We start from the raw sequence: 144,179 nt of genomic DNA on the forward strand, positions 1-144,179 counted from the left end.
GACCAGTCAAGGACAGGGATGGGAAATTGTGTGTGGAGTCTGAAGAGATAGGCGAGATACTAAATGAATATTTTTCGTCAGTATTCACTCAGGAAAAAGATAATGTTGTGGAGGAGAATGCTGAGCCCCAGGCTAATAGAATAGATGGCATTGAGGTACGTAGGGAAGAGGTGTTGGCAATTCTGGACAGGCTGAAAATAGATAAGTCCCCGGGACCTGATGGGATTTATCCTAGGATTCTATGGGAGGCCAGGGAAGAGATTGCTGGACCTTTGGCTTTGATTTTTATGTCATCATTGGCTACAGGAATAGTGCCAGAGGACTGGAGGACAGCAAATGTGGTCCCTTTGTTCAAAAAGGGGAGCAGAGACAACCCCGGCAACTATAGACCGGTGAGCCTCACGTCTGTAGTGGGTAAAGTCTTGGAGGGGATTATAAGGGACAAGATTTATAATCATCTAGATAGGAATAATATGATCAGGGATAGTCAGCATGGCTTTGTGAAGGGTAGGTCATGCCTCACAAACCTTATTGAGTTCTTTGAGAAGGTGACTGAACAGGTAGACGAGGGTAGAGCAGTTGATGTGGTGTATATGGATTTCAGCAAAGCGTTTGATAAGGTTCCCCACGGTAGGCTATTGCAAAAAATACGGAGGCTGGGGATTGAGGGTGATTTAGAGATGTGGATCAGAAATTGGCTAGCTGAAAGAAGACAGAGGGTGGTGGTTGATGGGAAATGTTCAGAATGGAGTACAGTCACAAGTGGAGTACCACAAGGATCTGTTCTGGGGCCGTTGCTGTTTGTCATTTTTATCAATGACCTAGAGGAAGGCGCAGAAGGGTGGGTGAGTAAATTTGCAGACGATACTAAAGTCGGTGGTGTTGTCGATAGCGTGGAAGGATGTAGCAGGTTACAGAGAGATATAGATAAGCTGCAGAGCTGGGCTGAGAGGTGGCAAATGGAGTTTAATGTAGAGAAGTGTGAGGTGATTCACTTTGGAAGGAATAACAGGAATGCGGAATATTTGGCTAATGGTAAAGTTCTTGAAAGTGTGGCTGAGCAGAGGGATCTAGGTGTCCATGTACATAGATCACTGAAAGTTGCCACCCAGGTTGATAGGGTTGTGAAGAAGGCCTATGGAGTGTTGGCCTTTATTGGTAGAGGGATTGAGTTCCGGAGTCGGGAGGTCATGTTGCAGCTGTACAGAACTCTGGTCCGGCCGCATTTGGAGTATTGCGTACAGTTCTGGTCACCGCATTATAGGAAGGACGTGGAGGCTTTGGAGCGGGTGCAGAGGAGATTTACCAGGATGTTGCCTGGTATGGAGGGAAAATCTTATGAGGAAAGGCTGACGGACTTGAGGTTGTTTTCGTTGGAGAGAAGAAGGTTAAGAGGAGACTTAATAGAGGCATACAAAATGATCAGGGGGTTGGATAGGGTGGACAGTGAGAGCCTTCTCCCGCGGATGGATATGGCTGGCACGAGGGGACATAACTTTAAACTGAGGGGTAATAAATATAGGACAGAGGTCAGAGGTAGGTTCTTTACGCAAAGAGTAGTGAGGCCGTGGAATGCCCTACCTGCTACAGTAGTGAACTCGCCAACATTGAGGGCATTTAAAAGTTTATTGGATAAACATATGGATGATAATGGCATAGTGTAGGTTAGATGGCTTTTGTTTCGGTGCAACATCGTGGGCCGAAGGGCCTGTACTGCGCTGTATTGTTCTATGTTCTATGTTCTATGTGAGCAACCACATCCCAGGCAATGCAAGGGTGCCTCTGACATTGCCTTTCACTCGTCTCTGGATAAGAGCACCGCTGAAGATGCACTCATGCTCAGGCCATTTCAGTGGTCCGTGCTCGCCAGCATCTTGACCTTCTAGAGGCCCTGCTGCCGCTTGTTGCTCAGGTCCTTTCTCCTCCTGGTCCTGTGCCAAACTGGGCAGGCCCTCATTCTCCTCATCTGGGTGAGAGACAGTACCAAGGCAGGGTTGCCTGCAGTTTGCACCATCAACGTTTCCAGATGTGTGAACAAATTGAAGTGATACATTTAGTGAGCATCTCTTTTTGCAGGTTTCCCTCCAACTCAAAGCCAGCGTGCCAGTGCTAAGCCCTTTACCTGACCTCTGTCTTGACATGGGATCTGACCCCACTCCTTCCAAACAAATGACACCCTGGAGGACCAGAGATGGGTGTTCCTTTCATTCATCAATGACTGCTTACAGAGACATTGCTCATTGATCAGGGTGATGAGAGCCGTGTGCAAGGGGCCTCACACAGACACTTTCCCACTTTTTTTCCATCGCCCTCAAAACTGTACAGACAGACTATTGCCATGGCAACATAGAAAGACGGGGCGGCACAGTGGCGCAATAGTCAGCACTGCTGCCTAAGGCGTTGGGGACCCGGGTTCGATCCCGGCTCTGGGTCACTGTCTGTGTGGAGTTTGCACATTCTCCCCGGTGTCTGCGTGGGTTTCGCCCCCACAACCCAAAGATGTGCAGGTTCGGTGGATTGGCCGTGCTGAATTGCCCCTTAATTGGACAAAAATATAATTGGGTACTCTAAATTTATTTTAAAGAAAGAAAGACTAACCGCATGACACACTGGCTTAGCTCAGTGGGCTAGACAGCTGATTGGTGATGCAGAACAAGGCCAGCAGCGCGGGTTCAGTTCCCGTAACAGCTGAGAATTCTGAATTCGCCCTCTGTGCACCCGAACAGGCGCCGGAGTGTGACGACTGGGGGCTTTTCACAGTAACTTCATTGCAGTGTTAATGTAAGTCTACTTGTGACAATAAAGGTTATTTATTTATTTATGATCCCCTGTCACACATGACCATTCGCCCGGGAGGATGAAGGTTTGCAGTCACGAGTTGGCTGCCCTCTAGCAGCTGTGTCCCTTAGACGCACCAACCTCCTTCCCTCCCTTCACCTTGCCTCTGACAGCAGCCAATGATAAATGGCACAGAATAAACAGCAGCTCCGCACCTTGCTGGGATCTCAATGTTCCGAGACCCATGAGTCAGGAACAAACCTGCTGCACAGCGGCTTCACCAGAGAGAGGAGAGCACAACTGAGCAGCTTTGACATCCAGTTGCCTCATGATAATTAGGGTGTCCCTTTAGTTGGCCACTTTGGCTGGCCTTGAACTCCAGCCACCTGAAAAGCTCCTCCTCCCGTCTCATGGGGCCTCACTGACTGACTAACTGTGTGGCCACGGTCAAATTGAAAAAATGGTGTACGTTACCCTTCAATCTCCCTCCATCACCTGCTACCCTCCAACTTCCCTCCACATCCACCGTAGACTCACCCAATATCACCATTTCTCTCCCCTCTGCCCCTCTGTACTTCTGAACCTCCCCCCATTACCCTGGACCCTTCCAGGGTCCACCTGCACATGTCTTTCCTCCCCTCAGAGGTGACATCTGTTACCATTCCCATGCCCCACCCAGCCTCCTCTCATTATCTGACCCACCTGTCTAATTTCCCTACACCCCTCCCACACCATGACACACCCGATATTTCCTTCACCTACCAGACCTGGACCTGCCACCCTACCACATACCACTCTCCCCCTCAGACTGTGACTATTTCCTTCTCATAGAATCCCTACAGTGCAGAAGGAGGCCATTTGGCCCGTCGGGTCTGCACCGACCCTCTGAAAGAGCACCCTACTGAGACCCAATTGCCCACCCTATCACCGTAGCCCCACCTAGGGGCAATTTAGCATGGCCAATCCACCTATCCTACTTTTCTTTGGACTGTGGGGGGTCTTCTTTGGTGGGGATCGGGTCACCCTTGAATTGTGGGTGGCAGTGGAACCAAAAAAATCCCCTGGTGGGGGGGGGGTTGGAATTTCAATGCGGGAGGGGGGCCCAACCGCAAATCAGTTACGATTCATCTCTGGCGGTAGAATCCTGTCCATGGTCCATGTGGTTTGTGTAGACCCCCCCCCCCCCCGCTGCAACAAACAGTTCCTCAAATAAAGTCATGAACGGCATCCACCGCACGTCAAAGCCCTCTTCTGACCCCCTCGGTCAGTAGGTACTCATTTCTGTCAATTCCCATCAGTCCATTCCATACTTTATAGAACACGGTCAGTCTAATTTCTCCCCTCCTTTGCTTTCGTGATTCCCTTTCCAAATCTTTGATCAAGGATGTGACACTGGTGTATTTCCCACACAGAATCGCACACCATGTGCCTTGATCTTTGCACAATAAGGGGGAGAGGGGAGCAACAGCATAAACGATTGGCACATTTGAAAATGAGGATAATTTTATGAGACAGGAAATACGACTGCAAGAATTTTTATTTGGCACAAGGATAGCACATTCGCACTCTGCAAACTCTGGCTGGTGGAACCAGTGACAAAAGCAGTTGCCTTTCTGGGCCTCTTCTCACTTAAATCCTGATGTGGAAATGCTGGCGTTGGACTGGGGTGAGCACAGTAAGAAGTCTTGCAACACCAGGTTAAAGTCCAACAGGTTTGTTTCGATGTCACTAGCTTTCGGAGCGCTGCTCCTTCCTCAGGTGAATGAGGATTACTGTCATTCCAGTACAGAATGGGAATTAGCAGTCCAGTAACATGTGTAATATGCGGTGAAGTGAGTGCAAGAGCCATTACCATCTTACTCATGCTTCTGATGACGTCTTTTGGAATTTAGATCGTCACTGGGCGTGTCAAGATCTCATGTGCTATGATGTGATCACAGTCACGAGTCTGTTGATGTACGCTGGTGCTCTGGGTGTCAACAGAAACTAGAAAGCCACCTGCTGTCATGATATGCAAACATGCAACCAATGAACACTCAGAATAGGACACGACCAATGGGCAGTCAGGACACTCAGAGGTGGCATCAGCACAAGAATGAATTCCTCATTCATCTGAGGAAGGAGCAGCGCTCCGAAAGCTAGTGACATCGAAACAAACCTGTTGGACTTTAACCTGGTGTTGTAAGACGTGTTACTGCACTTAAATCCTGTCAGTCCACTTCACTAACAGTTCAGCCTCAACTTTTGACAGCAGCATCACGGTGCTGAGGTCCCAGGTTCGATCCCGGCTCTGGGTCACTGTCCGTGTGGAGTTTGCACATTCTCCCAATGTTTGCGTGGGTTTCGCCCGCACAACCCAAAAAGATGGGCAGGGTAGGTGGCTTGGCCACGCTAAATTGCCCCTTAATTGGAAAAAATTAATTGGAGACTCTAAATTTATTTTAAAAAACTTTTGACAGCAGCAGTTCTAAACTTTGTTACGAGATACAGATGTAAACACAGACTATATTATCAAGGAGCACAGCCTTTTTGCTGCTTGTGACGAGGAAGAACATAAAGCCACAAAGTCATGATTTACAGGTTTTCAGCACAAATATTACACAGTGTTCTGGGCTGCTAATGAACTGCTAGTGATGCATTACGCTCAGAACCAAATATTACAGTATGTGGTGGTATGTATTAAGGGTAATACGGTACAACATGAATGCCGAGGAGCCATTGGAGGACAGATGCTGGATCCCGATTGGATCCGCCGCCTACTGGGCTCCACCCAGATAGGCGGGGTATAAGAACCTGGGTTGAATCCCCGCAGCTGCATTCTGTGACTGAGCTGCTGGGGAACGAGTCTGAACAAGTCTGCTCAATAAAGCCTCGATTGAAGTTCTTTACGTCTCGCCTCGTCTGCGATCGATGGTGCTACACAGTATTTGTGGGAAACGTCATCTCTCACCAAAAAGGCCCATTGGGGACAAGCACGCAGTTTTTGCAGGAGCTTTCAACTTTGAGTCTGAAACTGTTACATTATGAACCCAATGACAAGCTTATCCCACTGCTAAGCTGCACTTGGTGAGATCCATTTCAATGGATAGTCTACCCAGTAGTTGATCTGTAAGCGTTGGCCAATGTACTGACAGTGGCAGCTCCCCTCCTCCATCACGTCAGGCTGTTAGAACTCATGAACAAGTCAATATAAATGTATGTAACCAGCAGAGACAAAGCAGGTGTTGTGTTATGCTGCTTCGGATAACACAGGCTGCTACTTGATGCAGTCTTAACTAAAGGATGCTCCAGACTCTGAATTGAGTTCAACGTGTTTATTGAACTATTAACACAGTTCTCAAATGAGTTCGGCTCTCTGCTAATCTAACTGCAGTAACTCAGTCTAACTGTACCAGCTTGCTCTAAGCCACGTGCTGGGGGTGTGATGCTGCTGATCAAGCCTGTCTAACTCTCTAGATGTCTCTCTGTGGAAAGAGGCAGGGTGTGAGTGCCTCATCCCTTTTATCGTGTTTATGTCATGCCCCCTTGTGCTGATGCCACCTCTGAGTGTCCTGACTGCCCATTGGTCGTGTCCTATTCTGAGTGTTCATTGGTTGCATGTTTGCATATCATGACAGCAGGTGGCTTTCTAGTTTCTGTTTACACCCAGAGCACCAGCGTACATCAACAGACTTGTGACTGTGATCACATCATAGCACATGAGATCTTGACATGCCCAGTGACGATCTAAATCCCAAAAGACGTCATCAGAAGCATGAGTAAGATGGTAATGGCTCTTGCACTCACTTCACCGCATATTACACAACATGTTACTGGACTGCTAATCAGGAGAACCAGGGCAATGCCGTGAGAACCTGGTTTTGAATCACACCATGGCGGATGTTGGAATTTGAATTCAATAAAGACCTGGGATAGAAGTCTGACGATATCCATGAAACCATTGTTTTTTTTAAATAAATTCATAGAGTACCCAATTATTTTTTTCCCAATTAAGGGGCAATTTAACATGGCCAATCCACTTCCCCTGCACATCTTTTGGGTTGTGGGGGTGAGACCCACGCAGACATGGTGGAAATGTGCAAACTCCACATGGACAGTGACCCTGGGCCGGGATCGAACCCGGCTCCTCGGTGCCGTGAGGCAGCAATGCTAACCACTGTGCCACCATGCTTCCCCAACCATGAAACCATGATTGATTGTTGTAAAACCCATCTGGTTGTGGATCCAGCCAGGGATCAGGCTATTGGTAATGAGGAAGGTTTAATAAACAATCTCAGGGTAAAAGATCCCCGAGGGAGCAGTGACCATAACATGGTAGAATTTAGCATCCAATTTGAGAGTGAGAAACTTGGGTCATAAACAGCTATGCTACCCTTAATTAAGAGCAATTATAAAGGAATGAGGGCAGAGTTGGCTAGACTGGACTGGGAAAGGAGTTTAGCAAGAAAGATGAATGATCAGCAATGGCAGACATTTCTGAAAATAGTACATGACTCACAACAAAAATATATCACAGTGAGGAAGAAGGATTCTAGGAAGGGGATAAATAAACCATGGTTAACCAAGGAAGTGAAGGATAGTATTAAACAGCACGGTAGCATTGTGGATAGCACAATTACTTCACAGCTCCAGGGTCCCAGGTTCGATTCCGGCTTGGGTCACTGTCTGTGCGGAGTCTGCACATCCTCCCCATGTGTGCGTGGGTTTCCGCGAGGTGCTCCGGTTTCCTCCCACAGTCCAAAGATGTGCAGGTTAGGTGGATTGGCCATGATAAATTGCCCTTAGTGTCCAAAATTGCCCTTAGTGTTGGGTGGGGTTACTGGGTTATGGGGATAGGGTGGAGGTGTAGACCTTGGGTAGGGTGCTCTTTCCAAGAGCCGGTGCAGACTCGATGGGCCAAATGGCCTCCTTCTGCACTGTAAATTCTATGATGAAAACATGTAGGGTGCGATTGAACGCCAATGCTTTGCCTGAATAACAGCGCGCCATGGTGCAACCTGGCTGATAGAAGTCGGGAGACCCCGTTCCCAGGATCTTCCTGGTTTGCATCGCCTCGTGTGACGATGCGATGTAAATCAAGCTCATTGTGGGCAGGATTACTTTCTGGCAAACCTGCATATAAGTACGAGACAGCTAGTCTCACTGTAATATGCAGTTGCATGAGGCACCTGAGGCATTGGGATTTATCTGCTCCGACTCAGAGACCTTGGATGAGTGCCGTTCAGTACTGGTCGCCACAAATGGTACCAGACAGCATGGCACTCCTGGAGGTTTCCCAGCGGATCAGCGACTCCCAGGTGCATGCCCTTTGGGCAGGGTGGCATCCTGGCAGTGCTGGTGCCACCTAGGCACCCTGACACCCTGGCAGTGCCACCTGGGAACCCCTCAGTGCGGAAAATAGGCTATGTGTGGCCACGGATGCACATTCCCTGCTGAGGCCCCCTAACTAACCTGAGTGGCATTGGTAGTGTTGTGTGTCTTGGGGCTGTGAGCACCAGGAAATACATGGCTAAACATCCTCATTATGGGACTGTGTCCCCATTTAGTTAAATCACTCCCATAATGTGTCAAAGATTAGTGGTAAGCCAGAGGAATGGAAAAGTTTTAAAAATCAACAAAAGATTACCCAAAAAAAACAAACTATGAGGGTAAACAAGCAAGCAATATAAAAATGGACAGCAAGAGTTAAAAATATATATATAAATATATAGAGGTCAAAGTGAACACAGGTCCCTTAGAGAATGAGACTGGAGATATAAAAATGGGGAACCAGGAAAAGTTAAATGAATATTTTCCATCAATCTTCACAGTGGAAGACACTAATAACATTCCAAAAATACAAAATAATCAAGAGGCAGAAAGGGGGAGGAAATAAATACAGTAACAATCACTAAGGAAACAGTGCTGGAGAAACTATTGAGGCTAAAGGCCGATAAGTCCCCTGGACCTGATGGGTTACATCCCAAGATAGTAAAGGAAGTAGCTACAGAGATAATAATAATAATCTTTATTGTCACAAGTAGGCTTACATCAACACTGCAACGAAGCCACCGCCAAAATCCCCTAGTCGCCATATTCTGGCGCCCGTTCGGGTACACGGTGGGAGAATTCAGAATGTCCAAATTACCTAACAGCACGTCTTTCTGGACTTGTGGGAGGAATCCTGATCATCCAGAGGAAACCCACGCAGACACGGGGAGAACGTGCAGACTCTGCACAGACAGTGGCCCGAGCCAGGAATCGAACCTGGGACCCTGGCGCTGTGACGCAACAGTGCTAACCACTGTGATAGTGGATAGACTGCTAGTAATCTTCCAAGAATCCTTAAATTCTGGAAAAGTCCCAAAGGATTGGAAAACTGCCAATGTAACACCATCATTCAAAAAAGGAGGGAGATGAAAAAAACAATTAACCATAGGCTTGTTAGCTTAACTTCTGTCATTGAGAAAATGTTGCAGTCCATTATAAAGAATGTAAAAGCAGAGCATTTACAGATGCACAACATAATCAAGCAGAGTCAGAATGGCTTCATGAAAGGGAACTCATGCCTGACAAATTTATTAGAATTCTTTGAGAATGGAATGAGCAGGATAGATGAAGGGGAACCAGATGTAATATTCTTGGATTTCCAAAGAGCGTTCGATTAGGTACCACACAAAAGGCTACTTAATAAGATAAGATCCCATGGTGTTGGGGATAGTATATTAGCATGGATAGAGGATTGGCTAACTGATAGAAGACAGAGAATTGGGAACAGAGGGGCATTTTCAGGATGGCAACCTGTAACTATTGGAATGCCACAGTGACCCGTGCTGGGGCCACAATTCTTTACAATATATATTAATGACTTGGATGAATACTGAATGCACTATAGTCAAGTTTGCAGATGACACAAAATTAGATGGGAAGGCAAGAGGTGAGGATGCCTACATAATGAGTTAGACAGGTTAGATGAGTGGGCAAAAACTTGGCAGAGGGAATATAATGTAGGAAAATGTGAAGTTATGAACTTTGGTAGGAAGAATAAAGGTGCTGAATATTATTTAAATGGAGAAAGACTGCAGAAAACTGCAGCACAGAGAGATTTGGGGGACCTCCTGCCTAAATCACAAAAAGCTAGCATGCAAGTTCAACAGGTAATTGGGAAGACAAATGGAATGTTGGTCTAATTTCAAAGGGAATGGAGCATAAAAATAGGGAAATTCTGTTAAAACTATGCAAAGCACTAGTTAGACTGCACTCGGAATACTGTGACAGTTTTGGTCCCCTTATCTAAGGAAAGATGTATTGGCATTGGAGGCAGTCCAGAGAAGGTTCACTAAATTGATCCTGGGTCTGGAGGGATTTTCTTATGAGAAGAGGTTGAGTACATTGGGCCTATACTCATTGGAGTTTAGAAGAATGAGCGGTGACGTATTGAGACAACTATGATTCTCAGGGAGCTTGACAGGCTAGATGCTGAGAGGATGTTTCCTCTAGGAGCAGAGAGCCTCTCAGAGTAAGGAGTCATCAATTTAAGACAGAGATGAGGAGGAATTTCTTCTCTCAGAGGGTAGTGCATCTGCGGAATCTTTACTGCAGAGAGCTGTAAAGACTGGGTCGTTAAGTATATTCAAGGTTGAGACAGACAGATATTAAATCAGTAAGTGAATAAAGGCTGTGAAGGGGAGTTGAGGATTATATCAGAGCAGCGATGATCTCAATGAATGGCGGAGCAGACTCGATGGGCCTACTCCTGCTCCTATGATTTATGGTTCACTAATCTCCTTTAGGGAAGGAAATTTACCATCCTTACCTGGACTGGCTGACAGCAATGTGGCTGACTCGTAACTTGATCTCTGAAATGGTCTAGCAAGCCATTCTGTTCAAGGGCAATTAGGGATGGGCAATAAAAGCTGGCCTGGCCAGCGATGCCCACATCCCATGGATGAATAGGGGGAAAATAAATTACTAAACCAGGGAGCTCAAGCACAGTAACCGTAATAATAATAACCTTGATTGTTACAAGTAGGCTTACATTGCATTGAAGTTACTGTGAAAAGCACCTACACATACTACAATGAGGCAAAGGGAGCCTGAAAACATTTAATCTAAATCAATATTATCCATTGCTTCTCGGCCTTTTGGCTAAGATTGAGCATTAGATCAAGCCCAAGGTGAGGTGTAATGCTTTTGCCCAAGATGAGGCCTTTTCTGGTCAGCTTGGATCTTGTATGTCTTTCTTTTGGGGACCAGGAATTGGCTTCAATTTGAAATTGAATAGGGTTTTAGAGCAAGCAATGAGATGGATTAAGGGTTTGCCCTGTCCACTATGAGAGCATTGGCTCTGTAACTTTAAGGATGGGATAAAAAAATTAAATTTTTAAAAATTCATATTATCCAAATGATCACAAATGAACATTAGATTTTAGGCAATTATTTTGAGTGTCATGTTTCTAAATGAGAAATAATGATGTCACTTTCGGACGTGTATAGTTGAAACCCTCGGTCAGTCAAGAAATTGGTCTAAATTGCATGTATAACACACTTTTTGTGTCCTCTGGCGATTCTAAAGTACTTTATAGCTAATTAATTATATTGGAAATGTGTTCCTTGTTATTTTGTAAGGTAACATGGTATCCAATTTGTGCACAGCAATGAGATCAATGAGCAGACAATACTTTGGCGATGCGGTTTGAGGAATAAATGTTGGCCAGAATTTCAAATGCCTGTTCTTTTTCATACTTGTTCTCAAATATTTATGTCCATTTGAGAAGTTTAACTTTGCAGCCAAAAGTCATCACGCCTAACAATGCAACAACGTTTCCCTTCTTCATCTCTTGCCCACCTTCTCCGCTGTACTGTGATGAAGTGCCACCCGAGGATATATGTTCAAATCATAGAGAAAAACTAAAATCCACAAACTTTGGACTCAAAGATATGAATGTCAGTTATAAGACTCTACATTGTCAACTGGAGGTCTTGTGGTGCAGTGGGTAGCATCCCTGCCTCTGAGCCAGAAGGACGTGACGGTCAAGGAAGGTGCGTTCATAACACGGTCAAACAGGTTGAGTACATCGACCTGCAAATCCTTTCAACAAGACAATGGCTGGCGGTAAGAGTGGGAATGACTCCCGGTCAGCCACACTTGATGCAGAGCGGCTTTCCCACAAGTTATAAACTCCTGGCAACAGACCTGTGACCTGTTCCGGGAATTACAAAACAGACGAAAGTGCACCACTAGGTGCGGGAAGAGAATTGGATATCGGACTTCGCCCATTTTGAAGTTCTCAATGCGGTAATGACTGTGTATCCATTTTATTTGTCACAATTGGCAACAGGATAATGTTTATCCTCAAGATAGGTAGGACATCAAGGTGCCGGGATGGTGGGTAGGAGATAGGGTAGAGTGGGTTAGACTGGAGGAAGAATCTTGTAAGGGGTATAGTTTGAGGGCTATGGTGACAGCAGCATTGCCAATGGCTCCAAGTAGGTATCCAGGGAGTCTGGTGGTGCAATCCGCGGTGAAGATATGGAACCAGTTGAGGTTGGGGACATAAGGGGGTTAAAATGGGGAAGGCGAGATGTGGTGGGGGGTTGGTGTCAGGGAAGCAGACGGGATGTGGTTGTTTATTAAGTTGTTATGTTCTGATTTTTTTGTGTATAGGTGAAAATGCCTTGAATAAAATATTTTCTAAAAAAAAAGAAATAGGAACAGGAGTAGACCATTCTGCCCCTTCGTCCTGCTCCACCATCCAAAAGGATCATGGCTGATCTGATATTCCTCATGTCCCTTTCCTGCCATTTCCCGTAACCCTTCATTTCCTCATTGATCAAGAATCTATCTATCTCAGCCTTAAATATACACACCTCTGCCCCACAGATGCTCCGCCCCCGATGGACCGACTTGGGGCAGCACGGTAGCATTGTGGATAGCACAATTGCTTCACAGCTCCAGGGTTCCAGGTTCGATTCCGGCTTGGGTTACTGTCTGTGCAGAGTCTGCACATCCTCCCCGTGTGTGCGTGGGTTTCCTCCGGGTGCTCCGGTTTCCTCCCACAGTCCAAAGATGTGCAGGTTAGGTGGATTGACCATGATAAATTGCCCTTCGTGTCCAAAATTGCCCATAGTGTTGGGTGGGGTTACTGGGTTATGGGGATGGGGTGGAGGTGTTGACCTTGAGTAGGGTGCGCTTTCCAAGAGCCGGTGCAGACTCGATGGGCCGAATGGCCTCCTTCTGCACTGTAAATTCTATGGCCAAATTCTATGGACTTCCCAACAGCGGGGGACATGTGTGCTCTGAGTTTTTGTCAACCTCGCGTGGCGGCTGCAGACTGTGTCCCGTGCCGCCACGGTCGGTGGGGGTGGGGGGGGGGGGGGGTGGTCGTTCTGCTGGCCGGGTGGGCTTCAGCAGGGACTGATGGGGGGTGGTCATGGGGTGGCGAGCGGGGTTACAGGTTGTTGCCGTGCACATGCGCAGCCACGGACCTGGCAATTCTTGGGCCGTTTCTGTCAGGAGCGGCGGGGATTTTACTGGACACGGCTATTCGCCCCCCACCGGACGGAGCATCCGTGCGGGGGCGGCGCTGACTTTTTGGTCGTAAGATTAGACACATGCTCCTGACATAGCCTCAAAATTGGACAATCCAGCCCATAGTCTCCTGCCCAATATCTTTCCTTAAATAAGGGGACCAAAACTGCTCACAGTACTCCAGCCGTGTTCTCCCCAGTAGCTTTTACAGTTGCAGCAAGACTTCCCTACTCTTACATTCCAACCCCCTTGGAATAAGGGCCAATGTTCCATTAACCTTCCTCATTACCTGTGGTATCAGTGTGCTAGCTTTCTGTGTTTTGTGCACAAGTACCCCCAAGTCCCTTTGTGTTGCAGCTTTCTGAAGTTTTCCTGCTCTTCTGTTCTCCCTTCCAAAATGAACAACTTCATGTTTTCCCATGTTATGCTGTATTTGCCAACTTTTTACCCACTTACTTAACCTGTAAATATCACTTTGCAAACTGTCTATATCCCTCTCGCAACTTGCCTTTCACCTATTTTTGTGTTGTCTGCAAATTCTGCTACTGTACATTTCTTCCTTCCTCCAAGTCATTAATAAATATTGTAAACAGTTGTAGTCCCAGCACTGATCCCTGTGGAACCCCACTTGTTACAGGTCATCAACCTGGAAAATAGTCCCTTATCCCCACTCGCCATTTCCTGCCAGTTGGCCAATTCTCTGTCCATACCTCTAACACCATGGGCAATTATTTTATGACTTAACATTTAGCGAGGTACCTTGTCAAACGCCTTCTGGAAGTCAAAATATAAAACATCTACTAGTTCCCCTCTATCTACTCTGATGTGGAGATGCCGGCGTTGGACTGGGGTGAGCACAGTACGAAGTCTTACAACACCAGGTTAAAGTCCAACAGGTTTGTTTCGATGTCACTAGCTTTCGGAGCGCTGCTCCTTCACCTGAGGAAGGAGCAGCGCTCCGAAAGCTAGTGACATCGAAACAAACCTGTTGGACTTTAACCTGGTGTTGTAAGACTTCGTACTCTATCTACTCTGGTTGAGACTTGTTCAAAAAACTCTAATAATTAAGTCAGACATGACTTCGCTTGTGGTTTTGATAGGATTTAATTTCTCCCCCATATTCTTTACTATTATTGGGATGCTCAAAGTATCTTCCACCATAAAGATTGATCCAAATTATCTGTTTAACTCCTCTCCAGTTCCATGTTCCCCATAACTATCTCCCCAGATTCACTTTTAAGGAATCTATGTTCACTTTGGCTCTCTCTTCCTTTTTGTATGTTTAAAGAAGCCCTTATTCTCAGTTTTTATATTCCTCGTTAGTTTGCCCTCGTCGTTTATTTTCTCCCTTTTTATTATCTTTTTAGTCCTCCTTTGTTGGATTCTGAATTTATCCCATCTTTAGGGATCCAAATTTCAGACAGTCAGTTTTGCTTCATCTTATGATTTTCAAGAACCGTAACTCTTCACTTGTTTCATTATAACATTATGGACGGAAAGAGGGACACCTACCTTTTCAACGCCGGAGCTTTCAGCGATCCCCTCTCCCTGCTGTCCCGTCGGCCGAGGGGCAACCGGCAGACACTGTTATTGTCATTCCAAGCCAGAATGGCCTGGTACTCCAGGTCTGGCAGCCTGGACAACCTCTCAGCTGCGCCCACCTTTCTCTCCCGCCCGCTCCACTCCTCTCCACCCACCGCAAACCTGCTCTTACCACTGAAGCCCGTGGTTTCTGCCGTCAGGGCCACCTTCTCCAATGCTGGTACCATCTTCTGCCATTAGATTTAGTCCAGTTACTCCGAAACCAGGCAGCTGGTGAATGTAGTCTTATTGACATTTATATTTCTTTTACCTTTATACATTTGTTATGTTTTTTTAATTGTTTCCTTTAATAATGTGCGGTATTTCAACTAACAGTGTAAGGCTTTAATGTTTATTTCTCCTGAGGTGAAATGTGCAGAAAAATCTAACTGCAAGATTTTTTACATTAGTTGTGAAGGGAAAATCTGATTCATTTAACATTCCCCGTGTCTGCGTGGGTTTCCTCCCACAGTTCAAAGATGTGCAGGCTAGGTGGCTTGGCCAAGCTAAATTGCCCTTTAGTGTCCGAGGATGTACAGGTTAGGTGGGGTTATGGGGATAGGGTGGGGGAATGGGCCTAGGTGGGGTACTCTTTCAGATGGTCAGTGTAGAAATTATATCGTTCTAACATCATACTTTTCAGTAATATAAACTAAAACATTAAGTGGGGAGTTACTGTGCTGTTTGTCTCCCAGCATCTGAAGCTCCATTTATATGAAGCAACTGGTGCATAGTGTCCAAAACAATCAATATTAGTCAAATCCAGAAAAATTGCAATCTGGAGATAACTTCATCCCTATTTCACAATGGATATTTTCACTGTAATTTTGTGGGGTAGAGGTTTCAGCCGCACCACTGGAATTGCGACAGAATACCTGCCCAATACCTCATCAATCAAGCTGCATCCTAAATTCTGTAGCAACAATGTATGTAATTAACAAAGCCAGAACACATGATTTTCTAGTTTCTGTTGAAACTCAGAGCACCACTGCACATTCACAGACTCATATACATGATCACATCATAGTAGACGAGGTTTGGACATGCCCAGTGACAATGCAAAGGAAATAGCACCAGAACTATGAGTAACGTGGTCATGGGCATTGCACCTCACTCTTTGTATGCCTCACACAGAGGGTGGGGGTGGGTGGGCGGTGCTGGGGGGGGGGGGGGGGGGGGGGGGTCGTTCTGCTGGCCGGGTGGGGATTGGTAGCAGTAAAACCTGATGATATTTATCTTCCAGTTATCCGTTTTCTCTGTAGGGATAGCAATTTGTCCTTCTGGAATTGAATTCTTTTCAACACTTCAACAACAGGCCTCTCTGAATACCCACAGTGCAAACCATACCTGCTCTCAGCATCCATAGGTACCATGGAGCATTTCTACAGAACGTTCCCAAGATTTAATCATGACTAAGTGATGGACATGTTTCGCGACGGTGCGCCATTCTATCTTCCCGCTGATTGTCAGTAGGATTTCCCATTGTAACCACCCCACGGCGCTCGGAACCCGCTGGTGGGGGTGCACTGCCAGCGGGAAAAGTGAATCGCAACAACCGGAGAAACCTGGCCAACATCTATTTCTACAGGACCTTCTTAAAGTGTGTGGAAACCTGGCACACTTATGTTCTTCATCAGATACCCAACCTCATCGCACTCAGAATTCTTCCGACTTGCACAATTTTTCTCCAATTTGTATCATGTAATTATAATTTAACCCTGTAGATATTCATGTGATATCATGAAACAGCTGAAGGCACTGGATACTGCAAAGGCTATGGGCCCTGGCAGCATTCTGGCAATTGTAGACTTGTGCTCGAGAAGTAGCCATGCCCCAGTTCCAGTATGGCTACAACACCGGCATCTACCCGGCAACGTGGAAACTTTTCCAGATGTGTCCTGTTCACAAAAGGCAGGATAAATCCAACCCTTCCAGTTACTGTCCCATCTCCTCTTGATAAGCAACAAAGTGATGGTGACATCGACAGTGCTAGCATGTGGCGGTTACACATCAATAACCTGCTCACTCAAGCACAGTTTGGTTTCCACTAGAGCCACTCAGGTCCTGATCTCCTTACAGCCTTGATCCAAACACGGGGCAGCACGGTAGCACAAGTGGATAGCACTGTGGCTTCACAGAACCAGGGTCCCAGGTTCGATTCCCCGCTGGGTCACTGTCTGTGCGGAGTCTGCACGTTCTCATCGTCTCTGCATGGGTTTCCTCCGGATGCTCCGGTTTCCTCCCACAGTCCAAAGACATGCAGGTTAGGTGGATTGGCCATGAGAAATTGCCCTTAGTGACCAAAAAGGTTAGGAGGGTTATTGGGTTACGGGGATAGGGGGGGGAAGTGAGGGCTGAAGTGGGTCGGTGCAGACTCGATGGGCTGAATAGCCTCCTTCTGCACTGTATGTTCTATGGACAAAGCAGCTGAATTACAGATGTGAGGTGAGAGTGGTTGCCCATGACATCAAGGCAGAGTGTGTTATCATGGAGCCCCAGGAAAACTGAAGACTGTGGAAATTGTGGAGGACAATTTTCCACTGATTGTGGAGTCATAAACCAGCAACTCGCCAAGACCCCTTCAACAACACCTTCCACCCACTATGTCTACCACCTAGAAGGACTAGGGCAGCAGATGCATGGGAACACCATCGCCTGCAAGTAGTCTTTCTTCCAAGCAAGACAACATTCTGATTTGAAATGTTCCTTCACTGTCACTGTGTTCTGTGTGAGTACCTGCACCCGATGGACTGCAGTGGTTCAAGATGGTAGCTCACCGTTATCATCTCGAGGGTGTTCAGGGATGGGTAACAAATGCTGCCCTTGCTCGCATCGTCCATGGAAGAGTAATGAAAAAAAGTAATATTATGGAGATTTTAAAACATTAAGGACAATAATTACTTTTCCCATTAATAGAGGGCAGCTCACCAAACCATTTTGCAGCTTCACTAAAGTAATTTGAGCCAGGCTATTCAACCTTTTTCTTCCAGATACATTACTAAAGTCACCAATGTGATTACAAATAATGCAGTTCAGATACCATTTAATCACATGGAGATCAAACCTATTTCCTGCAGGAGCAATGTTGCAAAAAGGAAATTGGAAGGCAGTACATACAAACAAACATGATTTTAGCCTGTAGGTGCTATAGGCAGCTATTTGCTATTTCAAGGGCTTATTACTTGGTTGGACAGTTGGTTCATGATGCAGAGCGAGGCCAACTGCGCAGGTTCAATCCCCGCACTGGCTGAGGTTATTCATGAAGGCCCTGCCTTCTCAATCTTGCTCCTCGCCCGAGGTGCGGTGATCCGCAGGTTAAACCACCACCAGGTCAGGTCTCCCCTCAAAGGGGAAAGCAGCCTATGGTCATTTGGGACGATGGTGACTTTACTCTTACTCCTCTACAATAACCAAACTTGCCCCCCCCCCCCCCCTCCTCTCTCTCTCTCTCCAGTATTCACAGTTCGTGCCCCAGTTGGCAGCCTTTTGGATGAATGTAGATTTTCCACTCTTCCAATGGTTTCCTTTCATCACAAGGATTCAAAATTAGATGAAACAATTAATGATAAATGGTGGAAAAGATTGGTAATGAACTGCTCAAACCCTTGAAACTGTCCCAGAACATCATAATTTGTTGTCTGACCTCAAGTACTTGTCTGTTGTTGCGAGGTTTTCAGAAATGGGATGGATAGAAATTGATGGCACAAATTGGAGTTTGCATTTGTGTTGAGCGAGAATCCGGCTGATCAAGGACCCTCACATTACCTGCCCTAAATTTATATTGACACCAGTTAGAAATGTCTTAAAACATTTCATGAAATTCCTTTGTCTGATATTTTAAAAAGAGTGCTGAGGAGTTTATTTTAAATGGTGTATTTGCCTTGTTAGAACAGCAGACAGTGTAATTACAGACATGACATTCATGCATCTGTGCTGATATCGCACAGTGAAATTTCAATACACAAAGGGGTAAACCTTCCAGTGATTATTTGAGTGGAAAGATCAGTGCTGTACAGAATGAGAATCCCCTTTGTGCTTGTGAGCTTTACACTAACAGTACATTTGCACAAAAAGGAACACTTTTACAATGATGCTGCAGTAGTAGTGTAAACACAACTCCAAACCAGAACGAGAGCCTGACTGACTGTGTAACATCACCTGAAAGAGGGGGGGTCACATCCCGCACTTTGGAGTCAGTTCAGGCCTTGTTTCACACCCGAGCTACCCTCCAAATTCAGCAGTAATGCAAAGTGACTAGGGCTTCAAACTAATGTTAAACCTGTGGAACGTGAACATATTCCAGATAACCGAGTCAACTTGGCAGTGAAGCTAATTGAAAGATGTGGCAATTTGAATAAAGCAATGTAGATATCTCAGCAAAGTGACAACAGGGAACTAAAACAAAAAATCAAATTGTCAGATTGTTTTGTAATAAATGACTTTGAATTAAAAGGAACAGACTGTACAAATACGAACAAGAGGAATTTAACCCTCCCAAAAGTTCAAACTTGATTAATGCGAAGATCGATTGGCTGCTGCGAGTGAGGACTGAAGAAATGGAATTTCGCCTTTGACTGACCTGCTGTTAAATCGACCCCGAGCCGAGTGCACAACAGAAAGGACACGACTCTCAAACTGAATACCTGCCATTTGAGAGCCATTTCATTCCCATTTGGACTAATTTGGATTGGCAGTGCCTCCAGATTAAGTTGAAGAGAAAGCTTTCAATGTGGAGCAAGTTTTTTGCAATGACAGAAATTCAGGCACTGTGGTAGCTCTGCAGAACTCAAACAATAACAGTTGGGCAATGGAGGAACTTTGAAGTGCACCTTGCTTGTGATCAAGAGAGGGAGGAGGGTGGTTTGACTCATGTGCAGCGCAAGTTCAAGGGAACCGACGTCACAAAGCCATGGCAAGACTCGACTTGTGAGGTTACTGCGATTTTCTGAAATTGATTCTAAAAACCCCAAATTTAATAAAGATACTTTGCCACAGTGACCTGAAGCTGTGCTTGAGGGTTTATCTCCTGTAACATATTTGAGAGTAGATTTCCACAGTAATCCAAAAGGATGCCAACTGAAGCACAAACTGTGAAAGCTGGGGTGGGAGTAGAGGATGAGACTAGTTTGACAAGCGGAAACATTAGGCAGGATTTTCCATTCCCCCCCCCACCCCCCCGGTGGGTGTGCTTTACAGTGGAAGAGATGGCCTGCCATTGGCTAGCAGCAGGATCTTCCAGTCCCGCCAGGGTCAGGGGGTTTTCCCCATTGTTCTCACCCTCCGCCGCCGGGGAACCTATGGCAAGGGGTCACCCTCGGTGAGACTGGAAGATTACAAGCCCCGTCACAGCGGGTGCTAGGCCAGAAAGTGCAGTGAGCCATTCAAATGTCCATTGACTTCAGCAAGACTGGAAAAACCCCATCGGCGGGAGGGGCTGGAAAATCCCTCTCAGAAACCTGTTCATCAGGGGATGGTTTATGATCTCACTTCAGTTACCACAAAATATAATACATAGATACATACATAGACTCTCCCCATTGGGCAAAACCCCTCCATATACCCAGGAAAGCCTTTTACGCTGCTGTTTGAATGGTCCCTATTTAGCGCACATTGAATGGGCAGGTGGAAGGCACAGGTGCCCTCATCTGCAAGCCTTGCTTATTGAAAGGGCTTGCAGTCCCATTCATTTAGCTCCTTTTAAAATGTGCTCCAATTTAACAGAGCAAATCAAACAAGTAGACATGCTGTGTATACACGCTCTGTTTTCCCAGTGCAAGTGCCGACAGGTGACTGTTTTGTAAGCTCATAATGAGTGATTACCATGGAATGTATGTGTAGATGAGTTGTCATGCACCGTGGCTAATCACATTGTGTTAAAGGGGATATTCAAGCATGTGACGAATAATAAATACCTGGGATGCAAATCTAAGTTAGACGTCCTGCATAGATTGGAGGTGGAGAGGGGTTGGTGTGGAAGGCCAATCAGGGTTGGTCCTCCCAGTTACATCTCAGTGGCTACTGTTGGGAAGCTAGACTGTGTGACTAGAAACAGGCTCAACTGCGATGCTCCTGACATCCAACCAGGTTGCCGAATCCCAGTGTTCAGGCTCACACAGGCTCAAGAACTGGTGATGCAAATGGAACCCATATCCCAGCCTAAGTAGCACACCTGGCCACAAGAGGAGAAGGTTTCCAACTCGAATAAGAAAAAGAGGTTTAACGCACTTCTAGTTATTTATTATTAAAAAAAAGAGAAAGTACTGCATATACTCAACTATTTGTTATTTTATTGAAGATGTATTTTGTTTTAATTCAACGATAGCTTTTTGCTATCATGCAGTTTACAGTTAATCATCAGTGTGATGATGCTAAATATGTACTTCTGGTCCAAGGATCAATTGCCCAGAAAACACCTGTACATCGCAGGAACTATTATAGTCTTACAAGAATTATTTAATGGTTCTCCAATTGGTAACACAGATCATACGTGATGTATAAAATAACAGTTATTTATTGTAAATTTGCAAATACTGAAGCAGTGGGAGCTTGACTGACAGCACTCAGTCTAATACCAGACCTCCTTCAGCAATGGCGCTTGCTGTCAGCTCTGTCTCACCATGTGCCCTTGAGGAGAATGACAAGGTGGTTCGATACTCAGCTCAAGTGCATCATGAAATGATCACACAATTTCATCCCAGAGGAGCAAGTCTAGAGAAGACTGTCACAGGAAGCTTAGGTTACATGTAAGGTCACCTTTGATTTTTTTTTTCCCCTTCAGTTACAGTTGTGCTGCAGATGTACCCATGGGCAAATTATAAGAATGTAGCTATTTTAGCCAGGAATTGCCCATAGGCTAACTCTGACAAATAATGCACCGGCCACTTAGAGGTTTGTCTTCAAAGAGGGTCTTTCATAAACGCCAGTTGCTGATGCAAATCCAATCTTTAACCCCAGAAATTTGAAGTGTCTCTCAAAGTGTTGGACGAGGGGGCAAAGTCATCAATCCACAGATCAGCTAAGCTAATTTAGCAATGCAATACATTCATAGGTACTTCAGCAGTCCGAATTGTGACGGTGAGCATTTGTGCCACAACTAGGATTACCTGTTCGACTGACGTCTCCAGAATGGAATGTTTCGCTGCTAATATATATTTTCTTTATAAATTTTGAGTACCCAATTTTTTTTTTCCAATTAAGGGGCAATTTAGCGTGGCCAATCGACCTAAACTGCACACCTTTGGGTTGTGGGGGTGAAACCCATGCAGACACGGAGAGAATGTGCAAACTCCAAACAGCCAGTGACCCGGGGCTGGGATTGAACCTGGGTCCTCAAGGATTTAGACATCAGTGCTAACCACTGCGCCACCATGCTGCCCCCCCCCCTCCCCCTCAGCTGCTAATATTGTTAGCGTGATGCACAGCTACAGAAAACCTACCCCGATTTCTACACATTTGGAAAGAAAACTAATCTAAAAAGAAATGTTTAGTACTTTATTTTTGTAAAGGAGTGCTTCTGGGCCTTTCTTTAGGAAACACCAGGAATTGTGTAGTGTCATTTGACCGTACCTCAGTATCGGCTAGTACAGGAGCAGCTGCAAACCCAACATTACTGGGTGATGGAAGGCACAGTTGCACCAGAGGAAATGTTTAGTTCTTTTTGTAAGTTCTTAATCATTAAGAGGAATGTGAAGTCTCCTAATGAATTATAATGATAAGTATGCAAAAAAGATTTTATTCGAGTCCAGGAAAGTTCAATAGAAATTATGGCGTAATGCTATAATTCTGAAGATAATGAGTTGGGATATTATATTTGCCGTGTTTTTGTTAGAGTCCAATAGAATTTGTTTTAGAAGGCAATACCCAAGCTGACTGTCATACATTTTTACTACACAACACAAAAACTATCACTGCCATCAATCGTTCCCACAGTCCCTGTAGAAATCCAGCTCTGAACACAAACAAACAGCCCACATCTCCCTTAGCAACACAGTTTCACAAACATTCAAACACTTGGTTAGTCTTCCTCTTCATTAGTTCCTTTCCACAAGAAGCCAACACAGCAACAGTCAATCTGCAAGCCTCATAAATAAGCAAAAGCTCTCTGGATTCAGAAATAGCCAGTTTTGAGGCCTAGGTTGAAGGAAAAGCCTTGGATACCGACCTTGGACTAGGCAACAATCCTGTTGCTTCTGTGCCAGTTACTGTACAAAATGCACAATAAATACAAATAATTATAAGTCCGTTCTTCACATTATTGAGCAACTTTTAGCACGGTCCTTTCTGATCTCGGGGTCATCCAGTATCTCTGTCCTCCCGGGCATTTGTGACACCCTCTTTAGTCCTCGCTTGGAATTGCTGCGTTTCAGATTTTTTTGCATCTTATTTACAGAAGCCAGGGTCGTAACGTGAAACACATCACGGACACTGTTCTCAGAAACTTTCGATGAACATTCCACATAGGCCGTTGCTCCTATTTGCCGAGCCACTGTACTGCCCTGCAAAAAAAAAAAATGAGGGGGGGGGGGGGGGGAAAGAATGCCATAATGTCAACCTTCACTCCGTAAAGAAAAGCATGAAATGTGTGCTTCACATTTAATTAACCTTCATCCATTATGTTGTCCAACACAAGTAATTTGAGCACAGCATGAAATGGCATCCAAGCAGTATTAATTCAAGAGCATGTCAAAATAGCTGAAATAAAGCTTAGGTTTGCTATGTTTTAAATGCTGCTTTCGGAATTGGATGACCTTTGTGTTTTTCTTTAAGAGAACAGAAGCTCACTTGTGAGAAACGCATTACGGTGAAAATCTAGGTTAATTCAAGCTTGGTCTTTCCCTCCCAGAGTCCCATCACTCTCGCTTTGCCTTCCCCACCATAAGGAGTGCAGAGGATCCCATTCAACTTTCATACAGGACTGTAATTCCATGCTCTTGGGTGGGGTGAGATAAAGGCTTTCTGTGAGGGTGAGCACCCAATTAAAGGCTCCAAACAGAATCATTGCCTTTTCCGCTCGATTGAGCAAACTTTTTAATGACCGCGTTTCAACTGAACAATTGAAAAGAATGAACGTTTATACATGGGAATTAGTCAGCTTGTCAACCGATTACAGTGCAGTTGTATTTATTCTGCAAATCTTACATAAATTCAAATTATTTCCTGAAGTCTTCAAAAGGAAGTTCATGGCCGTTATGGGAACAGCTATTCCAGTTCGTACGGAGGTGAAAAAGACGGAACATACTTTTAATCCAAGCAATGGGTTTGTGAAAGGCCGGCTGGGGTATAAATAAGGCCAAGCTTTTGTGCAAAGAGATTTGTGCAGAGTGCAACAATATTAGTGTAATTAGCCACCTGTGGACTATCATGCACTTTTGCAGCTGCTGGAGGGAAGAAGATGGAATGCAAAATATCTGCATATTTTGTTAATTGCGAGATGGGATAGAACCAGTTCTTCAGTCAAGTTTATCAGGTGCTTGTTTTTTGACGCCTCACAGGCGCGAAGCAGCGGGAAAAAAAACCCACGCTAATTGAATTGTGAATAGAGACGTCACTGCACAATGTTTGGGATTTTAAAAATAACAAGTTATTAAGATGGAATGTACAGGTGTTACTTCACAGCTACCAGCTGCTGTCTAACACTCAGTGAATCAGCAGTCAACACCAAATCCGAATTGTTAATATTTTACTAAGAGTGCTGACTTTGAAAATCAATCTCCAATAGAGCAGAGTGGGAATAATTGGTTGGCTTTTTCAAAGAGGAGAGATCAGCATGATGGGCTGAATGGCCTATGCTGTAAGATTCTATGATTTATTTTAATTTAAAATACGGTGACGCAGTGGTTAGCTCTGCTGCCTCACGGCGCCGAGGTCCCAGGTTCGATCCTGGCTGTTGGCCACTGTCCGTGTGGAGTTTGCACATTCTCCCCATGTTTGCATGGGTTTGGCCCCCATTGGATTGGTCACGCTAAATTGGCCCTTTTTAAAAAATTAATTTAGAGTATCCAATTAATTTTTTCCAATTAAGGGGCAATTTATCATGTCCAATCCACCTACCCTGCACATCTTTCGGTTGTGGGGGCGAAACCCACGTAAACACGGGGAGAATGTGCAAACTCCACACGGACAGTGACCCAGAGCCGGGATCGAACCTGGGACCTCGACGCCGTAAGGCAGCAGAGCTAACCACTGCGCCACCGTGCTGCCTAAATTGCCCCTTAATTGGAAAAATGAATTGGGCACTCTTAAAAAAAAATTTTTTCAAATAAATAAAATTTGCCAAGGTGATTACAGGAACATAATCCAACCCTGTGATCCAGGTATGTCCCTTACAAAAGTTGGATGTGAAGGAGGTTGAAAGTTAAGGGACTGAATTTAGCTGAAGGCAGGGGTTTGTGAATAGTCCATTCACCAAAATGGCCGGCCTGAGGTGGGGTGGGTGTAGGGCATGGTTGATAGCTTCAATCCTCCAGCATGCAGTTTTATCAGCATGGGCTTAGATTCACAGGGGTTGTGAAGACAGCGAGGGCATTGTGGTTTCTCAGATTATTCATGCAGGGACCTAGCCAGAATACGTGTAGCAGCATTTCGGTTCCAGAAACGCACACACCCTCCCAATGAAAAAGTGACTCCCATGTCCAGGGAACTACAAGGACATTGTAGAGAAAAGAAAAATCACAAGAACCAACTGTGAAATGTCACCATGTTATGGATTAGCCCTCAAGAGTACTCCAGGCCCTTCACAGTTTTCAAAAGGCGCACGCATTTTCTGTCATCCAGCAGCTGCAGTGGGGTGATTTACAACGCATTTCAAATGTTGCAGTGTACAGAACCTACAAGGGCTTCACTGGGCTCGAGCGGACAACCAGGATTCCCATCCACTTGCAGAAGTCAGCAATTAGTAGCTCCGAGTCAGTGGGTGGACTATTTTGGAGTGTCAGGTGTGTGTGTGTGTGTGCGCGATGTGGGGGGGGGGGGGGGGGGGGGGGGCTTCAATAATACCTTTTTTTTTTAAAGTCACCAATTACTTAGAGGTACATCTTATTAAAACAGGTTCCGACATTTCTAACAACTTGCCATTGTGTATCCGCAGTAAGCCATTTTTTTGCTGTCTCTCGAGTTTTCCTATTTAATCACAGTACAGCTCTCTGCAAGAGCAACTCGCTTAGTCCCACACCCCTGCCTTTTCTCCACGGCCCTGCGCATTTTCTCTTTTCAGACAATTAACCAATTATTTATTGAACTCCCAGGCACAGTATTCAAGGCCCTAACCACTTGCTGCAGAAATTTCCACATGTCACTGTTGCTACTTTTGCCAATCACCTTCCATTAACATCCTCTGTCTATAGATCCTCCTGCTAACAGGAATGGTTTCTCCCCGTCTAGCCTGTCCACACCCCACATGATTTTGAGCACCCCTATCAAATCTCCTCCTAATCTTCTCTTCTCCAAGGAAAACACCCCCAGCTTTTCGAATGTACCCACATAGCTGAAGTTACTCATCTTTGGGGCCAATCTACAGGATCGTTTTGGCATACTCTCTTCCCTTCCTAAAGTGTGGGGCGCTGCTTTTCCTGAATGAAACTCACACTAACTTCAGGGTGACAAGTGTTGCCAACATCCCTCAGTCAGCTTTATGTACAGGAAGATCGGGCGGCACAGTAGCACAGTGGTTAGCAGGTTGCTTCACAGTGCCAGGGTCCCAGGTTAGAGTCCCGCTTGGGCCACTGTCTGTGCGGAGTCTGCACATTCTTGTGTCTGCGTGGGTTTCCTCCGGATGCTCCTGTTTCTTCCCACAAGGCCCGAAAGATGTGCGGTTAGGTGAATTGGACATTCTGAATTCTCCTTCAGTGTACCCAAACAGGCGCTAGAATGTGGTGACTAGGAGCTTTTCACAGTACCTTCATTGCAGTGCCAATGGAAGCCTACCTGTGACAACAATAAATATTATTATTATTATTAAGGGGAGAAATAGATGCTCCTGTACCTGTTCGTGTGTAACTGGAATAAGCCTCTGCTTTGAAAGTTCCCTCAGCACATTCAGATCTGTCCTCATATCGATCTTACATCCAACCACCAGCACTTTAGCATTGGGACAGAACTCTTGAGTCTCACTTTGCCACTAGAAAAAGAAGAATCAAAAAGGTTATGTCACACTGGTTGGTGCTGTGATCAAGTAAGCCAATCTCAAATCATCTGCAACCAAAACTATTACAATGCTCCAGATTTTTCATTGGTGACTTTGTTTTAACTGCCCCATCTTCAGAAAGGTTAGAGAGTATCATCTGGTATGCATGCAAGATAGATTGGGGTTGGGCAGCACGGTGTCGCAGTGGTTAACTCTGCTGCCTTGCAGCATTGAGGATCCAGGTTCGATCCTGGCCCCGGGTGACTGTCCATGCGGAGTTTGCACATTCTCCCAGTGTCTGCATGGGTCTCATCCCCACAACCCAAAGATGTGCAGGTTAGGTGGATTGGCCACGCTAAATTGCCCCTTAATTGGAAACATTTTATAAAAATAGATAGATTGGGGTTTACCCTGTTGCAGGAATATACTGTGATGCCTCTTCCGAGCTTTCAGAACATTTGTGTGGGAGCCACATGTTTATGGTCAGTTCGTAAAAGGTCAATCCCAACCTGGCCAAGATCTCCTGATCATATCGGAACTCACGGGTCAAGGACCGTGGGGACTGGGTAAACAATCCGCTCGTTGCAAAAATCGGTATCCAAACATTGCTGGATCAACACATCTGACAGGAGGCATTTCTCTCAGGAGAGAACAAGGACAAGCAGTGATGTTGTAGAACACACTACTACAAGGTGTAGTGAAGTGAATAACATTGGTGCATTTCAGGGAAGGCTCAATCAGCATAATGTTGATCGGGTGAGATGAGGAGGGATAGGAGGAGGTTTCTATGCAGCATAAACACCAGCATAGATGATGCTAATTAGGGGTATAGAGTTTGCAGTTTAATCAGCAACTTTGATTGCTGATTGTATTTGTTTGTAGTCTCAAGATGAGAGTGAATTCACCTGAAGCAATTCCACTGTCTAGTCCAATTAAGGCCTGTTACATAGCCACACTCTTAAAGTGGACTTGCACACAATTCCACTGGTCAGAGCTGGCTGCATGAAATGCACCAGGCTGCTTAACCTTCTAAATAATATCGGAAGGCACAGGAAGCTAGTGGGGTAGGTCAGGTTTTAGCTGTCTGCTTGTGGCCGGCTCTTCACCCCAAGCAGCACCACGCCCCCCCCCCCCCCCCCCCCCCCCCCCCCCAACATATCCTCACCCCCGCATCCCCCAAGTGACCAAGGTTTAAAATCAGTCCTTTCAATGCACGAGGGACTTTGGATCCTTCAAAGTCTAAAAGATTGACAACCGATGTTTGTACAGACTAACAGGACTGGATTTTTAAAGAAAGGGTTGAACAATTGTTTTGTGAAAAACTGCCTAACATTCCGCCTTTTTTGTGGAAAAATCCTGCCATCACCCGGCTGAAGTTAATAAACGACAAAGCAATTGCATCAGATAACACAATGCTATTTTGCCTGGATTGTTTTTGTTTGACATTATAAAAAGGTTCAAAATAAAATGACTCCCCTACCACTTGAGGAAGCCTCGACATCCTTTTCCACAGCACTACTTTCCCATAACACTAATTTTATGATGTAAATGTCATTACGTGTGCCCCCCCCCTCCCCTCCCCCCCCACCACCCCCACCCCCTCGATGGCCCTGCATAATGAACCATGACCTGGATAATGACCCAAGCCCTCAATTATCCTGCTGTTGGTTCCCATAAGTGTTGACAGTTCAGGAAGCTGGAAAAGGATTAGAGTTACTGTGACCCCCTGGAAAGGGGCATTGGAGTCAGGAATTTGGCAATCTGGGTCATGGATCATTTATAGAGCAGTTGATTTGTGACTGGTGGGTGTCTGACCTCTCTTTTCCACACTCCTCATCATTTTCCTTTTGTCCCGAGTGTCTTGGGCTTCAAACAGCTACCCAGAGACTGTCATTTCATTGACCCATTGTGGGATTAGCAGTTCATTGGACATTGTGTGGGGAAAACGCATCAAGGCATGCCATAGCAAGCGGTCATGTGTAATGACAAATGAAGAGACAGTCGACGACAGCTGTGTCGGCAACTGCGAGCCCAGTTTATACATCTCCAGTCACTTCCTGCTTACAGGAATATAGCTCATGACCTATGTTCAAATACTACTATGCAAAGAGTGGAAGTCTATTTTCCTGATAATTGCAACAGAAGCACATACAGGATTGCTAAACAGAGTGAAGCATTCAACATTCAAATCAAATTTATGGTGTTTGGAACAAGGGGCTCCCTGTCAATCAAATGTCCTGGTCATGGTTGGGTGAGAGTTCCCAGCAGCTTGCCAGGGAATGGGAGGAAGGGAAGGAGAGAAAGAGTGGCAGGGTGGGGAGTGTGTGGAAAAAAGAGAGGGTAACAGAAGAAGGAATTGGGTTGATACTGCCCAATACATCCAAGTTATATATTAACTCTTGTGGTGAATTATAAAGTGTGATTGCCTTTCTTCGCTATGGCGAAGTCTGCAAGCTAAACAGGGGCAGGTTGTCACCGTGGGGGTGAACTTGGAATGCAACAGGAGAAGAGACAATGAGTTCTATCAATTGCAGCAATCCGCCTCCTTCAGCGTTTGAGGGCAGCAGAAGAATCTATTCGCAAAGCATCCAGGCCATTCCACAGTGGGAGTGAGAGACCTCTTTTCACATGCAAACCTCAGATTCAGAACGATGAGCTGAAAAGGCAACCCTTTGAATTCAGAAGGTGAACGTTATCCCAATGTTTATCCATGGCACAATGGAGCCGCCGGGGCTGCCTGCTCTTGCAACTGCTGCTGGGTTGTAATCTGGGCTGCTAACTTTACGTGGAATTCCTGACACCCTACTTGATAAAAACAGAATTAGATTTATTCCGTCACCATAAGTTATCAGCGCTGAATGCCACCACTGACTGTAAGCAAATCATATAAAGCTTGGAAACATTTTCCAGAGAAGGTGAGTGTGTGACAGGTCAGAATTTTGAAGGTCAAAAAGAATTTCAGTTTTCCCAGGAAAGTAGATAATGCCAGGTTAATTGTGAAAGTCATTTTCTTTGCTGTTCATCCCTCTTGCAAGTAAAAGGCCCTTGGTGCGGTGGGGGGGGGGATTGAGAAACTCAGTGAAGGTTCAAGCCCCATTGTGTCAGACACCTTAAAAAGGTTCATACATGACAGAGGAGGCATGGTAAATCTGGAAGCAATTTTCAAGTAACTTATGGCTTTAGATTAAAAGTCTGAAATCGTAGGGGGTAATAAACAAGAGAGAAAGTTGAGAAACTCCACAGTGCTGAGGGCAATTTGAGTTGGAACAGGATAGGGTGTTGTATCTTGACTGCAATAAAGTGAGGGTATCAGGGAGAGAAACAGCTTCTAGTGTGAGTATTTAGGAACATTAAGAGGACTAATCAGGCAGCACGGTAGCATAAGGGTTAGCACAATTGTTCACACCTCCAGGGTCCCAGGTTCGATTCCTGGCTTGGGTCACTGTCTATGTGGAGTCTGCACTTTCTCCCCGTGCGTGCGTAGGTTTCCTCCGGGTGCTCCGGTTTCCTCCCACAGTCCAAAGATGTGCAGCTTAGGTTGATTGGCCATGCTAAAATTGCCCTTAGTGTCCAAAATTGCCCTTAGGGCAATTTTGCTTATGGGGATAGGGTGGAGGTGTGGGCTCGGGTAGGGTGCTCTTTCCAAGATCCGGTGCAGACTCGATGGGCCGCATGGCCTCATTCTGCACTATAAATCTATGATGCTATGAATCAGTTTCTAAACTAGATCAAATACACTGGTCTTAACTATGGGATGCTGCCGATGCTAGCTACGGTGGGCAGCACGGTAGCACAGTTACGTCACAGCCCCGGAGTCCTAGGTTCAATTCCCGGCTTGGGTCACTGTCTGTGTGGAGTCTGCACGTTCTCCCAGTGTGTGCGTGGATTTCCTCTGGGTGCTCCGGTTTCCTCCCACAGTCCAAAAATGTGCAGGTTAGGTGGATTGGACATGATAAATTGCCGTTAATATCCAAAAAGGATAGATGGGGTGACTGGGATAGGGTGGGGGCATGGGCCTGAGTGGGGTGCTCTTTCCGAGGGCCGGTGCAGGCTCGAGGGGCCGAATGGCCTCCTTCTGTACTGTAAATTCCATGATTCTATGATTCAATGCTCTCAGGTAGGACTAGGACTATTTTGCTTTCAGAAGATTGAACCAAGATGAGAAAATGGAGGTGGTAGAACAGATCGAGCCATTGTCCATTTCTGGTGAGCTTTATTGCAGAGGAAAGCGGAGCAGCAACCTAGTTACAGAAAAACAGAGCTTGCGATAAACCCAGAAAGCAACACCAGCTGTTAAAAGAGATTAACGCAGAGGGACAGGTTATTGACAATTACTGGCAGAGACTGGAGGAAGTAAATGCACACCATCCCTTTTCTCCACAGGGACACACCGCTCATTTTTCACACGTTCTCCATGCTTAGGCCCATCATTTATAAACTAACCAGGTCTCAGGGGATCTCACCGAACCAACTCAGGCAGGCGGGAAAACACTGACCACAAACTGGATCAAACAAGCTGCTGATAGAGAGCTAACCTTCACTCACAGTTGCCAAAGCAACAGTTTGAATTTATAATTATGTATTGCATTTTGTGATTCCTACTGACGATATTAAGACTTGGTAAGAGGTATAGGAGATTTAAAATGAAGAATAGCACTTGAGTTGGGGCGCAGGGTGAGGTTAGCTCAGTGAGCTAGATGGCGAGCAGGTGACTCAGAATAGTGGCAATAGCACAAGGTTCCATCTCTGTTCCAGCTGAGGTAGACTTGAGTCCTGCCTCCTCCCCATTCCATAGAATCCCTACAGTCCCGGAGGAGGCCATTTGGCCCACCGAGTCCGCACTGACCATCCGAAAGAGCACCCTACCTAGGCCCACCCCCCCTGCCCGTAACCCCACCTGCCCCACACAACTTCGGACCGTGGGTGGAAACCAGAGCACCCGGAGAAAACACATGCAGACATGGGGAGAACGTGGAAACTCTACACAGTCACCCAAGACCGGAATTGAACCCGGGTCCCTGGTGCTGTGAGGCGGCAGTGCTAACCACTGTGCCGCCCTCATAGTAAAAAATCGTGACACAGTTCAGCCACCCTCAAAGAATTGAGGATTCTACTTGGCGAAGATTACATGAAGTAAACTAATATCATGCTTTTAGATGTAGGCATTGGCGGCTCTGAGGTACAAATTAAAAGAAGTGTAAAGGATAACTGATGGTGATCTGTGGGATATAATTGTGGCTATAAGCTGAAGTCACTGAATAAGTAACAAATGAAGCATCCTAGTCAACTTTGAAATTGAAATTAAAGTACCTCAAAGATCTGTAGGAATTGTTTATTTTATGACAATTAAGCCATGCTTTACTTTTAACAAGGGAAGTGTTTTGAATTAATGAATGAATCAAACTCTGATCTCAATGCGTCACTGAGAGACGGAAGGTTGGTCATAACAGGGCCCATTCAAACCTAAAGTGGAATCGTTTTTTGGGTTCTCGAGAGCATGAGGAGTCTGCACAGATTTAAAGGTGCATTAAGACCCCTATTGTCATGTGTGAGTTACTGTGTGCCTATTGCAAACTGCTGCTGCAAAAGAGGGTGCTGGCAGAATTTTTAACGTATCCCCAATGTGGCATGACCTTCTTCCTCAAGGGCATTCACCTTTCCTGAAGCTGGACCATAAGAGTTTCACAGGTCAATGTAGCCGAGGTACACTGCCCCCTCCCCCAGCCTCTTATTTCAGGAGACAACGGTCAACCTGCTGCTGGTGCAAGAATCAGCCTCACCCCAACAACAAAACGCATTTAAATACCACCTTTAATGCAATAAAGGGCAGCACGGTAGCACAATGGTTCGCACAGTTGCTTCACAGCTCCAGCGTCCCAGGTTCGATTCCTGGCTTGGGTCACTGTCTGTGCGGAGTCTGCACGTTCTCCCCGTGTCGACGTGGGTTTCCTCCGGGTGCTCCGGTTTCCTCCCACAGTCCAAAGAGGTGAAGGTCAGGTGAATTGGCCACGCTAAATTGCCCTTAGTGTCCAAAAAGGTTAAATGGGTGATACTGGGTTACGGGGATAGGGTAGATAGGGCTTGAGCAGGGTGCTCTTTGTAAGGGCCAGTGCAGACTCGATGGGCCAAATGGCCTCCTTCTGCACTGTAAATTCTATGATTCCATGAAAATGCCCCACGGCCCACATGACAGGGGCACTATCAAATCAAATTTTCCACTAAGCCACAGAAGGCATTACAAAAGATGACCAAAAGCTTGTTCAAAGGGGCAGGTGTTACAGAATATCTCTGCAGAGGTGATGGATGAATGAGACGAGATGGGAATTAGGGAGCCTGGTACTGCGGGAGCCCGACCTAGCCTCATCTCACGAGAACACAGGCATATTTGTCATCGGGGTTCATAGATGGCAATGGCAGGAATTTTTGCCGATCTCTTCTTTCCCCAAAACAGATGTGACAAAAAACAGATCCTACAAGAGCATCAGTGTGCAATGGTAATTTATGTTCACTTGTGAGCCTCGCTAGATAGCTGTGGTCCATTCAAAGGTCAGAGTTGATGCGTGCACGGTATTTACTCCACTGAGCAGAATATATTCTAGTTATAACATTTGCAGTAAATTTTCAATTGATATAAATGAAATAGCTATATTGTTTTGTGGCCAGAGGGTGGAACAGCACTAACATCTTTATTAACTTTACATTCGTACGAGTTATGCAAATAATACTGTGCATTGGTGAAATGTTTTAAGATCAAAGCTTAATAGCAAGAAACAATGGTGTTCATCTTTAGTATTCTGCTGGTATCATCACAGTGATACATGCAAAAGCTGCCAACACTTCTTTTCTCATCCATTTCAATAGAAGCTGAAGCCCTTTCAGATGAAGGCTATCCTGGCCATTATTGCAGCTGGCATTTACAATGGAGATTCTGACAAAAACAGTGGTTCTGTTTTTAAGTGGGAGCTGAAGGCAGGTTGGTTGGTTTAGTTGCTGGACAGACTACAAATTTCTTTCAGTTTTCCGCATGTGCGCCTACCCTCGTCCCCTGCAGAGAAAGTACGAGACTTCCAAACTTGCCAACAATATAACTGAATGTCAGTGAAAACCAGCAGCTACAAGGAATTGCCAGAACATGGGGACAGATTTTCAATTGCCAGCGGGGCTGAGACTGCACCACAATTTCTAAAGGTGAGATGAGGGGTGGTCACCCCAAATAGGTGATTCATTAAGATCCCTGCGGAGCACCTTAATGGGCCGAGGAGGGAGAGGGGGTAATTTTCACTACAGAATTTAACAAACCTGAACGGTCTGGTACATGCACATTAGTGCACAGCTGTTGGACAGAATTTAGGGAGAACTGAAAGTTTGATTTAATACAATGAAAAGTCCTGGGGCATGGGGAATATTGTGCAGGATAGGGTGCATTGTCTTTATTTTGGCTGCATGGCCACCTTCAATTGCATTAATGCTACTAGCCCTCTTGAGGAGCTGCCTGCTCCAATCAACAAGGCAGCGACAAACCCCATCATGGCCACTGTTTGCATTTGCTGCTGGTGCTCTACAGGCATCTCCTGCCTCCTGGAGATACTCAGTGCCACAAACTGGGTGATGAGCTGGCCTCCATCCCAGTTTGGGGATTACCATTTCATAATAGCGTGGCGTGGCAGCCAGAAGACATTGGTTTCCCAAACCCGCTTTGAAAATTCAACCCATGAACATGTGCACCAGCATGTTTGTATTTTTAAATATCGGAATGTGCCCATCAGCCAATTTGCATAGGACACATAAAAGTACAGGATATACAATCTGCAAAAGTTTGGTTTAGAGTAAAGCTGACTTTCACTCGGGAGTGCCATTGTATGGGCACATTTTGTATTCGGCTGTTACATGTGACTCATAGTCCAGTGCAGAGTTCGGCCCATTGAGTCTGCACTGACGGTCTGAGAGAATGCCCTACCTAGGCCCATGGCCCCACCCTATCGCAGGGTGCAAACTCCACACACACAGTCACCCAAGGTCAGAACTGAATCCGGGTCCCTGGCGCTGAGGCAGCAGTACTAACCACTGTGCCACCATGCCATCCCCGACTGAACAGCATTATCTTTTAAACAAGTTGGGTTCAAGAGATTCATGTCCCAAGTTTCAGAATTCTCGGGTGGCAGCTTTCATACCCGTCCACTCAGTGATCCCTACTGTCTATTGCACTTACGGTGAACTTGGGAAAAGAAGCAAAACTGCCCAGTCAGTTATCTGAATTGATCGGACATCCAGTGGTTCCAGAGTCTTTGATTGGAATTAAATCTATTAACTGCAACATGCTGCAATCTTACCATTTTTAAAGTCCAACTGGACAGTTGATTTTAAAATATGATTTTTTTTTTGATCACTCTGACATCTATTTTTCAGAGCATCTGCAAATGCTCCCTGTGTCATTGTCAGTTAGTGTCTCTCTCTATGTTTGATTTATACAAGCTATAAGTGCCTCAAATGCTAACATAATACGTGATTTTACAGTGTTACCAAAATCTAATAACCCTTTACGAAGGAACAAAATAATCTTCAGGGGGACAAGTGGATCTCATGAAAAATAGAAAGTTGCATTTTAATGAGAAGATCTCTGGAGTGCACTCAGATGTTCTCACAAGTTGGCTCTGTCAGAGAGCCTAGCACAGCTCAAGCTATTAATCCTGAGATGCCTGTCAGGAGGGTGTTATAGACACTTATGTTTGGAACACTGTCGCATTGATCTGAATACCCTTTGTCCACTGTTCTGCTCTCTCAGCTTCGCTAGTTTCTATGTAAAGCCTAGTGCAGCGGGAATGATTGGGCAAGAAGGATTTTCTACATACTTAGTAGTTGGCAGGACTTACTGGGTCAATAGGCCAGAGATCTTGCTGCCTGCATCGCTGAAAAGCAGAGTTTGGTTTGATTTGGCTTCCAGTCTTTGCCATTTAAGGCAAGGTATTTCTATATTTACCAGATGCTTTTGAAAATATTCTAAAACATAAAACTGCAACAAATTAAGGTCTGGAGCGTTTTCTTTCACACAAAGGACACAGTATTTAGTTCAAGCCAGGCGAGTACAATATTTTCCCTATTTTGAAAACAGCTCTTTGTTCTGTTGCCCCTTCCTTACTGCACATTTGTGGTCAGTTAGCTCAGTTGACTGGACGGCTGGTTCGCGATGCAGAGCAATGCCAACAGCGTGGGCTCAATTCCCCTAGTGGCTGAGGTTATTCATGAAGGCCCCGCCTTCTCAACCTTGCCCTTTGTCTGAGGTGTGGTGACCCTCACTACCAGCCTGCTCTCTCTCTCTCTCACACAAAGGGGAGAGCAGCCTATGATCCTCTGGGACTTTCCCTCATAGGCCAAACGGCCTACTCCCAGAATGCCCAGCTCTAAATTGTGGCCAATGTAGTATGACTCTTTCTGACCATTAGGTACTGCCCCCTTTTCTCTGGGGATGTCATTGCACTCAGCACCACATTGGATGAGCCTAGTGGAGTTCGGAAACTTGAGGTGCAAGAAATCTGGAAGTGAAACGTGGGCCTTATCTGTCCAGGACACATGCCTTCATGCACAGACACATCAGGCGATAGTTTAACTCATTCAAAACCCACCGACTTCCAGAGAGTTAAAGTCAGGGACACTGTGTCAACACTTCAGCAGGTTCTAAGCATTTGTGCAGCACTCCACAGCCAGTTGGACATGTGCTCACCCATACAAAGTGGCTACCAATTGCCAGAGTCATGGAATCTCAGAATTTGTAAGTGAGAAAGGTTTAAACATTGGATTTCAAAGGCCGTAACCTTGATGTAACATCTGGGAAGCAGCAGATATCAGCCACTGACAGTATTTGCATGACTTTAGTACCAAGTGAGATCAGGATCAGACCATACGGGCTGGATTTTATACTCCGCCAGCAGTGGTTTGAAGGTGGAGGGTTGGTGGGGTTGGACATAAATCCAGCGGGTGGGCCTTCTAACCACCATCCTGCCCCTCCCCAACCTTTGACATTTTACACGGGTGGGGGACGTATTGGTCATCCCTTGGGCCTATTGATGCCCTTAAGTGGTCAGCACAGTTGCACAGTGGTCACACTGCTGCCTCACAGCGCCAGGGACCTAGGTTTGAATCCGACCTGAGGTGACTGTGTAGAGTCTGCACTTTGTCCCCGTGTCTGTCTGGGTTTCCTCCGAGTGCTCCGGTTTCGTCCTACACTCCAAAGATGTGCAAGTTTGATGGACTGGCCATGATAAATTGCCCCTTAGGTGTCCAGAGATGTGTAGGTTAGGTTATGGGAGGGGGCAGCACGGTGGCGCAGAGGGTTAGCCCTGTTGCCTCACGGCGCCGAGGTCCCAGGTTCGATCCTGGCTCTGGGTCACTGTCCATGTGGAGTTTGCACATTCTCCCCGTGTTTGCGTGGGTTTCACGCCCACAACCCAAAGATGTGCACAGTAGGTGGATTGGCCACGCTAAATTGCCCCTTAATTGGAAAAAAAAATTAATTGGATACATTAAATTTATAATTTTAAAATGGTTAGGTTATGGGATTAAGGCGCAAGGGTGGGGTGGATGGGGGTGTGCACATGGTTAGGGTGCTCTTTTGAAGGGTCGGTGCAGACTCAATGGGCTGAATAGCCTCCTTCTGCACTGTAGGTATTCTATGAACAATTAAGAAACTCATTCTGCCACCATTGGTATTTTATCCACGGCAGGGAAGTTGGCACTTTAATTGAGTGATCTAGTGTCAAGTGAAGGGATAGAAGTAGGAGGGAAACTTCCTTTATCAGCTCTTTCACCCTTTTGGTGGCTCTTCGCCAACCCCCCACCCTTCCAACCATCCCAAGCTAATCCTTGTATTTTAACCCTCCCACTTGTCTCGTGAACCCAACCTTCCACCCTGGTCACCCTCTCTTCACGGAGTCCAGATTGGCAGGTCTCCAGCCGCTGACTTACCTGTGAACTTTGGCATGGTGGGACTGCCTGTAGTCCTAGCAATGGCCATTGCTCCCAGTGGCACTGCTGGGACTACAGAACTCCCAGTCATTCAATTGACCAGCAGACCTCCAAGATGGGACATCCGAGATGGGGGAGCGGGAGCTCGTCTTAAAACAATTCACTTTGGCCCCAGTGTTAAATCTCTATAGAGCAGCCATTGGATCCATGAGCGGGTTATACCCCCTAACCTTCTAGCCAATCCAGCCCTGTGTTTTAGGTGTTCGTTGAGGGATAAATAAAGGACAGGATACCTGGGTAAATACTCTGCTCGTCTTCTAAACGACGTGGGATCATGTCTCCTTAGAGGACAGATACAGCTTGTTTTAACATCTGATTTAAACAAATTGAACTGTAGAACTATATCAGTTTACAGCGCAATGTGGTCCATCGTATTTATGTTGGTTCATGAATAGAGTACTCAAACTTAATTGGACTGCCCTGCACTCTCCCAATAGACCTACAAAAGTAAAATACTGCAGATGCCAGAAATCTGCAATAAAAACAGAAAATGCTAAATATATTCTGCAGGTCAGGTAGCATCAGTGGGGAAAGAAACAAGAGTTAGAGTTTTAAGTTGATGACCTTTCAGCAGAACATTGTTAACCATTACAACGTCAACTCCATTTCCTGTCACTGAGGCTACCTGACCGACTGATTATTTCCAGCATTTTTCCATTTAAAAAAAAAAAAATTTAGATGACCCAATTATTTTTTCCAATTAAGGGGCAATTTAGCGTGGCCAATCCACCTACTGTGCACATTTTTGGGTTGTGGGGCCTAAACCCACGCAGACACGGGGAGAATGTGCAAACTCCACCCGGCAGTGACCCAGAGCCAGGATCGAACCTGGGACCTCAGCGCCGTGAGGCAGATGTGCTAACCACTAGGCCACCGTGCTGCCCTTCATGTTTTTTTTTTCTCCATTTTTAATCACCCTATACCTTCCTCAGCTTCAAACTTCTTGAAAGGTCTTTCAAAAGCAATATTAAAAGGTCACACTGGAAACTATTTGCTTTCCGCATTTTTTTTTTTTTTAAATATGTTTTATTGAAATTTTTTTCCCAAACAACAATTTTTCCCCTCTTACAAAGCAAATGCAACAATAACAATACAGAAATTTTTAACAATACACAAGTAACAAAACCCCATTATCTTTTACCTAAACTAAACTAAACCCCCCCCCCCCCTCCCCCCCCGGGTTGCTGCTGCTGTTCATCGGTCTTCCCTCTAACGTTCCCCTAGGTAGTCGAGAAATGGCTGCCACAGCTTGGTGAACCCTTGAGCCGATCCTCTCAGGGCAAACTTTATCTGCTCCAGTTTAATGAACCCCGCCATATCATTTACCCAGGCCTCCAGTCCGGGGGGTTTCGCCTCCTTCCACATGAGTAGGATCCTGCGCCGGGCTACTAGGGACGCCAAGGCCACAACGTCGGCCTCTTTCGCCTCCTGCACTCCCGGCTCTTCCGCAACTCCAAATAGAGCTAACCCCCAGCCTGGTTTGACCCGGGCCTTCACCACCCGCGAAATCACTCCCATCACTCCCTTCCAATACCCTTCCAGTGCCGGGCACGCCCAAAACATATGTGCGTGGTTTGCCGGGCTCCCGCCACACCTCCCACATTTGTCCTCCACTCCAAAGAACCTGCTCAATCTTGCTCCCGTTATGTGTGCTCTATGTAGCACCTTAAATTGAATCAGGCTAAGCCTGGCGCATGAGGAAGAGGAATTTACCCTGCTTAGGGCATCAGCCCACATACCCTCCTCTATCTCCTCCCCTAGTTCTTCTTCCCACTTTCCTTTTAGTTCGCCCACCGACTCCTCCCCCTCTTCCCTCATCTCTCGGTAAATCTCTGACACCTTGCCCTCTCCGACCCACACCCCTGAAAGCACCCTGTCCTGTATCCCCTGTGTCGGGAGCAACGGAAATTCCCTCACCTGTTGTCTAGTAAACACCCTCACCTGCATATATCTCAAGAAATTTCCCCGGGGCAACTTATACTTTTCCTCCAATGCTCCCAAGCTCGCAAAAGTCCCATCTATAAATAAATCTCCCACCCTCCTAATTCCCAACTGGTACCAGCTCTGAAATCCTCCATCCATTCTTCCTGGGGCGAACCTATGGTTGTTGCTTTCCGCATTTTTTTAACGAAAGATTACCTCACAGCGCCAGGGACTTTACTCCTGACAGGCTCTGGAAGTATTTTTAAAATTCCGACCTTGGGTGGCTATGTGGAGGTTGCACGTTCTCCACTTGTCTGCGTGGGTTTCCTCTGGATGCTACGGTTTCCTCCCACCGTCCAAACATGTGCAGGTTAGGTAAGGTTACAGTGATAGGGTGGGGAAGTGGGCCTAGGTAGGGTGCTCTTTCAGAGGGTCGGTGCAGACTTGATGAGCCGAATGGCCTCCTTCTGTACTGTAGGAATTCTATCGTTCTATGGTTTATGACATTTCCAATGCTGCAGCTCTCCCTCAGCGGTGCACTGAAGGATGAGCCCAGAAAATATCGTTCATCTCTCTGGACTGGTTCTTATACATGCAGCCCTCTTTCTCAGAGGCTCCTGCTCTTATCCTATTCTCTCTCTCATCTCCACAGGGTAGGGATAACAAGCAGTCGGTGGACACCCTCCACCAATAACCCCAAAGTATCAGAAACACACAGACAGTCCACATCTGTAAAGAGAAAAATGGACATTTCTTTTCTGACCTTTTGTGGGACTCTAGCATTTTGTGTTTCCCAGCACTTTACCCTCTAGTACAACTGTGACTGACACAAGGGCTTGCATCAATAAGCATTAAAAAATGCTGCGAACGTGAGACTATGAAAACATACCACTGAGAAGTCATGGTTTCTCAGCTTGCTTTCTGGGGCTCTATACGAGAGTATTGTGAGATCTAATCCTTTAACCATAAGAAAGCATCCCTTTCTCAAAGTTGCCCAAAAGCATGTTTTATTTTTAAACCACCCTCGCTTGTGAATTTACATTTCAGAAGGAGAATAGAAAGGTTTGGGACTTTATGTATGGTCCTTCCTAAAATTAAAATTTGAACATTTTCTTAAAGATAATTAAAGTTTAAACCATGGTCCCCAGAAGGGTATCTGTAAAAGATTTACCTTGCGTTAGCTTTGGACATTATTCCTGACAGGCTCTGGAAGCATTTTTAAAATTTACTTAAAGCTTTACATACACAAAAATCAGAAAAGAGAAATATGTTTTAAAGTTAGAAATACTACTGAAAAACAAACTCAGTAAAATTTAACTGTAGGACTATTTCAGTTTATAACACAATGTGGCTCCGGGTGGCACAGTGGCTAGCACTGCTGCCTACGGCACCAAGGACCGGGTTGAACCCCGGCCCCGGGTCATTGTCAGTGTGGAGTTTGCACATTCTCCCCGTGTCTTCGTGGGTCTCACCCCCACAACCCCAAAGATGGGTGGATTGGCCAAACCAAACTGACCCTTAATTGGGTACTCTAAATTTATTTTTTAAAATAACACAATGTGGCCCATCGGTGTTGGCTGTTGAATGGTGTAATCAAAAATTAATTGCTCTCTCCCAATAGACCTTGATCTTCAAAAGTAAAATACTTCAGATGCTGGAAATCTGCAGAAAATGCTGGAAAGACTCAGTAGGTCAGGCAGCATTGGTGGGGAGACAAAACAGAGGTTAACGTTTCGGGTTGACGACCTTTCAACGGAACATTCGTTACATTTCTCTTCGCAGAGGCTGCCTGAACCTGTTGAGCGTTTCCAGCATTTTCTGTTTTTCGAACCCTGTACCTTCCTCACCTTCGAGCTGTTTCGAAGGCCATTCTAAAGCAGTTCGCCCTGCGGACATTGCCTGCGAACCGGACTTGCAGGAGGTCCGCTACTTCAACCGGCGAGAAATTTCATCCCAATGAGCTAATCATTTTTCTTTTGCTAAAATGAACACACAAAGTAATTTCTGCCCTCCAGCTGGGCCTAATTCTTTTTTCTGCAACATTAGACACACAACCCGACTAGTCTATTTCCTTAAAAAGGATGAGAAATTGACGCCAACCTTCTTTAAAACACTGTCTAGAGTCTCCGGGCGACTGGTGTCAAAACAGATTAGCACAGCATCCGAGTCAGGGTAGGCCAGCGGGCGAACGTTGTCATAATATGCTGATCCTGGAGGGAAATGAAGAAAGATGTCAAAATGGGATGGAAAAGGAGTATTTTACACACCTTGTGAGAGCTCCTGTCATGACTAAGAAATGTGCAGTTTCTTTTTTTTTTGGAAAAGCCGTTAAACAAAACATTTGCAATGGGCCACAGAGATCAAAGAGAAGTTCACTGAACATGTCTCATGCCAGAATGCTACATTTAGTAAACCCAGAAAGCAGAAAGTGAATTGCTCATTGGATTGTCAGTGGGCTACAATCAACCAGTTATGGAGGGAAAGCGAGTTTGATTTTGATACAACATTACTAAAAAGAAAATCCACATTGGGTGGTATTTTAGTCTCCCCTGCATGCCAGGTTTGGGGGTAGGGAGGGTATTTAAATCAGGTGGGAGGATAATAGCCGGGAACCCCACCATGTTCCTGCCTCCACCCCATTAGGTCTGTGGCAGGGAGACCCGTGGTTGGCCTTCTTGCCCCGTCGCCAATTGAGGTCCTGGAGTAGGCAATTAATGCCCAATTATCAGGGCCTCTTCCCACTGCAGTTGGTATTAGCTCAACAGCAAGCAGGCAAGCAGCCATGCAAAGGGCACAAACAAATCTGTGCATGTTGCTTGTGGTCTCCGGTGGGGTGGGTAAGGGTCCCTCATTCAAAGGAACTTCAGGAAATGGTGGGGGGTGGGTTGCTCTGCTGGGAGACACCCTCCTGCTGTTGCCAACAAACCCCATTCCTCTTCCCTGTAACCCCACCTGGGTGTCAGCTTGGCATTGTCAGGGTACCCAGGTGGCACAGCCAGAGTGCCAAGTTGGCAGTGCCACGCAGGCATTGCGCCCACAACAGGGATCGGGCCCAGGGGTGCCCTGCCCATATGTGGTGGGGTGCAGCCTCTCTCCCCCCGCCCCCCCCAGGGAACAAGACACACATGTCGTGGGTGGGGGGGTCCAGGGGTTGTGTTGGAGAGTTGTGAGATTGGGGCAACGTTTATAAATGGCGCCCCAATCCATTCCTGTCCGAGCTCCTCAGTGCAGGAAATGCGGCTAAGTGCTGCCTCGGGGAGCGGCGCGTGACCCCGCTAATCCCTCCCAGAACGACACTGTTTTATTTTAGTTAGATCACGTCCCTGCAATCTCTCATTTAGATAACAAGTTTCAGCTTTATTCTTCCTTCCAAATTGTACAGTTTCACATTTGCCCACGTTATACTCCAGTTGCCAGATTTTTGCTCAGTCACTTAACCTATCTATGTCCTTTTCACTTTCCTACTTACCTTTGTGTTGTCAGCAAATTTAGCAACCATACCTTCACAGTCCCACCTTCACAGTCCCTCCATCCAAGTCATTTATATAAATTGTACAAGGGAGAGGCTCCAGCACTGATCCCAGTGGCTAACCATTCATTATCATGGCACACCGATGACCTCTCAATTGCCTGAGGCCGCACATAAACAGGGTCAGGGCCCCGTTTTGTGCACTGAAGAGCTCCACTTGCCAGAACTCCTCAGTGTAGTGGGAGTCACAGAAGCCCCTGACGCAAGTCCCCCAGTTGGCAGTGCCAGGGTAGCACCCTGCCCAAAGGGCATACAGCTGGGGGCCTCCAGTCCCCTTGGAGACCCTGACAAGTACCATTCCATCTGATCCCAGTTTCTGGAGAACAGTACTGAACAGCATTCACCTGGGATCTCCAAGGCAAAGGTGATTGATCAATGTTTTAGGTAACTCAGGAACCTGCACATTTAAGTGAGACTAGCAATCTCATTTTAACATGCAGATTTGCTAAGTGATCCTGTGCACAATGGGTGGGATTGACATTGCAACGTGTCGCGAGATCACGTTAGATCTCAGGAGGCGTTGCAAGCCGGGTACAAGAATAAACAAGTCTTGCTACAATTGTACACGGTTTCCTTGAGACATCATCTGGGACACTGTGTGCAGTTTTGGTTTCCACATTTCAGAAAGGATACCCTTTGGTGGCGGTACAGCAAAGATGGTACAACGAAGATTCCCTAGAATGAGGGATGTTGTCCTGTGATGAGAGGTTGACTAAATTGGGAGTTTATATTCTCTGCAGTTCAGAAGAATGAGAAAAGATGTCATCTAAGTCTACAAGACACTGAAGGGATTTCTTAGGCTAGAGGTCACGAGATTGTTTCCGTTGGTCGGGGAATCTGAAACACGGAGGCAAAGTCTCAGGATAAGGGGAGGCAATCATTTAGGACTGAGATGAGGAGAAATGATTTCACTCAAAGCATAGTCTTTGGAATTTTCTACCCACATGGGTGAGGATGTTTCATCGTTGAATATATTTCAGGCTGAGACAGACAGAATTTTGGTGCCTCGGGCAACTACAAAATATAGGGAGGAGGTAGGAAAATGGAGTTGAGGCCCAAGATCAGGCATGATTTGCACTGAATGAAGGACCAGGTCAAAGGGCCATATGGCCTACTCCTGCTCCTATTTCTTGTGAATGGCCTCCTTCTGTGCCTTAATGACTCCAGGACTACTGTTGGAATTTTACACCGCCCTGTGTGTGGATTGACAGGCCCGGGCGGACGGGGGGACTTCCTCTCCTGAAATCCCGCCTCAGACCAATTAACTACCCCACGGACATTAAAAAGCCGCGGGGCAAGCCAGGGAATCTTATGCAATCTGTGCTAGATTTTGTTTGCTGGGGATGGGGCCACTGCAGCCCCAGTCATTCTGCCCTATGACCTGTAATACATGAGTTTGGACTATCATTTTCTTTGCAGATGCTCATGGCAACCTTCAATGAATGATATTTTCTGCTTTCATTTCAATTGCTTTCACCATTACAAATACTCACTACTCGATTGTGGCTAATGTACGGAGGATTTTCACGCTGCACTCGAAACACTGCATCAGCCTGTGCATATGACAGATTGGGCGAACGTCACTGAATGCCAAACACTGCGTAAAAACAGTAAATCACAACGTACAACCTTCAAAAATATACAAACAAGCAAAAGAAAACCAGCCATTTCCTGTGGATTTGTTCCTGACCTTGCGAGGTATCAGGTCTCTCCTCCAGGAAGGAGCCCAAACCAGGCTAATCTGCAGAAACCTCGAACAGTAATTACATTTTACTTGAGCTCAGGATCCATCTGGACTTGCCGGCTCATTGGGAATAGAGGAGCAACGGCATTCACAAGCGATAAACCAGATTACCACCCAAATACCTCAACCAGGCCACCAAGGCTGACTATCCGTGAACAATGCCACAGCAGCTCAACTGGTGTTCAGTTCCTGTTTTGTTTGGAAAATGGATGGCTTATGTTTTCCTCTTAAGTTGAGTGACAGAATGAAAATGTGCAAAGCCACATTATTATTTACAGGGTGCCAGGTGCAGTCACAACATTGAACCAGGGAGGATTATTTTACTTTCTGATGCAGGTGAGAACGACAGACACTCCTCCGTGAGTCACAAAACAAAACAGCAAAAAGACGCAAGCAGATGACTGCATTTGCTGCTCCACCCAAGTCTATTTTTGCGGTTCACAGCCCAGTTCATATCAGTTCACACGTTCATTAAAAAAGGAGAATATTTTTGTTGCACCAGACCGGGGGGGGGTGGGGGGGGGGGGGGGGGGGGGGCACTGATATGACACATGGCGCTAGGTTACCAGTGGGCAGTCAGCGGTGGCCTACTCGACCCCACGGCCCACCTTCTAGCCACCCCTCGCTACTCCCGGGCCAGCGGCACAACTGTCAGCACACAATAGCTCTGTTGGACACTTTGTACCCCCTCCTGCACCCTCAGCAACCACGGCGACCGGTTCCCAATTTTAAATACCACAAGGTGAACCGCGCAGTGGATAATTCCTCTTGGCGGAGGATCGCTGGAGGCCCGGAGAATTGTGGGCCCACTAATGATATGCCAATGGCGTTTACTGTATAATTTGCATATCTACGCAAGAATGCGGCGTAGAACGCATTCACGCCACTGTCGAGGGACCAGAGCATGGCATTCTGGTCCCTCAACAGTGCACCGGCCACGATTTCAGTTGACACGCGACTCTCCACCCGATCACATTTCCCGATTCAGGCCTTGCTGGACGGAGAACTTTACTTGACATCATTAAGGCTACTGGAATGCGTTTTCACTCAGAAATGAAGAGCAAAGCTGTATTATTTCGGGAGACTACTTCTGATAATCTCTGGCGAGTCTGCAGCACAAAGGCCAGCTCCAAATAACTGCCATTTACACAGAATTATTGGTTTTGGAAATCCTCTTCATGCCACAAATCTTATTCTGGGATTAGGAATTCAGCTTTGACACACGCCTTGCTGTGCAAGGTCAACACATGGATCATCCGGGCACAGAAACTGTCCTATTAAATGACATTCGGAGTATGCTGTTGGTACTGGACAAGTTAATCAGCAGAATACTGAAGAATACTGAAGCCCATCTTTGACGTGTGCGGTTTACCTTTAGGCAACTTGAGGAATCAGTGAAATGACAGGTCATTACTGCATCGCACATCTTTGAGGCACCAACTAGCAGTACTGCAAAGCCCAAGTGTCTTTTATGACTTGCCATATATCCAAGAGTCCAGTGGGTGGTGGAATGCCAAATTTCACGTGATCCTCACCATGATTCATACTACAGGAGTCAAAGTTGCTGATTTGTTGGCAAGGCAACTCCAGAACCAGAGAGATAAATCATGGGTCCTGGTGCTTCTTCCGTTTCCCTTATCCAGAATTGGGAACCATAGTTCATTTTTTAAAAATAGGTTTAGCAAAACCTTTTTGCTTGTGCACTCTACACTATTTGTAAAGCCCATTGAAAGACCAAGTTGCAGTACGATACACTCTATAACCACTGCTTTGTCAGACAATTATACACAGGGCGGCAGGGTGGTTAGCACAGTCTGTCTCAGTGCCAGGGACCTGGGTTTGATTCCCATCTTGGATGACTGCATGGAGATTTTGCAATCTCCCCATGTCAGCGTGGGTTTCCTCCGGGTGCTCCGGTTTTCTCCCCAGTCCAAAGGTTAGGTGGATTGACCATGCTAAATTGCCCCTTAGTGTGTAAAGATGTGCAGGTTAGGTAGGGTTACAGGGATAGACCAGGGGAATGGGCCCAGGTAGGGTGCTCTTTCAGATGATTGCTGCAGACTCAAGGGGCCGAATGGCCTCCTGCTGCAATGTAGGGATTCTATTCCATGGGCATTCAAGTTATGCAACCAATGCCACTTCTTTGAACTTGGCTCTACGTAATATCCGGACAGGAACATCCAAAAGACTTGAACCTCAAGCACCGCAAACAACAATCTCTCATGTACAAATGAGAATATTTTGAACTAACAGGGACACATCCTATTGGCAAATAGGATGTTTTCACTTCCAAATTTAAAATTGCCCAAACCGCTCAGTAAATTAGCACCAACTAATTCACCTACAATGATGTGTTATTCTACCCACATAAGTGGGCTTTGTTAAACAGAAACATTTAGTTTGCATTGCGAGGTAAATAATTTCCCATACGTAATTGAATCTAACCACACTTACAAATGCCCCAACATGTAGAGCATATAATAGGAGAGTAGAGTACTGCAGATTTTGGAAATCTGAAATGCAAATAAAAAAATGCTGGAAATACTCAGCACGTCAGGTGGCATATGTGGAGAGAGAAACAGACAATATTTCAGGTGCATCATTCAGTTCCGATGCTCCCACATCCACACACCATCAAGAAGTAATTTATTTTTGATGATGGTTTCATTTTATTTTGAAATAATGTGCAAAGAGCCAGTTCAAATGAAGTAGTAAATTGTAAAAGAGTTAGATAACTGAACTGGAAACATAGATGCTGAGGGAATTCCATGCGTGTCACACGTCAATAGCAATCGTATTTGACTTCCATCGTCAAAACAGAGGAAATAAATTTGATCATTTATACAGGAAGCTAGTAACTAGGAAATAGAAAGGCTAATTAAGAAAGTCATGATGCAAAGATTATTAACATGACTTATGATAGTAATTAAGATATTAGCCAATCAGTAATTAATTAAAGAATTAAAGTTAGACCAGGAAAAAAAAAAGATTAATGATCCAACAGTAATAGCACTTTAGTCCCTTAGTGGCCAGCGCCTGCGTGGGAGGGTGAGAGCGCGGCCATTGGCGGACAAAGAGAATGGAAGGAGGAAATATATCCGCATCGCCCAAAATGCCCCCTGGCTGTCAAGACAAACGGCCACATGGACTCATGCTCTCACTCCAGGACAATCGGATCCAGAGGGCTGGAACTTTGTTCCGACACGGAGCACCCATCGCGCGCTTGTTTGCGAGCACATTGGTCCCTGAAACAGCCACGTAAGAGTGGGGTGGTCATGTTGACGTCTGGAACTCTTGAAGACATTTACCCTGGTGATTTGATCCATATGCATCCCCTCCCTCCCAACAGCCCAAACTTGCATCTGGAAACTATAGATACCCCAAGCTCCCGAGTAATGCAAAAAAGTTACAAGACTTGAACATATTCCTAGTGTTTGCAGAGAATGGTGGTTCGTGTGTCTGAATGGGTGTGTTGCTTTGAGCAAGCGTAAGTGAGTCATGTTGTGAACTTGACTGATTATCTTAAATTGGTTGTTAGTGTAGCTATTAACGCATTCAGAATTCTTCAGCAAGTGCTGCCCGATTGCAGATTCACATCTAACAGGAGATATTTTGTTTGGGCTTTGCAAGCATGGCCTGGTTGAATGCATTTAGTATCTGCCTATTACAAATAACTGGAACAACATGTTGTTTGATTCAATCAGTCAATTTTGGGGATGTATGGCCAGGGTATCTGGTATCGCTTCAGCAACATTTCTCTCTTTTCAGCATTAATCTTCTATTAGTGGTATCCAGAGCTGGCCATGTTAAAGGTGAGGATACTAATACAGCTACAAATGCAACAAGCGCACAAATTGGCAACACTTTGTGCAGTGCCAGAACATTCATTATAGTTTCATGTTCACTGCGACTAAATAGGGTGACTCACTTTGATGAAGCCAGGAGTTCAGGTATGAGGAAGGACGAAGATGAACTACATAGCAGCTGGTATAATATTCAAAGTGAATGCGTCAAATCTATGACTTTGATTTTATTCTCGAATAGATGTGGCTCTAATAAAAAATTTGCCTTTTTAAGCAGAAATTGAGAGTGTTTGATTTTTTTTTTTTTTAAAGTGTTAAACTACATATTTGGTATTTTTCCACCGCATATGATGCACAGGACTGGCGAGTAGAGCTTTGAATAGAATAAAAGTTTGGAAGAATGCTAGAAACAACCAGTGAGTTCTTAGATACCAAGCAGAAGTAAAGGAAATCAAACCTTTAACATAAATTTAGAGACCCAATTATTTTCTTTTCCAATTACGGGGCAATTTAGTCTGGCCAATCCACCTAGCCTGCAGATCTTGTGGGTTGTGGGGGTGAGACTCACGCAGAAACGGGGAGAATGTGCAAACTTCACACAAACAGTTACCCGGGATCGAACTAGAGTCCTCAACGCCATAAGTGCTAACCATTGCGCCACCGTACCGCCCAAAGGAAATCAAACCTAAGAGACTGCAAACATTACAATAAATGTAGGCAACAATTAACTAGTTCCACCAGCAAGACTTTGGAAGGGAAAAGTATTTTTCAGGAAAATATATTTCCATTTATAATTTACAAAATTAAAAATATTTTGCAAAATTCTCAACTGGCATTAACCATTAGATAAGACCTCCAATATTCCTGCATCAGTAAGGTCAAAGGTCTAAAGTTTTAATTAGTCGTGCCGAACGAACTCAAAATGGCTGAATTTATATTTTATTTTCTGAAACAAGATCAGGGATCCCTAAAATGACCTAATGTGAGAATATTAAGGAATGCCACTTGGTTCACTGCATTTTTAAATTTTGTTTAATAACCAGTACCAGAAATTGTCACGGTGGCGCAGATTGGAGAAATGAATCATTCTTTACAAAGCTATATCAACAAAGATTAATTTCAGAAATATCTGAGGTTAGAAATGTCAGTGATGGAAGGGTGGTTAGCACTGCTGCCTCACGGCGCCAAGGATCCCGGTTCGATTCCCGCCCCGGGTCACTGTCCGTGTGGAGTTTGCACATTCTCTCAGTGTCTCCACGGCTCTCACACCCACATCCCAAAGATGTGCAGGGTAGGTGGATCGGAAGCACTAAATTGCCCCTTAATTGGAAATAAAATTGAATTGGGTACTCAAAAAAAAAATTTGTTATGAAATGTCAGTGATGTATAATCGTTTTTTAAAAATCTTTATTATTGTCACAAGTAGGCTTACATTAACATGGGGAGAACGTGCAGACTCCGCACAGACAGTGACCCAAGCCAGGAATCGAACATCGGACCCTGGCCCTGTGAAGCACCGGTGCTACAGATCTTTCAATTATATTAAATCCACTGACTTTTCTAATAGAGGGAGAAACATTTGAGCACATATGGATTTAAAATAAATGAAATAATTTGAGATTGGAGGGGTAAGGGGGGTGGAGAAAGGGATTCAAACACATCAAGCATGAATACTGTTTAATTGTTGACAGGTCATTTTTATCCAATATTGTCTGTGATTGCACAAATTTACCATGATGCCCGATTGTATACTTGCCGTAATGCAAGATGCCATTAGGTTATAAATTAATGTCGTCTAAATATTAGCATCTTCCTTGATTAGCATGTCAGCCTTGTTACACTATGGGCCCCCCTGACTTCCATTCCATTAATATTCTTGCTGAAAGCATCACTGGTGAATTCCATTCATTCATCATTAATGAACAAAAGACAATTATACATTTTTTAAAAAAAGAAATAACACAGCACTGCTACTGTCACTGGAGTTTAGTCAATGAACAGGGAGAAACTCATTAAATCATTGATAAATGAGTCAGAGTGTCGTGTTCTGGCCATCGCACTTTCGCTTTTTGGATCCATGTTGGAATCCAACGCTGCTGGCCAGAAATCGAAATGGATCCCAATTTTCAGAATCTCCATTTAAGCCATAATCATTCATTATGTTAGTACACTGTGCAACATTTCATTAAAATCATGTTTTTGTCATTGTTTTCAGGGAAGGTACACTTAAAACTGATCATTGGGATTTTAATTATGGGACAGAATTAATTTGTGTGGACTGAAGGGCATTTAGGTGCATTCAGGGATAACTAGAACACCTGCATTTTGTGCACAAGAGGAGAAAAGAAGCAATAGTGAATACATACAGGTACTTTTTGTAAGCATTCTATTGCGGGAAGCGGTTGAAGGGTGGAGTAGGGGAGGAGTGGGTTGACCTATTGGGTCTTAAACGTTTCACCGTTAAAGTGGGAGCCAATGTCCAAAGATCTGTCACCATATTCAATCCAATCATCGATTTGCGTAAAACCTTGATGGTATGTTGCACATTAGGCAAGCCTATGAAAGACTTGATGGTTTTTCTACCAAACAAAAGCAAAATACTGAGCCTGTTGGAAATCTGAAATAAAAACAAGAAAGTGCTGGAAATATTCAGCAGTTGAGGCAGCATCCGTGGAGACAGAAGCAGAGTTAATGTTTCAGGATGATATTTTCCAGCCCCTGGTTAAAATTTGGAAGCATCTAGTATTCGGCAAAATTGCTTCACAGGACAGCAACTAAATTGGCTTTACCTCAAAATCTGTTTGTGCAGTTCTGAGGCACCTTTTAGATGTGGCGTGGAATGTTGTTGTGGCATCATGGTCTCACCTGCCCGTGAGACAGCAGGCAAGAGATCCACAATGCCTCTTTTCTGAAGGTCCACTGACCACATGTCAATCAAGGAGTAGCAAGGCACTGGCGGGTTATGCCCGTGAATCAAGATGTTGGGGGTAGGGGGAGCATACCTCTGTCTAAAGAGGGATGCCGGGCAATCAGAGACCAGGAACTCTTGTATTCAGCAGTGCCACTAAGACAACCATTGCTGCTGTCAACGCAACCCCCCCCCCCCCCTTACAAAGTCCCAGGGCCACAGAGAAGACAAGCCATAGGTACGTAATGTGTGGGAGGGGAGGTCGTTTTTGCTGGGAAGGGGAGGGGCAGGGTGAATGAAGTAAAAGCAGGGGGGGTAGCGCTTATCTCCTCCTTTCTAATGTCCAGTCCCTCAATCAGGCACTGATTGCTTTTGATCAAGGGACCCCTGTTCTGCCCACTCTCATACATGACAACTGGTCCACACAGCTTTGCTTACCATGCACACCGTGATGCGACAGGACCACCTGCAACTGGGTTTACCATGTAATAAGTTACTATATAATTGATCACCAATTGACCGCTTAAAGGCCTCAATCGGCAGTGAAACGGGAAGGTTGACCATGAGTCTTCCCACCCAGAACTTAATTTGGTGAGGGTGGAAAAGCAAGGGGGTTCAGAAACCTGGAAAAGGTTGATTGGACTGTTGATAGTCCCAACATCCTTCAGTGGTCAATACATTAAAGAGCGCCATTCCTCACCCATTGCATAGAGTTTTCAATTGGCCTTCTGGTGGGGAGAAAGACTGACAACAGAAAAAGCCACTCGGCACGAAGTGACCCTTTCCTTGTGCTTAACCTTGTGGGTGAAACAAAATAAACGTTGGTGGCTTTAACTCCATAACTGGAAGGCGAGAAGAAATATTGCAGTCTCCAGCAAAGGACTAGTGGGTTGTCAGGTATATGACTGATGTATTTCTTATTTTTAATTTTCTAATGGCTTTGTTGAATGGCGTGTATTGTTTGCACTTTTCCTTCACAGATTGCTGCACAGTGGACACATTTTTATTGATGGTACACACTTAAATATAGGACCTGCTCTTTCCCTGCAGCCATTCATTGTAGGCCAAGTTTAGATATCAAAAAGGATTAACTATATAAGAGACGACGCTACAAAATTTAATGAAATTTGTATCTCCTATTACACAGATAATTTATTTCTTCAGCCCTTAATTTTTTCTTTTTTACACTTTCAAAATTTCAACGCCCAGACCATAAAACATGGGCAAAACGAAGGCAACTGGTGTTCAATACAGGGGCAACATGGAGCCATCGAATTTGAAGGAAAGACAAAATCGGATTATTCTCCTAACTGTGACTTCCCACCGTCTGGGAAGTCTGTGGTGAGCACATCCCCGTTTATACCCGCTGCCCCGTAGCCATTTAACTCTCCAAGCAGCGTGAATTTACTGGAGACGGGACTTGTGCCCCTCAAGCCCTGCCTCAAAGGCCGGCAGCTCTTTACTTCCAGCAGTGCCAGAACCTGCAGTGGACAGCACTGGTACTGCAAGTGGAACCCAGCGTCTGATGACCCAGGAGTCCAGGGCCAGAAAAAGTTTAGTGTCTCAGGGCAGGGAGAGTTGGTGAGGCCTGGGGGGTGGGGGGCGGCCTGGAGAGAGGGGGAGGGGGGCAGTCTGGGGTATGGGTATTGGTGGAGAGGCCAGGGCCCGGATCTATCACCTGCAGTGGCCAGACCTGTTGAGGGTCTCCCACTGTTCAAAGAAAATGCAGGCCCCCACGCCCATAGTTAGATCTGCCATTTAAAGTCAGCCATGATCTAACTAAATGGCAAAATAGTTTGAGGAGCTGAGCAGCCTACACATGTTCCTATTGCAGTTCTTGTCAATACAATAATTGGAGAAAAATTTGCTTGTTAAAATTTTCTCCCTCGAGCCCTCTATATTGAAAGTTTTATTTTCAGCACAGTTCGCCATGTAATGGCATACCTTCAATACCTCAGCAAAGGACCATTCTTTAGGAATGCACCTATAGGGGCGGCACGGTGCCGCAGTGGTTAGCACTGCTGCCTCATGGCGCTGAGGACCAGGGTTCGATCCCGGCTCCGGATCACTGTCAGTGTGGAGTCTGCACATTTTCCCAGTGTCTGCATAGGTCTCACCCCCACAACCCAAAGATGTGCAGGGTAGGTGGATTGGCCACGCTAAATTGCCCCTTAATTGGGGGGGAAAATGCGCCTATAGGCAGTCAATATCAGCAGGAAACGCAATCATAGAAGGATCATCATTGAAGAAGCCGGTTCATTCTTTCAACGTGTACTTTCCTGAAGGGGGATTTTTGATAGCAATGAGATCCTGATGCAGTGCAACAGTGCCATAGAGCAGTGCCATGGCCATACAGCACTGTGGTATAAGACCATGCAGTGTTGCACAATGTACTACAGCCCCACGCATGGCAGTGCCAAAATCATTAAATTACTAAACAAATATATCCACCGTTCACAAATCCAGATGCAAAAAAACAAATGCCCTGAAAGATGCCACAGACCAATCTAATTTCGGGCAACCCGTGTATAGTTATTTGTTCCGCTGGGAAGTTGAAATCTGTTTCAAATGTTTCCACTCACTCAGTGATCAATTGTTTCGCTGAAATTTAACTTCACAATTTAAAAAACTGTTTTCTTTTCCCCCAGAGCTAGGGGAACGGCAATTGTTCCACGGTCATGCATGAAAAATTCCTGCAAGTCTTCCAATTGTCAGTGTTACTTGGAAATGTGTAACACTTTGCAGAGAAAGTGGATCTATGCCAGTGATGCAGTGCAGGACCTAAACAGTCTCACGAAACAGTGATTGACTGGGATCATTTTAATCTCCTGTACAGTTATGACGAAACTATTCATTAAGTGCTTCAGCAGAAACGGCTCCAGCAGCTCCAACGTGGAACAAAGGGGCAACACCTCAGCCACGGTCCAAGGACACAAACCAATAGATTTCTTCATCCCCCCCCCCCCCCCCCCCAGTAATTCCCTACCAACCTTAAAAGCAGAACTGCCCAGAAGAACCAGGAAATGAAAGGAGAGAAGGAAAAATTGGTGCAGGGAGGGAGCGGAATAAATGTCTTTAATTAACAAAATCTTTAAGGTTTCTGCAAATTCATTAGTTTTCTAACCTCCAGTAATTGAATTAAGCACATGTGACCCATTTTATTGTTAAGAGAGAGTTTAACTGCCTTTGAGTCGCTGAGTTTCTTCTGAAAGGTAGCGTAGCAACACTCTTTCTGCCAGATAATGATGTGTAAAATTGTTCCTTTGTGGGATGGTGGACATGAATAGTGGAAGAGAATCGGCAGAATGGAAAAGTAAATCCACAGTCAGAAAAGAGATTCTGCTGGATAATCACAAAAGAAAAACAGACACCTCTCGTCATTTAGTGCATCGCGGATTCTGTGGACATGTCTTGGTGCGGGAAGCGACTGCGGCTACTCGAGGATTTTGAAAAGCAGTGAAAGCAATAATGGCACAATTTGTTTTACAGTACGTTTGAGACCATATTCTGAAACAACTGCAATTTCATTTGGAGAAAGAGTGAATAATGCAGCATAATGATTATTGGATTGGAGTACGACAGAAGAGCAGCTCTTTAACTATGACATCAAGATGGTACTTAAATTCCGATTTACTGGTTTACTAATTTACTCGCAGGCCAACAATGCATCAATTTGAAAATCCTCATCCATCTCGAATCCCTTCAAGGCCTGGCCCTCTTCATCTCTTTAGCCTCCTCCAGCCCTACAACTCAGATCTCTGCACTCCTCCAACACAACTGGACTCTTGTGCATCTCTGATTTTCTTGAAAATTGTGCCCTCGGGTATCCAAGCTGAGAGTTCTGGAGTGCTCGAGGCAAATATCATTGACGCCTTTAAACGGAGGCTGAGAAGTGCATGAGGAAGAAAGGATTAGGAGGGCAAACTGTTAAGATGACATAAGACGAGGTAAAGTGGGTGGAGCAAGTGCAGAGTGTGAACCATGATGGACCAGTTGGCCCAAGTGAAATGAAATGAAAATCGCTTATTGTCACGAGTAGGCTTCAATGAAGTTAGTGAAAAGCCCCTAGTCGTCATATTCCGGCGCCTGTTCGGGGAGGCTGGTACGGGAATTGCTGCTGGCCTGCCTTGGTGGGCTGTTTATGGGGAGTAAAGTCTGCGTAAACTCCAAAGTACAGCGTTTCTACTCTGCTGAGTCAATTAAGGCCTTCCTGTAGTCCAGTTCCACGATCGCTGGGCAAGTGTCACCAGGTGGAGATGGACAGTGAATGTTGGCAGGCTGTTCCACCTTGTGGGGCATAGCAGCCAGAGAGCAATCCTGGCCTGGCTCCCCACTCACTTGTTCACTATCCAGCAGGGATTACGGTTTCCAATTGGCAAGAGTCACTTCGACCTCCAATATTCCTTCTCTAACCCATGGGGGAGCCGAGATCCACTGAAACCAATCAACCACAGTGCCCCTTAGTGCCACCCAGACCAAGACCAACCGACTCAGCACCCAGGTGACAACAACTAGCACCTTTGTGGTCTGCATAACTCAACTACCCGAAAACATCTCCTTGAAATTGCTCATTAAAGCAAAGAGCTTATTTCAGCCTGGCAATTTTCTTCAAACAAGGAAGTCACAGCTGAGAAATGTTCTGTGCCATCAACAAAAGCATTTCCTGAAAGAAACACATATTAAAAGGATGTGTTTTCAGGTCGGAGAAACAAAACAACAGCAAACCACATAAATCTCCCCGATGATTCCACAGCAGATGTGAAAACAAATCCTCACAGAACCATCGATGTTAAAAGCAAACTCTCTCTCTCTCTTCCAAAAAGCAAATTCAGGAGGACATTTTTTTTTCAAAGGGCAATCAGAATTAATTTGACGATCATGTGATTTGGCAAGTCGGACAGAGTCGGGAGTTACAGACATCACTCACTGACAAGCCAGTCAACAGTTCACTACTGAGCCCAACTGGCTTGCTATCAGATCGATGAAGTCTGAAGAAATCAATGTCAGACCAGTGTGATTCAATAGAGGGACAAATTTGGTGTGTGCAAGTAGAAAATTACAGTAACCCACCTGGCAAACCCATTTTCCTGCACTCTTGGCCATTATCAAAGAACCAGGACTTAGTTTGGCTCTCATTCCCGGTGCCTGATAGGCCCGGAGGCTGATCGGGCCGATCAGACTGTTACAAATACCACCTGAATATCATGAGAAAGCGCGGTCTTAATGAAGAACATACTGGAGAGCCAGCAGAGATGAAAGAAAGTCCACTAATTGACAAAGCCGTTCCTAACAGCAGGGCCTTATTCCTATTTGCAACACCTTTGAAGATATTTATTTTTTTTAAAAGAAAAAATAAACAGCCTATCTAGTGAAGGGAAATATTAAATCTAGAATGAGGCATCTGGAATTGGATTGCTTTCAGCATAAGCATCAAGTTGTAAAGTTCAGCGTCCCCCGAGCTCATTCAGCAGTCAATTGTGTTAACTCTAACACTGGGAATTCTCCCAAAGTAGCAGATCTGTTTTATGGAATTCAGGCAGTAAAGCTTGCACGCATCACTGAACATTTTCTCAGGACAATACTCGAAGAGGTGAATAAACTAAAGAGGGGGTTGGGAATTTGAGCTATGTTTTATTAATAATAATTAAACACAAGCCAAACTTGCTCAAAAATAATCGCACTGTGACTCCGATATTTTCCAATTTGTTATTCGATACTACATAGATACAAGAGAATCTGTAATGAAAGACCCATCGAAGGCAGGAAGTGATGTGGCTGTTTTAGCATGCACGGACATTCATTGATGTGGTCTCACCCCGTGGTCTATTAATTCAGTCTCCCTGATGATGGATTGACTGAGTTTTACCGCGGAAGACAGGTGCCAGTTTAATCCTGGTTCTGTTACAAAGTTTTGGCCTTTAGAGAGTGAGGAAAGTGGTTCTCAAAAGCAGCTGGCAGTCAAATCACATTAAAGCTGATTGTCATAACACGGTATGCATATCTGCCGAAGAAGTCATTCTTCGCCTCTCCCATTCAATGCAGTTCTAAAGAGCAGCTGTCAGCATTCATGCTAGCCTGTCCTTAAGAGTCAGATCTGCAGAGGACACCTCAATTATTGCACCGCATGCTGACCAAAATATATTTGCCACCAAGTCTGAAATGCAACTAAACATATGTTCCACTCCTCAATCGGTGGCAAAGTCTTCATTCACCTCATCCCAATTCTCTGAAATCTCCTTTCCAAATCTCTCTCAACACATCTCTTCAAGCAAGCGTTTCTCCTCAATCTCTCTCGTCATGGCTCCCATCAACTGCTTTACACCTATTCATGAAGTGCATTAGGCCATTTCTTCAAATTAAAGGTGTCATTGTTATTGCCGCAAAGTGTACACCCATGATGGTTCTCAGAGTATCAGAGGAGACACACTTGGTCAATATAATATAGGATAGGATGGAGGTGTGGGCTCAAGTAGGGTGCTCTTTCCAACAGCCAGTGCAGACTACCACAACAGTGAGGGTTTTTTGCCAGGCACAACCAAGATACGTGACTACCACAACGGTGTGTTTTTTGTGAGTGCACATTGATTCTTTGTTCTTGTCTCAAGGTTTTTCTTTCCAAAGTCAACAACCAACACAAACTTGACAGGCAAAAAGTCCTTCTTCTGTGCTGTACTATTCTCAGAAGGGTTGAAATGCATGCATTTCATATACCGTCTCTCACAAGGACATCCCAAAGTGCTCTCTCTACAGTGGGGGTGGTGGGGTGGTGGGGGGGGGGGGGGGTCAACATACAGCTTGACCCAAATGTCAGCACTGCTGAAGGGACTTCACTGGAAGTGCCAACCTAGAATTTTGTATTCAAGGCTCTGGAGTGGGATTTGAGCCCACAACCCTCAACCCAAGAGTTGAGAGTGTGAACAACTGATCCATGGCTGACACAGGCATTGTTTCGTCAGAATCATATGACTATGAGTAAAGGTTCTAATGACCTGCTGGAGAAAAGGGAGGAGCCAAGTAATCGGAGCTTGGAGTAACCAGGACCTTTTGGTTGGCACACGTTCAAATAATAGGGCACTCTCCAAGTCTACTGAATCGGACTCACGGTGAAAGGTCAGCACACAACAGGGACCTTTGACTAGCCACGTTTTGATACAGACTTCCTTTCCCAGTTACGTTGTGCAGAGTGAATGCAAAACATAGTAGTTCATCCCCACCATGCTTTAGAGCTTTGATCTACTAAGGAGTCGAGGGTTATAGAATCCCTGAAGTGCAGAAGGAGGCCATTCTGCCCAAAGAGACTGCAGCAACCCTCCGAAAGAGCACACTATTTAGGCCCGCTCTACCCCCATTAACCCACCTAACGTTTGGACACCAAGTGGCAATTTAGCCTAGCCAGTCCACCTAACGTGCTCATCTTTGGACTGTGGGAAGAAACCGGAGCACTCGGAGGAAACCCACTCTTTGACAATTAGTTTCAGCGGACTATAATACTGCGGGAAACCTTGCAGCGGAGCCGAATCCCATCCTCGGATAATGCCCACATGTACAGACTTTCCATCGTGAGGAAGTAGCAGGGTGAGCCTTGGCTGGAAGCCCTGCCTGTCTTCTCTCCTTGCAAGACTGTTGTCCCCGCTGGGCAGTCAGTAAGGAACAAGGAAATGACAGACACCAGTATATTTGCAGCTATCACCTTTTATAATATTCTTGATTACTCAGTAATTCATGTGATTACCAGCAGCACCCAGCAATTATAGGATTAAAAGGTGACACAGTGCCAAGGGTACATCTGTACACAAATTGAAGGCCCACCTTGTATTCAGTCAGCATAATTGCAGGTGTTATTTTGCTCAGCATACTCCTGTTGGGTTGGGTCCTTTTGCTGCATGCATGTTGAAACGGTGGAATACTGTGGAAGTGGGCCGACAGCTTGGGGCGGTAGTTTAGATGTTCCAACTGTGTCAATGGCAGTCACATCTAGCAACATGCAAGTGCTTGGTGTACTTAGCATTGCACGGCTGTACCAGGAGCTACAAGAAGTGGTTTCCTATGTAGAACAGGCAAGTATCATTTCTCACATTGGAGTCTTTTGAATATAACATTTCCCCATATTTGTCCTTCAGTATTGTATTGGGATTGTTGTGCTTACCATAATTGTGACTCTTTTTTTCACCCTTCAATTAGAATTTGCCTCTAGATATTTGCAGCATTGTGAAACCCGATCGCAAGGCATAAGAACATAAGAACTAGGAGCAGGAGTAGGCCATCTGGCCCCTCGAGCCTGCTCCACCATTCAATGAGATCATGGTTGATCTTTTGTGGACTCAGCTCCACTTTCCGGCCCGAACACCATAACCCTTAATCCCTTTATTCTTCAAAAACTATCTATCTTTATCTTTAAAACATTTAATGAAGGATCCTCTACTGCTTCACTGGGCAAGGAATTCCATAGATTCACAACCCTTTGGGTGAAGAAGTTCCTCCTAAGCTCAGTCCTAAATCTACTGCCCCTTATTTTGAGGCTATGCCCCCTATTTCTGCTTTCACCCGCCAGTGGAAACAACCTGCCCGCATCTATCCTATCTATTCCCTTCATAATCTTATATGTTTCTATATCCCCTCTCATCCTTCTAAATTCCAACGAGTACAGTCCCAGTCTACTCAACCTCTCCTCGTAATCCAACCCCTTCAGCTCTGGGATTAACCTAGTGAATCTCCTCTGCACACCCTCCAGTGCCAGTATGTTCTTTCTCAAGTAAGGAGACCAAAACTGAACACAATGGGCTACGGCCATTATAGAAATCATTCTGTCAACAGCACTGCAGGCGTTTTATCAAGGCGTTTGGAATTCCCTTGCTGGAACTTTCCTTAAGCGGCCTCTCAAATGGTTGCATTAACTTTAGTGGAATGGCGGACTTGGCTCACGGGTAGCATTCCGCCCAAAAGTCCTGGGCTCGAATCCCAGTCCCGGGACCTGTGCTCCTCATCCCAGTTGACACAGTGCAGGGACTGCGGCATGGTTGGTAGCTCCCACATTTTGGTTGCAAGGTTAAAGTGAAGCCCTGTCAGCCCCCTTACTTCTCCGGCCATGGGGACTGTCTTTTCCCGCTGGCAGCACATCCCCGCCCGTGGGTTACCTGGCAGTGAGGGGTGGCTTCAATGGGAAATCCCATTGACAAGCAGCGGGAGTAGTGAATCCCAAATCCAGCAAACTGCACACCGCTGAGAAACACACGGCTGGGGGACCGGAGATAATAAGATTTGGAAGGAGCACAGGATTGTTCCCTCCCGCATCCTGCCCAATATTTGTTCCTAAACTGACTCCCACGACAGATTAATTATTTCATTGCTGTTGGTGGGACCTTTGTGTGGAAATTGGCTACCATGTATCTATCCTACACCACAATCGCTTCTCGGCCTTTTGGCTCAGATCAAGTGTAGTATTGCTTCCCGGCCTTTTGGCTAAGATGAGCGTGAGGTCAGGTGTAATGCCTGAATCTGGAATGTCTCTCTTGTGGGGACCATGAATTGGATTCAATTTGAATTGGTTTTTGGAGCAGGCGGTTATCAAACAAAATAACATCTCACAGGACAGATGACCAAAGATTTAGTCAAAAAGATATTGAGCAGAGGGCAACATGATTGCGCAGTGGTTTTACTCTGCTTCCTCACAGCGCCGAGGTCCCAGGTTCGATCCCGGCTCTGGGTCACTGTCCGTGTGGAGTTTGCACATTCTCCGCGTGTTTGCATGGGTTTCACCCCCACGACCCAAAGATGTGCAGGGTAGGTGGATTGGCTATGCTAAATTGCCCCTTAATTGGAAAAAATAATTGGGTACTCTAAATTTAAAAAAAAAGATATTGAGCAGCATCTTAAAAAGGAGGAAAGAGGTAGAGAAACAGACAGATTTAGGGAGGAAATTCCAGAGTTAGGGCCTAGGTAGCTGAAAGCACATATGCCAATGGTGAAGCAATTAAAATTATAACAGTGGCTATGCTTCAAAATTACTTCATTTGACTATAAAAGCACTTTGGGGTGTCCAGAGGTCATTGAAGGCAGAAAATAAAGATTTTTTTTCTTTCCTTTTGAGGGTGCAATCAACCTAAATGGGGACAGAGATGAGTGCGCGAGATGAGCCGGGTTTTTCCCAACATTCAAAGCAACAAGAAACACCCCGTTATCTAACGCCCATCTGGGAAGATCAGAGGCCTCAGTGCGGAACTCTCGAACGAGGCCGGCACTTCGCCCCGGTTTCTGCATTGAGATGTTCCAACGAGCGGACCCCCCCCCCCCCCCCCCCACCTACAACATGAAACCCTGAACCCTCACACAGGGCATAGCATAGAATCCCGACATTGCAGAATTAGGCCATTCGGCCTATCGAGGCTGCGCCCACCCTCCAAAGGAATACCGTACCTCGGCCCACACCCCCGTCAAACCCCTTAACCCCACCTTTTAGTCACTAAGGGACAATTTAACCTGGTCAATCCACCTAACCTGCACATCTTGGACTGTGGGAAGACACTGGAGCACCCAGAGGAAACCCACGCAGACAAGGGGAGAACGTACAAACGCCACACAGTCACCGTATGTTGGAATTGAAGCCGGGTGCCAGGCGCTGTGAGACAGCAGTGCTAACCGCTGTGCCATGCTCAGAGATGGGTCCTTCTATTTTGGACTCAAGTATGGGTCTTGGTTCCACACAGACAGCAGACATACTTTGGTATCTGATTTTTTAATGGATACTACTTACTAGCTATAAACAGAGCTCAGAGTAGCACATAGCTCCTAAGTGTGATTCCCACCTCTCTTGATATCTGATGAATGAAGGGTCATAGGCTAAAGGCAGCCAAGGTCATTTACTAATATGTTAACAGCTACTCAAGAATCAATCTTAAAACAAGTATTGAAGCCTTCAGCTTGGACTGCATTTGCTAGGAGTGTGGATTAAAACTATCACCACCTTGGCCCAATCACCGCCATGCATTAAGTGCCAGTTTGGCATCTTGGCAGTGCCAGGGTGGTACCACCGTGCCCAGAAGGCAAACACCTGGGGGCCGCCAATCCCATGGGAGACCCCCACAAGTGCGTTCCGTCTAGTCCCTGTTTGCGGGGACCAGCACTAAACGGCGCTCGCCCGAGGTCTCCGAGGTGAGGGAGAAAGATCCCACGCCTTGTTTAAATCTCTGGAACGCATAGTAGAGTGAGACTAGCTGTCTCTCTCTGACATGCAGATTTTCCAGAAGGTGATCCCAGTCACAATGGGCAGGATTCACATTGCGACGTCTCGCAAGATCTCGCAAGGCGTGACGAGCCGGATAGATCCTGGAAGTGGGGTCTCCCGGCATCTACCGTTGCACCACGCTGCTTTTCTATCGCAATCAATAGATCCCGCCCAGTGTCAGTGGAAATGAGTAAATTCTGTCAACTTCCCATCAAAGTCACCATGGATGAGCAGGAAATCCCCCAGCGATGTATTTTGTGGTACTTGGCCCCTCCATCCTGTCAGGTCATCTCTTCAGACTCACCTAGGATGCGTATACAATTGTTACCCAGCCCAAATGAGCATACATTGTCGCCCTTTACCGCTGTTTGTGCCAAGCTTCATATCATGGGAGCACAAGTCGGGGCACCTCACACGATTGCCCATCCTAATGGACGGGAAGGATTGAGGCACATTGAGCCCTTAGAGGCACGTTCCCCTGTTATCTGAAGCTCTGTGTTGTGACTCGTGTGAATGGAGATCCTGCTTCATTGTACACTCCCCACCGCAGATTTCCTGTTCATTTGAACCGGGTCCCAAACACCTCCCCCTCGCTGGGACCTGCAAGCCTGACCCGGGCAAAGCCTCCTACTCCCCTCAATCTGGATCTGTGGCTCCTCGGGGTGAGGGACTGGACAGCTGCCATCAGATTGGCTGCATCTCTAATGGAGGTGGGTGGGGGGGGCGGGGAAAGAGAGACACACTACCTTCGAGAAAGAGGGTGGAAGTCTCACTTTGAACCGGTCAACAGTCCGATAGCTATTTCAACCCTCAAGAGGTGGGCAATCAAGAGGTCCCTTTCAACTCTCCCATCACTCGGTTTCTCAAAGACTCCATAAAAATTAGAAGCTTAAAATATACAGAATTTTGTACACAGAACACAGGAGGATGCAATTATTCTTTATGAAGCATCTCTGGATGACGAATGCAACGTTACATTCTCACTATTTTCAGTTGCTGCGTTTTTGTAAGATAACAAAAGTCTTTTAAAAGAAGGTGTGCACATGAACAGTACCTAATGCGACCAGAGAGGGCTATTGTTCATCCATGGATTGCAGACAGATGGCTTCAAGTATCCGGCAACCATCCAAACATCCCCTCTAACATTAACAGCCATCCCTGTCGCACTTCACTGTCAGTATAAATGCTCCTCCTGAATCACAGCCCCGAGTTGGGTTTTACTCTGATTTCCCTTCACAATCATCTCGATCTTTCTGGCTGCCAACGTCAACACAGATCTTATTACTTTAGATCCGTGTGTGCAGCTTTAGATTTGACAACTGGAAGCAGCACTCAGCTCCCGAGACAAGCTTGTCCTGAGCTACCGTGCTGCTCCTTAGAAACACACAGCAGGGTTGAAGATTGTTCTCGGCAGGAAGAATAAAAGGCAGATCGAGAACGAGTTTGTAGGTGCCTCAAAAATATTGAACTGGTGGACTTCCGGTTGCGGCTATGCTGAGCTAAGTCGCACGTTCGGCAGCTCCCGCCAGAAACGGACTTTTGGGCTCTTTTGAGGGGCCCCAGCGGCATTTGTTCGACGGTTCCCAGTGTGGGAAGGTGACAGTTCGTTTTCCCCGGCACTGTATGGATTGGACCAGGAGTGGAGCGGCGAAAAAAGTAATTCTGGTGCAGCGAAAAGTGCGAGGGAGGAAAGCCAAGATGGCGGCGGGTGGAGACCAGGCAGCGTGGGCACAGTGAACGCATGAGCAGCAGGAGTTTCTCAAGCACTGCTTCACAGAACTGAAAGTAGAGCTGCTGGAGCTGATGAAGGCTTCGATCGGCAAGCTGGTCGAGACCCAGAAGGCCCAAGGGGTGGCGATCCGGGAGGTGTGGCAGAAGGCCTCGGAGAATGAGGACGAGATATTGGGCCTGGCGGTGAAGGTGGAGGCGCACGAGGCGCTGCATAAGAAATGGCAGGAGAAGTTGGAGCACATGGAGAATCGGTCGAGGAGGAAGAATCTGCGGATTCTGGGTCTCCCGGAGGGGTCGGATGCTGGAGCATACATGGTCACGATGCTGAGCACTTTGATGGGTGCGGGTGCCTTCCCGAGGCCCCTGGAGCTGGATGGGGCCCACCGAGTCCTGGCGTGGAGGCACAAGTCTAACGAGCCGCCGCGGGCGGTATTGGTGCGGTTCCACTGCTTGGTGGACAGGGAGTATGTCCTAAGATGGGCAAAAAAGGAGCGGAGCAGCAAGTGGGAGAATGCAGAGGTCCGTATATACCAGGACTGGAGTGCGGAGGTGGCCAAGAAGAGGGCCGGGTACAATCGGGCTAAGGCGGTTCTGCATCGGAAGGGGGTGAAATTCGGGATGCTGCAGCCGGCGCGACTGTGGGTCACGTTTAACGACCGGCACCATTACTTTGAGACGCTGGAGGAGGCGTAGACCTTTATTCAGGCCGAAAAGTTGGACACGGACTGAGTGTCGGTTGTGAAGGGAGGTCGCGGGGGGCTACTGTGGTTACTCTGCTTTGGGGGATGTTCTGTTCTGGTCTGTATTGTTTCCTTGGGTGCTGGGTGGGGTAGGGTGAATTGGTTCGAAGTGCGGATTTTGAGAGAGTGTGGGCGTCGGTGGTTGGAAGGACGGGCCCCGTTGGGGGAGGGGAGATGGGAGGCCCGAGGTGGGGGAGCTGGGATTAGGCCGCAAAAGGGAGATGCGCCAGAGAGGGCATGGCCGGTCTGATGGAAAGCACGGGCTTTTTCCCGCGCTAGGGAAGGAAGGGCGGTGTTGGAGAGGAGCACCCGCTGATGGACAGGAGGAGGGGGGGGGGACTATCACAATGGGTGGTCGATGGAGTGGCAGGAGTGGCCGGGGTCAGAAGGAGTGCTATGGGGGGAGCAACGCAGCTAGGGGGGGGGACTGGGTTGCTGCTGCATTGGCCAAAGGTGAGCTGGAGCTCGGAGAGAGACGCGGGGCTGGGGTCTGCCGCTGGGCGGAATGGAGAGTGCGGGAGGCGCGGGCACATGGCTGGCCTAGAAAAGGAGATGGCTAATCGGCAGGGTGGGGGGGGCGGGTAGCCCCCTGATCCGGCTGATAACTTGGAATGTGAGGGGCCTGAACGGGCCGGTCAAGAGGGCCCGTGTGTTCGCGCACCTGAAGGGACTCAAGGCAGATGTGGTTATGCTCCAGGAGACGCATTGGAGGGTGGCAGATCAGGTTAGGCTGAGAAAGGGGTGGGTAGGGCAGGTTTCCACTCGGGGTTGGACGCAAAGAATCGAGGGGTGGCGATTTTGGTGGGGAAGCGGGTGTCGTTTGAGGCGCTGAACATCGTGGCAGACAATGGAGGTAGGAATGTGATGGTGAGTGGTAAGCTGCAGGGGGTGCGGGTGGTCTTGGTGAATGTATATGCCCCGAATTGGGACGGTGCCGGATTAATGTGGCGCATGTTGGGCCGGATTCCGGACCTGGAGGCAGGAAGCTTGATAATGGGGGGGTGGGGAGCTAGGGGAGAGGGACCAATGCCCGCTGTGGCGCCTGGATGTGGGCTTGCTGGCGGATGAGGAGGTGAGCGGGCGGATCCGGGGATGTATTGAAAGCTATCTAGAGGCTAATGATAATGGGGATGTGCAGGTGGGGGTGGTCTGGGAGGCGCTGAAGGCGGTGATTAGGGGAGAGCTAATCTCCACTAGGGCCCACAAGGAGAAGAAGGAGAGGAGAGAGAGGGAGAGATTGGTGGGGGAGATTTTAATGGTGGATAGGAGGTATGCAGAGGTCCCCGAGGAGGGACTACTCAAGGAGCGACGAAGCCTCCAGGCCGAGTTCGACCTGTTGGCCACCAAGAAGGCAGAGGTGCAGTGGAGGAAAGCGCAAGGGGCGGTGTATGAATACGGACAGAAGGCTAGCCGTATGTTGGCACACCAGCTTCGGAAGCAGGAGGAAGCGAGGGAGATTGGGGGAGTTAGGGATAAAGGGGGGAACATGGTGCGGAGTGCTGTGAGAATAAATGGGGTACTTAGAGACTTTTATGAGGGGTTGTATAGGTCTGCACCCCCGACGGAGGAGGGGGGTGGATGCGTCCATTTTTGGATCGACTGAGGTTCAAGAGGGTGGGGGAGGAGCAGGTGGCTGGGCTTGGGGCGTAGGGCTGGAGGAGCGGACCAAGGGGCTGGGGAGCATGCAGGCGGGGAAGGCACCGGGCCAGATGGGTTCGCGGTGGAATTTTACCGGAAGTACTTGGACCTGCTGGGCCTCTATTAGCGAGGACTTTCAATGAGGCGAGGGAGAGGGGGAGGCCCTACCCCCGACCATGTCCAGGGTGCTGATCTTGAAGCGGGACAAGGACCCATTACAGTGTGGGTCGTATAGGCCAATCTCTCTCCTCAACTTGGACGCGAAGCTGTTAGCGAAGGTGTTGGCTACCAGAATTGAGGACCGTGTCCCGGGGGTGATTCACGAGGACCAGACGGGTTTTGTTCAGGGAAGGCAGCTGAACACCAATGTGCGGAGGCTCCTTAACATAATCATGATGCCTGCAGTGGAGGGGGAAGCGGAGATAGTGGCGGCGATGGACGCGGAGTAGGCCTTCGAGAGGGTTGAGTGGGGGTACCTTTGGGAAGTGTTGAGGTTTAGGTTTGGGGAGGGGTTCATTAGTTGGGTTAGGCTACTTTACGAAGCCCCGGTGGTGAGTGTGGCCACAAATCGGAGGAGGTCGGAATACTTTCGGCTGTACCGGGGAACGAGGCAGGGGTGTCCCCTATCCCCCTTGCTATTTGCATTGGCAATCGAGCCTTTCACTATGGCTCTAAGGGAGTCCAGGAACTGGAGGGGGCTGGTCCGGGTGGGGGGGGACGGGATACCGGGTATCATTGTATGCCGATGACCTATTACTGTATGTGGCGGACCCAGTGGGGGGGGGGGGGGGGGGGGGGGGCGGGGGGGGGGATGCCGGAGGTGATGCAGATCCTCAGGGAGTTTGGGGACTTTTCCGGGTATAAGCTCAACATGGGGAAGAGTGAACTCTTCGTGGTACACCCAGAGAAGGGGGATAGATGAGCTCCCACTGAAGAGGGCGGAAAGGAGTTTTCAGTATCTGGGAATCCAGGTGGCCAGGAGCTGGGGGGCCCTACACAAGCTCAACTGGACGAGGCTGGTGGAGCAGATGGAGGAGTTTAAAACGTGGGATATGCTGCCACTCTCCTTGGCGGGTAGGGTACAGTCGGTGAAGATGACGGTGCTCCCAAGGTTCCTTTTGATATTCCAGTGCCTCCCCATCCTGATCCCTAAGGCCTTTTTTAAGCGGGTCAGTAGGAGCATCATGGGATTCGTGTGGGCGAAAAAGACCCCAAGGGTGAGAAGGGTGTTTCTGGAGCGGAGTAGGGACAGAGGAGTGTTAGCGCTACCTCATCTGTGTGGGTATTACTGGGCTGCCAAGGTGGCGATGATACGCAAGTGCCAATGGAGGGGGAGGGGGCGGCGTGGAAGAAGCTGGAGATGGCGTCCTGTGTGGGCCTGAGTCTGGGAGCGCTGGTGACAGCACCGTTGCCGCTCCCGCCGACTAGGTACACCACGAGTCCGGTGGTGGCGGCGACTTTGAAAATTTGGGGGCAGTGGAGGCGCCACAGGGGTGAGGTAGAGGCTTCGGTCTGGTCCCCGATCCAAGAGAACCATTGGTTCGTCCCGGGAAGAATGGATGGAGGGTTCCTGAGCTAGCACAGGGCAGGAATTAGAAGGATGGGGGACCTATTTTTAGATGGAACGTTTGCGAGCCTTGGGGTGCTGGAGGAAAAATTTGGGCTTCCCCCCGGAAATGCCTTCAGGTACATGCAGGTAAAGTTGTTTGTAAGACGGCAGGTGAGGGAGTTCCCGCTGCTTCCAGCACTCGGGATCCAGGATAGGGTGCTCTCGGGGGTGTGGGTTGGAGAGGGCAGGGTCTCGGCGAACTACCAGGAGATGCAGGAGGAGGAGGAGACCTTGGTGGAGGAGCTGAAGGGTAAATGGGAGGAGCAGCTTGGGGAGGAGATAGACGAGGGTACGTGGGCGGACGCCCTGGGTAGGGTTAATTCTTCCTCCTCTTGCGCCAGGCTTAGCCTGTTACAATTTAAGGTTCTTCACAGAGCGCATATGACAGGGGCGAGGCTGAGCAGATTCTTTGGGGTGGAAGACAGGTGTGTGAGGTGCTCGGGGAGCCCAGCAAATCATACCCAAATGTTCTGGGCGTGCCCGGCGCTGGATGGGTTCTGGAGGGGTAGTGCGAGGACGATGTCTAAGGTGGTGAACACCCAGGTTAAGCCGAGCTGGAGGTTAGCACTATTTGGGGTAATCGGACGAGCCGGGAGTGCAGGAGGCGAAAGAGGCCGGTATTCTGGCCTTTGCGTCCCTGGTAGCCCGGCGGAGGATTCTGCTACAGTGGAAAGATGTGAGGCCCCCGAGCGTGGAAGCCTGGATCAGCGACATGGCAGGGTTCATTAAATTGGAGAGGGTAAAATTTGCCTTGAGAGGGTCTGTGCAAGGGTTCTTCAGGCGGTGGCAACCGTTCCTAGACTTTCTAGCGGAGCGTTAGGAGGTGGTCAGCAGCAACCCAGAGGCGGGGGGGGGGGGAGGGGAGGGGAGGGGGGGGGGGAGGGGAGGGGAGGGGGGGGGGTGCAGGGTGTACTTTGTATTTTCTACTGTGTTTATTTTTTTACTATTGTGTTTATTATTGCTTAATGGGGGGTTTGTATATTGGGGGAATTCGTGATGTAGTTGTAAGATGTTTATTTATGTGTTCTTTGTTTTTCTTTTTTCTGTAAGGGGGGGGGTTGTTGAAAATATGTAAAAATATGAATAAAAATGTTTCTAAAAAAAAATTTTTTAAATATTGAACTTGTGCTGTTGGTGTTATTCTGAACCACATAATAGCAATCTAGCCAACCGAGCAAACCGGGTCCCAAGCTTTCGGGATGCAGATGCATAAAAGAACAAGTCTATAACAACAGCTCAAAACTAGAAATGTGATGGCCTACAAGCAGAGGGCAAAATGATCAGAGTTTTCGCAACCATAAAATAAAATGGTGATGCAGCCCACACGTACTGCAATCAACTTCAAAGCAGCAGAATAATGTCATAGTAAAGGGTCTCTCAAACAGGTGGTCTGGTGGAGTTTTCTCCAGCTCAGAATTTGAGAATATTTTTCTCCTACAATTTCTTTCCCCCCTTAGTCCGCTTCTCCCAGCAGCAAAACACTCCAGTTCACCCGGAGATGCAGAGTTTCGAAACTGGGGTCTAGACTTAGTTCCGTTCAATAATTCTAGTGACAAAATGGAGTAGGAGTGGTGTTGTGGTAATGAGAAAGCACTGATCGACTAGGTGACACTTAACACATGACACCGCTCCTTCCTTATCAAGAACGGATTTGAGATCAGCAGGAATAGGAGGGGAAGGGCAGCACAGTGGCACAGTGGTTTAGCCCTGCTGCCTCACAGCGCTGCGGTCCCAGGTTCGATCCCAGCTCTGGGTCACTGTCCATGTGGAGTTTGCACATTCTCCCCGTGTTTGCGTGGGTTTCGCCCCCACAACCCAAAGATGTATAGGCTAGGTGGATTGGCCATGCTAAATTGCCCCTTAATTAGAAAAATAAATTAATTGGGTATGCTAAATTTTTTTTTTTAAAAAGGAATCGGAGGGGAAGAAAATGTTATTATTCGTGACAGATTCATAGGCCAGGACTTTGACTCGTGGCCGGAACGGATAATTCCGCCGGTGGCTGGGAATGGAAAATCCAGCCCATGGAATTATACGGCCCGGAGTTATACAGCCATTTAGCCCATTGTTACTGTCAAACTATCGATTTGTTCACCAGAGCACTGCAAATGTTATAACCATTCTCATGAGATTTCCAAAGGGAAAATAACAAGTTAATCTGTATCCACTATCCTTTCAGGCGGTGACCACAACAATTCATTGCAGAAAAAATATTTTCTAATCACCCCATACGTTTTGTTTTTGCGAATTACATCAAATCTGCGTCCGTTGGTTAACACCCTCCTGCCAGTGGAAGCGGTTTCTCCTTATTTACTCATCGAAATCCCTCATGATTTAGAACACCTCCATTAAAACCCACAAGCTTGATGGAGAACAATCCCAGCTCCTCTGGTCTGTCCTCACAACTGAAGGCCCTCTTTCTGGTAAATCTTCTCTGTCCCCTCTCCTAGGCCTCAACACCCTTCCCAAGTGCTCAGATTTAGGCCCCAGTGTTCAGCTTCCTGAAGCAGAAAAATCTAAATAATTGTGAGTACGTCACTCAAGGTCAGACCTGGTGTCACCAGGTTTAGCAAAGCAAAGGTTTTTGAAGTATTACCCCAGCCATGTGCACTGCAGCAACTCACCAAGGCTCCTCCGACAGCGCCTTCCAAACCTGGGACTCCTGCTACCTAGAAAGATGAGGGCAGCAGGCGCACCACCACCTGCAAGTTCCCCTCCTAGTCAAAACCATCCTGACGTGGAATGTACTGCCGTTCCTTCACTGTCACTGGGACAAAAATAATACATTCCCTTCCCCAACAGTGCTGCGGGTGTACCTACAGCACGTGCAATGCAATGGCCCAAGAAAGTCATTTACCGCCACCTTAAACGCAATTAGGAATGGGAAATAACTGCTGCCTTGGCCAATGATGTTCACATCCCAAGACCAAAAATAAAAAAGCACAGAAGGATTTTCTTTCCGAATTCACCTCCGTAGTGGAAGAACAAAAGTAAACCCCAAGCATGGAATGTACCTACCTGGCTACGGCAAAGCAACAATATTTAGGTTCACAAAGATTACAACTGAGGAGTGTCACCTGCATTCACAATGAATCATCGGCAAAGCAATTTTATGCTGCAGGGACCCGAGAGGCTTTTGGACGGACTTCAAAATTTCATGAAGGCAAATTAATTTGACTCGGTTTTATAACGCTGTGGTAAATCAGTTTAATAAGATTTTCTTACTCCTTGGTTGTGGACCATTTGCTAATGGGATAACGTCCATGGAGGTATTTCATTGACAGTACAGGTAGCACGATGCACTTGTGCATACTAAATACCGATGTAGCATATCATGCAATTTATAGAATACACCATTACTCTAGTAGACACCAGTAGCTGTGTGTGTCCGTCCTGTCTCTACATTCCCAGTCTTTTTTGGATTCCTCCATGCCAAATAGGTCCCAGATATTATCTGCTTCAATGGAGTTGTTCCACCCAGATCATTATTACCCTGTATGACATTATTACGTGTCAGTGCTTTCTTCAAATATAGGAGTGGTGAGAATGGAAGCCTGATAATGTGGTTACTCCAGTACATTGTCTCATCATGTACATCCTCATTTATATATTTTATTGCTTTATTTGCTACTTCCTTGTTATAATTTCTCAGCATCAGCAGTCCAATTTTTTTCCATTTACCTTTATAAAAATGTACTTTTATTCATGGCCAGGTATATCCTGTACTGCAATTTAACAGTAATGCACATATTGTTTCATTAAGTTACCTAACAGCACCTGGAAGTGTTGCCAGGTCTTCTGAGTAGACCAAGGTCAGCACACTTGCCTCTTCCCCAAGGCAATGTAAAAGATTTTTAAAAAAATAAATAAATTGTCCTTCTTGATGGTAGCGGTCGTGAGTTTGGAGTTTGCCTGATGAGCCTTGGTGAGTTCCTGCAGTGTATCTTGGAATGGTGCACACTGCTGCCACTGTGCGTTGTGGAGGAGTGAGTTGATGCACCTTAAAACTACTCTCTTCCTCATTTTTATGACATTTGTCCTTGGACAGCCCCCAGGGCAAAGGTTAGACAAATCTCCCCTATCCAATGGCACATCAGCAACACCTGTCTGTGGATTTCATTTCAGGCCACACAGTTTTTTGTCAGTATATTTGCCCGAAAGAGGCCAAGGCAGTGCAAAGGATTGAGGAATTTCAAACTGGCCATTCTCCCAGATCAAATTGAGACCATAAGACACATAGGAGCAGAATTAGTCCACTCGGCCCATTGAGTCTGCTCCGCCATTCAATCATGGCTGATATTTTCTCATCCCCATTCTCCTGCCTTCTCCCCATAAACACTGATCCCCTTATTAATCAAGAACCTATCTATCTCTGTCTTAAAGACACTAGTGACTTGGCCTCCATAGCCTTCTGTGGCAAAGAGTTCCACAGATTCACCACCCTCTGGCTGAAGAAATTCCTCCTCATCTCTGTTTTAAAGGATCGCCCCTTTAGTCTGAGATGGTGTCCTCTGCTTCTAGTTTTTCCTACAAGTGGAAACATCCTCTCCACGTCCACTCTATCCAGGCCTCGCAGTATCCTGTAAGTTTCAATAAGATCCCCCTCATCCTTCTGAACTCCAACGAGTACAGACCCAGAGTCCTCAACCGTTCCTCAGATGACAAGTTCTTCATTCCAGAAATCATTCTTGTAAACCTCCTCTGGACCCTTTCCAAGGCCAGCACATCCTTCCTTAGATACAGGGCCCACAACTGCTCACAATGCTCCAAATGGGGTCTGACCAGAGCCTTATTAGCCTCAGAAGTACATCCCTGGTCTTGTATTCTAGCCTCTTGACATGAATGGTAACATTGCATTTGTAAATTAAATTGGCACTGAGTTTTTGAAGGCCTTCAAGCAATCATTTGAATATAGTTTTAATATGCTAATAAATTGACTACTGTCTCGCAATACAATTAGCAGATAATCCTGTACAGTTTTAAGGCTTGTTAGAATCTGAGCTCATGCTAATGCTGGACAAGTCAGATCCCAGCATGAAAACTTGCATGATCGATCCCAACTTATGCTTTTTAGAAACCATGGAGGAAAGTTACTGAACACATTCACAGGAGTTTGTTGATGAACTTTTAACATGAAGCATAAAACATTTATTAAGCAAGGGAAGAAAAATAGGGTGGCACAGTGGCACAGTGATTAGCACCGCTGCCTCACGGCACGGAGGACCTGGGTTCAATCATGGCCCCGGGTCACTGTCCGTTTGAAGTTTGCATATTCTCCCTGTGTCTGCGTGGGTCTCACCCCCACAATCCCCCAAAAATGTGCAGGATAGGTGATTTGGCCAGGCTAAATAGGGCACGGAAGCACAGTGGTTAGCACAATTGCTTCACAGCTCCAGAGTCCCAGGTTCGATAGCCAGCTTGGGTCACTGACTGTGCGGAGTTTGCGTGGGTTTCCTCTCGGTGTTCCAGTTTCCTCCCACAGTCCAAAGATGTGCAGGTTAGGTGTATTGGCCATTCTAAAATGCCCTTAATGTCCCAAAAGGTTGGGTTTGGTGGGGTTACGTGGAGAGGGTGGAGGTGTGGTTTAGGTAGGGTGCTCTTTCCAAGGGCCGGTGCAGACTCGATGGGTTCAATGGCCTCCTTCTGCACTGCAAATTCTATGATTTGGGGAAAAAAATAATTGGGAACTCTAAATTTACTTTTTTAAAAGCAAGACAAAAAAGGTTGGAAAGATCTCAAACACCACAAAATTATTCAAACTCATTTTTTATTTTATCCCAGAAGATTCTTAGAGCCACAAAAACCCAGTGAAGATTTACCACCATCTTAACATTAAGGCTTTTTGTTTGAGCAGGCCCAATTGCCAAAGGTTTTCTACTGGTGGGATTTCGAAGCATTCACTAGATACTTTTTTCCCAGCCATCTGTCATAATATACACCAGTATATCATGGTGCAGACACACACACACACAACATGATACCAGGAGCTGAGGGATATTAGCACTTCTTTGACCTACCTGCAAGTGATCTGCCTCCCGCCAGCATACCGTCATCCTGCAACATGGACAACATCTGCTCGCTGCCGCTCTGCATCGCCGGTAACCTAGGGGCCAACTGGAAGATATTCAAACAACGCTTCCAGCTCTACCAGCAAAGGAGACCAAAATTTCAACTGATGCGAGCCAATCCGGCATTGGGGCAGTGCTCCTTCAACGTGATTGAGGCCTCATCATGGGCCCCCGTTGCATATGCGTCACGTGCCATGACCCCCACGGAGCAGCGCTACGCACAGATAGAAAAGGAGATAGAAACTGACCGGTGTGGTCAAGTTTCACGATTATGTATACGGACCTCCTCAATTCACCGTCGAGACCGACCATCGCCTGCTGGTCAATATAATACAGAAAGACTTGAACGACATGACGCCTCGCCTCCAGGTTATTCTTCTCAAGCTCCGGCGATATGACTTCCAGCTGGTATACACCCCAGGCAAAGACCTCATCAGTGCTGACACTCTCTCCAGGGCAGTCAACACTCCACGTGACCCAGTGGGATATGTCTGCCAGGTTGACGCCCATGTGGCATTCGCGGTCCCCAATCTACCTGCCACGGATGAACGCCTCGTCCAAATTCGCCACGAGACGGCGGCTGACCCTTTGCTACAGCGGGTCATGCGCCACCTAACGGACAGGTGGCTCAAGGGCCAATGCCCTCAGTTCTATAATGTCAGAGATATACTGGCGGTAGTAGACGGGGTTCTTCTAAAACTGGACCGCATTGTCATCCCGCATAGCATGTGCCAGCTCGTCCTGGAACAGCTACACGAGGGCCACCTTGGCGTGGAAAAGTGCCACCGCCGGGCCCGAGAGGCAGTGTACTGGCCCGGCATTAATGAACACATAGCCAACACAGTGCTCAACTGCCCCACTTGGCAGCGCTTCCAGCTGGCCCAACCACGCGAGACCCTGCAGCCCCATGAGTTGGTCACGTCACCATGGACCAAGGTGGGCATCGACCTGTTCCACGCGTTGGGTAGAGACTATGTCCTGATCGTGGACTATTTTTCAAATTACCCGGAGGTGATACGGTTGCACGATATCACCTCATCTGCAGTCATTCGTGCCTGTAAGGAAACCTTTGCTCGACACGGCATCCCGCTAACGGTTATGTCGGACAATGGCCCCTTCTTTGCCAGCCAGGAATGGTCCAACTTTGCCAGGCGGTACAATTTTGCCCATGTGACATCCAGTCCTCTGTACCCCAATCCAATGGCAAAACGGAGGAGGGGGTACATATAGTCAAACGGCTCCTCTGCAAGGCTGCCGATGCTGGGTCCAATTTTTACCTCGCCTTGCTGGCCTATCGCTCTGCCCCACTGTCCACTGGCCTTTCGCCAGCCCAGTTGCTCATGGGTCGTACCCAGAGGACGACAGTGCCGTCCATTCATGTCCCAGACCTCGACCACGTTCCGGTCCTTCGCCGGATGCAGCTGTCTCGTGCACAGCACAAGGCGGCTCATGACTCCCGTGCAGCTGATCTCCCTGCTTTGGCTCCAGATGACAACGTCCGCATCCATCTTCCGGATGGTGGCTGGTCTGCAACCGCTGTTGTCCTTCGGCAGGTGGCCCCCTGCTTGTTCCTGGTTCGTCGACCGGATGGCTCCATTCTGCGCCGCAATCGACGCGCCATTCGCTCGTTCCACACTCGCTACGTGATCCTCCACTGTCGCCTCGCCCTCCTGCCGACCCTGCCATGGACTATGCAGAGATCCCTGTCACTCTGCATCCCCCTGACTCTGACGCAGTCCAGCCCGCTCCTGAACCGGCGGCTCCCGACCCACCCTTGAGGCGGTCAACCAGAATTTGTCGCCCACCTCAGAGACTTAGTTTATGAACTTTGCGGACTTATAGACTCTCCGAATTGTTTTGTTGCTTTGTTTGATCGTTTACCTGGTTTGTATATAGTGTTAATCTCGTTATTCTTGTTGCATACTGTTTCTCTGCACCAGGCACCTTCCCATGTAAATAGCTTAGTTCTCATGTACATAGTCCTGTAAATATGTCTCTCGCACCCCACACATAGTTAGGAACATTCTCACCATACACTATTTATTGCCGCACATATACATTCTTTTATAAAAGGGGGGATGTCATAATATACACCAGTATATCATGGTGCAGACACACACACACTGATGGACATGCAGTGGGACCAATCAACACACACAACACCGCAGCCAATCACCATTTAGAGCACACGCACTATAAAGACAGGGGGCATCAGAGTTCCCGCTCATTCGAGCTGCAGCTTCCTAGTAGGACAGAGCTCACAGCCTGCAGCACAGATCCTCACCATGTGCTGAGTGCATAGACTGGTTAGGACAAGGCATAGGTCTTTAGTTCAATCTAATATAGTGTTAACCCACAGTGAAAGTACGTTAAACAATTTCTGACTTTATAAAATAGTGTTGCACTATTTTAAGTGTTGGTGACCTGTATGTGTTCCACAGATCCAGAGTGCCCAACACAACAGTATCTGCTGGTATCTTTCTTGGAGACATCCAAAACCACACTCCAAATTCACTATTATTTCAATTGCAGAGTAAACACGCAAGTTCCTTAAACTTGGTTCCCCAGCAGCCTTGCAGTATTTCTTATGAGACCTTAGTGCTGTTGTCTTCACTATGTACTCAACTTCCTTTTCTTCTTGTATGACTGGACCCCTGTCACTAGGCAACATAGTGTTTTCTACTTGACATTTTTTCTCAAAATCACTAACCTATTAATCCCTTTGTAACCCATGACTTCAATTCAAGGGTTGTAAAATCTCATTGATAATACATGTATCTAAACAGATCTGGAAAACCGGGGGCAGGATTCTCCACTAATGGGGATATGTCCCCACGTCAGCGTCAAAACACTGGCAAATCCCTCTGGACTTTCCTGAAGAAAGTCCAGAATGATTCTCCCACCTGGAGGGGGCAAGCAGGCCCCAGGGGTCGTCATTGCAGCTCCGGCTGCCGATACGGGGCCCTGCACTTCCTGTCGGGGGTCCGCGCATGCGCATGGCGGTGGCCTGCGTCGGCCTCCCACGCGGCATGGCAGACTGGCACCAAAAAGATAGGCCCTTCCCCAGCGATCGCAAGCGCCCACGGAGTGGTGGCCCCCGATCGATAGCCTGGCCGTCTGAGGTTCCCCCCCCCGGTGAAGGATCCCCCCCACCAGGGCGGCCGTGGACTGAGTCTGCAGCCGCCACTGGCCATTCCCGACGGCAAAACATGGTTAGAATCACGCCGTCAGGAACTCGGCCAGTTTGCGTCGGAGAATTACCGCGGGGGCCTCTGTCAATGACCCCTGACCCGCGCCAAGTAGACTGCGCGCGTGTGATTCGCAGCGATTCTCCGGAGACCGGAGAATCGCAGGAGCAGCGTCGGACCGGATTTGGGGTTTGACGCCCATTCTCCACCCCCGCGCCGATCGCAATTTCGGCGTGGAGATTCAGAGAATCCCGCCTCAGGCCTTTTTGCTGGGAGGTCCTCCAGTTCCCAGCAACAGGCTCACAAAAGAGTAAATAAATGAAAAATGAAACTATGTTCCTCCTTTCTTAAGTATAAATAGAAATTAAACTTAGTGAACAAACAGGTAATTTTCAGTTATTTAAAGTCAGGTTACGCACAGATGGACTCGACACTCTGTGATGAACTAATTTTCACTTGTATTAGCCATGCCCCATCAAATTACCACTCAATTTAAATTTAGAGTACCCAATTCATTTTTCCAATTAAGGGGCAATTTAGAGTGGCCAATCCACCTAGCCTGCACATTTTTGGGTTGTGGGGGCGAAACCCACGCAAACACGGGGAGAATGTGCAAACTCCACATGGACAGTGACCCAGAGCTGGGATCGAACCTGGGACCTCGGTGCCGTAAGGCAGCAGTGCTAACCCACTGCTGCCCACAACTTTTCTAAAGCCAAATTTTTTTTTAAAAATTTAAATAAATGCTGCCCAATTGCACTAGTTCATGGTAAATTGTGTGTGCCAGGATGCAAATATGTTTCTCAAATTAGCACAATTTGGGGTGTAATTTGTAGCTGTGTCTCTGATTGTGTCCAAAGTGGAAGTTCTTGGCCCTAGATACATGGCTTTTTCTAACGTTTCTTTGACCTGTACATTTTAACATTGTTGCCAAACTCCCAGGAGAATGATGCACCTTAAAAACCAAAAGGCCTTTCAAGCAATTTAGACCGGTATTTTAGAAAAAGCTTTAAATGGGTTTGTCATCATAATAGGGCAGGGTATGAAACAAATTCCACTCACCGTTTTAAAGCATAATTCCTGAGTTCAGAAAATCAGGCATGCATTAAGGCTGTACTATGTCCATTTATTGTTAATTCCTCTTTTTTTTTTTTAAATGGCAGGTCTGACTGCCATTTGCATTCTGACTGAGTTCTCCAGTAAAGATTAAAAGAGTTTTTTAAAATCCTGGCCTACCGTTTTTAATAAAACCTGAATGATCTGTTCCCTTTAAATCTGAAGTACAGGCCTCAGCAACTTCAGAATTTAATATTTAATAAATCACTGTTTCAGCATGAAGAAAACCACAGACTATCATCCTTTCTGGGAACAATTCTTTGACATTAGGTAACTACAAAGTAGTTGCCAAGTGGCACAGATACAAAAAAAATAATCACGTCCAGTATTTACCAACCCCATCCAGTATTTACTAGAACAGAGAGGAGAAAAACCTACCAATCTGATTCATCATATTGTGTCTTTAAGGAAAATTAATTCAGTCGCCCATTGTCCAGTGGCGATGATCATTTATTTGCCTGCTAATGCTTTATTTAGAAACTCCTGCCATGTATCTGAATCGGTGAGAATGAGGAAAGAAGCTTTGCACTTCTTGCCCTCAAAAGTTGAGGAAATCAGGACATTGCTTATTCTGCACTGACATACAAGCTACAAAATATCAGATATGACATGGCTGGGGATAAATCTTCCGAAACAAGCCCCGTGTCTGCGTGGATTTCCTCCTCCCTCAGTCCAAAGATGTGCAGGTTAGGTGGATTGGCCATGTTAAATTGCCCTTTGTGTCCAAAAAGGTTGGGTGGGGTTACTGGGCTTGAGTGGGGTGCTCTTTCCAAGGGCTGGCGCAGACCCAATTGGCTGAATGGCCTCCTTTTGCACTGCAAATTCTATGAAATGGCTGAAAGAGCGTGAAGGAAGAGGGAGAGGAGGGTAATGTTGGCATGTCTCAAGATCGACACCATCATGCAGCTTACCCCTCCACTACAGGTTTGGTTTAGCTGGGGTCATAAAACCACAGAAAAATAACGGCACAGAAGAGACCATTCAGACCATTAGGTGGGATTTTCCAGCCACGCCTAGCAGGAGACCAGAAATTCCCATCCACAGTCAATGGATTTCTAAATGGTCCATCAAATTTTCCATCCTCCCCCTCCCCCCAATCGAACGCAATGATCCTACGGTGGTCGGACCATAACATTTGCGCATCATATCTGCACTGACCAGAAAAGGAGAAAATAACTAACTAGCACCCAGTCTGTAGCCTTGCAGGTTGAACCTCATAATGTGTAGGTCATGTTGCATATTATCCACTCAGCTCTGCTCCTGAAGACGGCAATTTAGTACAATGGTTAGCACTGTCGCTTCACAGCGCCAGCGTCCCAGGTTCGATTCCTGCTTGGATCACTGTGCGGAGTCTGCATGTTCTCCCCGTGTCAGTGTGGGTTTCCTCCGGGTGCTCCGGCTTCCTCCCACAAGTCCCGAAAGACGTGCTGTTAGGTGAATTGGACATTCTGAATTCTCCCTCTGTGTACCTGAACAGGTGCCGGAGTGTGGCAACTAGGGGATTTTCACAGTAACTTCATTGCTGTGATAATGTAAGCCTACTTGTGACTCTAAAGATTATTATTATAGGAATGGTTTCTGAAAGTCATCGTCATTGGAGAATCAAACATTTGCAATGTAGAAATGTCCTAGTTATTTTCTTCCTTGTAAACAATTTGAGGCGGTGATGACCTTGCTACCACGATGTTCAAGGGACAGCCAGTCACAGCGTACATTTAGAAGGCATAGTGCAGGCCAAAAATGATCATTTTCTCTAGCTACTATCCACCCTAGTCTAATATCTGGAACAGAGGTGCATGATGACATTCTGGTGGGGTCGACAGGCTGTGATCGCCAAAGATTCACTCCACTGCACATTACAATATCATTGCAGCATCTGTTAACAAGTTCGTTATATGCAGTGCTCAGTCCAGTAATTTAAATATTTCCAGGAACAACTGGAGCAGAAGGTAATTTCTGTTACAGTTAATGCACACGTTAAGTGTTAGGCCTGCTGGGTTCTTCTACCCATCTGTGCTCTGTACCTTTCGTTCAAAAGATGTCAAAAAACACACTGCGCAACCAAACACTGTGCAATCTCAATGGCAGAACAGTCATACCGAGTCTGTTCAGACCATTCGCTGGATATTTGGGCAGTTCTTGTCGCTGAGAAACAAGCGAATAAAGAAAAGACACAAGAATAATCCCGGATATCAAGAATTGAAATGACAAGGAAAGACTAGACAAATGTAGGCTTTTTCATCTGGAAATAAGGCGACTGAGGTGATCTTGCAGAGGTGACCATTGAATCCCTACTGTACAGAAAGAAGCCCTCCGAAAGAGCACCCTACCTAGGCTTACCTATCCCCATAACCCCAGTTAACCAGCACACCTTTGGACACTAAGGGGCAATTTAGACTGGTCAACCCACCTAACCTGCACATCTTTGGACTCGTAGTACCATTCCATGGACTCTTAGTTCCATTCCATTGACTATCTTATTACTTCAAAGTTAAAGTTAGTTTGACAGGGTATTTTGGAAGGATACAAAAGGAGCAGCCTTTCATCTCCTGGCCTTGGTGAAATGAAAGATGTAGGGCGTGATTCTCCATCCCGTTGCACCCGTTTTCTAGTGCGCCGCGCCCCTGCAGGCAACGTGATTCTCCGTCCCGGCAGCCAACCAATGGGATTTACCATTGTGGGCAGCCCCACATCGTCGGGAAATCCGCGGGCGTTGAGTGCGCTGCCGGTGAAATGGAGGATCCCGCTGACTGGGAATCCAGCTCTAAAAGTTTGCTGGTCGATTTTATGGCCGGCATCCAGTAGTCCCAGTCCCTTGGTTAGACCCCTTTTACAAAAGGAGTCTGCAAGGTGTATATTCTGCCTATTTGTCCCATTACATTTCAATCTGGGTCCTACAACTGGCATGGAACCCCTCAAGCAACCTCCTGGAAGTTCCTGCAGGCAGTCTTTGTCCATTTAAGGCCCGCTCAAAAGATTACATCCTGTTGGGCCCTTGATATTAATGGGGTGGCCAAAAGGTGAACAGTTTTGGGGGTGGGGGTGGGGGGGGGGGGGGGTGGCAACCATTCCCTGGTTCATTCCCCATGGCAATTCCTTGACCAGAGTAGACCCACCTGGTTTGACTTCAAACAATAGCTTGACAGTTAACTGGTCCCTCATGCATTCTCCATGGAAATTCCTTTAATCATCAGTGCCTACTTGCCAACCAATCAGCACTCTTATCATGCAGTGTTAAATATTGTTCTCCTTGAGATTTGGTATTGTGGCGAATCTGTCTTGATGAGTGCAAGGTAAAAAGCTTTGAAAGTAGGTCTCTTTTTTCTGCAGTACAAAATGGTTTTCCTCATTCCACAGCAACTTGTGATCTCAAGGCAAGTTATATATAAAACCGATAGAAAGTTAACGAGAACATTTGAGATTGGTTGAACACATGCAATTGTCAGCTATATGTGGACATAAACTCGGCTTCAATTGTTCACATCTACATCATTCTAGAATCTCCTTTTTTGATGCCGCACCATATTCATTACTTTCCTTTGTGTCGCATTTGCAGAAGGTGACTGATCAATTTGTGTTAAGTAATCTAATGTACTCAAGCAACCACATCTGACATCTGCAATTATGTTTGATTGTCATCAGCGACTGCTTAATATATGGGAATCTTCATATATGACAGGCTACATTCATCCATTCTCTTTCTTATTTCTCAGTTTGACACTTTCTTCGAGGTTGGCAATCCCCCCCCCCTCCTCCCATATAGCCTCCAGAGCTCTCCCGCTGACTATGGGCTAAGGTCCTCCAGGACGGTCCCTCAGTAACTGGGCAATCTGTAGACAGCAATGCGTTGTACCCGCAGCGATTTACAAAAGCCGATCCATAAATCCTGCTTCAAACTCTCTGCCTCTCTCCCCCGTTCAGAAACTGCACACCGCACAGTACAGTTAACCATTTAATTAGCTTGTAAGGTCTAGCAGGTGTTTCCGGAGGAGGTTATTTAGTTATCTGACATTCCTTGCTCACATTAACACCTCTGGGTTCAGAAGGTGCACAGAGTACAGGTTAGCATCCCTTGGATGAGTTTGAAGGGGACAAAAGCTCCATGTTGTCCATTGCCTGTGAGCCAAGAGTTACTTCATCCATTCAATTTCTCAGCACTTGGTGCTCTTTAAACAAATGCAAGGGCAAAATAAAGCATATCCAAGAATGCAACAAACGTTAATGATACACCCAAGGGTAATGGACGATGGATGCGAATTAACCAAATGGGAACAAAGTCCCAGAGCGAGCGCGTTTAGACACATGTTTCCCAGCACTCAAAGCGCTGAGAAACAGAAAGGCTATAAAACGCAACTGACGTTTGATAAGGGGCCTCAACTGGGAACGCACAGCACAGGCCGCACAGAGCCCCACTCGCCGGAACTCCTCAGTCTGGCGAGAGATCAGGATGCCTTTTAAAAATGGCACCCCCCACCCCCCCCTCCCCTCCCCTCCCTCCCCCACCAGACCCCAGCCAGATCATTCCCACACAAAAAATGCCAGCTTGGCACTTTGGCAGTGCCAACCTGGCAGTGCCCATGTCAGCTGGCAGTGCCACTTGGGCACCTTGGCAGTGTCAGGCTGGCATCCAGGCTGCACTGCCAGGGTGCCACCCTGCCCAAAGGGCATGCACCTGGGGGCTTACCACAAGTGCCGTTCCACCTGGTCCCTGTTTGTGGAGACCAGTAGTGAACAGCGCTTGCCCGACATCTGATAGATCACACGTCTCGAGTAAGTCAAGAATCTGCACATTAAAGTGACACTAGCTGTCTCGCTCTGATATGCAGATTTGCTAAAATGTGATCCTACCCACACTGGGCAGGATTTACATTGCAACGAGTTTGTGTTAGGTCACGCGAGGCATTGTGAGCCGTGTCGATCCGGGGAAAGGGGTCTCCCAGCTTTTATCACCCACACTGCACCACGGTGAGCTTTTCGGACACATCATGGCCATTAAATCGCGCCCGACAGCTCCAGTTTTAGGCCCATCTTTTGACTCCTGATTTAAGGAAACTGAACATTCAGCACAACACACAAGTCACAGAATGGGTTAGCAACTTCTCATTTGTTAATTAAAATAACAAATGGGATCACGAGAAAGAAAAAAATCGTATCTGGCCGTGCTTCATTACGATTTCTTTATTGATTTTTAATGTCTGTGAGCTTGGGAAATGAGGAATCAATCATTTTCTGAACACTGTTTTCAGTAGGAGAGAAGACAATTTCTTACACTTTTTTCCTACTCCAAAGTGGCTGTATGAATGCGGTAATGTTCCAAATGCCCTAAAGAATCGGATAGCACAAACATTGAGGATTAAATCTTCATCCAATTGGTGTCAAAATTCCCAACGGTTAGTCCAGTGAACAAAATTTACAGTTAATTGATCCTGGAAGAATAACTTCAGTAAAATACCATTCTTAGCTTTCCACTTTTTCCCAGGCCGCGCTACAGATAGGGAATTGGTTGCAGCATTGTCTATTGCATTCTCATGGTATACGGGGATATTAAAGCATTCTAAATTTTCAGTACAGCATTTTTTAGCTTAAGTGCATGTAGCTTAGTGATGTTAGGAAAATAACATTTTCTTTTTCAAATTTCAAAGAGTGTCCAATTTTTTTTTTTCAATTAAGGGGCAATTTAGCCTGGCCAATCCACCTACACCGCACATCTTTGGGTTGTGGGGGTGAAATCCACACAGACACGGAGAGAATGTGCAAATTCCACACAGCCATTGACCCGGGGCCGGGATCGAACCCGGGTCCTCAGCGCCGAAGGCAGCAGTGCTAGCCACTGCGCCACCGGGGAAAATATACCATTGAACGGCACTGAGCTATATAACGTCAAGAGCATCACGGTCACAGGGAGTTAAAATTGCTGGATCACTGATCTCCCAATGGATTGCATAGAATACATGTTTCCCTGGGGAGAGGGCGGAGGCCCAGCCAGCTGGGGCTCATTAGCGGGACCTTTAAATGTAGCTCCCAGTTCCCGATCGTCCCGGGCTGGGATGCGTGTTCTGTGTGCCGTGGTAACGGCTTTATTTTTAGTTTTAAAAAAACATTTGGCTTTCACTCCGCTCCTCCTGGACTTATTATTAATTTCTTAATTTAGCGTACCCAATTCATTTTTTCCAATTAAGGGGCAATTTAGCGTGGCCAATCCACCGAGCCTGCACATCTTTGGGTTGTGGGGGTGAAACCCACGCAAACACAGGGAGAATGTGCAAACTCCACACGGACAGTGACCGAGAGCCGGGATCGAACCTGGGACCTCGGCTCTGTGAGGCAGCAGTGCTAACCACTGCCCCACCATGCTGCCCTCCTCCTGGATTTATTACACACTTTTATTTTTCCAGGGTAGAGATCCAGAGGACGCGGCTTTAAGGCCAAAAGGCATTGGAGGAAGAATGTTTTCTTTTGCACAGCGAGTGGTTCAAATCTGGAACACACTGCCTCAAGAGTGTGGCCGAGGCAAATTCAATGGTGACCTTCAAATAGGAATTGGATAATTATCAGATTTGAAACGATTGGTGAGGCTGGGGGGAGTAGACAGGGGAAGCAGGACATGGTGAGTAAAGGTTAAAAACCCACACCAGGCCAAATGGCCTCCTTCTGTACTGTAACCATTCGATTGATTGTTAGGCCAGGCCTCCAGGTCACTAGCCCAGGAACATAACCGCTACTGTACCCAAGGATACGTAACACAATATTTGACATTTTTGTCTGCTCAGTGTCAGTCTCAGTTTTCATGCTGGAAGTTGGCAGTATTTGAGTGTTTTACTTTGAACTGAAAATGACAGATTCATCTTGACCCATTGATATTAGCCTGAAGCAAATACCTATACTGCTAACGGTCTCTCAATCCAGAATCCACAATTAGGATAGTCACTACACATTTACAAACTCTACATGACTTGAACGAGGACTAGTGCTGCACATTTTCAGTTCTTGCTAATTAGAATCTAAAAGTGTCAAGAGAGACAGCCTGTTTACAGAAGGTTTTTGTTGCTCAAATTAACTCAATGTTACTTCACTCAGAAGTAGACTTTGGTGGGGATAAGGTCCAGAATAAAGAGAAGGGGGTTGTGACAGCAATCTGATCGAATTTCTCGCCATTTCACCAAGATGTTCCAGTACAGCTACAACACTGGCATCTACCCAGCAATATGGGAAATTGCCCGAGTGTGTCCTGTACACACGAAACAGGACAAATCCAACCCAGCCAGTTACCACCCGGTCTACTCTCCTTCATCAGCAAAGTGGTGGAATGGGTCACCAACAGTGCTATCAAGCGGCACTTATCAGCAATAACCTGCTCAGTTTGGGTTCCGCCAGGGTCACTCAGCTCATGACCTCATTATAGCCTTGGTTCAAACATGGACTAAAGAGTTGAATGCCAGAGGTGCGGTGAGTGACTGCCCTTGACATCAAGGCAACGTTTGACAGAGTATGGCATCAAGGAGCTCTAGCATAACTGGAGTCAATGGGAATCAAGGGGAAATCTCTCTGCTGGTCATAACTGGCACACAGGAAGATGGTTGTGGTGATTGGAGGTCAATCATCTCAGCTCCAGGACATCACTGCAGGAGTTCCTTGGGGTAGTGTCCTGGACCCAACTTCATCAATGACCTGCCTTCCATCTTCAGGTCAGAAGTGGGAATTTTAGCAGATGACTGCACAATGTTCGACACCATTCGCGACTCCTCAGGTAATGAAGCAGTCCATGTCCAAATGTAGCAAGACCCGGACGATGTACAGGTTTGGGCTGACAAGTGGAAAGTTACATTTGTGCCACAGTAGTGCCCGGCAATGACCATCTCCTACAAGAGAGGATCTAACTATCACCCCTTGACATTCAATGGCATTACCATCGTCGAATCACCCACAATCAACATCCTGGGGGTTACCATTGATCAGAAATGGAACTGAACTAGCGATATTAATACTGTGGCTACCAGGGCAGGTCAAAAGCTAGAAATCCTATGGCGAGTAACCCCCCCCCCAAAAAAAACTGTCCACCATCTACAAGGCGCAATCAGGAGTGTAATGTAATACTCTCCACTTGCCTGGATGAGTGCCGCTCCAACAACACTCAAGAAGCTCGACACCATCCAGGACACAACAGCCTGCTTGATTGCTACCCCTTCCACAATCCCTCCACCACCGACGAACCGTGGCAGCCGTGTACATCATCTACAAGACGCACTGCAGGAACTCGCCAAGGCGGCACCTTCCAAACCCATGACCACTACCATCTAGAAGGACACAAGCAACAGATGTCTGGGAACCCCACCACCTGAAGGTTCCCCTGCAAGTCACTCACCGCCCCGACTTGGAAATATATCGCCGTTCCTTCTCTGTCGCTGCACCAAACTCCCTCATTAATGGCACTGTGGGTGAGGTTCAATAAGGCTACTCACCACCACCTTCTGAAGGGCAACCAGGGATGTATCCTAACCTGCACTGCACAAGTCCCATAAATGATTTTTTTTTAAAAATAGCAATATATTACTGAAGAGGGTTGGATAACCCAGTTGATTGGATGGCTGGTTTATGATGCACAGCGACGCCAATAACACAGGTTCAATTGCCATATCGGCTGAGGTTATTCAGGCCTTATTCTCAACCTTGCCCCTCACCGGTGGTATGGTGACCCTCATGTTAAATAACCACCAGTCACCTCTCTCTCATAGGGGAGAGCAGCCTATGGTCCTCTGGGAATGTGGCAACATTTAAATATGTACTGACAATCATGGGGAATCATATGTACTCAATATTGTGGTGATATGTACAGTCTCTTCTACTGCTTGGAAGGTAACAGTGTGAAGACAGTAATGGAGGGATCTAAAGTGATGAAGTCAAAAGCATTTCAATCACTTCAGTGAGGTTCATTAAGTCATCCAAGTAGATGTTCCTGCTGTTATTCTTCAAGGAAAGCTACCTAATGTTACGGTATATCGTCCCCCGCCCCCCACCCCCACCACCCCACCTTTGTATTCTTATTTTGCTTAGTCATAAAATGTTATTTGTGGGTTTGAAGTGCATTGAATGGGATTATAGAACAATGGCAAAATGGTTCAGATAAGCAAGACATGCACAGGGAATATTAATATTTATTCCCCCCTCACCTTCTCTGCAACACATTATCAATGATGAAAAGCTCTTGACTTTGGAATGGGGGATAATATTTTACAAATTAAACCAAAATGCAATTGATGTGCTCTGATGGAAAGTCTTTTTTTTTAAAACAGCAAGAGGGATTAGACAATTTTAATTTTTTTATTTGTTTTACTCAAGGGAACTTTAGGCTTTCATTTGATTTGGTTAGTGATATAATCCCTTCCAATTAACTTGCTGGGGAGTAGTGCTCGATAGCCCACTAGGACAAACACAAGGAGTGGGGCCAAGTTTAGCACACTTCGCTGCAGCTGTGCCTTCCGGCCCACCTGCAGTTCACACCCCCAGTTCCCAGGCAGCACATTACACAGCGACAGATGCATAAGGCTGCTTAGTGTATTTCTCACTACAGCTGATCCAAACACAAGGTGGAAAGAGCTGCCTGCCATTAGGGGAACAGAATCCCTCATTTAAAAAAAATATAAAAACAGTCTAACACTCCCAGGAATGAGGGTTTGTGCAAAATCCTAAAGCAAAACATCCAATTTTGTTGGAGGAAGTTTGCACTTAATTTAAATGCTCAAAGTTTCTTTTGATCACAAGATGTGTCTGCAAAAAACTCTGTACATCAATAAAACGGTACTTTCAACAACACACTGAGAATACCCTTCCTCCCCTTTCGAACATGAGGTAACATTAAAACCTGGGGTGGAGGAACAGTGAGAGAGAATTAGACATTTCAGAATTGAGCGCTTTTAATATTAAAACAAATCAGAAAGTGTTAGAAACATACAGCTAAGGGCGGGACAGTGGAGCAGTGGTTACCACTGCTCCCTCAGCGCCAGGGACCCAGGTTCAATCTCGACCTCGTGTCCATGTGGAGTTTGCATATTCTCCCCATGTCTGCCTGGGTCTCACCCCCACAACCCAAAAGATATGCAGGGTAGATGGATTGGTAATGCTAAATTGCCCCTTAATTGGAAATATTAAAAAATAAATAAACAGGCCAGTCAGCCAAGAACCAGCACCTGAAAAGGCAGATCAGATTCCATTGCATTAATCCATCATTTTTCTTTCATTTTCAGATGCTGACGAACCTGCTGAGCATTTACAGTGTTTTCTGTTCTTATTACAAATTTCCAGCATGTGTTGTTTCCTTCTTTTCTCCCATTTCTATTTTAAATTGGGCCTCTTTTCAGATTGCAGTGTCAAAGAAAGGGGAAACTTTGAAGGTTCCCTTCTCGCCGCCAACACCTATGATTACAAATAGTTAGAAAATAGGAGTAGCAAACCTAACTCTCTCGTGTTAGCCTTTTATATTGGGATAAGCCACCTCCGGATTGCATCGCCGCTGTAAATATCTTTAAAGGTTTTATCTGCATGGCATTTTTAGCAATATAAACATCACCCCAAATACAATTATGACATTGTTACACATCAGGCTGGAAATGAATGTGAGCCACATTAGTGTCCAGACACTTCACACATGTTAATATTCATCAATCTGTTGGTACAAGTTAATACTTTACTAAAATATGATACAGAGGAATGTTATGCAAATATGCTAAGCATTCATCCGCTAATATTGCCAGCAGTCATTTCTACAGTGAACTACGGGGATTCTTGATCTGTTGCTTTCAATCTGACAGGGACAAGCTTCAACACTCTGCGATTTGTGAGCGACACGGAATGCCCAGAGGACTTTCCAACTCCATTTGAAAATAATGAGGCCAGCGGAAACTCCATTGGTCCAACCAGAATCATAATAGAGGTGGTATTGTCCGAATGACATTTCCTGTTTGGGTCAGAGTTTGGAGGAGCATTGCTGTTTAACTTGACACAAGTGTCATTAGGCTCTGCCATCGGCCTTATAATTTATTAGAAGACAATACAATCCTTGTGCAGTAAATGAAGTATTGATTGTGCGTGGGGCAAAATAGCTTGTACGGCTTCCTGTGCAGTATTAATCCAGCTATTGTTCTCAGATTCGGTTCCACTTTATTAATCTGCGTTCTGGACCATTGATCAATTAATAGGCTTTGCTAATCAAGAGGCCAGAGTCTTGGCCTGTCATCTGACCTCAGAGGGAGGCAGGCCACAGAGGGATCAAGGGGTTGCGACCTTTGTAAGTTCTCAAGCTGACAAGCAGCTTTGGCCCGGAGTCCAGGAGAGCAGGCTGTTCACATTCAGTTTTGTGTTGGAATCATGTGGGAGTTAGCTTAGTTTATGAAAAGGGGGGGGGGGGAAAGTGACAGACTTTGTCCTGGCAGGATTGGGCCATGGAACAGTTGTTTGGTATTAATTGAATAACCCCCTGTATTCTAGGGATAACAGAGAAACTCATTTACACAAATACTTCAATGAAGCAATTGCAGCACCTTCACATCAGGTTGCCCTTGCCTCCACCTGCACCCCCCCCCCCCCCCCCCCCCATCCCCATCCCCACAAGTATCATCCTCTTGACTATTAGTGTAACTAACTGATTAATGCCCAATTGACTCTCGGTGCAGTTTATAATCAACTTTTCAGGACCAAGGTCAGTCTTGTGATGGGTGAAAAGAAGACAGCAGCAAATAAAAAATCAGTATAAATACTACCATTTTTATGGCCTCACAGACGTTTTAGCGTTTCCTTGTATTCTAAGAAATTGTTGAGATACATTAGCAGCCTGTGATAATCCCATGGGTGGAAGGAACTGCGTAATGTGCTTGCACAGAGTGAAGGGCATCGGATACAATTTCCCCAGCGAATTCTCAATTTCAGCCTTGAGACAACCAAGACACAGGCCCTCAGGGAAAAGTGGGGACAAGTAATCATGTCTGGAGGGCCGATAAGCAGCATTTGCAGACTTGGAAACCTGAAGGCCATCTGGACTGTATTGTCCAGTGAAACCCAGATAGGAAAGAAAAATAATAACTTGGTGACTGGAACATTGAAATTATTTTTTTCCCTCAATTTAGAGTACCCAATTATTTTTTCCCCCCAATTTAGAGTACCTAATTATTTTTTCCCCCCAATTTAGAGTACCCAATTATTTTTGTTTCTAATTAAGAGGAAATTGAGCGTGGCCAATCCACCTACCCTGCAAATCTTCCGGTTGTGGGGTGAGACCCAAGCAGACACGGGAAGAATGTGCAAACTCCACACGGACAGTCACCCGGGGCCAGGATCGAACCCAGGTCCTCGGCGTCATGAGGCAGCAGTGCTAACCACTGTGCCACCCTGCTGCCCCTTGGAACATGGAAATAATGGACAGCATCTTGTGCTCTCGCTAGTGGAGAACTTGGCAGTTGGATGGGCATGTAATTAAACGGAATAATGGCGTGCTTGAACTCCACTACCTTCCCTCCTGCACCAGAAAAAGGTTCTGGGCAGCCAGGTTCTTGGTCACTCTTCCAACCCCACCATCTACTGAGGCCCTTAAATGGCCAATTAACAATCACATAAGGGCCTCATGAATACCCAATTATTATTTTTTCAATTAAAGGGCAATTTAGCATGGCCAATCCACATCTTTGGGTTGTGGGGGTGAAACCCACACAGACATGGGGAGAATGTGCAAATTCCACGCGGACAATGACTCAGGGCCGGATTCGAACCCGGGTCCTCAGCGCCACAGTCCCATAGATAGAATTTACATTGCAGAAGGAGGCCATCCGGCCCATCGGGTCTGCACTGGCTCTTGGAAAGAGCACCCTACCCAAGGTCAACACCTCCACCCTCTCCCCACAACCCCACTCAACACTAAGGGCAATTTTGGACACTAAGGGAAGTTTATCATGGCCAATCCACCTAACCTGCACATCTTTGGACTGTGGGAGGAAACCGGAGCACCCGGAGGAAACCCACGCACACACGGGGAGGATGTGCAGACTCCGCACAGACAGTGACCCAAGCTGGAATCGAACCTGGGACCCTGGAGCTGTGAAGCAATTGTGCTATCCACAATGCTACCGTGCTGCCCTATGCCTTCCACTTCTGATATTAACCCAGTGGGGGATGGGCCTGTCACCATGCACAACATGCAAAACTGTGGGGGCAGCTTGTCACCTCTGGGTTGGAAGTGGGGTCTCAATCAGAAGCATTTTGTCAAGTTCCCCAGTCAGACAGTCAATTTCAGGAAGGTCAGGGCCTGCTGGGAACGCCGCCTGCCCATGATGCTGACCCCCTACATCCACCCCCTTCCCAGCAACCCCCATCCTGTGAGACCCGCCTCCACACTTCGTACCTATGGCCGAGGTCACTCTGGGTCCTGGGATTCCAGTGCCTGTCCTTCCAGTGACAGCTACCACCTCCCAGTGCCCCGGCTGAGCACAAGAACGGTCAGCTTCTGATTGGCTGATAGCTATCGGTAGGACAGACATCGACATCCGGGATCTTGATTCCAGGGGAAGGCCGCAGCTGCCTCTTGCCACTGCCTGGCTCGCTTGTGATCCGGTGGACCTTCTCTCGCTGGGTCTCCAGCCGGCAGGGGAGACCTCCCCCACCCATTCCCAAGGCCTCAGCAAGATTCTGCCCAACAACACATGTAGAAGAAATGCTTATGTAAAATGTTGTTGTGTTAAAAAGTCTAAATACTGAAATAATTGTGTTTGATACTCTGCAGGATCATCTGCTTCCTCCACTTTCTCCTTTCCTTTAAACAATGAATACACTGAAATTTGATTCCAAGAGCTCTGGCAAATCTCTGGTATTTTGTTGAATTATATTATTCATGCACAAGCTGAGAATGCAAATGTCCTCAAGCCTGCCTAACATCCACACACCTTCCAGTAAGGTTATTGCATTGTGATTCGGAGAAAGAGTCCCGAGGCCAGCTGCAATGCTCCTGATTCGATTCTGGCTAACACCAGCTAACTGCACAGACCCAGAATCAAACATGATTCTCGGGTCCTGTTTTCCTCTCTTACAACCAAACAGATTTAATGTTGCAAACTTAATGGGCATATGACCAAGATCAGGTCTTTGTACAAACCAAGACATAATTTCAGTTTTAAATGAAAACTTATTCTAACTTCACATTAGAAATTTAATTTTTTAAACTATTGATTACGATAAACAGGGATTAGTAAAACGAAAGCTCATCCAGTGCCTAGATAAGTTACTGCAGCTCAAGATGTATGTTCCTTTCGCAAAACCTTTTCAAGTTTAACACTGATGTGGGCAGCACGGTGGCACAGTGAGTAGCACTGCTGCCTCACTGCGCCGAGGTCCCAGGTTCGATCCCGGCTCTGGGTCACTGTCCGTGTGGAGTTTGCACATTCTCCCCGTGTCTGCGTGGGTTTCGTCCCCACAACCCAAAAGACGTGCAGGGTAGGCAGATTGGCCACACTAAAATTGCCCCTCAATGGAAAAAATGAATTGGGTACATTGAATTTATTTGAAAAAAAATTTAACACTGATAATTTCAAATAAGCTACAATATGATTTTGGTTTTTTAGAAATAAAACAATTGTTTGATTAAAATTACAATACAAGTTAGGAGAAATGCAACCAAAATTAAAATCATGTTTAATAGCATCTTTGGTCAATGACTTTTCTATCCACACTGGGTGCCTATATCTCTGGGAACCAGCAAGGGGTCAGGATAAAGCCCTAGTCTATTCATGTACCAAATCTCATCAACATTCCTCACGCACTCTTGCTGAAGGGGGGAGGGAATTTGTTATCAGGAACCACAGGTTCCCACACTACAGACATCTGTGAGGGGACAAGGGCCTGTTCCAAGATATTCTGCTCATTTACAGAGAGGGGAAAAACAGAGGAAGTTCAATTATTTGCACGTTTTATAAAAAGGCACAACTCAATCCATTCTCTTCTAAATCCCCTTGTAGAACTTCAAACTTACAGTGCCACAATTTTGGCTTTACATGTTTTGCTCAGCTTTTTCTTAAATTTAGAGTACCCAATTCTTTTTTCCCCAATTAAGGCGCGATTTTAGCGTGGCCAATCCCTGCACAGCTTTTTGGGCTGTGGGGGTGAGACCCATGCAGACACAGGGAGAATATGCAGACTCCACACGGACAGTGACCCTGGGGGAGGAGGGGAATCAAACCCGGGTCCTTGGTGCCGTGAGGCAGCAGTGCTAACCACTGTGCCACCGTGCTGCTCAGCTCAGTCTTTTTTAAAATTAAATGTACTCCTGAAATGTAAAGTTGGACTTGATTCAGCACAATGCATAAAGATTCAAGAAATAGTTATGCGGTTATGCGGAAATCCATTTAAAGTAAAAGACAAGGGGGCGGCATGGGTGCACAGTGGTTAGCACTGCTGCCTACAGCACTCAGAACACCGAAGCGATCCTGGCCCTAGGTCACTATCTGTGTGGAGTTTGCACAGTCTCCCAGTGTCTGCGTGGGTTTCACCCCCACAACCCAAAGATGTGCAGGTTAAGTGGACTGGTCACACAAAATTGCCCCTTAATTGGAAAAAAAAATGAATTAGGTACTCTAAATTTATATTTTTAAAATAAAATAAAAGCCCTTGCAATTCATAACCCATAATTTATTTTAAATCATTCTGGAATTGTATGTGGTCAAGCATATAATAGCAAATTAAGGAATCATATATGGACTCGAAATGTTAACTCTATTGTCTCTCTCTGCAGATGCTGCCAGACGTGCTGGGATTTTCCAGCATTTTCCATTTTTGTTTCAGCATCCACAGTATTTTGCTTTTATTGCACAGTATTCATTGTATTGAGTACAAAGCCAAAGGTTATCGAGTGCTTTTGTCGAAACCCACCGGAAAGTACAAGTGTAATAAAAATAAAAGATGCTAGACATTCACAACAATTCCATCAGCTGAAAGGTAAAATGACAGTTCAGGATATAGGTCGGAGATTCTCAGCCAGAACTAACCCACTTTTCTCCTTTCAATGTCCAGCTGTCCATTTCTGCTTTTATTTCAGTTTATTAAAGACTTTCAGAAACAAAACTATGTCCTATCTTGAAGTGAAGAGCTAGAATTACTGGATTTTTGATTATTTCCCTTGAAACTTTAATCGGATTATTATTTCAATTATTTAACTTTTTTTTTAAAAAGGAAAGCTCAGAAACCTATATGTTGCTGATAAGTGATTCCAAAAATTGACTGTGGCAGAAAGAGGTACAACATCTAGCTGTAATTGGTTTAACTGAAGGCTACTATTGAAAATAAAAGCATGTAAAGTCCCTTTATAAATCTATTACATTTAATTGGAACCTTGCGTTATAAATCAATTACAACTGCCCTAACTTGCCCTATTAGACATGATTGGGTAACATAGTATTTCCCCTCTTAAGGTCGAATAGATTTTATGGTCACCGAATCCAAGTAAATCAATACAAATCCTTGCAGTTCATAGCTCCTGAAAATAAAATCCTCAGAGACAGAGAAGCAGAACGGGAAGTGCAATCTTCCCATTCAGTGTAACACATATTGGGCTCTTTAAACATGAAAGATGATCCTCATGGCAAAAGTAATGGTTTCAAGCTCTCTTTAGGCTATTGATTCAGGAATTTGGCTTTGGAAAGGCTCATTGTAGCTTCAGACAATACTCCACATGGGAAAGAGCCGTGAAAGGGACAGCAGAGAGACTGGAAGAGACCTCCGCTGGGTCCCAATTCCTGTTCAACAGCACTGATTGCACGTTCCTTTTTACAAGGAGACTCTCGAAATAGCAGCCACTGGAGGAGAAGTACATTCACTAACTCACACCGAATAAAAATAGCCCTTAAATGTAAACATGAAATGCAATTATAATTTTAAAAGGAACTACTGTAATCTGTAAGGAATGATGTTTTCATTGTAGGAATCAGCTGATAGACTGACTCTGCCACCAGACATAATGCAATGGTTTCCCCTGCACCCCCCTCCCCACCCACCCTTAAATTTAGAAAGAATGGCCTTTTGGAATCATTTATTGAGAATCCACAGTGAAGGGTCAATGTCCACAATGCGAGGCATCCTCAAGGTAGAAAGCATCAGGAGAAGAGACAAGTTAAATTAATAAATCTCGGATAGATGACACCAAAGTTCAGAATTCACAGGGGGAGGATTGTGTTTAGGAACAAACGCACACCCAACTTTTCTGCCAGTGCCACCTTCTTTCATTTAATAATAATCTTTATTATTGTCACGAGTAGGTTTACATTAATACGGCAATAAAGTTACTGTGAAAAACCCCTAGTCGCAACACTCTGGCGCCTGTTCGGGTACACAGAGGGAGAATTCAGAATGTTCAATGCCCCTAACAGGCAAGTTTTTCGGGACTTGTGGGGGGGGGGGGGGGGGGGGGGGGGGGGGGAACGGAGCACCCAGAAGAAACCCACGCAGACATGGGGAGAACCAAGCTGGGATTCGAACCCAGTCCCTGACACAGTGAAGCAACAGTACTACCCACTGTGCTACCTATTGTACTCCAGAATGGAAATTTGCAGCTGTAGGTTTTCACCCCACTGTAGCTTCCTCCCATTTTCATACCATTGTGTGATAGTGACTGACAAAACCCAGCTCATTTACATATCCTTCACAGAGGGCTTGAGGGGCAAGTGAATAGCAGCATTATAAAGGATAAATATGCAGTTTCCACCTCTTGCATTTTAGCACTACACCTAAAGAAAGCCCAAAGTTGAACAATGTGGCCCATTTAATGTTAGCCATGTGAATGTATCCCAATCCATCAGATCACCTCCATTTATTCACCTGAAGATAACGTGATTTAGTTCAACGTGGAATCAACACCTAAAGTAAACACTTTATAATCAAATCAAAACTCCCTGTCTATCACAGCAGGGAGTAAAGGGACATAAAGTTAGTGTTGTGGTCCAAATTGGCCCTTGAAAGAGTTGCCAATCAGCCTGAATACCCCATGTTATTATCAAAGCACAAATACATTAAAACAACAGCACTGTGGTTTAATAGATAAATACTACCAACAAAACTCTTGCACTGCACCAATTTATAGGATGCAAAACAAAAAACAAACATTGATCTCTATAACGTCTCCTGAATCTGTGCCTGCCTCAGCTGATTAGCCACCGAAACCCTCAGCCATGCCTTACCATTTGTCACCTCGAGGCTTCAATATTCGAAGGTTCTCCTGGCCAAGCTTCCCATTTCCACCCAAATAGACTGCAGGCCATCTATAACTATGCTGCTCATAGAATCATAGAATTTACAGTGCAGTAGGAGGCCATTTGGCCCATCAGGTCTGCACTGACCCTTGGAAAGAGCACCCTACTTAAGCCCATGCCTCCACCCTATGCCCATAACCCAATAACCCTACCTAATCTTTTGGACACTGAGGGCCAATTTAGCATGGCCAATCCACCTAACCTGCACATCTTTGGACAGTGCGAGGAAACAAGAGCAACCAGAGGAAACCCGCGCAGACACGGGAGAAAGTGCAAACGTCACACAGTCACCCGAGGCCGGAATTGAACCCGGGTCCCTGGAGCTCAGTGGCAGCTGTGCTAACCACTGTGACACTGTGCCGCCCTTTAAAAAAAATAAATTTAGAGTACCCAATTCTATTTTTCCAATTAAGAGGCAATTTAGCATGGCCAATTCACCTACCCTGCACATCTTTTTGTGTCGAGGGGGATGAGACCCACAGACACAGGGGGAATGCAAAAGCTCCACACAGAGTGTGACGCAGAGCCAGGATTGAACCCGAGTCCTCAGCATGGTGAGGCAGTGCTAACCACTGCGCTGTCCTGTCATATCATAACTCAAGTCCTATTCGCCAATGACCTCTTTTTACTCTGACCACCATCTCCCCCCTCCCTCACCAGGGCTCCCAGTCCTGCAGGAACTCAATTTTAAAATTCTTGTCCTCATTTTCATAGGCTTCTGGGCCGTGCTTCCGAAGATCTCTGCACTTCTCCAATGTTTAGCCACTTGCAAATCCCGGATTTTATTCGCTCAATCATTTGTGGCCGTGCTTTCAACTGCTTAGATCCGTAGCTCTGGAATACCTTCTTAAACCTCACCAGCTCTCTAACTAACTCTCCCTCTGCTCCTTCCAGATGTTTTTATAAACAATCACTGACCAAGCTTTGAGCCGCCTATCAAACTATCTCCTTAAATGGCTCAGTATCGAATTTTGTTTGATAAAACTTCTGTGAAGCATCTTTGGATATTTTATTATGTTAAAGGCATTATATAAGTGAAAGTAATTAATAGCATATGACTGATATAACAATAGAAAGAGATACAAGATTCAGCGTTAAAATGTTGGCACAGTCCAAATCAACGTCTGCTTATCAGATTTAATCAAACTTCTAGTAAGTTCTCACCATGAGCTTTGCAGGGCAACTTTGGGCTGTAAACTTGCTAGTGTAAGTCATAATCCAAGGAGGCACTTTTTCGTTTTAGGTACCATTCTGAAATCTTGTCACCAAAGTTGCAGGCAAGATAAACTTTCAAAAAGGAGAACCAGGATGTCTATTTCCCATAGAGAGAGAGGGCGCATCTCAGTCACTCTGCTCCCCACTCTCATGGGGAAGAGGCAGACAGGAAAGTGTTCAAGAGCTCCTCGCAGACACTTCAACGCCTACATGTGACCAGTATCAGAAAAGGGCCGGGAGGTAGCAGACTGCACCAGTGACTGCTGTTACAACATCAGAAATCTGTGCAGTGCCCCACAACTTAAAGATCGGTCGCTTTTTTTCTACAAGTTTTGTCATTAAAATCATTTGACAGACTCGTTGTCCGAGAGAGATGTGGGGAGAGACTTTTATAAATGACAATGGACATGTTTCTCACAAACATAAAAGTAGTTGGACAGGTTTCTCATAAGGGATGTCCTTAAAATTAGTTTATTTCGGGATGTAGGATCAAGTAATCGCCCCCTCCCCTCCCCTCCCGATACAAGACTCGGTTCAGACACATTTCCTTCCATATCAGCTGGGCTGTGGAAACTGAATAGACCCAACCAGCTCCATACAGACCGCGCCTGGGCTCCTGTCTGTGCAACTGAAGCAACGTCGCCACCTTCCAAAAAGTTTATTTTCTGCGTGTTTGTAAATGAATTAAGTACGACCTTTCTTGGCAAATTTCGCGGCTCGCCTGCTGCTCGGCGTTTATCTGCGGTGACAATCCCCATCTCAATCTGCCCAGCAGTCTGACCACCGCAAATTACAGTCGAATTGATTAAAAAGGGGGGGGGGGAGGTGGACATGTTCCCATTGCAAAAGCCCCCTCCCTCCCAAAGCAGGATGTGATTCTCCTTATTATCAGAAACAAGGAGGTCACAAAGCAAATTTCACTCTGGACCTGAGCACTTAGGATTGTCTCAACATCACAAAAGTGGCTAGCTCCAGGTGTTGTATCGGATTTGCGCATTGCCGCACAGTTTGGAGGGGGGAGGAGGGTCTCAGCGACTAAACCAGGGGACCCGTCATTCACAAACACAGCAGCAGCAAACCGCCCCGCCCCCCCAAAAAAAGGGGGGTCCAAACAGCACAACTCACCTGAAGTATCCCACATATTCAATTCGATTCTTTGCTTCTCAATTTCGAAACTCGCCGTGTAATTCTCAAAGACGGTGGGAACATAACTCTAGAATTAAAAAATACGCAACGTGATACAATAAAGAACGCTTGTATTAAATATACATGCATTTAAAAAGGGGGGGGGGGGTTACATTTAACAATTAGGCACCAGTGGCAAATTGATTGAATACAGTTCATTCAACAATGTGCTGGTGTATTATGTTTTAAAACTTGCTACAGAAGTGTTCTTAAACTGGGAGATGGTTTGGGGGAAAAGCGCAGAAGGAAATATTCCAATCTAAAATCGGTACCAGCTTCCACACAAGCCCCAAGCCCGATTGGTTTTTCTTTAAGAAATTCTTTCAAAGTGAATATCGTTCTGAGTAGGAGGATCGATTATGTTTGGAATAAGATGTGTCGTTTCGCGGTTAATCAATTACAGACCCGAAACAAAACTTCATACAAACCACTCTTATCTTTGTGTTTATTTCTAGGGCAATGCGGGATCTTAGCAAAAATGTGAATTGCTCAACACACCAGGTGGTCTGTTCAAATTTTAGGTGGAAAAATTATTATTTTTTAAACATTCACCTCGGGATAGCAGTCCTTGGCAAATACGTGCAATAAAGTAGTTTTCCCACACTGCGAATCCCCAACCACGACAATCTTGCAACGAGCGGTTTGGTTCTCCATGGTTTGACCCTGGTCCTGGTGGCTGGTCCCTTTTTTCATCTACTGTGCTAAACGCTGCCGCTTTCTAACCAGTAAATCCCCGAAGTGCGAGAGAACAGCTCCCCTCCGCTGCGCTCAGTCTTGCCTCCTCCAGCCCGGACTGCCTTTTGCTTTCTCAGGGCTGTTTGTCGAGGAGCCGGGAGCTTCCCTCATTCAGGAGAGAGTCGCCAATCAGTGCTGTGTTCCCGGAGATATGCAAAACCCTGGGCGGGGCCACCAGTTGGAAAATAATTCAATTAAAACGAGTGGGTGAAGTCAAAGCCAAATCAAGCCAAGTTGCGCTCCAACTTAACACAAAAGTGTGTGAACGACACCCTGTGAAGTACTCATCTGGAAGAGAATTGCTTTAGGTGCCAAGAGAGACCGTGACATTTTTTGTAAAGCTTTTTAAAAAAAAGATGGGCTGGAGTTTGTAAGAATGGAATGGGACAAACTGGCAGTCTTTTCTTTTTGGTGGGATCTGAAATATTAGCTTTGAAGAAGACGAGCATTTAAAACATGCACCAAAATATGGGAAGTAAAAATAGATGACATCATTTGACAATTCTACTGTGTGTGCACGTACAAAGGATGTGTTAAGGATAGAAACTGCCAAGTGGTTCAACACCATCATGCAGTGCCACAGTGTGGGGAAATGTGGGATTTCTCCTCAGCACTCATTGCCCAATCCCAATCATTTAAAAAAAAATGTTGTCTATGTAGGCACGGGTGGCAAGGCCAGCATGTAATGCCCATTCCGCAATTGGCCGTGAGAAGGCGGTGGGGAACCACCATCTTGAACCACTGCAGTTCATATGGTGCAGCTATAATAATAATAATCTTTATTATTGTCACAAGTAGGCTTACATTAACACAACAATGAAGTTACTGTGAAAATCCCCCAGTCGCCACACTCGGGTGCCTGTTCGGGCACGGGTTCTTATACCCTGCCTATCAGGGCGGAGCTATCATACATTCTACCAATGGAAAGCATACAGTTTCCATCAATGGTGCTTTAGCCTGTCAGGTACCATAATACCTATAATACCACATTCACCCCCTGTTAAAAAAGAGTCCAGTGGGGGTGGTGGCCTGAAACTACAAAACATAGCAACATGGTATAATTAGATATGGAGGTACCGTAATACATCCGTACAGTGTTTAGTAACTATTTACAATTCTGAAAGCTGTGTACATTTGATGGTTTATATTTACAGATTACAATTAAAATGAAGCAATCAGTCGATCGGGGGCCCTGGTCGTCCTCTGTGATCATCGGAGCTTCGGTGGTGACTCCGGTGGAGGCTCGGGCGTCTGCGACTCCGGGAGCGTGGCGTCGATCTCCATGGCAGCTTCGGCACCCCGAGACGGCACTGGTGGGGAAAATGGTAGATGTGGGAAGGGAGCGCCTGTGGGGGGGCGTCGGTGGGTGGGGGGGCCTAGACGGTGCCGGCGGAAGGACCAATCCTCCTGTAAGGTGCTGCGGTGGAGGGGAGGGTGGGACTGGCGGCTGGAATGTGCGTGGGGTTCCGGCGTGCGCCAGGTCCTGTAGGGAGACCGTATCTTGTCGGCTGTCGGGGTAGGCGTACTAGGGGTTAGCATGGGGCAGATGGACCCTCTCGACCAATGGGTCCGACTTGTGTGCCCGTACGTGTTTTCGGAGCAGGATGGGTCCGGTAGCTGCCAGCCAGGTCAGGAGCGAGGTCCCAGAGGAGGACTTCCTGGGGAAGACAAGGAGACGTTCATGAGGTGTCTGATTGGTGGTTGTACAAAGCAGTGACCGGATGGAGTGGAGGGCACCCGGGAGGACTTCGTGCCAGCGGGAGACTGGGAAGTTCCTGGACCGTATGGCCAGCAGGACGGTCTTCCAGACTGTCCCGTTCTCCCTCTCTACCTGTCCGTTACCCCGGGGGTTGTAACTGGTCGTCCTGCTCGAGGCAATGCCCTTGCTGAGCAGAAATTGACGCAGTTTGTCGCTCATAAAGGAGGGCCCCCTATCACTGTGTATGTAAGCGGGGAACCCAGCAGTGCAAAGATGCTATAGAGGGCCTTGATGACGGTGGTTGCGGTCATGTCGGGGCAGGGGATGGCGAATGGGAACCGGGAGTACTCGTCCATCACGTTCAGGAAGTACGTGTTGCAGTCGGTGGAGTGGAGGGGGCCTTTAAAGTCCATGCTGAGGCATTCAAAGGGACGGGAAGCCTTTATCAGGTACGTTTTCTCTGGTCGGTAGAAGTGCGGTTTGCACTCCGCGCAGATTTGGCAGTCCCTGGTGGCTGTCCTGACCCCCTCGATGGAGTAGGGCAGGTTGCGGGTCTTGACAAAATGGAAAAGGCGAGTGACCCGACAGAGGTCCTCGTGGAGGGCTCGGAGGCGGTCCACTTGTGCAGACCAGAGGTGGGGAAGGACGTAGAGACGGAAATTTTTGAACTCCCTTCCCTGGACTGTGAGGTTTGCTACACAAAACCCCTTTACCTCCACTGAGTGTGAACCGGAGGCCAGGGAGATTTTTTGATTAATGGGGTGGATGAGGAGAGAACAGCGCCTTACCGTGTCAGCTCTCCGTGCTCCCAGAGTCGATTAGGCAGGACGTCTCGTGCCCGTTGATGAATACAGTCGTCGTAGCAGTTGAGAGTGTTCGAGGCCGAGACTGATCCAGAGTCACCGAGGCTAGTCTCAGCAGTTGTGAGTTCTCTTCGGGCAGTGCGTGGTCAGCCGAGCTGGGGTCCTTGGGGTTCATCCAAGATGGCGTCTCCCATTGGTCGCACATGGCTGGGGGTGGACAAAATGGCAGTGCCCATCCCTCCAACGTGGTGTCCGCGGAACAAAATGGCCGCGCCTGGGGTCCGCACGTGGCCCTGGAATATGAAGATGGCGGCGACTGCTGGCCACACGGAGGCCGTGGAGAAGTTAGTGGTTGCGGTCCGAATTCACCGCCGGAGACCGTGGCAACCGCCCGGGCCTGGCATACCCCCACGAACTGGCCCTTTTTGCCGCATCCCTTGCAGGTGGATGCACGGGCTGGGCAGCGCTGGCGGGGGTGCTTTGCCTGGCCGCAAATGTAGCAGCGGGAGTTGCCAGGTCGCCCCTGCAGCGCAGGCCTGTGGGGGAATGGGGGAAGTCTCGGGGTCGGCCGCGGAGGGTTGCCGAAGCTGCCATGGAGATCAAAGCCACACTCCCAGAGTCACAGACACCTGAGCCTTCACCGGAGTCACCACCGAAGCTCCGACGATCACAGAGGACGACCAGGGCCCCCGATCGACTGATTGCTTCATTTTAATTGTAAACTGTAAATATAAACCATCAAATGTACATAGCTATCAGAATTGTAAATAGTTACTAAACACTGTACGGAGGTATTACGGTACCTCCATAACTAATTATACCACGTTGCCATGTTTTGTAGTTTCAGGCCACCACCCCCCGCCGGACTCTTTTTTAACAGGGGGTGAATGTGGTATTATAGGTATTACGGTACCTGATAGGCTAAAGCACCATTGGTGGAAACTGTATGCTTTCTATTGGTTATAATGTATGATAGCTCCGCCCTGCTAGGCGGGGTATAAGAACCAGTGCCGCCCCAGCAGCCTTCATTCTGTACCTGAGCTGCTGGGGGAAACATCTAGCTTATTAAAGCATTCAGTTGGACTACAACCTCGCTTCAGTGATCATTGATCGTGCATCAAGGGGAAATTCAGAATGTCCAAATTACCTAACAGCACGTCTTTCGGGACTTGTGGGAGGAAACCGGAGCACCCGGAGGAAACCCACGCAGACACGGGGAGAATGTGCAGACTCTGCACAGACAGTGACCCAAGCCGGGAATCGAATCTGGAACCCTGGCGCTGTGAAGCAACAGTGCTAACCACTGTGCTACCATGCCGCCCATACACGTGCTACACGCGCAGTGCTGTTATGGAGGAAATTCCAAGATTCTGACCAAGTGATGATGAAAGAGTAGAGATGGTTTGTGAATTGGAGGGGAAATTGTAAAGTGACGACTTTCTCATAAGTCTGATGTCCTTAGCCTCTCAGGCGGTGGGGGCCATGGGTTTGGGAGCTACCTTCAAAGAAGCTTTGGTTACCTGCAGTAGTACACACAGCACCCACGGAGTGCTGGTAATTGAATGCTGAGCATTGTGATGACATCGTTGATTTGAAACACGGCATTTTTTGCTCTTAAAGGGGAAATTAGATGTTGGGTAATAATTCACCTCATTCAATGAAAGGCATGCTTAACCATCCATGTTTGTGCATCAGAGGAAACCACAACACTATGTGATGTAAGATAAGGTCACCATAGTCCCAGATGACTTTAGGCTGCTTTCCCCTTTGAGGGGGAGAGCTGATTGGTCGTGATTTAACCTGACGATCATCACACCTCAGGCGAGGGACAAGGTTGAGAAGGTGGGGTCTTTATGAATAACCTCACCTGCAATCAAATTAATAGGCATCAACATAGATCTTGCAATATGCTGTTGGAAAATAGGGAAATACAGCACCGATATCAGCTTAATATTGATATAGTTATATTGATATCGCATTTTCAATTTTTAAAAAAAGTTTCAATGAAGGGGCAATTTAGCGTGGCCAATACATCTACCCTACACATCTTTGGGTTGTGGGAGTGAGACCCATGCAGACACAGGGCGAATATGCAAACTCCACATGGACAGTGACCCAGAGCCAGGATCAAACCCGGGTCCCCGGCACTGTGATGCAGCAGTGCTAACCTCTGTGCCTTTGTGCCGCCCCTAGCACTTTCAATTTAAACGTGCCCCATGGTGTTTCAGGGATGAAGAAAGGATTCCAGAGACGCTTGATAGTCTGTCACGAGGCAGATTACGAATAACCTTTATGCAGGGTTTGGGATCCACTTGTGTCTACAATAGCCATCAGAATGAAAATGATCTTATTGGATTTTGCAGTTCCAGATGACCATAGGCTGTTTTACCCTTTGAGGGGGGAGAGCTGACTGGTGGTGATTTCATCTGAGGATCACCACACCTCAGGCAAGGTTGCGTAGGCGGGGCCTTCATGAATAACCTCAGTTCATACAGGAATTGAACCCACATGTTGGTCTCGCTCTGCATCACAAACCAGCTGGGGCCGGTTTGGCTCAGTTGGCTGGACAGCTGGTTTGCGATGCAGAGTGTGGCCAACAGCATGAGTTCAGTTTCACTACCGGCTGAGGTTATTAGATCTCCTCAACCTTGCCCCTTGCCTGAGGTGTGGTGATCCTCAGGTTAAATCACCTCAAAGGGGAAAGCAGCCATTGGTCATCCAGAACTAAGGTGACTTCATTTGATTCCCTTCTGGTTGCTTTGCTTACATTGGCTATCAGGAGGAACTGGGGTGAAACCACACTTTAAAGCACTATTAATGTATGAAAATGTTCCAAAGCACTTCACAGAAGTAAAACAACTGAATGTTGAGCATTAGTGGGAAGCTGACATTCCAGAGCAGTAATGAGGGAGTTCTGAACTGTTGTAGGTGCTGTCTTTGGATGAGACCATAAATCGAGGGCCGCATCCTCCCACTCAGGGGGATTAAAGGATCCTATGGCTTTATTTTGAAGGAGGCCAGGTCAGTTAGCCCCTGTGTCCTGGCTGATAATTATCCCTCCTCAACATCACTAAAACAGGTTTTCTGGTCATTATCTCATTGCTGTCGGTGGGAGCTTGCTCTGTGCAAATTGTCTCCCATATTTGCTACATGACAAGTACTTCAGTTGCTCTATAACCCACTGGGGCAATAAATGCAAATCTTTTGGTTTAGGAAAAGAATGCCAAAGTGTGCGGCCACGATAGCAGAAGTTTCTGTGGCTGAGGATGAATTATGAAGCGAGGGGAGGATGTGAAGGAGGTGTGAGGCAGAAGAGTCATGGCGAGCAGGATGCTTGATTAACTGATTCTGGAGGTGACAAAGACATGAATGAAGTTTTCATCAACGGATGAGGCGAAGGGGGAGGTGGGTGGCGTTTCGAAGTTGGAAATATGTGGTGGTTGGTAATGTGGAATTTGACAGTCAGCTTCAAGCTGAACAGTGATTCCATGCACCAGAGAAATCAGTCCTAATGAGCAACCAGGGGCAAGTCAGGGGCTGAGTTCAGAGTTTCAGGGAAGACAGAACTGAAGAGAAAGTGAAATAAAACGACCCAATAAAATAATAATTCCATGAGATTGTAACGTAATAATAATTTTTATTATTGTTACAAGTAGGCTTACATTAACACTGCAATGAGGTTACTGTGAAAATCCCCTTGTCGCCACATTCCGGCGCCTGTTCAGGTACACTGAGGGAGAATTCAGAACGTCCAATTCACCTAACAAGCACGTCTTTCGGGACTTGTGGGAGGAAACCGGAGCACCCGGAGGAAATTCATGACAGAAATTGAAGGACAAGGAGGCCAATAAAAGCAGAAACAAGCAAAAATGAAGATGGATTTCTAGAACTGAAGCAGCATAAGAAAAAAAAGATGCGACATCCCTCTGGTAGACATGTTTAATCAATTTAGATAAGAAGAATAAGAGCGAGCTGCACGAGCAATGATAAGTAGAATGATGAAAAAAGGTTGAGATAATGCTGACAAAGAAACTATAAATGGAACTAACAATTGTAAATGGATATGCCAAAAATGAGGTGTTGCAAAAGATGGTGTTTGCAATGAAAATAATTATAAAGTGAAGTTGTGAATTAAGTCAGTGAACTGTATGTCACATCCCTCGTACGAAAAGTCAAAAATGAAAATGAAAGATGTAAATAAAGTTTTCGAGCCAGCAGGAACGTCCAGATGTTAGTTTAGTAAATTATATTGTGTTGTACACTAATCCATTCTACCAAAACCTCTCACATCCAGCTAGAATCAGCAACGTATTTGTTTCTTACAAGCCAGTTTATTTGAAAGTTTTTGTTTTATAAATCCTCAAGGCAGCTGTGTCCTCTTTTAAGCCACTTCTTAAAAGCCTGCCTCTTTGACCAAACTTTCGAACATCTGTCCTAATATCTTCTTTGGGCTCAGTGTCAAATCATATTTGGTAACACTCCTGTGAAGCACCTTGGGATGTTTTATTACATTCGATGTGTTATATAAATAGAAGTTGTTGCTGCTTCATGCTGGGGTGTTATTCCCTGGTGGGAGCTGCCTTATCCAAATGGTCACAAATGGGCAAGTCTCAGCAGCGGGTGAGGGAAGGCTAAGAATTCACACTTCATTCTTTCATTAGAATTGATTGTTTAATCATCGCACCACTACCCTGATTGAGATCATAGCTGCATCAATGGCAGGATTTGTGCTACTCAATAATGAATGCCGCATTTACCCATTAAACTATCAGAAAATCTAGTAAACTGATGTAAAGCAAAAAAACAGAAAATGGTGAAATTGCTTAAAACGGAGTCAATGCTTCGGGTCAACGACCTTTTGTCAGAACGTTTTGATGAACTGCCAACAGTCTGAAACATTGGGCACGGTTTTCCGGTCCCCCACACGGAATGTTTTCCTCCAGCGGAGGTGTCTCATTATCGGGATCTCCCGGTCCTGCTGAAATCAATGCCAATTCGTGTTGCCCGTCCACTCCGCCACTGGGGAACCCTACATGGGTGAGGAGGGGGATCGCCTTCGGCGGGACTGAAAGCTACCGTCAGCGGGAAGGGCTGGAAAATTTCACCCAATATCTCTGTTTCTCCCTCCACAGGCAGTGTGAGATCTCTTGCGTATTTCCAACATTTTCTGTTTTTTATTTCCATCATCTGGGGCAACATTTTACTTTTGTACTCGTAAATTGATTTATTGAACTTTTTACATGATCTAGGTATAATTTGTGTGTAACGTTTGAAGTTTGATGATGTCCTTTACAGGCCACTTAGAGTGCAAAACTCAACCTATTCTTTAACTTGATGTGCTGTAATGGGTTCACAAAAGTTGGAGGCACGTATTTCTCTGGCATGACAATTCAGTACTGAATATTTTCTTGAAGTCAGTTCCTAGCCCCTCGGGTGGTTAGCTTCTGGATAGGGTGGCACTACTGTTGGCACCAGGTCACCTTGGCACTGCCAGCCTGGCATTGCCACCTGGGTACTCTGGCAGTGCCACATGTTGCTCTGTTTCGGTCCCAACAGCGTTGCCAATACTGTGGGTATTTCTATTTATCTTAGTGAACCACAAGCCTTCCCTTATATCGATCAAATGACCACACAACCAGTTAGTTAGTTCAAAAGATGGTTTATTTACATACACATGAGTTATCTCAATATGCAAACACAATATCTACTAGGAGTTAAACTACACATATCAGCTAAAATAACCTATACTTAACTTAAGGGTGACCGGCACTGTGCAAATGGATAAGGCCTTTATCTGGATTTCACTTGGCTGGTTCGAAGAAAGTGGCTCTGTCTCTGCTGGGCTCATCTGTCAGGTAGCAGTCGTTGGTCTTGAACTTGGCTGGCTGTTCCTGCCACAATTGGGTTGGCACAGGCCGGATCCAAAAGGGACAGAACACATGGCTGTGCTCTCTTTTATCCCTCTGGGATTTTGCGCTCTTTGGGGCGTTCCTTAACCTTGGACCCAATAGTTCGACAGGGCTCTGATCACTCTCTTCGATTTCGGCAAATAAAGAGGCGGGTGCCTTGGTGGTTGGGCGGGTCCTTAGCGGTCATTGACCTTGGCAGTTGTGATTTCTGAGTAAGGGGAGTTGCGCCGATCAGTCTGTGGCTGTACCGGTTGCTTGATTGGAGTTCTATTGTCCTGGGAAAATGGGCCATTAAAATGCAAACGAGCAGGGGTTTCGATCAGGTCTGGTTACCTGTGTTTCAGATACACATAGGCTCTGTATCTGTCTGAGTCGTGGGTTGGCCATACATCCCATGATCCTTTGCAGGTGACCATCTTAGATGGCTACACACCCTGGAATTACCAGGGTGCCTGGGTGGCACTATGGCAGTGCCCCTGCCAGCCTGGCAGTGCCAAGATACCTGGGTGCCCATGCCAGGGGCCGGGCCTGGGGTGCCCTTAAGAGATGGGGTGGGGGGGGGGGTTGCTTGAGCAGCCCGGATAAGTACTTTGGGTGTAGTGTGGGGGGTCCGGTGGCTGCGGTGGGGTAGCTGGGGGAGGAGGGGAGTCGAAAGATCGGGCCTGACTTTAAAAATAGCGCCTGATCCACAAGTACTCTTCCTACGCTGGCGAGTTGAGCTCGTCAGTACAGGAAATGATGTAAGTGCGGCCTCGACGGGAAGTTCCTCACCGAGGCCCAACAAAACGGCAAAGTGCTGTTGAATAGCGGGGTGTTTCTCAGTGCTGCAGCCACTGAGAAACAACCCGCTAAATGTACCCAAAAGTGGACTCTGATTTTTTTTATCCCCTTAAATCATGCCCTATAGTACCGATCCTCTGAGTGTCCCCAGCCCAGACACTAAACAGGAGCAGTGCACCTCTTCAGCCCTGCGAGCTTCTGCATTTGAGCTGGTGGTCCCGCTCTGGCATGGCCTCGCACTGGCGGTGGAGGCAAGAGGTCCAGGAGCACCTGTGGGACTTTGAGACCTGCAGCCCCCTCTTTGGTCCTGGTGCTCAGGATTTCCTGGCTGCCAATTGCAGATCAATGAGCAAATAATCCAGGTTGAAATCCAAACTTTTGTTGAAGGCAGGGAACAATTAGAAAAGCTTTATCTAGTAATTATTCACCTGCCTGGGGACCTCCGCTAGCCTTCCAGTCATTGGAGTTCAATGTCGATTACAGTGCCGATTCTCCTTGACCTTTGGTATTCTTGGGCATCCAGAAAGCTTTAGTGGATGGAAATAGAAGCAGCAGACCAGGAACAATCCACGCCTCCATCCCCATTAGAAAACACCTGGAATCCCGAGGCTTTAGTAGAGGGGTTTAGACGCTGCAATCATGATGCCTCCCATTTTTGGGGCCTTCTGCCTGCAGGGCACTTAGTTCCCACGTTTATGGACCAGGAAAATTGGCCTAATCAGTTTTTGGTGGTCAAAAAATGCATATTGTCCAAAGCACATAGTGGTCTTCCTGCCCTATTTACATTGTCTAGTGGAATACTTTACATTGATTGCACTTCTCACCAGAAGGACAACACCTCGGACACTGCAGCACTCTCTCACTAATGCACTTAAGTGTTAACCCAGATTTACCTGTTCAAATCCTAATGCAGAGTTAGCACCAGTCTTCTGACTCAGAATTCACAGTATGTCCGCTGACACGAGCTGATATTAATCTGTCTTCCACTCTGAGATTCTTTGAGGAGGGACTTCATTTGATAACACTGGGGTAGAAATCGATATGCTTCGTGGCTGCAAAGCATAGCAATCTAGCAGCAGGGCAATTTGCAATGCTTAGGTAAACCGCTGTGCTGTTGTAAACAGAATTTAAAAGGTTGAGAAAAGCCCAAATTAGAACATTTGTTGTTCTAACTCATTTATTTTAAACTCATTAGTTTTTAGGCCAAAATAGTTATCAATTCTTGGTTGTAAATCATGTGAAGATCTGAATTGGATCCATCACTATCCTTCCACTCAAAATTACCCTTTCCCTGCAATATTCTTGTTGTGATCAGTGCCGTACTCAGAAAATAGTGCTTGGCAATGTGCTGTGAAATAACATTTGAAACCTTCCCATTGTAATCTTTACTGCTTTTAATTATAATGGAAGATTTCCAATAGTGTAAACAGTTCTTTGAATGATACAAATGTTTTTTGTAGGTTTCGTGTTACTCCCTGTATTTGGTGTGATTTGACTGAAAGTTAAATTAATTGGAATGCACAGCATGCGAAACAGAAATTCACTCAGGTAATTTGATCTGTGACGTGGTCAACTACAAAATCTGCCCAACGCCCAGGAACTCACTTAACAGGAGATAATGGATAAAATGGTTAATACAATGAGTGGAGATAAAATGATTTCAAATTGTTCTTGTCAATTTGTTTAAGACAATTCTTAACTTATTAATGTTGAGACAGTTAAATTCTATAATCAAAGGTCAAACCAGCCTGAGGTACTGGCTGAATGAGTACAAACACTTCTTTCCAAATCACAGCTTGCCAATATAATTGTTTTGAAAATGGCTATATTATGGTAATTTTCATAAAATTTAAATGACTTGAATTATTTTTCAAATTTCCACTTGTGCAGAGTTAAAATTAACCCACTGTCTTCATTTGCTAACGGTAATAGAACCATAGGATTCCTGCAGTGCAGAAGGAGGCCATTCAGCCCATCGAGTCTGCACCAACCCTCTGAAAGAGCACCCTACATGGGCCCACTCCCTCACCCTATCCCGGTAACTCCATAATACCACCAACCTGCACGTTGTTGGACACTAAGCGGCAATTTTAGCATGGTCAATCCACCTAAGTTGCACACCTTTGGACTGTGGGCGGAAACCGACGCACGTGGAGGAAACCCATACAGACAAAGGGAGAACTTGCAAACGCCACACAGACAGCCACCCGAAGCTGGAATTAAACTCGGGTCCCTGGCGCCGTGAGGCAGCAATGCTCACCATGCACCACCGTGTCGCCACAATATTAGAAAGATATTGACTATTAGATAACAACAACTGTGGTACAGAAGACAAATAGAATTATACTTTTGGGCAAGGAATTCACTTATCTCGCTCAGATTAAAAGAATGGTAACAGTAAATTTAAGTCAAAATGGGTTAATGGTGATATTTGGAAACAGATTAAACAACAACAAATACTGTATAAGATTCAGGGAAAGTAATTATTAAATTAATAGAATTAGATATAAAGATTAATTTTTTACCGCTACAAAATCTACTCTCAGATTGACCAGCAGAATAATGGGTAAAAGGATTGTGGATTGGCACAACAGTAATTGTGTGGTCTTTTAGTTACATTAGAAGTCAGAAAGGAGCCAAAGACCGCAGAGGGGTTATCAGACATGGATGGAGTTCCAACATTTTCCAAAGTTGCTGAGGAGTCTGTTATATCTATTTTAACAATTGAGTTGCTGGGGTTGATAGATTATATGTGATATGAGGTGAGAGTGAGTGCCCTTGACATCAAGGCAGCAATTGACTGAGTGTGGGAACAAGGAGCCCTAGCAAGACTGGAGTCAATGGAAATCAGGGAGGAACTCTTCACTACTTGGAGTCATGTCTAGCATTTTTGGACACTAAGGTCAATTTAACATAAGGCCAATCCATCTAATCTGCATGTCTTTGGACTGTGGGAGGAATGTGCAGACTCCGCGGGGAGACTCCGCACAGACAGTGACCCAGCAGGGAATCGAACCTGGGACCCTGGCGCTGTGAAGCCACAGTACTAACCACTGTGCTACCGTGCTGCCCGATATACAAGGCCTTCCTTTAACTCTGGTGCAATAATTGTGATGGCAATCAAGAAGTGGCGTCAATTCATCTTTATACCATCTCTAGCAGTATAATAACAATATAGGTTACAGTGATTCACAGGGCATTAAAGACAGCTCCTCAGATGATTAAAATCATATGAAAATCTCAATGGTTTTACCATAAGGGTATTGGAAGACAAAATATACAAGAGATAAATAAATAATGGGCAAACATAAAACCGTAAACCCATGGAAAGTAAATACCAGGATGAGTGTAAAATAATGGGCGGGATTCTCCGGCCTCCCAGCCGCTTGTCTCTCGGCAGCGGGAGGGGGCGAGCCATTTACTGGTGGTGGAATTCTCTCTTCCCGCCACTGCCAATGGGAATTCCCAATGAAACCACCCTACGCTGCCTGGAAAACCATGGGCGGAGGTCCACTGCTGACAGGCCAAGATGTTTGATTCGATCCTGGCAGTTGGAAGGGTTAAATTGACTATATCAAGCTGATTCAATGCAGATTCACTAGGGTTCTGCCTGGAAAGGTGAAATATATATATGAAGAAAGAAATGAAAAAATAATTGTTTGGTTGTATGGAATTTGAGTATTACTGAAAAAAGACACACATCAAATCTTTTCATCATGCACTTAGCAGGACATTCACACGAACACCAAATGTAAAGGAACATTTCCACGCCTCTACCAATCAGAGTCCACTCCGGTTTCTTCCCACTGTCCAAAGGTGTGCAGGTTAGGTGGATTGGCCATGATGAATTGCCCTTAGTGTCCAAAATTTAGGTGGTGTTGTTGCATCTTTGTCTCTGGTTTATCATTGCCCACTTATCCCTAATTTCAGGACCTGCAATTTCATTATTTGTTGAAGGAGGAGTGTCTTCTACACTACAGACAGACAGAATCCTTGCTCTTCGAGGGCAGCATGGTGGAGCGATTGTTAGCACTGCTGCCTCATGGCGCCGAGGACCCGGGTTCGATCCCGGCCCTGGGTAACTGTCCATGTGGAGTTTGCACATTCTCCCCGTGTCTGCGTGGGTCTCACCCCCACAACCCAAAAAGATGTGCAGGGTAGGTGAATTGCCCCTTAATTGGAAAAAGAATTAGGTACTCTAAATTTAAAAAAATAATCTTTGCACTTCAAATTGTGCTATGGGATCTTTGATAGCCAACTGAACAGATATACAAGGCATTCCTTTAAAATCTCTTCCAAAGAGGATACACCTTTGCCAATGTGGCACTCCCTTAACACTGAACTGAAGGGTCAGTCGAAATTCATAGAATCACAGAATTTACAGTGCAGAAGAAGGCCTTTCGGCCCATCGAGTCTGCACCGACCCTTGGAAAGAGCACCCTACCTAGGCCCACGCCTCCACCTTATCCCCGTAACCCCACCTAACCTGACATGAAGGAGCAATTTATCATGGCCAATCTATCTAACCTTTACATCTTTGGACTGTGGGAGGAAACCCACGCAGATACAGGAAGAAAGTGCAAACTCCACACAGACAGTGACCCAAGCCGGGAATCGAACCTGGGACTCTGGAGCTGTGAGGCAGCAGTGCTAACCACTGTGCCTCCGTGCCACCCTTTTTATGTGCTGAAGTCTTGGAATAGGGTTTTAAACCTACAATCTTTTGACTCAGAAACAAATGCAACCACAGAGTCAAGCTGACACTTAGTAGAAGCCAACGAGGTATGCTGCCAGTTCTGTACTAATCTGGACTCAGCCCAGGGTTCCCGCACACCTCTGTTGCGATGCCAGTGAATTTTTAATGCCGTGTTAGCTCGTTACCAACGTTAAAAATAGAAAAGGAATTTCTCGTGCTGTATGCTCAGCAGGTTCTGAGGATTTTCGGGACTTTTACAATTGATCCCTAGCTTTGGTTGAGGTCCTGTATATTTTTTATTCCAATGAACTCAGTCGCCATGTGGTACAGCGCTGGTTCTGAATTCAGCCGCCATGTGGTACAACGCTGATTCTGAATTCAGCTGGCTGTGGTACAGCGCTGGTTCTGAACACAGCTGGCTGTGGTACAGCGCTGGTTCTGAACACAGCTGGCTGTGGTACAGCGCTGATTCTGAATTCAGCTGGCTGTGGTACAGCGCTGGTTCTGAACACAGCTGGCTGTGGTACAGCGCTGGTTCTGAACACAGCTGGCTGTGGTACAGCGCTGGTTCTGAACACAGCTGGATGTGGTACAGCGCTGGTTCTGAACACAGCTGGCTGTGGTACAGCGCTGGTTCTGAACACAGCTGGCTGTGGTACAGCGCTGGTTCTGAACACAGCTGGATGTGGTACAGCGCTGGTTCTGAACACAGCTGGCTGTGGTACAGCGCTGATTCTGAACACAGCTGGCTGTGGTACAGCGCTGATTCTGAACACAGCTGGCTGTGGTACAGCGCTGATTCTGAATTCAGCTGGCTGTGGTACAGCGCTGGTTCTGAACACAGCTGGCTGTGGTACAGCGCTGATTCTGAATTCAGCTGGCTGTGGTACAGCGCTGATTCTGAATTCAGCTGGCTCTGGTTCTGAACACAGCTGGATGTGGTACAGCGCTGGTTCTGAACACAGCTGGCTGTGGTACAGCGCTGATTCTGAACACAGCTGGCTGTGGTACAGCGCTGATTCTGAACACAGCTGGCTGTGGTACAGCGCTGATTCTGAATTCAGCTGGCTGTGGTACAGCGCTGGTTCTGAACACAGCTGGCTGTGGTACAGCGCTGATTCTGAATTCAGCTGGCTGTGGTACAGCGCTGATTCTGAATTCAGCTGGCTGTGGTACAGCGCTGATTCTGAACACAGCTGGCTGTGGTACAGCGCTGGTTCTGAACACAGCTGGCTGTGGTACAGCGCTGGTTCTGAACACAGCTGGCTGTGGTACAGCGCTGATTCTGAACACAGCTGGCTGTGGTACAGCGCTGGTTCTGAACACAGCTGGCTGTGGTACAGCGCTGATTCTGAATTCAGCTGGCTGTGGTACAGCGCTGGTTCTGAACACAGCTGGCTGTGGTACAGCGCTGGTTCTGAACACAGCTGGCTGTGGTACAGCGCTGATTCTGAATTCAGCTGGCTGTGGTACAGCGCTGGTTCTGAACACAGCTGGCTGTGGTACAGCGCTGATTCTGAACACAGCTGGCTGTGGTCAGCGCTGATTCTGAACACAGCTGGCTGTGGTACAGCGCTGATTCTGAATACAGCTGGCTGTGGTACAGCGCTGATTCTGAATTCAGCTGGCTGTGGTACAGCGCTGGTTCTGAACACAGCTGGATGTGGTACAGCGCTGATTCTGAACACAGCTGGCTGTGGTACAGCGCTGATTCTGAATTCAGCTGGCTGTGGTACAGCGCTGATTCTGAACACAGCTGGCTGTGGTACAGCGCTGATTCTGAATTCAGCTGGCTGTGGTACAGCGCTGATTCTGAATTCAGCTGGCTGTGGTACAGCGCTGGTTCTGAACACAGCTGGATGTGGTACAGCGCTGGTTCTGAACACAGCTGGCTGTGGTACAGCGCTGATTCTGAACACAGCTGGCTGTGGTACAGCGCTGATTCTGAATTCAGCTGGCTGTGGTACAGCGCTGGTTCTGAACACAGCTGGCTGTGGTACAGCGCTGATTCTGAATTCAGCTGGCTGTGGTACAGCGCTGATTCTGAATTCAGCTGGCTGTGGTACAGCGCTGGTTCTGAACACAGCTGGATGTGGTACAGCGCTGGTTCTGAACACAGCTGGCTGTGGTACAGCGCTGATTCTGAATTCAGCTGGCTGTGGTACAGCGCTGATTCTGAATTCAGCTGGCTGTGGTACAGCGTTGGTTCTGAACACAGCTGGATGTGGTACAGCGCTGGTTCTGAACACAGCTGGCTGTGGTACAGCGCTGATTCTGAACACAGCTGGTTGTGGTACAGCGCTGATTCTGAATTCAGCTGGCTGTGGTACAGCGCTGATTCTGAACACAGCTGGCTGTGGTACAGCGCTGGTTCTGAACACAGCTGGCTGTGGTACAGCGCTGATTCTGAACACAGCTGGTTGTGGTACAGCGCTGATTCTGAACACAGCTGGCTGTGGTACAGCGCTGATTCTGAACACAGCTGGCTGTGGTACAGCGCTGATTCTGAACACAGCTGGCTGTGGTACAGCGCTGATTCTGAACACAGCTGGCTGTGGTACAGCGCTGGTTCTGAACACAGCTGGCTGTGGTACAGCGCTGATTCTGAACACAGCTGGCTGTGGTACAGCGCTGGTTCTGAACAGAACTGACCATGGTGCTTCTAGAAACTGGTTATTCTGACCTTTTTTTTCACAGCTCTAAAGCTTTTTAAACCACTCCTGGCTTCGAACTGACTGTTTGCTCACCCCTGCTAGGTCCTTTGACTCTGCACTCGGTCAGCATTCACAGTGGCCCTCCACAAGATCTTGTAGAGCTGTCAGCTGCATGGTGCATGTTTTTCCTTTGCCTCTCTGCTTCTAACTCTGCAATGAGCTTCTTTTAGGTGACCTCTCTCACAGGTCAAAATGCCGCTCCTTTAATTTTCAAGCTTTTGAAATTCTCTCCAACTTCTCTGAAGTTCTTCTGTTTATTTCTATTATCTGCCACCGTGTTGTATGTTCAGTAGGTCTGATAAGACGTTCTGAATATTGTATGGTTGAACATTAAGTGTTTATTGATAACACAACTGTGCACATATATACAGGGTGTAGCCCAAGCTAGGAGCTAACTCCATGCCGGCTTCTACACCAGTTTCTGTCCAGTCCACAACTGATCTACTCTCAGGTCTTGTATCTCTTTATATCACACTGTGAGTGGCAGTTTCCCAGTCCCACATTAACCCTTGTTATGCCAGACACCCTTACACTACACCTTAGAATTTTTTAAACTAAAGGTGCTTTCGAAGGTGGTGGGGGTCCAGGTCGAACCAAGCTGGGGGTTGGCTATATTCGGGGTTGCAGAAGAGCCGGGAGTGCAGGAGGCGAGAGAGGCTGATGTTTTGGCCTTTGCGTCCCTAGTAGCCCGGCGCAGGATATTGTTAATGTGGAAGGAAGCCAAGCCCCCGGGTGTGGAGACCTGGATAAATGACATGGCAGGGTTTATAAAGTTGGAACGGATTAAGTTCGTTCTAAGGGGGTCGGCTCAAGGGTTCACCAGGCGGTGGCAACCGTTCGTCGAATACCTCACAGAAAGATAGAGGGAATGGAAAAGAAGAAGACAGCAGCAGCAACCCGGGGGGGGGGGGGGGGGGAAGGGGGGCGGGGGGGGGGGAGGAATCAGAAGGACTCTCAGGGATGTTATTGTATATGTATAGGTATTTGGTATATGTAATTGTATATTGGATTGTTGGATTGTATTTTTGGAGAGTATTTATCTTGGATAAGGCAGTTGCCATTTAGTTTTATTTTTGATTTTGTTCATATATTATTTATTTACTTGTTTAAAACTGGCCATTGTTATTTATATTGTTTTATTGCTGTGTAAAGGAAACACTATGTGCTGTTATGTTTGGCCAAAAAATCTTGAATAAAATATATTTAAAAAAAAAAGAATTTTTTAAACTATGAAAGTAAATATTTAAAATAGGAGTTCGAACTTACAGCAACAATGCTTCAGCCAGAATGAAGCTTGAGTGAGAAGCAGCAGTCCCCATGACTGGCTGAGTCTTACCCTCACAACCCAAAATGATGTGCAGGTAGGTGAATTGGCCTTGCTAAATTGCCTCTTAATTGGAAAAAAAGAATTGGGTACTCTAAATTTATTTTTTTTAAACATTTTTCGCAAAATGGAAATAATCTACCTGAAGCGTGGAGGACCCGGGTTCAATCCCGGCCCCGGGTCACTGTCTGTGTGGAGTTTGCACATTCTCCCTGTGGTGTGGGTGTCACCCTCTGTTGCTTTTTTTAGCCTTAGTTTATTAGCTCTGATTATGTCACCTTTGCTCACGAGTCGCCAGGTATCTTTCTGGTACCGCCATGTGGTTCAAGCTCGAGTTATGATTAATAAGTCAGCACACCGCTTAGTAAGATTGAAATCAATGGTCATTTATTATATACAACAATTAATGCTTACACAATAATCCTACTATCTATATCGAAACCTACCACTACTGGCCAATACTTAACTTTAGGAAGGGCCCACCAGGTCAGGGAAACGAATGGCTTATCGAATCGGATCTGGCCCTCGGGATTCAAAAGGCTGATACGGGTCGATGGCTAGGAGTCTTTATCAGGTAGCGATCGCTGGAGTCGAACTTACAGTTTCTGGTCGATGTTCTTGCGAAGGTCTCGAGCAGGAGAAGAAGGGAGAGAGAGAGAGATCTGAACTTGGCCCCTCACTTTATAGGGCCCAGGGGCTTCCCGCCTCTCGGGGCGGCCCTTGACCCTGCGTCCCAAGTGATTGGACTTGTTCCCAATCACTGGGTTCGATACGTCCAATAACGGGGCCATTCCTCGATCGGGGGGTGGGCGTTCACCTGTCTTTGTTTCGGCCACTGCAGGCGCCGACAGGTCTGGCCCGGCATTCAATTGCTAATATGTGCAATTTTTCCCGGGGATAGCCGATTAAACTGCAGATGTCTGGGTTGATGTGCTGCTAATAGTCTTGAGTATCGATCTGGGCTGACTTCCCCAGAGCCGAATACGCTATTCTGTCTGCAGCTGTCCGTTTGTGTCCTGTTGGCTGCTTTTCCCATCAGCCTTTTCGGTTAGCCATTTTAAATCGGGTTTTGGCCAAATTAATAGAGAATCAGCCATTTTAGGTGGCTACACCTCACAACCCAAAGATGTGCCGGTTAGGTGGATTGGCCACGCTAAATTAACCGTTAATTGGAAAAAAAGAATTGGGTACTCTAAATATATATAAAATTAAACAAAATAAGGGCAGCACGGTGGCGCAGTGGGCTAGCACTGCGGCCTCACAGCGCCGAGGTCCCAGGGTCGATCCTGGCTTTAGGTCACTGTCCGTGTGGAGTTTGCACATTCTCCCCGTGTTTGCATGGGTTTCACCCCCACAACCCAAAAGATGTGTAGGGTAGATGGATTGGTCATGCTAAATTGCCCCTTAATTGGAAAAAAATGAATTGGGTATTCTAAATTTAAAAAAAGAAATTTTTTTAAAATAACAAGATTTTAATCTTAACCTATGCAAATGAAACAGAATAAATTCCTTTGATTGTGACTCTAATAGAAATGTTAACATTTTCTTTCCACTGGAAATCAACGCTCCTTGGAGTTTGAAACCATTTGGGCAAATACAGAAAATAGCAGTGTTACACTTGTGCAGCAGAGGGTGCTATTCTGAGGCTAGCACAATGCATTTGGACCCAATTCTGCAGGAAATCAACATTATTAGGTGGACTTTCAACTTCTTTACCCCAGTAACATTAGTGCAGTTTTATTGGTAACAGCTAGAGAAGAATGACAAATTTTAAGCGTAAGCAAATTATGCCCAAATCCAATTATGTTTTTGCTTTTCACAATCTTTTCCACTGGATCCAGATTTGATTACTCCTGATCAGGCCCTGAACACAAAATTGGTGTCTGTGTTGCAATTGCATAATTCCAGCAATTACACTGGTTAAGAAGGCTCTACAAACAACATTATTTTTCGTAGGGTCACTGGTGCTAGTAGATACATTTTAAAAGTATTTTCCTATTAAAAATATTAAAATTGTAGCATACAACACGCAGATCTTGTGGCACAGTGGGGAGTAAACCAACCTCTGAGCCAGAATTTCCAGGTTCAAGTCCCACTTCAGGACTAGATGACTGGTGCTGTGGCCGTGAAGGACACAGGGGGATCGGCAATAGATCTCCCTGTGGACTTCGTGGACGATCAATTCCCCATTAAGCAGGCGGCTGCTTGCCCAATAGGGAATGCATGGCGGTCCCAAGGATACTGCAGAAGATGAGATAGAGATCCCCATTCCAGGGCTGCATGAGAGGTTTAAATGTCTGATGGGCAATTACCCTACAGCCTGGAACTGTCCAATACACTTTGATTGTTCAAATTCTGAGCAGATAGTTACCGAGGAAAAGTTATATGAATTCAAACTAGTTCTAACTCCTGGGCTACTCGGGCATTGACATATCCGATCACTTGACCACCCGTGACCCATCTGACACTCATACATTCTCTCCTGCCAAAGTGGCTGGGGCCTTTAAATTTACTGGTTTATGGCAGCAGGGGTAGCACAGTGGTTAACACTGCTGCCTCACAGCACCAGGGACCTGGGTTCGATTCCAACCTTGGGTGACAGTCTGCGTGGAGTTTGTACATTCTCCCCATGTTTCCTTCGGGTGCTCCAGTTTCCTCCCACAGTCTGCTGATGTGCAGAGTAGGTGGATTGGCCATGCTAAATTACCCCTTAAGGTGGGTTTGCAGGAATAAGGTGGGGGAATGTGGCTTAGGTAGGGTGGTCTTTCGAAGGGTCCATGCAGACTTGATGGGCTGAATGGCCTTCTTCTGCACTGTAGAGATTCTATGCTGAAATTTTCTCACTCGGCCTGGGTGAGAAACGTACAGTTGCCGGCTAGGATAAGTAAAAAGAAGCAGAGCGGCAATGCCACGGTGCTTGGCATTCCACTTCAGGCCAACCTGTAAATCCTTCCAATCCACCTTTGGCAGGCAATATAGACTGGAAGAGTCTCCTGGTCAACCTGCTTGGTGCAGGGTGGAGCCCAGCGAGTTATACAGCCTCTGGCAACAGGCCAACGACCTGTTCCAGGGAAAACTAGTTTTGGAAACAGATGTAAGCACGTGCTTTGTCTGCCTCATGCGCCACTAGGCATGGCAAGAACATGCCATGGTGCAGCGCCAACAATCGCTCCCTCAATGCCAGCAAAACGAAAGAGCAGGTCATTGACTTCAGGAAGCAAAGTACTGTACACACCCCTGTCAGCATCAACGGGGCCGAGGTGGAGATGGCTAGCAGCTTCAAATTTCTAGGGGTACACATCACCAAAAATCTGTCCTGGTCCACCCACGTCGACGCTACCACAAAGAAAGCCTAACAGCGCCTATACTTCCTAAGGAAATTTGGCATGTCCACATTAATCCTTACCAACTTTTGCAGATGAACCATAGAAAGCATCCTATCTGGCTGCATCACAGCCTGGTATGGCAACTGCTCGGCCCAAGACTGCAAGAAACTTCAGAGAGCCGTGAACACCGCCCAGTCCATCACACAAACCTGCCTCCCATCCATTGACTCTATCTACACCTCCCGCTGCCCGGGAAAAGTGGACAGCATAATCAAAGATCCCTCCCAGCCGGCTTACTCACTCTTCCAACCTCTTCCATCGGGCAGGAGATACAAAAGTCTGAGAACACGCACAAACAGACTCAAAAACAGCTTCTTCCCCGCTGTTACCACTCTCCTTAACGACCCTCTTATGGACTGACCTGATTAACACTACACCCCTGTATGCTTCACCCGATGCTGGTGTTTATGTAGTTACATTGTGTACCTTGTGTTGCCATATTATGTATTTTCTTTGCTTTTCATGCACTTAATGATCTGTTGAGCTGCTCGCAGAAAAATACTTTCCACTGTACCTCGGTCCATGTGACAATAAACAAATCCAATCCAATCCAAGAAAGTAGAAGAGTGTACAGTGAGAAAACATACACTCACGTGGTCCAGCATCAATTTCAAAAGTCATTTCTGATGATTTTAAATCAGTTTACTCACAGGTGGGCGACAAGGCAGCCACATTAAAAATGCCTTGTTTTAGGTGCGGCACATTGGCACAGTGGTTAGCACTGCTGCCTCATGACGCCGGGTCACTGTCCATGTGGAGTTTGCATATTCTCCCCGTGTCAACCAAAAAAGATGTGCAGGGTAGGTGAATTGGCCACACTAATTGTCCCTTAATTGGAAAAATAAGAATTGAGTACTCTAAAATCTTTTTTTGAATGCCTAGTTTTGCTGAGAAACTCATTTTCACCGCAGTAATAAAACTGTGTCCAGTTCACCAGTCTTCAATATATCAAGGGATACTTTTGAACGGAATGAAGAGAAGGAAATATCCCCCATTCTATTGCACAGTGTGCTGGCTCTTGAAAGATTAACACTTGTGATTGTGCAAAAGCATTTTAGCAGAAATGTTCCCTGTCATTCTACTGCTCCAAACATGAATCAATCGGCTTAAACATTTTGTATACACTTGACCAAATCATAATTTAAAAATTAGACAAATCGCATTTGTATGAAATAAAATTTCCCTCTGCATTGGTCTTCAAAGCTCACATTCAAGAGCAGGGGAAATCTATGGGTAGCAGACACATAGTTAATGTTATACATATCGAGGGCATATCGAGTCAAGAGCAGCAGGCGTGCATTGGTCCATTTACACAATAGGCCAGCTTAAAGAATTGAACACCTCATTTATTATTCCAAAAGGCAGTCAGATTCATATGCTAATTTGCTGAATCAAACATCCTTTTTGAATGCTAAACAATCTCATCTTAACCACCGTGCCCCCTGCACAATAATTGTTCTCAGTTTCATTTAGTTCTATGCCGTGGTTAGGATACTCAAATGGAGATCCTGACCTATGACTGTCATTCTCCCTGTTATTGTTCACATTGTGTAGCTGGTCCCATTGCAGGACCAAAAAGCCCGATAGCCGGATGGCAGATTTCGACACCCATAAAAATTCATGCCGTGGACTGTCTCACAGGTCTCGAGTTCACTGACTCTGTACTGTTTGATGCCATCTGCAGTGAGGGGACCATGTGGGTGCAGATAACAGCAAATAAGGGAAAAATAAAACAGATTGATGCCACAATCATCACAGCAACTGGAGTCTGGAGTTACGTTGCTTGTTTAAATAAGGCCAAGACTGCACTGCCAAATCTCATGTCCCTAGAGACAAGGCTGTTGTTTTCCGAAGTCATTCATTTATTCGTGCAGCTGCTTCACAACCTTGTTCTGATACTCCTTTCCTTCAGTTAGTTCTGAAGAGATGAGATAAGGAAAACTATAATCGCAACTAAAGAGGTATCATAGAATCATAGAATCCCTGCAGTGCAGAAGGAGGCCATTCCGCCCATCGAGTCTGCACTGACCCTCTGAAAGGGCAACCAACTGAGGCCCAATCCCCTTCCCTATCCCCGTAATCCCACTTGGGGCAATTTAGTATAGCCAATCCACCTAACCTGCACATCTTTGGACTGTGGGAGGAAACTGGAGCACCCGGAGGAAACCCACGCAGACACGGGGAGAACGTGTAAACTCAACAGTCCCCAAGGTCGGAATCGAACCCGGGTCCCAGGTGCTGTGAGGGGCTGCACATAAATGCAGAAACACACAGAAAGAACCACACACACAAAGATATACTGACACACGCATTCAGATATAGAAAGGCGTACACCCACATACACACATACACACACACACACACAGACCTATGGCTACTCCTTGCGCATGTACAATGTCCTAACTGACTACTATGCTATAGTTAATGAAGTGGAGATGCCGGCGTTGGACTGGGGTGAGCACAGTAAGAAGTCTTACAACACCAGGTTAAAGTCCAACAGGTTTGTTTCGATGTCACTAGCTTTCGGAGCGCTGCTCCTTCCTCAGGTGAATGAAGAGGTATGTTCCAGAAACATATATATAGACGGATTCAAAGATGCCAGACAATGCTTGGAATACGAGCATTAGCAGGTGATTAAATCTTTACAGATCCAGAGATGGGGTAAACCCAGGTTAAAGAGGTGTGAATTGTGTCAAGCCAGGACAGTTGGTAGGATTTCGCAGGCCAGATGGTGGGGGATGAATGTGTGCGGAACTTGGCTATACGTTTCTGCTTGGCGATTCTGCGTTGTCGCGCGTCATGAAGGCCGCCTTGGAGAACGCTTACCCGGAGATCAGAGGCTGAATGCCCTTGACTGCTGAAGTGTTCCCCGACTGGAAGGGAACACTCCTGCCTGGTGATTGTCGCGCGATGTCCATTCATTCGTTGTCGCAGCGTCTGCATGGTCTCGCCAATGTACCACATTTCGGGACATCCTTTCCTGCAGCGTATGAGGTAGACAACGTTGGCCGAGTCGCACGAGTATGTACCGTGTACCTGGTGGGTGGTGTTCTCACGTGTAATGGTGGTATCCATGTCGATGATCTGGCACGTCTTGCAGAGATTGCCATAGCAGGGTTGTGTGGTGTCGTGGTCACTGTTCTGAAGGCTGGGTAGTTTGCTGCAAACAATGCTTTGTTTGAGGTTGCGCGGTTGTTTGAAGGCAAGTAGTGGGGGTGGCGGGATGACCTTGGCAAGATGTTCATCTTCATCGATGACGTGTTGAAGGCTGTGAAGAAGATGTCGTAGTTTCTCCGCTCCGGGAAAGTACTGGACGACGAAGGGTACTCTGTCGGTTGTGTCCCACGTTTGTCTTCTGAGGAGGTTGGTGCGTTTTTTTGCTGTAGCGCGTTGGAACTGTTGATCGATGAGTCGAGTGCCATATCCCGTTCGTACGAGGGCATCTTTCAACGTCTGTAGATGTCTGTTACGCTCCTCCTAATCTGAGCAAATACTGTGTATACGGAGAGCTTGTCCATAGGGGATGGCTTCTTTAATGTGTTTAGGGTGGAAGCTGGAGAAGTGGAGCATCATGAGGTTATCCGTGGGTTTGCGGTAAAGCGAAGTGCTGAGGTGACCGTCCTTGATGGAGATGAGTGTGCCAAGAATGCAACTGATTTTGGAGAATAGTCCATGGTGAGTCTGATGGTTGGATGGAACTTATTGATGTCATCGTATAGTCATTTCAGTGATTCTTTGCCGTGGGTCCAAAGGAAAAACATGTCATCGATGTATCTGGTGTACAGCGTCGGTTGAAGGTCCTGTGCAGTGAGTAGGTCTTGTTCAAACTTGTGCATGAAGATGTTGGCGGATTGGGGTGCGAATTTGGTCCCCATGGCTGTTCCGTGCGTCTGGATGAAGAACTTGTTGTCGAAGGTGAAGACGTTGTGATCCAGAATGAAGCGGATGAGTTGCAGAATTGCATCTGGAGATTGGCAGTTGTCGGTGTTGAGTACTGAGGTGGTTGCAGCAATGCCGTCGTCATGGGGGATGCTGGTGTAGAGTGCCGAGACATCCATTGTGACGAGGAATGTTCCTGGTTCAACTGGTCCATGGGTGCTGAGTTTCTGTAGGAAGTTTGTCGTGTTGCGACAGAAGCTAGGCGTACCTTGTACGATGGGTTTCAAGATGCCCTCGATGTAGCCAGAGAGGTTCTCACACGGGGTCCCATTGCCTGAAACGATAGGACAGCCTGGTGTGTTGGCCTTGTGTATTTTCGGGAGGCTGTAGAGATCTCCAATGCGGGGAGTACATGGGATGAGAACACGTAGGGTGCTCTGAAGATCTGGATCCAAGGTCTTGATCAGTCAGTTAAGTTGGTGGATGTGTTCCTTGGTCGGATCTGCGGGTAACTGTCTGTAGTGTTCTTGGTTGTTCAGTTGTCGGTATACTTCTTTGCAGTAGTCTGTTCTGTTCAGTATGACAGTGGCCCCTCCTTTATCTGCTGGTTTGATGACGATGCTGTGGTTGGTCTTGAGAGTGCAGATGGCATTGCGTTGTGCTTGGGTGACGTTCGGGGCTGTCTTGTGAATGCGACGGATGAATCTGACATTGACGCGACTACTGACGGCTTGAGCATACATGTCGAGTCTAGGGCAGCGGCCTTCCGGAGGGGTCCAATTCGACTCTTTCCTCTTCGGTTTCCGCACCGCAGATCTCTCGGTCTGCTGTTCCGGTTCATTGGTAGTCTGCTTGGGTTCGCTGTTTGCCTCTTGGCGTCTGTGGAAGAATTCCCAAAGCCTCATTCGCCTGATGAATTCCTCCGTGTCTGCCGCGAGACTGATGGGATCCATTTTGGTGGTGGTGCAGAAATTGAGCCCTCTGCTGAGGACTTCGATTTTGTCTGGTTGAAGGGTGTAGTCTGACAAGTTGACAATAGATTCCACTGTATTGTTTTCTACTGTGGTACCGGGGGTGGCTTGGTTGCTGCTGGTAGTGATGCCGAGTTTCTCAAGCTTCCTGATCTTGGTGTGCATATAGGTGGCATAGTATTGTTGTCTCATCTGTTTGGCGGTGTTCCGCAGCTGGTCTGCTGCATCCTGAGCGCAAGTTGAGAATATGGCCTCTATCTTGGTTTCCATGTTGCGTCGTCTGCTGTAGAGCTGGCGTACGAGGTGGTTGAGGAGTGTGAGAGAGGTGCGACGGCAGAGTCTCTCAGCGTAGTCTGTGCTGTAGGTCGATTTGAGTGGGTTTGTGATCTGTAGCCCTTTTGGGATCTTGTCTGCTTTCTTGCATCTTTGTAGAAACTTAATGTCAGTGTCTATATGCGCGATCTTCCTGGAGATCCTCTCCACTTTGAGCCGGCAGTTTGCGGTGGCGATGGTAGCCATGAAGTGGAGATGCCGGCGTTGGACTGGGGTGAGCACAGTAAGATGTCTTACAACACCAGGTTAAAGTCCAACAGGTTTGTTTCAAACACTAGCTTTCGGAGCACTGCTCTTTCCTCAGGTGAATGAAGAGGTATGTTCCAGAAACATATATATAGACAGATTCAAAGATGCCAGACAATGCTTGGAATGTGAGCATTAGCAGGTGATTAAATCTTTACAGATCCAGAGATGGGGTAACCCCAGGTTAAAGAGGTGTGAATTGTGTCAAGCCAGGACAGTTGGTAGGATTTCGCAGGCTAGATGGTGGGGGATGAATGTAATGGGACATGAATCCCAGGTCCCGGTTGAGGCCGCACTCATGTGTGCGGAACTTGGCTATAAGTTTCTGCTTGGAGATTCTGCATTGTTGTGCGTCCTGAAGGCCGCCTTGGAGAACGCTTACCCGGAGATCAGAGGCTGAATGCCCTTGACTGCTGAAGTGTTCCCCGACTGGAAGGGAACATTCCTGCCTGGTGATTGTTGCGCGATGTCCGTTCATTCGTTGTCGCAGCATCTGCGACAATGTACGAACGGGATATGGCGCTCGACTCATCGATCGACAGTTCCAACGCGTCACAGCAAAAAACCGTACCGACCTCCTCAGAAGACAAACATGGGACACAACCGACAGAATACCCTTCGTCGTCCAGTACTTTCCCGGAGCGGAGAAACTACGACATCTTCTTCACAGCCTTCAACACATCATCGATGAAGATGAACATCTTGCCAAGGTCAACCCCACACCCCCACTACTTGCCTTCAAACAACCGCGTAACCTCAAACAAAGCATTGTTTGCAGCAAACTACCCAGCCTTCAGAACAGTGACCACTACACCACACGACCCTAACATGGTAATCTCTGCAAGGCGTGCCTGATCATCGACATGGATACCACCATTACACGTGAGAACACCACCCACCAGGTACACGGTACATACTCGTGCGACTCAGCCAACGTTGTCTACCTCATACGCTGCAGGAAAGGATGTCCCGAAGCGTGGTACATTGGCGAGACCATGCAGACGCTGCGACAACGAATGAACGGACATCGCGCGACAATCACCAGGCAGGAATGTTCCCTTCCAGTCGGGGAACACTTCAGCAGTCAAGGGCATTCAGCCTCTGATCTCCGGGTAAGCGTTCTCCAAGGCGGCCTTCAGGATGCGCGACAACGCAGAATCTCCGAGCAGAAACCTATAGCCAAGTTCCGCACACATGAGTGCGGCCTCAACCGGGACCTGGGATTCATGTCCCATTACATTCATCCCCCACCATCTGGCTTGCGAAATCCTATCAACTGTCCTGGCTTGACACAATTCACACCTCTTTAACCTGGGGTTACCCCATCTCTGGATCTGTAAAGATTTAATCACCTGCTAATGCTCGCATTCCAAGCATTGTCTGGCATCTTTGAATCCGTCGATATATATGTTTCTGGAACATACCTCTTCATTCACCTGAGGAAGGAGCAGCGCTCTGAAAGCTAGTGACATCGAAACAAACCTGTTGGACTTTAACCTGGTGTTGTAAGACTTCTTACAGTTAATGAAAATAGAGGAAAAAATGGCTGTATGGGCTACAAATTGCCCATGGCAAGAAACGAATGGGCAGGGAGGGGGAAAGGAATGACAATGCCAGAAGTAAGAATGCTGTACACCACGCAAAAGATTTAGTTTGCAAGTTAGTGGCTGTGGAAGGAGTGAGGCTTTGGGGTGAGGAGGATCGAGGAACATGAACCCCCAAAATCTGACGTTGCGCACTTGATTTGGTGCATGTACAGCATATAATAGACTGTTTAAATATTTAGATATTTAATAATATACCATCTCATGATGTACAAAAACGCACTATATAATTAAAATGCAAAACCCCAACGTCCATGATGTTGTGGTAAAGTTATCAGGTTAGAAGCTGAAACATATAAATAAGGAGGGACAGTCAGCCCACAATTAGTCCACAACCATCCCAGTCAGCCTATAGTCAGTCCCAGTCAGAGAACAACCGGCCCATGGTCAGTAACACAAGCGGTAACTGGGCAACAAAATTGCGTGTGGCATCCAGGATTGCACGACAGACTGTAATTGACATACCACTAGTATTATTCTTCGATTCCGTTGAGCAGAAGACCAACCTCTCCTCTTGGAGTAAGCTGGTTGCCATGGTGTCAGACAGTTCTACTATCCTCTGGGATACCCTGGCAGCACCTTGGAGATCTTGTGCGACATGTTGTCACCTCTGGTTTACTCTCTTTCATCTTCATCGGCTTCAATTCCTAGCTTTTGCTAAACATGCTATTATTTTCTGTGGTGTTTGCACCTTACTTTCTCTCCATGAAAGTAAAGTTCATAAACTGCTTCAATAGACCCAATGAACATTGTGTACGTTTAGGCAAAAGCATTTAAATTTGCATAAATGTTGCAATATCTGCCGTGCTTCAGCTTTCGAAGATGGGCCGGATTCTTCGTTCTGGAGACTAAGTGCTCCCACCAGCAGAAAGTTGGGACTGGTCCCCGCTGCCGTTGGGAGTGGCACCCAGGTGCAACTCACAGTCCTTTGGTATACAAATATATGCAGAGCCGGCAAGCTCGTCAGATTCCCATCACTCTCCGGCTCGGGCTGCCTTCTGGAATGGATGTCCCGATACCAAAGTCCAGTGACACGACCCCCTGCAGTGCAAATGTTGTCCCCCCACCCTCACTGGCACGAGGAGCACCCCCAATACCTCATCAAGGAAGGGCTTCCTCCTCCCCCCGCCATCATGGGAATAATAATAATCTTTATTAGTGTCACAAGTAGGCTTACATTAACACTGCAATGAAGTTACTGTGAAAATCCCCTAGTCGCCACACTCCTGCGCTTGTTCGGGTACACTGAGGGAGAATTCAGAATGTCCAATTCACCTAACAAGCACGTCTTTCGGGACTTGCAGGAGGAAACCGGTGCACCCGGAGGAAACCACGCAGACACTGGGAGAACGTGCAGACTCCGCACGGTTACCCAAGCCGGTAATCAAACCTGTGACCCTGGCGCTGTGACAGGTAACCCACATACCACACACGCATGAGGGTGGCCCGACTTCTCAGCCTCCTCTTAGCCCCCACCCCTCAGCACCAACCCCCACCAGCTACAACCACCACCACCGCCCCCCCCACCCCCACCCCCACTCTCAGCCGCCTCAGCGGTTAAAAAAAGCAAGTGAGACCACTTAGATTTGTTGATTATGGTCAGGAGCTGTCAATCATAACAAGAGTGTTTATAAACATTGTGGTTAGAATCAATGAGGGGACTTAAGATGCATTCAAGGGTGAAGGGAAAGATAAATAAACAAAGCCCCTAGCAGTGGTGTCTGAACCATTAAGCTTAAGCTGGCAATCATAGGCCGGTGAAAGGTATTGCTCTGTGAAAATGAATGAATGCTTAGAATTTCAAAGAATCTCAGGGGATTTCAAGCTTTTTCGAGCTGTCAGAAAGAGCAGTTCAGTGTGAGGAGGCCACCAAGTTGCTGCTGCTGAACAGATGGCTGCCTGAGATCACCATACCAAGGGTGATCTTTGGGTTACCCAGGGCTGGAAGGGGCAGTCCATTCATGGGACCCCCATCCCAGGGTAGGTACCGAGATCAAACCCTCACCCACAGCCCAAGCCCACCCAACCCCCCCGGGAAACTTGGGGATCCCATTTTTCAGCCGACACTCCATTCTCCACCCAATCAGGGTTCCCGATCAGAGCGACAGAAAGCAGAGAATCTTGGCCACCATGTTTTGAAAGGCCCCCGTTGGCGGGACCCTCCGCTTCGCTGGCAGCGCACTCACACCAGCGGGTTTCCCAATGGCGTGGCAGTGCCCACAATGGGAAACCCCATTGGCCGGCTGCCAGGACGGAGGATCCCACTGCCAGCTGGCGGGCGCCGCACGGGTGGAGAATCCCACTCATGTCCGCCCAAGTTCTAAGTCTTCCAAAAACCACCTGACTTTGAAAACCTGCTGGTCTCCTTGAATGGCTTCAGAATTGGGTAATCAATGCACCACCTTAAATATTCTATCATATCACAAAGAAATAAGAAGAAGAGTCATGACTGACAGTGACAAATGAAGATGGCCAATTCCAACACTTGGATTCCTTTCCAGGGAATCGATTGAAGGAAGCCAGGTCAGAAACTGCAATTGCCAAATTTTAATTAGTCTGACAAATTCCAAGTGAAGCATTTTGCTCCTTTTTTCGAAGAGCTTGGATCGCGATAGGGAGACATGCTTTCTGATATCAGTTCTGTTCCAACATCTCGTTATCTTGTTCAAATACCACGTTAATCACTCTTTTATTTTTGAATGTTGGCAGCCCAGTTCTGGCTGGTACAAGCGTGTTAATTAGGAACACCTGGCTACATCAGAATGTGTGAAACCTCCTCTGTTTCACTAGGATTTCTCACAATGCAAAGATGAACCATTTTAACCCAGGGCTCTCTGCACATCCGGGCACCGACCGCCTCGCGAGAGACAGCAGTAACACAAGAGCTGGCAGCAACAGGAGTGACAGCAGCTGCAGGAGAGTTGGCAGACGCGGCAGTGGCAGCAGCTACAGGAAACCTGGCGGGAGTGGCAGGGGAGGCAGCAGAATGTGAAGCCTGGCATCACCAGCAGCGGGAGAGCCTGGCGGCTAGGGGTGAGAGGGGCAGCGCAATCACTTGATGTGGTAACAGACGATACAGCTATAGAATTGGCAGCAGCAGGAGAGATATAGAAGGAGAAATACTGCCATTTACATTGTGTTTTCATAACCATAGCGTGTCCCAAAGATGCTTTACAATCAAAGAGGTACTTCAGAAGTGTGGTCACTGTTGGAATGTAGGAAATGCAATGGCCAATTCGTGCACAGAAAGATCCAACAAATGACGACATGTTAAACGCCAGATCGTTGAGTTTTATTTAGTGATATTGATTGAGGGATAAATATTGTCCAGGCACTGAGGATCACTCTCCTGTCTTGCTTTGCAATAGTGCCATGGGGTCTTATATGCCCAGCTAAGAAGGCAGACTGATTTTGTTTCAGCATCTCAACTCTCAGATGACAAGGTATATTTCCATGCAAGGTTTACAAAACCATCCCGTTGTGCTACTTTCCTTTTCCAGATGTTTGTTGCTCTCACACTGCACGGTCATCCCAACATTCCTTTCCTTCTGCAGCTGGGGAGAAATTCAGTTGGGGAGGTGACTCAGGCAGGCTTTGGGGATGTTTGCAGCTGCCAAAAAACTGAGCACATGCTTGTGGTCAAAATTAGAGTTCATTTACACGGTATGTGCAGCATCTGTGAAAGGCAGAACCGCTTTGCATGAGCGGTCTGTTACAAATACAACTTGAACCCAGCTTCAGTCCAGTCTGACATAGAGAAGCAATGTGAAATCTGACTCACCTTCATTTTGAATTCATTTTGTGCCTTAAGACATTATTTATATCAGACAAGCTTGTCCAAAATGACATTGCACTGATACTGGACTGATAGTCAAGTATGTTGTGAAAATGTGCAAATTCAGTATCCCTGTGTGCACCCTTGACTGCTGGAATGTCCATACCTTCTCGTACCCCAGCTCCAGAAACCACCCATTGTTGTGTTCTGTTGTCTTGTCTTTGCAATGATTCATACAGAACAGCTGATGACTTACTCAGAATGATGATTTAAAAAAAATATAAATGTTTTTTATTGGGTTTTTGAACAAAGTATATTTGCCGTTATGTACGCAGGATATGATATATATATATATATAGAAGACGAGAAGGGCACACACACACACAAATCCCAGAGGGAAGTAACACGCGAGAAATACAAAATCAAATAAAGTACCTGGTAAGGTATTATGCACCCGCTCAACAGCAGCAACTCTGTACACTTAGCAACATTATTTATACACATAAGTAGGCATCTGTTTGGGGGGGAGGGGAGGAGTGGAGACCGGGGGGGGGGGGGGGGGGGGGGGGGGGGGTAGATATACATTTCGGTGCCGGAGAGACGATTACGGAGGGCAATACTCAAATGGGTCTGGTGCTGGTGTTGTCTCTTGCTTCTCCCGGACGGATTTCGCTGCCGTTGTCGTCTCGCGCTCACTTCCGCTTCAGCCGGCCCTCCCGTCTCCCGCCTGAATTCTCTTTTTTCTCTGTTCCTGTGGATGTCAAGTTTGTTAACGTTTCCCTGCCTCCCCTCCCCTCACCTCCCTGACTCTCCTCTATTGTTCCTTGTCTGTTCCCTCTTCCCCCCCCCCCCCCCCCCGCCTCCGGTCCCCCCCCCCTGTGGTTCGCCTTTCCTTCCTCCTAGATTTAGCTGTACCCCCCCCCCCCCCTTCCCCCGGGTCTATCTCTCCCTCTCGTGCTTTGACTACTTTCCCCTGTTTCTTGGCTACCTGGCTATTCTTCTGTTTGTTTGTTGGCCACAAACAGGTCCCGGAACAATTGGGTGAATGGCTCCCACGTTCTGTTGAAGCCGTCGTCTGACCCTTGGATGGCAAATTTGATTTTGTTGATTTATTATTTAATACGTGGAAGGATAATTTGCAGAATCTATACAGACTGGGTTTCTCTGGAACTATCCCATGTGTGACTGTCCTTGTGTACGCCTTACTACCAACTGTCGGTAGCCACATGTCACGTGACCCATCTCGGACGCCACCTGCTGGTGGGAGGACGCATTGCTGAGTGTATGCAGTATTATTCACAGGCATATCACCACACCCATGAGATAGATTCCTTGGAGCTGACCAAAAGAAGGCCAGACTATACCCACTATCAATGACTTTGTACTGCATATCAAAGAGAAAGGAAGCAATAGCATAAATTTGTGCTTTACTTAACAATACAACCAATACCTTTTATTTTCAGTTCAAGCTATGAGGGAAAAAAAGTGAAATTTTATTCAAGATTGGAAGTCAAACCGCCATTTTATAAACTCATTAATAGATTAGCAAAATGTCCACATGTGGTCATTGTCATTGTTGCTCTCCATTTCCCTTGGGTTTTACTTGGTGAGTCAGTACAGCTATTAACATGTTCATCGATAAAAATATGAGGCAGTGAAAGGGATACTAAATTTAAATCAGGGACTAGGCACCTGAATAATGAGAGACTGCAGAAGTTGGGAATCTTTACACTGGAGACTGAAAGGTATGTGGTGACCTTATGGATGTAGTCACAATCTTGTTAGACATCAAAAGCTTTAGCTTTGTTCCAAATTCGACAAGAGGGAAGAGCTTTATGATGGAGGGCAAAAATGCATATTAAATGTTGCTGTTTTACACATCGGGTATTGGATATATGGGTTGAACCAAACCACCAAGAATGGCATTGAGGACTGGGCTAATCCCCAAATTCAAGAGAGAATTGGTGAAGGTCTGAAGAAACATTTGGAAGAGCAATGCAATATGTACTGTGGAAAATATGTCCCAAGCACCACGATTGACAGTTTTCTTTCCACCAATCTTCCTCATTTCTATGTTCCAGCGTTTTGTATCTAATTTATTTTCCTGATTACTGTAATGCTTGTTCTCAACTTTGGGGAAGTAAGCAAGGGAAAATGTTCATATCGCAAATCGCAATGAACTGAAACAGCAATATTGTTCACCTATTTATTGTAGTTTGGGAGATATTTCATAAAACTAAATTGTAATATTGTGTAACAAATAAAAGTCACAGAAATGCCTGAGATTCTGATTTCATTTTATTAAAGCGGTGGCTGAGAGTAATTAATTATATTTTGATAATCGTGAATAAACACCTACTATTCCACACCAACTAGCAGTAAACACACAAGGGATGAAGCTGACTTTTATCCAATCTATATCTTGCTTTTTCCTGCATGAATTAAGCTTTGAGGCTAGATTCCTTTTGTTTAAAATCGCAAGAATAGAGAGTACAGGGATAAATAACAAAAATGATTCTGGGTTTCAGGAAATTCAATTTATGAGATAGTGAAAAATTGAGCTTAAGCCAATTACAGCATACAAATACACTGATTGTAGGATGAGACTTATTTGTCAAACCAAATTGCTCCCACCACTAATGGCAGACATGTAACCAAGGCTCAAAAAGCTCTCTCCAGAAATGGCTCAAGTTTGGAAAGGATAAGAGCTCATGAAATTTGCAGAGAGGGAAGTGGGTATGAGTGGGGTGGAGGAAGAGAAATGGAAATCTGCTATACCTTCTGTTAATCCTACAAATTAAGGTTAATGGTATACAAATGGAGGTGATTTATTAGATTATCATTTGAGCACATATAAAGAGACACTGCTGGTGAATTGTAGGGTTGGGAGCTATACATTTCTAATGTGAATAAATCAAAAACTGAGTAAAGATTGACATTTGGTTGTCTCCTTCACCAAGAGGCTGTCAGAAGTTTAACGTCAATTTTTATTAACTCCTATATATAACTCCAATCTTAAGAACTCACCAGCAGTGTCAATAAATGTCTCATTGTATGTATTCGTATCTAATGAATGCCATCCACCTATATATCCTTAACCTTAATTACTAGAATTAAAATCCACCGTCGATGACACTGATCTTGTCAGAATTCCTGGGAACAGATTATCTGAAACACATGAGTGGGTTTGTGCGTAATCAAGAAGGCTGTCTGACTAGGCCTGGGAGGTTAGGTATTCCCTGTAGTGTCAGTGTAAGGGCCCACAAAGTTACGGAGCCTTGACTGGCTCCTTCTGCCACTTCCTCTGTACAATTGGTCAGTCTAGTTTGAAAGCATCATGAAGCCAGTTGTAAAAACTCTGCCAAATGTCCCTGAATTCACAGGTGCTCTTGGTTACCAACACCCTCCTTAAAACCCTTCTTAAAACCAATCTTTTTGACCAACCAAACTTGCTTGTCCTCCTCCCACCGTTTAATTTCTCTCCAGTATCAAGGGGTACATCAATGTTGTGTACCATTACTGGAAGAGGTACTGACGACAAGGGGAATGGAGAAGGGGGTGGTGTTGGCGATCTATAGGGTGATTCTGGGGAGGATAAGGTATCGCTGGGGGGGGGGATTAAGGCGAAGTGGGAGGAAGAGTTGGGGGAGGGCTTGGAGGAGGGGTTGTGGTGTGAGGTGCTCCGGAGGGTGATTGCCTCAACTTTGTGCACGAGGTTGGGGCTGATACAGTTGAAGGTGGTATATAGAGTGCACCTCACGAGGACGAGGATAAGCCGACTCTTTGGGGGGGATGGAGGATGCGTGTGAATGCTGTGGGAGGAGCCACGGAAATCACATTCATATATTTTGGTCCTGTCCAAAACTGGAGGGGCATTGGAGGGAGGACTTCAGGGTACTCTCGAAGGTGGTGCGTGTGAGGCTCGAACCAGGTCCCCCAGAAGGCATATTTGGGGTGTCGGACCAGCTGGGGTTGGAGGTGGGTGCAGAGGAAGATGTCTTAGCCTTCGCCTCGCTGATTGCCCAAAGGCAGGTCCTGTTGGGGTGGAGGTTGGCTTCTCCAACCTGTACCTCGACGTGGAGGGAGGGGACCTGCTGGAGTTCTTAACACTCGAGAAAGCGAAGTTCAAGTTGAAGGGAAGGATGGAAGGGTTCTACAACTCATAGGCTTTGTTTATCATGCATTTTCAAGGATTGGATGACATCAAACATGAGGCGGGGTTGGGTGGGGGGGTTGAATTAGGGGGTTTACTGGTGATTATGTATGGGATGATTGTGGATTATTGATTCTTTTTCTTTTGTGTTCTGTATTTAAAATGTTGGGGGCTGTTTGGGGGTGGGGGGGGGTGATAAAGGGATTGTTGGCCTGGGGATTGCCATTGTATTTGTTACGGTTGATTATTTGTTGGTGGCTGTATATTTGATGAAAACGTGAAAAAGGAGAAAAATAAATCTTCTTTTTAAATCAATGTCGTGTACATTTCCCATACCAATAGTTGATTTGAAAGGTCCATGGCAGAGAATGCAGCCAAAGATGCACATCAATGCCTTTTGGCATCATACTTGAAGAAAATTGTAACCATTTATTTGGCTTCAGACTGACAGAGGGAGGATGGCGAAATAGGTAAAAGTGTGGCAGATGATTTTTTAAAAATTCTTTCACGGGATTGGGACATTACTAACTGGGTGACCTCCGGTGGTTGTATGTAAAAAGAAGACGCACACAAGGTGGCTCCTGCCAGGGTACTGCATTTTTAGCTCTTTCCGCCCAGTTTCTGTGGGTACTTTTGTTTAAACTTCCACCTGATCGATGGTATAAGGTGCCCACATAAGGGAAATGCCCAGAAGGACCAGGGCAAAGAAAGTTGAAGAAAGAAATTTGTCGACGGAATCAGAGGCTTCTTGGGGCTCTTTGGCGGAGGAAATGGCAGAGGCTGCTGCTGCTCCTCCATCTAAAGGCCGAGATGCTGACCGGCACCTTGGTGGTAGAATTCGAGGCGGAAAGGCAGTCGATAGATGAGGCTCTGGCTCCCATTCGGTCGGCCTTGGAGAAGACCAATGCATCGGTAAAAGTGCATGGCACTGCAATAAAGGGAGTGGAGGAAGCTCTGTCGAGGCATAGCGACCAGGTTGTCTCCATGGAAGCTGTGATGTTGCAGATGGCTGGTGTGAATAAAGCACTGAAGGCTAGAGTGGACGATCTGGAGAATCGTTCCAGGAGGCAGAATAACAGAATTATGGGGTTGCTGGAGGGAATGGAGGGCCCAACTCCCCAAAAATACTTTTCAAAGATGTTTGGAAAGATGGTGGGAGAAGGTGGATTCATGCCCCCTCCAGGGCTGGATTGAGCGCATGGGACACTCTGGCAGAAGCCCCGTCCCAACAATCCGCCATGAGCTCTTATTTTAAAGTTCCATAGCTTTCAGGAAAAGGAACAGGTCCTCAGATGGGCTAAGGAACATACATTGTGACTATAATTGGGCCATGCCATCAGGATATATCATGACTAAGGCTAAGGCTGCCCTGTAGATTGCCCAACTCGAAGGTTGGATTTGGGTGGGAGGCTCAATTTGTGTTATCATTGTTATGGGAAATGTATGGCTCCCTGTTGGAGTACGTTGTGTAAGGGTTTTCGTTCTACTTTTGCGGGGGTTTTTGTCAGTATTTTACTGACGGCGACTACAGATTTTTCTTTGTTTTGTCTTCTTGGTAGGGCTTGGTGGCCATCTTGCAAGGGTCTGGTGCCTGTACTCTCTAAGAAGTGGTTGGATGGCCCTTGGTAGAAATGGTTGACTCTGGTTTGAGGGAGGGCAGTGGGAAGCCTCCAATTCAGTTGATCACCTGGAATGTAAAGCGGGTGAATGGGCCAGTGAAAATATCATGGGTATTTGCCCATTTGCCCACCTGAAATGTTTGAGTGCTGATCTGGTGTTTCTGCAGGAGACTTACTTGCGGGTATGGCACCAAACTAGGTTGCGGAAGGGGTGGGTGAGTCAAGTATTTTCCTTGGGATTTGTTGGTAGGCCCCGGGGGGCGGGGGGGGGCGGGTAGGGGATTTTGATCAACTAAAGGGTTCAATTTTCGGCCGCTAAGATCTTACCGATTCTAATGGTAGGCATGTGATTGTTAATAGATACTTGGTGGGCACTTCGGTGGTCCTGGTCAATGTTTACGCACCAAATTGGGATATGAACAGGTTGCTTGCCTCCATCCCTAATTGGGCTTGCATCAGCTAATTTGGGGGGGGGGTGACTCAAACTGAAGATAGATCGATCTAGGCCCCAATCGCTGGTTCCATCAGGTGTGGCGAAGGCATTGCTGGCTCTTATAGAGCTGATTGGGTGGGGGGAGGGGGAAAATCCGAGGCATTTTTTGCATCTGAGGGACAAAGATTTTTCTTTTTTCTCCCATGTCCATCAGTTTACTAACATTTTGACTTTTTTGTGGTGGGGAGATCTCTCCTCCCTGGGTGAACACAGCAGGGTACTCGGCGACTGTCATTTCGGAACATGCTCCACATTTCGTGGATTTGATCCTAGAGTCAGGTTCTTCCCAACATCTGCCATGGAGATTGGATACGCCGTTGTTGGCAGACAAAATATTTGCGAATACATTTCCACTGCCATTGGGGAATACATTTTTTGTGAGGGCCACGAAGAATCCAGCACGAGTTTTAAGGATACAAAGTAATAACATTTATTTACAATAACATATATATATAACAGCAGCAGCAACTTCCCTTGCTGCGCTCTCCTTCCTGCTGGTTCCAAACTGGCCAGCTTTATTTATACTTGGAGTTTACTAATGGTTTCTCCGCCCCCTCCTCATTGGGGAAGCTCATACTCCCACAATATTGTGGGATTGTCATTAGTCCCCAGCCAATGGTAAGAAGGCAGGTTATAACAATATTAAATTTAATACAGTGAGTCTATCTCACCTCCTATGTTGTGGGAAGCCCTTAAGGTGGTCATCATGGGGAGATCATTTGCTACAAAGCATGCATGGAAAGGACTATGAGGGTGGAGCGCCAGAGTCTGGTTGACTCCATCCTCAAGGTGGACCATCAATAGTCACTTACCCCACCCTGGAGTTGCTTGTGCGTAGGAAACGCTGCAGATGCAATTCGAATTACTACCCACAGGTGAATGGTAAGCCAGCAGCAATGGTCAAAGGAGGCATTTTATGAATATGGAGAGAAGGCTAGTCGCCTTTTAGTTCATCAGCTGAAGTGGCAGGCTGTTTACCAGGGTATTGTATAGATATGCAACTCAGGTGGTGGTTTGGTTTTTGCCCCACCTAAAGTCAACGCATCCTTTGAGGCATTCTATCGGGATCTTTTGAGGTCAGAGTCCCCCGAGAAAAGTTCAGCCTTGGCAGAGTTTGTAAATGGTTATCCTTCCCAATGGTGGGGAGGAAAAGGCAGGAGGAGTTTGGAATCCCAGTTGGGCCCTGAGGAAATTATGAAATGCATTGGACTGGAAAAGCTCCCAGCCCTGGTGCATCCCCCATTGAGTTTTCCAAGACGTTTGTGGGTCAGTTGATCCTGTTGATATTGGGTATGATCAATGACTCCTTGTCCTGGGGTTTGTTGCCTGTTACACTTGTGCAGGTCTCCATTTCCCTGATCGTGAAGAAGGACAAGAACCGTACGGAATGTGGGTTGTTTCGACCCATTTCACTTTTGAATGCAGATGCTAAATTGCTCGCAAAAGTGCTGGTGCTGCAGTTGGTTGTCCTCTCCCAATCTCCTCGCCCGAACCAGAGATGATTGTATCTCTGGACTCCGAAAAAGTGTTCAATAGGATGGAGTGGGGATATCTCTTTGAGAGGTATGGTTTTGGGCAGTGGTTCATATCCAGGGCACCGACTGTTAGTGTTCGCATTAATGCCTTAAGCTCGGGTTATTTTCTGTAAAATAGGGGTATGAGGCAGGGATGCCCTTTGTCTCTGCTTCTATTTGCTTTACCAATTGAAACGCTTGCCATAGCATTAATATCTTCTGGTAATTAGAAGGGGATTATCATAGATTATCATAGAATTTACAGTGCAGAAGGAGGCCATTCAACCCATCGAGTCTGCACCGGCTCTTGGAAAGAGCAACCTACCCAAGGTCAACACCTCCACCCTATCCCCATAACCCAGTAACCCCACCCAACACTAAGGGCAATTTTGGACACTAAGGGCAATTTATCATGGCCAATCCACCTAACCTGCACATCTTTGGACTGTGGGAGGAAACCGGAGCACCCGGAGGAAACCCACGCACACACGGGGAGGATGTGCAGACTCCGCACAGACAGTGACCCAAGCCGGAATCGAACCTGGGACCCTGGAGCTGTGAAGCAATTGTGCTATCCACAATGCTACCGTGCGGGATAAATAGGGGAGAGAGGGAGCATAGGGTGTCCTTGTATGCAGATGATCTGCTTCGTTATATCAAGGACCGGTTCCCACTATGGATGAGATAATAATAATCGCTTATTGTCACAAGTAGGCTTCAATGAACTTACTGTGAAAAGCCCCTTGTCGCCACATTCCGGCACCTGTTCGGGGAGGCTGGAATGGGAATTGTACCCGCGCTGCTGGTCTTGTTCTGCATTGCAAGCCAGCTGTCTTAGCCCACTGTGCTAAACCAGCCCCTAATGAAGCTACTTGGGAGGTTTGGCTCCTTTTCTGGGTGGAAATTGAATTTGGACACAAGCAAATACTTTCTGGTTCATCCCCAGGGAGGGGAACCTATCTGCGGATGTTGTCTTTTGTTTTTTTGGAATCCAGGTGGCCCACGATTGGGCCTCGCTCCATAAATTAAATTATGCTAGTCTTGTGAATGGGGGGTCAAATCTGACTCGCAGAAGTCCGATAGCCTCCCTTTTGTTCTTGGTGTTCAGACTATTAAAATAAATGTTCTCTTAAGGTTTTTATTTTTTCAGTATCTCCCCATTTTTCTCTCTAAATCCTTTTTTGTCTGAGTTAACAAATTGGTGTCTTCTTTTATCTGGGTGGATAAAACCTCCAAGATTCATAGGGCTTTTCTCCAGAGAGATAGACAGTTGGATGGTTTAGCGCTGCCTAATTTGTTATTTTACTATTGGGCTGCCGATATTGAGAAAGCGCTGGGGCGACTTAGTGATCACAGATCTGTTTGGGGACAAATGGAGGCGAGTTCTTGGAAGGGATCTAGTTTGGGTACTTTAGTAACTGCCTCAGTTCCGTTCTCTCCGGCGAGACTGTCTTTGAATCGTAGTGGTGGCCCCTATTTGTAGTAATCATCTCTTTGCGCTGGCGGGCTTAGGTGCGAGGTTTAGGTCATGGGAGGGGAAGGGCCTGGAGAGGTTTGGGGACTTGTTTGTGGAAGGATGTTTGCCAGCATTGAGGAGTTGTCAGAAAAAAATTCAGCTCCCTGGAACAAATTTGTTTCGATATTTCCAGATAGGCGGTTTTCGGCGGAAGGCTTTTCTTTAATTTCTCGTGGCACCACAGTCCTCCATGCAGAAAAATGTTTTATCTTTGGCCTGGTCTGGTGAGTGAGGTATTCATCAAATGCTGTGCCACTGGACATTGTATGTCCTTTCGACTGGGCAGACAGTGCCTTGGCTTAACATCTCTCATCCAACAGACAGCACATCTAACACTCTCTCAGTACTGTACTGAGGTGATAGCTTGGAATTAGTTCTTAACTCTCCAGACCTGGGATTGAACCCAAAGTCCTCTGACTCAGCGGTGAGCCAAGGTTCAGTAAGAAGGTAGAGCAGCCAGGACTTCTGACAGGTGGCCTCCTTCATCCAGTCTCAGAAATTGGGGATGGGGTAGTGGAATACTTGGGGAATGGTACTGGGCACACACCGCCTCTGTCTCCACCTTCTGGTGAAATATTTCCGAAGCAAAACACGGGGCAGCGATCCAGCAGATTTGGATTCCAATTCAGCCCATTATGTAGCAGCTTATGCTAGGTCTGGGAATGCTGCATTCTAAGTGGTGGTGAGCCATATAGAGAGTTCAATAGCAAACATCCCAAGGCTGTAATTGAGTTAGTTGATTTCCATCGGGACACCAGTTTGGCTGTGAGAGTTGTCTTTAACAAGTGGGGAACACGGTGACTCAATGGTTAGCACTGCTGCCTCACAGTGCCAGGGACTCCAGTTAACTTCAGGCCTTGGGTGACTGTCTGTGTGGAGTTTGCACTTTTTCCCAATGTCTGCGTGGGTTTCTTCCGGTGCTCCAGTTTCCTCCCACAGTCCAAAATTGTGCAGGTTAGGTGGGTAGATTGGCAATGTTAAATTGCCCTTAGTGTCCAAAGATGTGCAGGTTAGGTGGGGTTATGGGGAAAATGATGGGGGAGTGGACCTAGAGAGGGTGTTTCCGAGTGTTGGTGCAGACTTGATGGGCCAAATGGCCTCCTTCTACATGGTAGGGATTCTATGGATTTATCTTAGAGTCCAACCAATTTAATAGAAATGAACTCAGGGGGACTTCCGATTGCGGCTATGCTGAGCTAAGTGGCATGTTCGGCAGCTCCCGCCAAAAACGGACTTTTGGGCTCTTTTTAGGGGCCCCAGTGGCATTTGTTCGACAGTTCCCAGTGTGGGAAGGTGACAGTACGATTTCCCCGGCACTGTATGGATTGGACCAGGAGTGGAGCGGTGAAAAAAGTAATTTTGGTGCAGCGAACAGTGCGAGGGAGGAAAACCAAGATGGCGGCGGGTGGAGACCAGGCAGTGTGGGCGTAATGGTCGCAAGAGCAGCAGGAGTTTCTCAAGCGCTGCTTCATGGAATTGAAAGCAGAGCTGCTGGAGCCAATGAAGGCTTCGATCGACAAGCTAGTCGAGACCCAGAAGGCCCAAGGGGCGGTGATCCGGGAGGTCCGGCAGAAGACCTCGGAGAATGAGGACGAGATATTGGGCCTGGCGGTGACGATAGAGGCGCACGAGGCGCAGCATAAGTAATGGCAGGAGAAGTTCGAGGACATGGAGAATCAGTCAAGGAGGAAGAACCTGTGAATTCTGGGTCTCCCGGAGGGAGGGGTCGGATGCTGGAGCATATGTGGTCACGATGCTGAACACATCGATGGGTGCGGGTGCCTTCCCGAGGCCCCTGGAGCTGGATGGGGCCCACCGAGTCCTGGCGAGCAGGCCCAAGCCGAACGAACTGCCGCGGGCGGTATTGGTGCTGTTCCACCGCTTGGCGGACAGGGAGTGTAAGATGGGCAAAAAAGGAGCGGAGCAGCAGGTGGGAGAATGCAGAGGTCCGTATATACCAGGACTGGAGCGCGGAGGTGGGCAGGAAGAGGACCGGGTACAATCGGGCTAAGGCGGTTCTGCATAGGAAGGGGGTGAAATTTGGGATGCTGCAGCCGGTGCGACTGTGGGTCACGTTTAACGACCTGCACCATTACTTTGAGATGCCGGAGGAGGCGTGGACCTTTATTCA

The 144,179-nt window shown here is 46.6% G+C and overlaps 1 protein-coding gene across 1 annotated transcript; it reads right to left on the reverse strand.

The window, feature by feature from the left end:
* Positions 1–21,138: 21,138 nt before the first annotated feature.
* Positions 21,139–100,721, reverse strand: rnd2 (Rho family GTPase 2). Its single transcript, XM_072487274.1, has 5 exons — positions 100,452–100,721; positions 99,840–99,927; positions 42,033–42,142; positions 26,850–26,984; positions 21,139–23,364 (listed from the first exon to the last, which is right to left on the reverse strand). Exons 1-5 carry the CDS (start codon positions 100,590–100,592, stop codon positions 23,116–23,118), a joined length of 723 nt encoding a protein of 240 aa, XP_072343375.1. The 5' UTR covers positions 100,593–100,721; the 3' UTR covers positions 21,139–23,115.
* Between the last annotated feature and the right edge of the window lie 43,458 nt (positions 100,722–144,179).

Source organism: Scyliorhinus torazame, chromosome 21 (assembly GCF_047496885.1).
Source record: "Scyliorhinus torazame isolate Kashiwa2021f chromosome 21, sScyTor2.1, whole genome shotgun sequence".
Taxonomy (NCBI): Eukaryota; Metazoa; Chordata; class Chondrichthyes; order Carcharhiniformes; family Scyliorhinidae; genus Scyliorhinus; species Scyliorhinus torazame.

Excerpts from the sequence above, each read along its gene's own strand:
- rnd2 (XM_072487274.1), bottom strand. The coding sequence starts at position 100,592 with ATGAAAAAAGGGACCAGCCACCAGGACCAGGGTCAAACCATGGAGAAC. Across the intron at positions 99,928-100,451 it reads CCAAGGACTGCTATCCCGAG|AGTTATGTTCCCACCGTCTT; the intron begins GTGAATGTTTAA and ends TTTTAATTCTAG. Across the intron at positions 26,985-42,032 it reads TAGACAGTGTTTTAAAGAAG|TGGCAAAGTGAGACTCAAGA; the intron begins GTTGGCGTCAAT and ends TTCTTTTTCTAG.